The sequence below is a fragment of the Pelmatolapia mariae genome, linkage group LG13, assembly GCF_036321145.2.
Source record: "Pelmatolapia mariae isolate MD_Pm_ZW linkage group LG13, Pm_UMD_F_2, whole genome shotgun sequence".
In the NCBI taxonomy this organism is placed as follows: domain Eukaryota; kingdom Metazoa; phylum Chordata; class Actinopteri; order Cichliformes; family Cichlidae; genus Pelmatolapia; species Pelmatolapia mariae.
In genome coordinates, this window is record NC_086238.1 from 13,606,432 (window position 1) to 13,731,036 (window position 124,605).

Sequence of the window (124,605 nt, forward strand, 5' to 3'; positions counted from 1 at the left end):
TCTGGAGGACAAGTAATGTCAGTACATTTCAATAGTTAAGATATTTCAGCCTGTGTTCAAGTGGTTATCCTCCTACCGCTCTCATATCCATGCTACTTTTGTGGCAAAAAAAAAAACAAACAAAACAAAAACAGAGTGACATCTTTGGTAACAGCAATCATTAAACCTAACTAGCTGTGTGTAACGGAGAAGATTAGCTGTAGCACTTCTGCATGGCAATTTGTGGAAGAAAATGTAGCAGTGCAGAAAACAGCAGTGGAAATAAAACAAAAGAAAATACTCCAGAATCTGACAGAAATGCACAACTTCTGTAATGACAAATGGTGTAATAGCTTCTTCCACAACAGCACAGGAGGACGCACAAAAGAACGGAGCACTTCAAGAAAAACTTCCCTCAGATATGCTCATTTGGGGTTTACCAATAAGTCATCCAGCTGAGATTCCTACAGGGAGGAGCCCATTATCACTGTGCAGACAGAAGTAACATATGGACTCCCTCGTCGTGATTGAGTTGAGCTGAAAGTCTGAATACATTTCACTGGTGTCTAGAGAATTCACCCTATATGCCTGCATATGTTTATGCACTGCACTATACTGTATGAATTGGTAGGTACACTGAAAACTGGAACCAAACATTTTTCTGTCGCTGATTCAATTTATATATATATTTGTATCCACTCACATGCTAATCATAAAAGTTGATTCACATCAATAAACTGATATTATCACATGATCAAAAGGCTAATGTTTATCACACTGCATTTTGCAACGGACATGAAATGAAATGCAGCCATAATATCAGAGATATACTGTTCGGCACACGCGCACGCACACAAGTGTTAGTGTAGATTTCAGTCACACAAACACACACACACACACACACACACAAACAGGAGCAGGTGATAATAGGGCTATTCTTTATGCGGGGTCATGAATAATTCAAATTCCATGTGCTCAAACAGACTCGAGTTGACTGAATAATATGACAGATTCCGCAACTGCTATTAGATGAAAAAAATATCACAAATGTTTTGGAGATTCTAGCAGAGGATAAACTGCTGTGCAACTACTACACTTGCTGAATGCAAATCCAAGACATTCAAAAAGAAAATTCAAGAAAAATTCAAGAAAATTCAAAGCTTCACATGTATATATATATATATATATATATATATATATGTATATGTATATATATATATATATGTATATATATATATATATATATATATATATATATATATATATATATATATATATATATATATATATATATATATATATATATATATATATATATATATATATGTACACACACACACATAAATTTTTTGTAATGAATGTCAAGATATCACATTGTCATTGTTATCACACAGTGCAGCACAACCTTTCACTCTTGATCTGACTGCTTACTTGGGCCACAATTTCTGGACTCACAATTCCTCATGAATGTAATCTTAAATGTAATAAATGTAATCTTTTCTTCTTGTTGCAGTGACAACAATGCAACCACACAGCATACCAGCTGGACTCTGGAAATGTCCTTGCAGAGGAGAGCGATGGCTGCATTCCTGCAGCTTGGCAATTGGCCTCCTCGTGAGTCAGTGGAGAGATACTTATTGTGTTTTCATTGTTCAATAAGGCTTTGCATGAATTTCTCCCACCTCTTGGCGTACTGAGCCAAAAGCTCCCTAAACACCCAAGTCTTCATTATGGCCGTGGAAAGTGGGCTGACTCGAGGTCACCCCTGATGTTCCACTGGCTGCCTGGGGAAGACTGGAATTAGAAAGCTTCCAGTCACAGGCCACAGAAACCAACAGGACTCCAAGCTCCTTTATAAGTTTGGCAACTGATTAACAATGTTGTAAACGCTGTGTGGGATAGGATGTTGGAGATACAAACAAGTTCTTTCAGATTCTCACAACGCTGCTGCTCTGTGTGGTTCTGTAGCATTCTTTTGGAAAGGCTGGCTTAGAAACACTTCAGATTGAAACTTCCTGGAAATAAATAAACAAAAAGCCTCTTCATGCAGCATCTGCTCAGATGGAACGCATTCAGTCAAGGCCTGAAAGAGATGGCCAGGCTAATGAGAGTTAACTATTCGCAGTAAAATGATTAGAGCAGCTGACCAAACTCTCCAAGAAAAAAGAAATCACAAAATAAAACTACACCAAACAGTTGTTTCTGTCTGGACTTACCAATTGAATGTCATCCTTTTTGAATATGCAAATAACCCAAATATGCAAATGAATTGAGCTCCAAGCTATGTGAAAGTCATGCACAATCATTTCTCCATCCATCCAAGCTCTACCCGCTTGTGTCCTGTGGAGAGTGGTGGTTGGCTGGAGCCTATCCCAGCTGGCATTGGGCGAGAGGCGGAGTAGACCCTGGACAACTATCCAGCCCGTGGCATGGCTAAAACAAAGACAGCCATTCCTTTACCATACATTTTCTTTTAAGCACATGATCAGGTCTGTGCTTAGCCTTTGTATGGGATGCTGATAAAGAAAAGTCACATATGAAAACAAAACCCCTCCTCCACCTTCATTTGGAGGGGCGGTGTGATCAGCAGGTGATTTGGATCACTCTGAAGCTCCCTATCCCCATTCCATTACAATTCCATTCTTCCCATGAATTCGGCCAGTGGGAGATGAAGACTATTGCAGAACCATTTGAGCCTCATTGTCAGCGGCCAGCTGATGAAGCCTGGAGCATTTAGTTCACTACTGATGATTGAATGAATGCACATTTAGACTGTAAGAAAAAAAAAAACGTTTGAAAGAGTTCAGGGAAAGCATTAAGGCGGTCTGTGCAAGCACTCCCCCGAGAAAGCAGAATATAGTGAAAGAAAAACAGCAGCTTTAAAGTTGCACCTGTAAGGTGAAGACACCCCGGAACAACTTTCCACAGACGGCACAAGTTGCCCCATAAGCATTTGTTCTTCCAGCAGCGCGAATTCGGGCGAGCAGGAGGACGTGCAGGGTGCTGCACATCGACAAACTGTGAAGAAATCAAAACAGCGGCTGTCACCCATCAGGAGAGAAGGGAAAATTACCAAACACACCAGCGAGCTCTCAAGTCCCACTGATAGAGCGCTCAAGTAGCATTTATGATCACGTTATTCTCACACCCTCCTCTTATCCAGAAAAAAAATGTAACAAAAAAAAAATCCGTGAAATATTCCTGATTGGAGAAGGGCGCAGCAGCAAAGCGCAGTATTGTCTGAAGCACAACTGAGAGGGTCCAGTTCAGGGGGGGAAACCCTTTTGACTCGAATTAAAGGGAGGCTGTATGAGGGGAAAAAGAGAGAGAAAAAAGAAGGAAAGAAAGAAGGAAAGAAAGAGGGGAGGAGGAGGAGGAGGGCAGGGAAGAAAGTGGTGGCGGTGCCAGACGCAGCGGCAGTAAGAAGCGTACGTACGTGCTTTATCTTAGCGGCTGAGTGTGACGTGATATTGCAGCCTGCTCCTGGAGCTCTGCAAGCACCAAGCAAAGCGCGTCTATTTCTCTCTGTGTTGTAACTCACTGACCCCCCAACATCTCACATCCACCCACTACGGATCTTTTTTTCTTTTTCTTTTCCCTATTCACCCCCTTTTTTGCGGAGAGGGGGGGTCGGTGCGCGACTTGATGGAGAAAACATTTCAGTGGGAAATAGAGACGTGGAGTCTGCCGAATTAATTTATGGTAAATACTGTAAGAATTGCTCTCGTCGTCACTCCAAGAATTTCTTCCCCTCTGTCTCTCCTGGTCTTTCTCCCTTCTTCTTCTTCTTCTTCTTCTTCTTCTCCTCTCTCTCTCTTTTTCTCGGTGGCTGTCGTGTGTTGTTGCGCTCCGTTTTGATGGGAAAAACCCAGAAGAAGGAGACGGGGGGATATGTGCGGGCAGACCGGAGTGTAACGCATTTTATTTTCGTCCATTGAACCATCTTGTTGCGCCGGACTTCTATTGTCGGGAATGGGGAGTATTGATTCACTGGAGGGCTGCAGAATTTATTTATAAAGGATGTGGTCAAGTATGTGGAAAAAATAGCCATAGCTTCCGCAGTGTAAGGTAAGATATTATTATTATTATTATTATTATTATTATTATTATTATTATTATTATTATTATTATTATTATTATTATTATGAGATGAAGGTCTTCGAGCAAGTGCAATGGCAATTTCCATATGTCATCTGTCAGTTAAAGTTTAGCCTCCCTCTCTCAAACATTTGCCCCGTATATTCATCACGATGGTTTTGGAGCGTTCATCCGCTCACATTAGTCCAGGGTGCTTAACAGAGGAATTTTAAGAGCTGATCTCTCTCTTAAGAGGCAAAAATCACTTTAAAGTGCCGAGCCTCGAAGTGACACTGCATGAGATGTAGCCCGTGGCCGACGTGTCTCTATATTCAGATTTCCTCTCGAGTCTAAATTGCTCTTAGAAGCCCGGCAATAAAATCAGCGTCTCTTGACCGATTTCTCGTCTCCAGAATACTGATTTTATTTTTCTCGTCTAGCCCTGGTCGTGAATCTTGTGGAAGGACGTGAAATCATGTGAATTTATCGCGGCAGAAAGCTGATCCAACTCAGCACCGCTTCCACAAATCCTTATATAACGCACATATAATTCTGGGGTAATGTGACGGGCGTGATTCACGATTCAAAGAGAAAGAAGTTGAAGACATATGCGCAAATGGATCTATTATGTGAAAACTGGTAGCCCATCTCTAGCCTACTTGCGATTTGAACGCCTACACAGACACACACGCAACACACAGTTCGAGACACACGCGCGCATACACAGACACACAGGCACACACATACACACACCCTCGCGCGCATTCTGCTGTGACACTGCTCACAGCTGCATTGCCTGTAGGATTAAAGCAATCAGGACATCGCATTGCATTCTCTCTCTCTCTCTCTCTCTCTCTCTCCCACACACACACACACACATGTAGATCCGCACACGCACACATGCAAGCTCAGACATACAACACACACACACACACACACACACACACACACACACACACACACACACACACACACACACACACACACACACTGTCTCTTTATCAAATTGCATTGTCAAATATGTCAAGCCCTGAAATTCAGAGACATGCAGGTGGTGTGGAAGAGGCGACAGCGCGCAGTGACCGAGCACACGCCAGGAAAAAAAACCCCAAATAAATAATAAAAAAAATATATAACGTCAGTTTGTCTTCCTCATATTATCTAACTGTCCTGTGAGCAAACATTCATAGAGAACATAGCTTCATGTGCAAAGATACTGGTTACTGCGTAAAATGAGCAGTTGCACATTTTCCACAACTCGCGTGTACTGCGCTGACTTACAAAGGCTGCCACTTTCGCCGTTTCTTCCTTTTTGTCGCCAGATTTTCTAAATAGCTACATTTGTATATCTCCGGGGATTGTGCCGTACCGAATACGACCCAATTAATAACGTCTAAATGACTCACATTATTGCACCCACCTCCCTAAATAAAAATAAATAAATAAATAATAGCCGAAGCAACCACAAGGTGGCAATGTTTGCACAAAGTATAGTGATGAAGGATGGAGATGCAAAACACATGTTGCTGGGGTTTACCTGTGTGTCTTTTTGCCCCCCCCCCCCCCCCCCCCCCTTCTTATCATGACAGGATGTAATAAGAACTATGTAAGCTCGTTAGTCAGACTTGGTAGTGATAATCTATCATGTGTTTGTGTGCCCTGCTTTAACACCCCTTTGTGTAATCCTCTTCATCTCTCCCTGCAGGCCAAATGACATAGGATGAAGGCTGTTCGAAACCTGTTGATTTATATATTTTCCACCTATCTTCTGGTTATGTTTGGATTAACTGGTGCCCAAGATTATTGGTGTTCCACTCTGGTCAAGGGGGTCATTTATGGATCATATTCAGTGACTGAAATGTTTCCCAAGAACTATACAAACTGTACATGGACGCTGGAGAACCCTGACCCTACCAAATACAGCATCTACCTGAAGCTATACAAGCGAGACTTGAGCTGCTCTGAATACTCTTTGCTTGCTTATCAGTTTGACCATTACTCACATGAAAAGATCAATGAACTGCTGAGAGTCAACGAGTCTATAGTGTATTTGTGCGATTCAAAGAATATTTACGTATTTTTACTGTATGACAAGAATTTTGTTCAGCTACGGAGAGTTTTCCCTTATGATTACAATGGATTGACGCCACAGAAGCTGGATGAGGAGGAGAAGTCTATTGTGGAGTTTCTAGTGTTGAACAAGGCCAGCCCTAGCCAATTTGGATGTCAAGTGCTTTGTACATGGCTGGAAAACTGCCTGAAATTAGAAAAAGGGACAGTGGAGACATGTGGGATTGTGTACACGAAATGCACATGTCCTCAGCATTTAGGCGATGGAGAATCAGAGAGCATGCTCATGCTCAACAACGTGGTTTTACCCTTGAATCCACAAACGGAGGGTTGCTTGTCACCCCAACTACAAGCCGGGCAGATCTGCAATCTGACCGCAGAAGTTAAACGGCCTCCTAAAGAAGGTGAGTATCCTGTCATCTTTCTTCTTTATGCTGAAATAGTTGTAGATGGAATTAAGTATGCATAGAGAAGATAGCAATCATGTCAAATAAATGTGCACGTCAGTCACTCCTACCTCTGCCCTAATTGCATGTTTGAAGTGTGATGGCCCATGAAACAAAGAGCACACATAGATATATCTAGTGTAGTTGGCTCAGAAATGAGTCAACTTCAAGATGAAAATAAAAGAAGAAGATGAAGGAATAAAAGGGGAAAAAAGCTGCCGGGGGAGTTGGGTGTAGTAAAGACCACACCAGCACAAACCAAACCATCTAAAAAGGGGGTCTTTCATTTGGTTGGACTGAATTCAAAATGCACTATCATTGCTGTGAATTTTAAAATGGCTGTTTTTGTACACATAAGCAGAGTTAAAATGGCTGCAAATCCAAAGATAATTTTTTTGTGTGTATATACATTTATGTCAGTGTCATCCATACAAAGACCAGCAGCAGTCAATACGGACACATCCTTCATTTTTATTGGCATGCAACCTGTATGGCAAATGGAACGATTGGGATCATAGATGCAGCAGTGTCCAATTGGAACACAATGCTCAAGCAATGCAACACATAAAGCTTGTGGATGAGACGTAAGAGTTTAGGATTGTTTAGCTTTGCAGAAAATACGGGAATGTATTTAGGTTATTTAATTTAAAAAATAGCTTTTTCTTATTTTCTTTCAAAGCTGTTCTAGAGGGATGCTACTTTTGCAGTGCTGCCATAGAGCAATGCAACGTGTTTTCACTGTTTGTTGGAACTGAGCAATAACAATATACAGAGGAAAGACGGCATTTTCAGTTGACATGTAATTCACTAATGTGCATACATGCATCAAGCACCCATGCATGCACAAACCACCTATTCATCCACACACATTGAAAAGTAGATAAGCGAATTATTATTTATGATAAGGGCTGTTATTTCTCTGTGTATTCGTGTTATCACTTAGTAGGGGGAGTTTTTCTTTTTTCTTTTGTTGTTGTGTTTTTTTTCTCACATACTGCAAAGAAAGCCATTCTCACATAGCTGCTTGCATTTTAACAGATAGCAGAGAACCGTCCCACCTTGAGGAATACACTACATACTTCAGGGAAGGGAGGGGTGTTCATCAAGGCACAATGAACCAAAAATAATGAATCAACCTTTTTTGGGGGGGGAGGTGGGGAAATAATGATTGCAGGAATGTTATGGAGCTAGTTCCCTGTGGCACTTACCAAAGTAACAGTTGCTATAATAACACCCTGGATAACAGGTGGCAGTTATCTTATCACAAAGAAGAGATAAATATTGATTGCAGTAGTTCAGCTGTTCAGTTGACTGGAGATGAGCGCTGCTATGTGCCACGTCACATTTCCAGGCACGTTTTTCAAACGCACATATGTGGAATTTCTTTATCGTAAGATGCATCAGCACCACAGTGTTCAAGATATGTATATGGCTTTCGTAAGAATTACTCTCGCTCTAGATTTCCATGTGATTTTTAAGGTGGCTAACCTCCGTCAAGTTGGAGGACAAACCCATTTCGAGAATTGTTCAGCTACTGCTTCTCTAGAGCCCTTAAGCCATAATGCATACACCATCTGAAGAAAATTACCATTACAATCCAGCCCCCCACACACACAGTCAAATAGCATGTGGAGTAACAACAGTAAGTATGACTCAGCTGTGTATTTTGTCAGGTAATTTCATCATTTAGTAAATCTTACATTTGTGTCATAAATATTACCGGGAAGCATTATGCTTCTTTTCACAGAAAATTCCCTGCTCTAAAATAACATTTGACATTTTTCTATCAGCATGTTAATAACAGCTTAAGAGCACAGATTATTTTTTTTCTCTCTCTCTCAGAAGATTTTCCACAAGCTTCTATTTATAGGGTTGGTTGATGGGAGGTTTGAATAAATCCGTTTTCATCTGGATAACGGGGAGATCACCACTGGGTTTTAAAAGAGCACTGCGTCTCCTGTGGCATCGTGGTGACAGAGTGGGTATTCCTGATGAAGAATAAAGCATTACAAACAGTCGACAAGAGCTCTATTTGATAAAATCATGTGTCTTTGATCTTTAGTTCCTGGTAGCGGGTGGCTTCGGAGCACATCAAAGAAAAGCAGGGCCGGAGGTTGTGTACTCCAGCCATGCCACAGAAATACCCCACTGGCGTTTTGCACAGACTGGGGGGTAACAGCAATTTGAAAGTTGATGCTCTTGATTATTTAAGGTGATTATTCAGGGGAAAAAAAGCAAATCCCATTCGGTGACATTTTGAAAGCCCCGGCAATAACAATGAAATCCAGATGTACTACTCTGATGACTCATTTATGCAGTTTTATTTTTATCACATTCTCCCGTTGCATGAATAAAAGTTGTAAAAGGCAGCACAGTGGTGCAGTAGCACTCACAGCATGACAGATTTCATTTTGGGGTCTGTTTTTTTTTTTTTTTTGTGGGATTCCTAACACCTTCCACACAATCAAAATTAAGTCGGCTCAAGGCTCCGAGTTGCTCATAGGTGAATAAGCAACTGACTGTGTTCCCTCTTTGTGATTTCCTGGATGTTTTTTTTTTCCGTTATCAGCCCAATGAATAGTCGAGAGTGACTCCAGCTAATGTGACTCTGAATTTCAGAGCACACAAATATAAAACTGCTTTAAGTAAAACCTTGGCAGAAAATGTCTCACACCTTCTATTCTGTCACAAATTTAAAGCATGTGCAAAAAGAGGCTTTCAGCAACCAGACAGCCAGAACAGCGCAACATTTTAAGACTATTTTCTTACCCAGGTTGTCGTCCCCCCCCCCCCGACTTTTCAGCCACGTTCTCTGCAAAAACTGGTACTTCCATGCAAGCGGCTCTGTTCAAAGAAACCAAGTTTCACTTGGCTTCACAAACGCGGTCACATGGCGTTGTCTTGTCTGATCTTTGGCTGAGGACAGATATATTATTCTCTTCCCTCATTTGGTTTAAAGTTGCCAGTTTTCAAGGGTCAGGGTCAAGGGGTGTCACTGTCTGAGAGGGATGTGCTTTGTCATGTTTATGTCAAAATGCCTCACTGTTACATGGAAACAAAACAACTCTACAAAAAACCCCTTTCTTCCTTAAATCACTGTCACTAAAACGCACTGTAGCGTTACACAGTCATCATTTAGAAATGAAAGGGGAAATCTGACTTTTCTCATCCAAACACGGTTTCGATTTGTCAGATAATCTGCCAGATATGTTAGTTCGTCTTACTCCTCTTGCCCTGCCTCCTTTTTCTGTGGCGTGATTGAATTTTAGGTAATAGCGAATAAATCTGACAAATGTGACTGTGGCAATAAGAAGCTTTATGCAGATAAGGGTTAATAATTAGTTTCAAACTTGATAATGCAACACAAAAAAATGAATCTCGTGTCGAAGATTTCGATTAATATTTAATGAGTCCACACAAACTAGGCCTTCAGATTCATTGCAATCACAATAAGTAGGTTAGAAATGTCTTGATTCTCTTTTTTTCAACATATGAACATTGAGTTGATTCTTTCATGCAATATACAATATGAATAAACTACATAAATCCTTTAGATGCGTTTTCAGGCTGCTCTTTACAAAGGATAATTTAAGTCGAAGGACAGGGGTTTTACATTTCAGAGGGAAAAAAAACTCTTTAAGACTATATACAAATGCTTATTTGATGATTACAACTTTTGATGACACAGGCCGCGTGCAATGTGGGAAATGGCAATAGGATTTATTGGCAAATGAAATGTGTGTGAAGCGTTATAACGCACTGTCACCCGCCAAAGTCCTGAGCACTGCAGCAGCTCAGCCTCGCTGGCTCACATAGTGAGGCCTTTTATTCACTTTGGATCTCAGTCAAGTCACTCAGTAGTCACACTGCATTATGCTCACCCCCATTGTTCAGTACACTTGGAGGCCATTTTAGTTCCAATTCAGTGAAGGAGAGAGCTCAGATCAACAGCACAGAATCTGTTTTTATCTGAGACATGCATTATTTGTCTCAAATATTTCATGTGCCAATTCCCCCTGAAATTCTGGGCTCAATTACTGCACCTTTTAGGATTTTTTCCGAGTTCCAGCCTGTGCCAGTTGTAATTTTTAGAAACTGTATTGTGTCCTTTTCTCTCTCTCGCTCTCTCTCTTTTTTTTTTTACATGTGTCTGCTGTTCCAATTCTTCAGCATCCCTCTTACTAATGTAGTTAAGTGGGCATAGAAATACTAAAAGAAAGTTGTCATGGATTGACAAGGTCAACACAAAAAGCGTGATAGACCGCAGGACCCTGAAGAATTACTATGAAAGAGCCAGCCATCTTCTTTGTCCATTAACTGTCTATTAAATTTTGCCTATTCAAAAAAGAAGAGATAATGCTGGGTGTGGAATGATTACATTTTATGCTCTAATCAGTTACACAGCTTTGGGTCAATTTCAGTCGGTTTTGTGAAACACACGGGAAACTAATAAAATGTGGTCAGACATTATACCCAAAATTACTTCAGGATCCACGAGTCTGGGATTCCCAGGCATAGATAATGGAGTTTGGAGGTGACTGAGCAGCTCCCCTCTGTGCGTGGCACTTAAATATACATATATAAACTTTACATTGCTTAAATCGTCCAGGTGGTGGCTACTTCCAGATATAAAAGTTCATGAGGCTCTATGGGGACTGTTAAGTCATTTTACACGATGGCAGAACCACAAAAACTGTTGTTACATCTAAAGGTCTTCTTAAACCACTCAAACCGTCACGCATGGATGCAAATGAGCTCTTTGGAAACACAAAAGTCTCTATTTTACATGGAGTACAATTTGATGATAAAGTATAAGGTCCAACATACGAGGCTGACCCTAATGTCATTGAGTGATAAATAATACCAAATAGCACAGTCATAATTACTTTATTAAGAGTATAAAAAACACATTTTTTCCATTCACTTCTTGCAATAGGAGATTCAAACATGATCCACACACGTTTTCACAGTTAACACACATAATTTAGCTGTAGAAGCTACTTTTGAGTTAATTAGCGCTAATGATTGTGCTTTCAATGAATCTTCCTGACAGTTTTCTTTATAACTGGAGCTACTTTATATTAACCATACGCTGTAGGCCGGGCTGAGATTCTAGATATGATAACCTGGCAGCGAGGTGGATGCAGACCAGCTGTGAATATTGTTGTTCATTTGACATGGATTGGTGATCTCAGTCTTGAGCTTCTTTTTCGGCAGCATGACAATTGGGAGTCAGACTGATAACTCCTCCTCTATATGCCCAGACTGTGCACTGCCAACTGCGGCAGAGTAAATTAAAGCTTTGTGTTGTCAAAACTGCTCTGACGTCAGGAAGCACTGCTATACAGTAAATCCAGGAAAACCTGAAATACAATTTAAAAAGTGAGGATATGATTTATTGCATTATGTCTAGAAAACATTACACAGCAAGAACATACCCTCATATACAAACCCCCCCCCCTCCCAAAAAAAAACCACACCGCAAATTATCTCATGATTAATATGTATTAATGTGTAACATGCAAAAAAAAAAAAAAAGCAAACAAACGAAAAAAAGGAAAAAAAAGCAAAGAAAAAAAAAGCAATAAAAAAAGCAAAAAAAAAATAGTAGTATAAAAAAAATGTGTAACATGTATGCATTAAAACTAAAATACAAGTAAAAGAATATTGCCTTTATGAGCTTTATAATATAATACATTATATTATTAGTTAATTTTGCAGCTGGTTGCACGCTGTTTCATTGTACAACTTGCTTTCTATATATATAGCTTGGTATTTTTGACAAATGGCGTTTTTATCTAAATACATCATATTTATTGGCTACATTTATATTTCTTCAAATGTAAAAAAAAGAAAGAAAATTCACAAAAAACTGAAATATAAAACCTGACAATATTTTCCTGTGAACTAAACTACTGAGTAGCAACAATTCAAAGTGCTTCAAAAAATCGCATGTAACATACAGTGTAACACATTACAAAATTACACTTGGAAGCTAAGTTCCTTAAATTTGTCCAAACAGGTCCAAATTGTGCATCTACCGAGGGTTAATCTCCAACCTCTTTGCAATATCATGTAAATGACAGCTTCCCCTTTTCAACTTTACAGCCAGCAATGGACACCACTGCAATTAAATTTGCGAGAAACAGTTGTTGCCTATAATAAAGCCATATTGCAGCAGGAATTGTAATCAGAGTAATGGCTCATGCAGTGTCGTAGCCTGTCTAATTCTCTAATGTTTGGCAGCCACACCCCCTCAAATCTGCAGTGTTTCACTAGCAAAATTCTGCATAAGAAATGAAGAAACGTGCATGTCTGATTTATTAGTGTGTGTATCCCACCTGTAAACTTGCTCCTTGCTATGAATTCCAAACGGTGGAACATTTGTGTGCTCGTATATCCACGCTGCACCAGCTCCCACAACTACTCATAAATTCTTCTTGAAATGTCACACATTTGCCTGTTTAGAATTCAAGTTCCCATTCAACTCTTTGAGCTTTCCTATTAAATAAAAATAACGCAAAGTAACAAATATAAACCTCAGCTACGTTGTAGGCTGTGAAAATGCTGAACTGAGGCTGGTTTGGTGCACCATTGACGTCACCACTTAAGCCAGACACCAATATTTCAGTTTCATGCTGTTCATGCTTCCATCAATTAGCATCATGTCCATCAATTTAAAAGTAAATGTTTTAAGTATTTATGCATAATTTAAGATGTGTGCTCTAAAATCACCGTATTGGAAACACTGAAGCAACAGCAAGTATCAGAGGTTTTCAGCTGTTAGAGTCTGTCACTGCAAAAGCCTGTGAAAAACTGAAATGCGTAGGTTTTAGGTAAGGCAAACTTCATCAAAGATCTTTTCAGTGTTCCACTCCAAAGAATTCATTTTAAATCCCATCTTGCAGTACACTGCTGTTGCATGACTTTTGCCACAGTGTGCGCATGGCTGAAGCTGATACAGCTCTTTGTCAAAGCCTCCAAACAGTAAGCTACTGCAGTTTTTCATCTCCACACAACACATATTTATCATGGAAACATTTCCATTTGTAATCAGGTCTTGCTTGACATCACAGTGTATCAAGTCTCTATTTTGCAATTTATGAGTAATAATAAGTGGACCAAAATCAAAGGACTACACACTATTATGATCTTCTTTCCTTTGAAAAGGCTTCTTTATGAATGCAAACATAGCAAGTAATGAATATCTGTAAAAGAGGACGTCTGTCTCGTGTTTCTGTGATATAAATAAGATTTGTTTATTGCCATCTTGTGTTTAATTCAGTACAATGATTCTGATTTCCTGCTATAGGAAAATAAAATATTCCTGTAGTCACTTTCAGTGGAGCAAAGGTAACGCTGTGTACTTGATTTTATTTTATGTAACTAGAACGCCGTGCAAAATGAAGGTTTGGTATCTTTGTCTCACAGCAAATTGGAGCAATTCAGTACATTGTAAAAACAAATTTGGACAACAGCAATTTGGATTATCATATGACAACTTAATTTAGACTGCTACAGAGCCTCGGCAACTGCCCTATTCATCTTTCTAAGAAAACATGAACAACATTCACATGAGTCTGTTGCGGCTTTGCCCTGCAGTTGTGAGGCGAGGGCATGTCTTTGAAGTTCTTATTGCAAGTAAACATTGTGAAATGTCTTAAACATTTTAAAAAAAACCAAATCATATTCTAACTTTTGTGTGGGCTGGCTTAATATGGTAAATTTTTATCAAGCCCTTGTTGTATGGTGCCAGAGATTTTAATGGGAATTATGCACTGCTTTCAGCCTCTCAGTTGCATGCTTCTGCATTTCAACCCAGTTAGTTTTGGCCTGTCACTGGATAGCTATTTCAGCCCACAGAGGAGAGGCATTTGCATAAACATCCACCCACAAAACCTGGCAAATGAGTCTGTCACTCAAAAACACTGTCTATGTGGTAAAGTGGAGGCAAAATCCAATTTTTTTCTCAAGGGGCTTCTTTAGCTGCTCTCACTGGCAGTCCCTCTGCAGGGTATGGCAAGTGTCCTCATGTAGCTGTAATGGATGCTGCTTTTAAACTTACACGGTATACTGTGATCTAGGGCAGCAAACACTGTACACTTAGACGCAGCATCACAACAATACAGTGTGTATTGCCATGTGTGCGATAATGTTGATAAAGCGGAAAATCTAACCTGAATGCAAGGACAAAATTCCTGCGTGCGGTTTGTTCATTTCTTCTATAGAAAGTTATGAACAAGGTTAATAAAATAATATGCATTACTAATAGTGAAAGTTTTAGACAAAGTATTTTTTGTCTGAAGAAGGTGACATTTTTCTTGCAATATATATTATATATATTTTGTATATTATTTTAGGAAAATTAACAGTTATTGGAGATGTATGTCAATGAGAATGAGAATAACTGAATGAATCCTTTTTAACCATGAACAATTTAGAGTACAGTGCCACAAGAAGTGAAAAAGAACTTCAGGGATGTCAAAACCTAAATTTTGATCATGTTCATTAGGCTATATAAAATATATTTATTTGGATTTATTTTCAAGTGGCAGCATGAATACTTGGCAGATTCAGGATGTGACATTTCAGTGATGGACATCAAAATAAGACAGCAGACATTTGCTTTCACTGACTGCATGTTTCCATGGAGCATTGTGGTAATTCAGTGCCACAGTGTAAGGAGCACTGTTATGTAACATACAAAGAGATTCAGAAATTATCACTCTCACTTTTGTCCAATTGTCAGCTTGTCCACAGTTCTCTGTCCTTCACAGCATGATAGAAACTGAATTGCAGTGATTCTCTTTATAGTCGATCATAACTTAATAATAGTAGCCGGCCATGCAAGTCATGTAAGTCAACAAAGTGACACATATTTTTGACATGATTTTGGCTTATCACACTTACAGCAAGTCACCTTGCTATTGGAATTCACCAGAAAATTATTAAGTGCCAATATTGGGGCAGGGATAGCTCAGTAGGTAGCGTCTATTTTTCCTTGAGTGACACTGGAATCAAGCTTTCCTTCCTTCAGACAATAACAAGCTTAAATAGAAGTAACTCCTAAGTCAGTGCCCATTGTTGTTTGGCTTATCGAGTTAGAAATATATGGACTTAATTTACAAGTCAGATTTAAACCACATCCATCCAGATCTGAGTAGAATTTCTGGACACTGTGCATGTCACAGCCTGCCTTTTTAAATCACATTTCAAACTATCCTTTTCACCACTGGCAACCAACATACAACACTGATGTCACATCCAGAGCAATGTTTTCTACAGTCATTGATCCAGAGCATGGTTAGCCTGCCAGCATTGCTGCACATCCTCAACTCATCTGTCACTGATGCTTTTTGGTGCAGTGGCAGAGTTCTGCATCACAATGGCACCACAGCAAGTGCACAGTAAAAAGGAAAAAAAAGAAGTTACATGGCAAAATGTCCTGCGGATTTGATCAGATTGTCACCTGTAGGTAATGATGCAATATTGCATCAGATGTTACTCTCAGCTATATATGTACACTCTGCAAGACCGCAATGATATCTTGCTTGTGTCAGGATTGTAAATGGTAAACTTGTCAGTCTGTCTTCCATTTAAAATCCTACACCGAGGCAGCTTGTGGGCTTCTTATCACATTTCAGCTGTGACTGTAAAAAGGTTGAGAAAACATCTACATTTGATATTAGTTTAATTAATTAGTTTATACTAGTTTATACTTTTAATTGTGATGCTAGCAATCAATGTTAAATCCTTAGAAATAGGGTCAAAAATATGATATTCCATATGATACACTGTCTTCGAACATTAGTAGAGACTGCTAAAAAACATGACGAGGGAAAATGGGGCTGAAGATCTTACTCTGGTATGCCTGTTAACATACCTGGACACTCCTAAGCTCTCACTATGACAACCAACATAGATGCCATGGAAAAGAAATGGCCTTAGAAGAACCATTCACTTCTAATAATATAAATAAACAAACAGTAAATAATAGCATGTGATGTGTGTATATATATGTGTGTGAAGTATTATATTGAATTATATCTATATATTATATATTTATTTCTTTTTCATACCAAATCTATCACTTCTAATCAGTCACAAATAGCACGGTGATTAGCCTTGGCTATAGACTGAAGAAGTTACACAAAACATATTTTTAGTTATCTAAAGGTCCAGAGAGAATATCTTTTGATTTTGCAACTGCCATAAATGCATTCTGCATCATCTGTGGACATCAGCGCCATAGCCTACAATAGCTTTAGGGGTTTTAAGCAATTTTGTTTTCTTTTTAATTAATTTTTTTAGGAAAACAAGTTTTGGATTGCTGCAGTGTCAAAGCTGTGCTAAAGCAGCTAACCTCAAGCCAACAATGGCAGTACTAACATGCTGATGTTTGGCAGATCCCTGCCTTAGGTTAGCATATTCACTAGCAGGCTAACATCTGGCTAAATTAAGTAAGGCACTGCTGACTCATGGTACACACACAATGCAATGTGTATAAGAGCTTTATAGGTTAAAAGACAGCCGAGAGATGGTTCCTTCTTAAAAAAAGAAGAAGAATATACCAGGTTTGCAGGTGGATGGGTGGTTGTGTTAGTATGATACTATGATGTAACTTTTAGGGAAAAAGCTTATGTCATGCTCAGGTAAAGCGAGGTGAGGTACTACCTAGAGAAAGCACAAAAATGATTCAAGTAATGAGTAATGAGCAGTTTCTTTGGGAGCTACTTATTTCAATTCCAAGAGATGTATGAATGAATCAGTACCTGCTTATCCATTAATAGAAAATCAGCTCAGTATTTTCCAGTTTGCTGTCCAATAATTACAGTACAAGATTCAGTCACTCCTCACCAACACCAATACTATTTAAACTGTTATTATTGATCGCTCTTTCCTAAGTAACCACTCACATTTTTATGTACTATATTGTTGAGCGTTATCACAGATTTCTGTTGTGGTTGAAGAAAATGAATGCCAACACAAATTTGTGCTCTCTGGTATCCGGGTTATTTGCACTGTTGTGTCATGAAAATATTACAAGTTTCCTGTTTTTGCCCATAAGCATAAACACAGGTTATTTTCACTTGCTTAAATAAATGACCCATGTTGTCAATTTCCCTTAGGAGGCTGCTGCTTTTCCTTTTTTAATGCCTTAATGTAGCAGCACTCTGCAAAGTACTCAAATGACAGACCACTGTTCCTTTACAACAGAATGACCCAATTCACCATAAGCATGCTTTTTAATCTCGAATTGTTAATTCACTCACAGTCTCCCTCCAGTGTCAATAGCAGCATCAGCGTGAGATCTCTTAACAAAATAATATGAGGAAATCGCACCCTACCAAATTAGTGAAAGTCTACTGCAGGGAGTCTTATCCATTGTGCCAATACACACGACACATCAGATGGTTAAATGCTCTCTGCAGTATTGTATTAAAGAGAAAGAGTTTCAGAGCACAGGAGTCATAATGAAATGTGACAGATAAATCAGAAGCACTTGGGAGATGGCTTCGGATTACTGAATCAATACTGTGGCACGACAGCTAGCCCAGACTTCCCAAACCTGCTCTGATTTACTAGCCTCCAGTAAAAGCCTTCAGTTGGGTTTGCGATTATTCATCTTCGGACACTGCTTGTGATTTCAGATTTTGCGCATTTTCTCCCACAACAAAAATCTAATTGCAGATCATTCTTAGAGAAAGCACATCTAGAAATTACAATTAAATTACAAAGTTCTACAACCCCAAATACTGCACGAATAACAACTTTTAAGATGCTACATTTTCATTTTTAAATATTAGTACCAGCTGGGAAGCTATCAGAAATGACGGGGTGCATTAGCGCATAGTGACATCACTAAGAGCCCATTACAACTGGAACAATGTTTACCTCTGATCACAAAATGCTGCTCAAGAGGGGGGCAGTAAAACAGTGACTGTATGAAGCACCTTGAACATGTGAAGCAGAAGATGGCTAGTGTGTCGGTATTTATTTATTTATTTTGGATGCAAAATCGCTGACAAAGTCAAGGCTGGATTTATATAACTCTATTTCCCTGTATGAACTATGCCAACAAATAAATAGCACAGAAAAGCTGAATAAACTCTGTCTTGCAGTGACGATCCCTCCATGAAATACTCTGAAGTGATGGCTGACACAGTTCATCTGTTATTAGAGTTTCATACAATCTCAACCAATGCTGGATTATAAGAGAGGCGAACCATGCATACTGAATCAGCATCAGCATTCCTCCCTCTGAGAGTTTTCATTACTAGAAACTGAAGCCATGCTGTGGCCATAGTAACCGTTATTCATCCCATCATTGGGAACTCTGGTTATCTGAGTCACACAGCTGACATAAAGGAGATTCAGAAACTTTATGCTAATTTGTAAAAAGTACTTATATTTTAGAAAAAATTGCAATTAATGTAAAACAAAAACCCCCAAAACAACCCATATAAGTAACGTTAATACTTCATCATCTTTCATAAACTCATGATCACATCTCTCATGTACATTCATCATCATTATTTTTGTTAACTGGCAGACACGACTAGAAGAAGGTCAAATTATTTAAGACAGTGAGTGATTGCTAAGTGCTTTTTAATGGATCTAACATTTGTTATTTTTTTTGGTTGGTGTTTTTTTTTTCCCCTGGTTTTGCTGTCTACCACTCTGTGATGCAAATCAAATATGGCTGCCATTTAAATTCTGCATTTTGATTTGATGCATTCAAAGACACCTTTGTTTCCAAAGGAAGCACTAATAGACCATTTCTATGTGTGAAGCAGTTTTACAAGTCTTTGATTTTGTCTCTTTGAAACACACATCTATAAAAAGAGGTCATGTGATACACAGCTGCTGTGTGTATGCGTGTGTGTGAGAGTGCCTGTGTATATTACATCAAACTAATGAATACAGAGCAAATGGCACTCAAGTGATAATGTAGAAAATAATCGCCCTGTGATACTTCGCCCTCTTCTGAAATGCATTTGGTTTCTGTCACTATTAATAAACATTTTTGTACTTCTGCTTCATGATGAGTCAGTGTAATGCAAAACTGTTTTTTTTGTGCCTACTTTGAAAATTAAACCAAAGTGCAGTGTCTATGAAGTACATGTGAAGATGTACATTAAGTGGCATCTGTAATGTGCCTGCATCTCTTTAGATACACATAATTACATTTACATATTTTTTAAAAAGCCATTTTTAAAAGAAAAAAACATCCAAATAATGTGCCCATTATTCTTGTGGTAACAATTAACCACTTCATTTCTTCTTATTACAGCAGCGGTGTGTTTACGTTTCATGCTATTCTGTTATGACAAGTGGCATAAATCTTGCTCAGTGTCTAAGTATTACAAATGTTGGGAGTTTAAATGCAAAAATCTGCAGAGAATCCTGTAAAAACTATGAACCAAACTAGTTTCTTCAACTTACTTTGAGCGTAGAAGAATATGATGTCAGTAATCCTTGTTGTAAGGCAGGCTCCCTGCTTTGATTTAAAATGTATCAGCACTGTAATGATTTTTTCAAGAAAAGGGACAGTACAATCTGAACTCCTATCTGTAATCTAGACAGGGGTCATACACAGAAAAGGAGTCTATGGAAGAAAACAATAGAGGCATGGGGTGGGAACAAGGCAAGGTTCATAAAAAAGGAAGTGGTAATACGTGTGGAAATTAACTATGAGCCCAAATAAATAAATACACACACACACATGGTTTTTCTTTATTTCCATGACTATTTACATTGTAGATTCTTACTGAAGACATCAAAACTATGAATGAACACAAATGGAATTATGTAGTAAACGAAAAAGTGTGAAATAACTCAAAAGACGTTTCATATTTTACTGCTTTGCAGACTCTTGACATTCTCTCATGAGCTTCATAAGGTAATCACCGGAAATGGTTTTCCAACAGTCTTGAAGGAGTTCCCACAGATGCTGAGCTCTTTCTGGCACCTTTGCCTTCCCTCTGCAGTCTATCTCATACCAAACCACCTCGATTGGGTTTAGGCCAGGTGACTGTGGAGGCCAGGCCGTCTGGCGCAGTACTCAATGACTCTCTTTCTTGGTCCAATAGCCCTTACACAGCCTGGAGGTGTGTTTAGGATCATTGTCCTGTTGAAAAATACATGATGGTCTAACTAAACGCAAACCGGATGGGATGGGATGTCACTGCAGGATGCTGTGGTAGCCATGCTGGTTCAGTGTGCCTCCCTTTTTGAATAAATCCCCAACACTGTCACCAGCAAAGCACCCCCACACCATTACACCTCCTCCTCCATGCTTTATAGTGGGAACCATGCTTGTAGAGACCATACGTTCACCTTGTCTGTGTCACACAAAGACACACCGGGTGGAACCAAAGATCTCAAATTTGGACTCATAAGACCAAAGCACAGATTTCCACTGGTCTAATGTCTTTTCCTTGTGTTTCTTGGACCAAACAAATTTCTTCTGCTTGTTGCTTTGATGTCCTGATTGGTGACTCGGGTGAATTTATCCTCAGCAGCAGAGGTGACTCTTAGTCTTCCTTTCCCGGGGTGGTCCTCATGTGAGCCAGTTTTGTTAGCGTATGACTGCACTTGAGTACACATTCAAAGTTTTAGCAATTTTCTGGACTGACTGAGCTTCAGGTCTTAAAGTGCTGATGAATTGTCATTTCTCTTTACTTAGCTGATTAGTTCTTGGCATAATATGGATTCTAACAGTTGTCAAATAGGGCTGTCAGCTGTGTACCACACTGACTTCTGCACAACACAACTGATGGTCCCAACCCCATTGAGAAGGCAAGAAATTAAACAAATGAGCCCTGACAAGGCTCACCTGTGAAGTGAAAACCATTTCAGGTGACAACATCATGAAGCTCATTGAGAGAAGGCCAAAGCGCTGTCAACAAAACAAAGGGTGGCTACTTTGATTTATTATTTATCTTTTTTCCTTTGCTACATAGTTCCAGATATCTTGCTTCATACATTTGATGTTTTCAGTGTGTATCAACAATGAAGAAAGTAGTAAAAATAAAGAAAAACCATTGAATGAGAAGGTGTGTCCAAACTTTTGACTGGTAGTGTATATATATATATATATATATATATATATATACTATTAATTATTTATAGCATAAAAAAAGATAGCTAACTACAGACAACATAAAAACGAAATCATTTTAAATTGTAGGTTCAGAAAGCCTGTTGCAAAAACATGTCATTTGTTTCCATTTCTTTGTTTGAATTTACCAAAAAACGAAGAAAAAAATTATAATCGGACAGACATAAAATAGTATTTTTGTACCAATAAAGTATTGTTTTCAAAACTATTTAGAATAGTATTGATCCTATAGAGCTGAAAATCTGACATATCTCAGTATGATGTGCAGTGTATCCCTAAAAGGTTGATGAAAGTGGAGGACAAAACAACTGGCAGACGCTCCAATCTCCAAGTCATGTCAAGAAAAAATCCAGCAAAGACCTGAAAGATGCATCTGGCCCTTCAGTTGTTCCATCTACTGTTTATTGACACTTCATCAGAAAAGGTCTCCCTGGATGGCTAGCCATCAAGAAGCCATTCTTAAAGAACAGAAATGGGGACAAAAGACTGAGTTTTGCCAAATTACACAAGAACTAGACTGAAAATTCTTCTCAGCAGGTCTTATGGAATGATTAATCCATATATGACAGTTTTTGGTTTAAAATGCTATTAATATGTATGGAGAAGGTCAGGAGAGAGGTACAATAATGAGTGTCTAGTGCCATCTGTAAACTATGGTGGATTTTCTGTCATGTTGGGGGTGCTGCATTTGAGACAGTGGCCGTGGAGATCTTGTCAAAATGGACAGAATTATGAGCCCAGAAAAGTACCGTCAGATTTTTATCCACCGACACTATCTGGAATGCGCCTGATTGGCAACAGCTTCATTTTTCAGCATGACAGTGACACTGACACGAACACACTGCCAATGCAGTAAAAGCATACCCAGATAGAAAAACACACAATAGAACACTATCAGTCATGGATTGGCCTCTACAGAGCCTGGACCGCAAGATTATTATTAACAGTGTGGGATCATCCTCACAGAGAACAACAGAACAAAAGGCAGCCAGCATCCAAAGAAGAGCTTTGAATGTCTCCAAGAAGCCTGGAGAGCTATTACTGAAGACTACTTAAAGAAATGGCGAGAACGCTTGCCTAAGAAAGTTCAGGCTGTGTGGAAGAATAAAGGTGGTCACACCAAATATTGCCTTTCACGCTACTTTTACCTTACATACTGTATTTCCATTTATAGTTGCACATTTCAATAAATCGCTGCACCTATTTCCCATTTTCCTGGTAAAAAATAAAGAAATGAGGCATGGCTATAGACTTTTTGCAGAGTATTGTACTGATTTCATTTCAAAACTAGAATTACCGGACTTGAACCGTGATTGACACATTTAATTTGACATTTAATGTAAATGTAAAACTCCTGACTGTCAAACATGTTGCTAATACTTTGAATAGAAATATTAAACAAACCCCAATTTTCATGTGTTCAAATTTCTCAAAGAACACTGGTATCCATGGAAACCACTGAAAATGGATTGCACATTCATCGTCAGTGGTGCCAAGTTTCCCGGTCTCTTTAATCACTGTTCACACTGAAGGAGCCTCAGTTTCTATACATACAACAGCATTTGCTTAATAAATAACAAATTATGCCTCAACAATTACCAGCCATGACAGCGCGGCTGGTATTGTTTTCCCCCTTGTGATTCTGTGTGTGTGTGTGCCATAATGATACCTACTGTAGCGGGGACTACCACAAAGGCAGTTTAAATATTGTGGCAGGTGCTGCCTGTGTATGCTTGTGTCTGTCAGCACAACAGTGGTGCTGCCATGCAAGATACAATCACAAAACTTAGCAGATTTGTAGCTGAGATAAAAATGAAGGTCAAGTTTGAAGAAGGCCATGGTCTCAGACTGAAAGAATTGAGCCCCCGACCCATTATTCATTCATTATCTGGTGTATAAAAACATACTATTTTCCAAGGTGGGTAGGCCTGAGAAGTCATCGTGGCTTGTGCATCTCCACTAAAAGATGGTCCTTTAGGAAAAATGGACTATACAGACTTAAAAAGGCAAACATGCTGTGATGAATGCGGTAGTTCCGATTTGTTGCATGAGTTAAGTTTTTGTTTTCTGGGATATTTTACATGATAAAGATGTGACTGAGGTAATGACTGATGGGTTGTTTGTAGTTGCTGATGCAAAATAGTCATACTGTTAATGAGGGTTGGTAGGTTGATTCTTCCTAAAAACCTTCCAGTAATGACTAGTTTTTTTATGCATGAGCAACTAAACCGATTAATCCCATATTTATGTGATGCAGGGTAATTGAGAAACCATTAGCAATACTAATTTATTCAAAAAGGTGACTAATGTATTCTGTATCAATATCTAAAATATAACGAATCTATATATGCAAAATACAAAGGATTTTTTTTCTTTAATGCTGTACATTCAATAAGAATTATAACTGGCCTTATAGTCATATACACATACATACATACATACTAGGGACAGAAAATGTTAGCCTCTTTAAAATCATCCTGAATTGTTTTGCATACCAAAGTGTTTATTTTTCTAAAGAATTGAGCTTTCAATTTGAGTTTTAGTGCATACTGTAATCAAGAAAAAATCATATCAGTATACTCACGGTTAGAGCTGGGTAACTAAGAACTGACAAAGGTGATTCATGTCTCTTTAGACACCAACATCTGGAAATGTTTGGGTTTACTGCTCTTTGGGAACATTTATGTGTAAATGTCTAAACAGTACTCTCATGCAGTGATCTAAAGCTATCATTTAGCAGGTGCTTTGGAGCTCTGAGATGCTTTAGTTAAAGAGATCTGCTCCTCAGACCATCTTGCCTAACCGTCAGCTCAGCGGTGTCCAAAGCTCGACTGTTGTGATGTTGTTTCAACAGTTACTGAAGTGCAATAATTGCAGCTTTCTTCTCTGATGTGAGGTGACAATTAGAGGAAGGGGGTGAAAGTAGAGGATTAGCTGTGAGCGTGAGAGAATACTCTGCCATTTGGCAATATGAACACACACATAGTGAATTGCGGGGAAAAAAAATCACAGGATTTGTAAACATTGTTCTTTGTGGGTGTCAAGAGTTGCAACGTTGACATTTTTTTTCCCTGAGTGACTCCAGATAAGTGATAAGGCTTGAATGTATTTTCATGCTAACGCGAGGGTTTATTGTGCTGCCTTTTGTTTTCCACTTTTCACACCGGAAATTATACGGTTCGCCGACTGTAAAGTGCAATCAACGTAGTTAAGGTCGGTCTTTCCTCATGCCTTTGACCCAAGTGACAAATGAAAAATAGTAGATGAAGATGCTGATTTTGTTATCGGTGTTCTGGCACGGCAATAAGCCTCACAGGTCAGGGTCAGTAGGAGGATGCAGAGATTCTTCATCCTAACGTCAGTGCTTATCACAGCAGTTAGCTCCAAAGTGTCCATGCTTGTGTGACCCCACTATGGTAAGTCTCTGTCCATAGGGCCTTACTGTTTAGTCCATAATGTGAATTTCACCCTTCATTTCCACCCATTATGGTTCCTCCTCTCCAGCCTGCTGTGCAACTCTCATAATTTCCACAGCTTACGGATCTTTGACTTGGAACCAGTTCTCACAGAGATTTCATAGCTCTGACATATGTTGCTGGTTGAGCAGTAAAGTGGCCAAGCGGTGTTAATTATTGGTGGATATAAGATCACTGCTGATTTAATAGAAAAAGAAACAAACTCACAGGAGAATTGAATATAATGCAGTGTTTAAAGACCTTGATTCCCCCCTTACCCAAGCCCTAGTTTTGCTTGATTAGCATAAGAAATTTCTTCTCTTTTAGTCTAATCATTACTTATTGGAAATGATTAAACTATAGTAAAATATGGTAACTATATACGTTGTTGGACCAAATGGGCATTTAGCAATGTTTAAGTCAAATGAGCTGACAGTTGTCGGGTTGTTTCCTCGTGTTGAAAAGCCACTACTGATGAAATATGATTAAACAACACCCACACGACTGTGATGAAACAATATATTTCAATAAACAAGAAGTCATGCTTTTGTGAGCTCTTATTTGCTACATAAAACCACAAATTAAATTGGACTTTGAACTGGTTGGTTGAGCAACTGAAACAAGCTGATTGCAGATCTGAAAAGGGGATTTGCCATTCAAAACTATTTTCTGATATTTTGTGAATTAAACAGCAAATCAAAAATACTAGCACTATGTGATATGGTTATTAACTGTAGCTTAACTTTATCACAGATAGGTGCACAACTTCAGAGGTGCATGCATATACTTGTGACTGAGGCCACAGATGGGTGCATGTATTTGACGAATGATTTGACTGCTGTGTTTAATTTATATGCTAAGAACAGCTTGCGCCATCAAAAGCTTGACTGAATACTACAACAGTACAGCATCTATTATAATATCAGATGATGCCATACACATATAACTCTTTAGATGGTAAGCTGAAACAAATGCAATAAGCGGACAGCTGGATATAAAGACTACCAGAGCAATGTCGGGCCAGAATTTCCCCACACTTGCTTACACTTTCTGAGGTAATGCTGTGATTAAATTACATCAGAAAATTTCCTTAGGGTTTCACTGAGCTCGCTGGACCATTCTGAAATGTATTTGACAATTCGTATATTGAGCCAGGAGTTATTTTGACAAAGCAGGCAAGTGGAAGCACGGATGTTACTGGGTGGATCATTATCAAAGTGGTAATACCCTCGAACACACAAAATGATGAACAGCGTATCGAGAGAGGTACAGACGCTGCAGTCAGCTACACGCTATATTAGTGAATCAGAGTTTCAGTTTCAAAATACGCTACAAGATTTTAAACTATATACAAAAACATGCTGTATGACTATTTGGGATGTACTGCGACTGGGAGACGACCCAGAAATGTGTTAACCGAGGCGACAAATTGTATCCAAATTGTTTAATAAATGCTAAAAGTTCACAGAGAGAAATCTGGGGTTGCTGTAAATCTATATGGTCTAATATACTTTTATTTCATTGTGTTTTCCTGAGATTGCCTTAAAAGTAATATCGGTCAGCTCTGTTATCTGTGCGTTATGATTGCTTTCTGATTTGCTGGAGCCTTAGAAATCTCGGCTTTCTCTGAAGAATGAGTGGCCACTTTTAGTTTTCTGTCTCACCATTACCTTCGTCTCTTTCACTCAGTGATTCTTTTTTTTTAATATTGTAACCATGTCAAGGAACTGATAAGAGGACTCCTATGTGGGTTACTTCATATGAACACAAAACAGTGTACAAATGTCCATGTATACTTTTTACCCTAAGGCCATACTTGTTCACAGAGAAAATCACGTAACACTATTTTATCATTTTTTTTGTCCTTGAGGGGAGAACATATTTGGATGTTTGGCCACTACTTTATTTGTGCCTGTCCTACAAACGCCCTCCATCAATTTCTTTGCGAGTTAGTTTGAAAAAGCATTGATTTATTGGCCTTGCAGCGTTTTTGGACATTAACAGTGAAAAAACAAATTTGATCTCAGAGGGAGTGTTGGTTCGTGTCCATTCTTGCAGCATGTCAGGTGTGTAACTCCAAGCCTGACTGAATTCCCAGATGGACTGAAGCCATCAGCACTGGCCAGACAGATGAATCTAAAGTAAGCAATGAGATTTCTGCCTTTCAGGACAAAATGGCATTCGCGAACTTAGTGTGAAAGAGGTATTTGGTCTAGACAGTGCCTCCCCTCTTTTTAATGCACAAAATTGAGGCTTTGTTTAGAAGGCCCCTCACGTTCTGTGGTAGGTCAAAGCCTGTCAAACAGGGACTGTCAGAATACCTCCTGTCTTCAACAAAAAGAGGAGCATGCTGATCCCATTTAATTATTCACGACATTGGGCTGGCAAGAAAAATAAACGGCACCCATCAGATAATGTCAGTGCTGGCTTCAACCGAGTAAACACCCACGCAAATCTGTCACTACCTTGGTATGTTAGTAGTTTTCACAATATTTAAACATAAGTTGAATATCTGGCTACTACTCATGTTGCCTTCTCTTTTTTTTATGAAAACATTTCTTATTTTTGTATTTTCTTTTTGGCAAGAATCACAGGCATGTATACTCACACTGGGACCGTCTAGGGACCACCAGCTTAAATTAGTATGTCAGTAGTGATAAAAAAAAAAAAAAAAAAGAAAAGAAAAGAAAAAGAAAACACAGCAATCGATCAGTAAAACAGCTTTACTACAAAATGGCTTGAAACTGCTTGCCCAACCAAAGACAGAGGTGTCACCACATTACTTTATATTGAGGCTTACAGAATAATTGGTTCTTCTTATTCTTCGAGTTTCCCAAAATCGCTGTTTGAAATAGCAATCTGCTCAGAAACTTAGATTTTGAAGTTGGCAAAGGCATGTGTTCGAGGTCTCCATGAAAGGCTTTAAACAGTAAGATTAAAGTAGCCTGGCTCGTGGGCATTGGTGCATTACATTATCTTCGCATATGCCCCCTTTGGAGACAGATTTTGTTTTCTGTTATGCGAGTGTTGCATACAGTTCTGATTATCCCTAGGCTTGCTCTGTTAGAAATTGTGAGAATGAGATCTAGACAAGCGGAGAGGAAGGCTTGCCCTTTAAAGTCTTCACAGCAACACCGTGGGAGTGAGAGAGAACGCCAGATCACAATTCAAAATCATAAAGCCACATACTGTAACGCCGGTTCTCAAAAGCAAATCGATGATGAAAAATAAAACAGTGCCAATGCTCTTGCTTAAAATGTACCACCCACAAAGTTGCCGCATTTCTCTTCTTTTGTTTCTAAAATGTCCAGAGCACAACCATTCAGGGATAGTGCAGCTGATTCTTCATCACATGCATGCATTACAGTTTGAGGGTTAAAAATGGCAACACTGTTTTCTTTGTTGATTAAATGGCCTGTAGCTGGGAGGAAAACACATGTTTTATGCATATTTGTGCCAAATACTGTTACCTTACTACACTATATTACATATTAGGTACAAACTACAATGCGGACATGCGTTATCTTGCTCAGGAATAAATTGTAGATATCACAGAGATAACAGAAAAGAGGGAAGGAGAGGGCTTAAAGATGCAAACAAATAAACAGAAAATCATAGTACACTGCATGTCCCTTGCTTTTTGAGCAACCAGGACGCCCCATGGCATGTTATATTTTGATATTTTCATAAACATGTCCTATTATTAGCTTGTCCTCCAGCACTTGTGACATCAGCCTGACTGGAGCAGTCTCCCTTCATGTCTTGGCTTTGCCTATTGCACTTGGTCTGACTCACCAGTGGACTGTGCCTCCCAGCTGGCCATAGGCTGACACTCTCTTCCACCTCATTACCAGGAAGGCCAGTGAATGAAGTGAATGCACCTCCTAGTCTAGTTAGAGGTTGGCACCTGAGGCTGTACAATACCTTATGTCATTTAATGCAGAAGAAAACAGATGCAATGAGTGAGTTAGGCAAGTATTCAGCAGCAGTTGGGAGACTTCTTCTGAATTTTCATATTTGCTCGCACGAGATGTAAATAAAGGCTGCATGCATTTCCATTTTTTAATATGCCTCTTGCAGATTACTGATTTGTCAGTTGCCGTCTAGAGAAGGAATATTTACCCACACAACACTCAAAGAATAGCAGGCCCAATTCACATTCTCATATCTTTAATATACCCTCTGAAAACTGCCATGCTGACATTTCCTCTTTTTATTTTAGCTCAAAAGCAAATTAAAAATGTATTTAAAGCAAGCACGACTGTCACAAAATATTCATGCACCCATTGGATGTAGATCTATACGGAATGCATCATTAAACAAGTAATTTGGTATAATAATTTCTTCCACGATAACACAAGCTTTTTTTTTCTTGTTTTGTCTGTGAGCCTGATCTGTGTACAGTAATTGCAGTCATACTTCTTTTCGGAGAGAAACACAATGTATTCACTTTTTAAAAATAAATATTAACTATAGTTTGATAATGATTGTCTTATTCTGTTTAAATGAGCTGAGTTTTAGATTAAAAGTTGAATGTGTTTCACATTAACTGTTCAGTTATCTGCTGCATTTTATATTTAGCCCATGAAGTCTTTTTAAAGGGCAATCTCCATTACTATTAGGTTGTTTGGAGCAAAAGCATAAGGTCACCTTTGTTGCTTTCAGGGACCACACCAGCTTTGCAATTTGAAACTTTGCCATTTCGCTAAAGAGACTTAATTATGGATGGGCTGAAGTGAGCATTTATCATATTTTACACCCAATATTATGACATATTTGTCAGGGCATTAATTTAGATTAATGGCATGGGAAGGGTTTTGGGTGATCTGCAAAGCCCTTGACAGCTCATCCCTTCAGAGTCAGATGGTTTTAATGAAGATGGTCTGTACAGTAGCGAAATGTACAATAAAGCTCAAACTATAAAAATATTTTATGTGCTGTCTGTGCACATTCTGTTCAAAAGGCAGTGCCAGTGTTTAATGTGCAATAATTGTCTCAAAGTCCATTCACCTATTTAGGCTTGTGTGCAGAATTAAGAGGAAGCAGGTGCTGAAGCCAAATAAATAAATAAATGACACAGTGAGGGGGGGGAACTGTTCTTTTGATAAGAATAGATACAAAGGAAAGAAAAATAGGTTACTTAACAAGGGAGATATCACCTCAGACAGCTTTAGTGACCTTAGTGTTCATTCTAATTTTTGAATACTCTTATGCTTAAAGTCAGCACCTTCTCATTTGTTCCATCGTTAGTACAAAGTCATAAAGATAGTGAATGTTAACAGCTTACTTTGCTGAAGGTTAGTCAGGCAGGTGTGTGACCACAAGTAGGAATACTTCAACCATTACCACAGTTCCAGCATTGCAGAGCGCCGGGATTTCTGCATTATTCAAATGCATTTTGTGTCACTGTCATCTGTCATGCAGAGGACTGTCAAGTGTCATAAAAAGGTGGGTGGTACTGTCGTGCGCTTCGCGCCCGCTGCTGAACTGAAATGAACTTGACACATAGGAAGAAGCACATAAACATGGGATGAATATTTGTTGTGAGTGTGGATGGCTGTGCAGGGGTGGATGCATTCTGGCCGTTTACATCCTCTCCTGCCTACTCACATATGCAAAATGGGACTGCTGTGTCTTTTAAAGCACTGCGCACATAATAGTAAAGGAGTCAGGATTCCTAAGAACTGCAGCTAAGCAATGACATGCTTTGTTGAGCCACAGAAAATGAATTTTAATTAACCCTTGCAAAAACAAATATAAATTAAGATAATATGAAGGCTTTGTGCTCCCATTCCTTTTACTTAAATTACTGAAATATTGCATTAATTAGCATCCGTCAATAGTTTTCAACCAAAAACCTGGTCTGTCTTGCCTTATCAATATACTGATCAATGGCTGTCTTCTTCAGGTTTCAGTGATATCGTGGTTTGTGTCCTTATCTGGAAAAAAAAAAATGTTGTTTTTTTTTTAATCAAAACATAGTAATCAAATATCATCTCTCCCCTCTTTTCACTTGTTTTAAAACCCCGCAGAGAATTTACTGCTCCAACCAGCATCGGTGGCCAACTGCTTTGGATTCGAGTCACATCAGCTTGGGAGTCTCAATAATGCCCCTAAATGAGCCTAGTTCTCATTGAAGGAATTTCAAACACCCTACTTAGGTTTGATCTGCTGTCCACATTCCTATTGCTTTGTCCATTTACAGAATACGACCAAAAAGAAGTCTTGGAAAACAACAGGGAGCCCCCAATTCCACTCATCCTGCCTTTAATATGGACGGAGTGGCATGCACATTGGTTGACTTTGGTTGCTTAGTAACAAGAATCTAGGCATGCAAGTGCCTTCGCTGTTTTGGGTTTGTTTTTTTTGGTTTTTTTAGATTTAATTATGAGGCTGTTTTATAAGTGATAGGTGGGTTAGCTCATTTTGGAAATGTACCCATCTGAGACTATCTGTACTGACCCAGCTCAATATCACACAAACAAACCAGACATCTGCTCCGCTGCACTGAACCGAGGGGCAGTGCTGAAGAGTAGAAAGACTCGCAGAAAATATTACTAGGCAATGCTTTTAATCCTTGATGCGCTTTACTGAGATTTCAGCTGCAAGTGAAAGTAGAAACAATATTGCAGGCTCAGTAGCTAACATTAATAAACATTGTCATTTTCCAGGACAGAAGCTAAATCAAGCAGACATCAGAGCACTGAACCCCACTGAGTTAGCAAACAAAAGTCTTCTTGTTCTAACTCCAGAAGCTGCACTTTGTGCTGCTTGTGGCATTGCTTTCTCCTTTGCCCTCCCCTTGCTCGCTCAGAAATGCTGCTGAATAGAGAGACGGTGCGACTCTAGTGGGGTTAGATGCAGGAGGAGGTGGATAAAAAAGGGCATCGTGTAAGTGGAGAAAGCCATAATATGATGAGATTAACAGCTCTTTCGTTTTTTGTCTTTATCAGCTGATGTCTGGCCTGATTGCATGAATGTCTCGCATTATGAGATCAAATGAGCTATAGAGCTAACAAGACTGAGTCGACAGCAGCGTTGCCAGCTCTCGTGCTTCAGGCGTGTGGCACGTGCTTTCACCTTTAGTCTCATGCGCTCATGCTGCCCAAACTAATCTCAAGCCAAATACGGGGAAGCCCAAAGCCCCACTTTTATAGAAATAAAAACACGTAAGTTAAACAGGATGTTTTCTGCACTATGAACTCTGTAGATCAGGCTTTTTTTCTGTGCTTCAGCACCAACACTGATCCATAAATATCGCAGAGCACAAAAGTCACTTCATGTGCTTAAGTTGCCAGAGGCGCGCACACAGACCTCTCTGTAAGAGGTTATTAATGAGAGTCACCAGAATGGAATCCTTGTACGTCAAAGTGTTAACAGTTGTGTTTTATGCTTCCGGCTGTTTGTTAGACTCTTTCCTTTTAAATACCTGCAGCTTCACAGGGTTACCTAGAGGATCCATATGCTCTTCTACAAAAACAGCTGAGCACATTAACACACCTGGTACAAGGGTGGTAACTTCATTAATTATTCATAACTATTAATTATTCCAGACACAGAGGCGAGATTGGTCAGGACCTAATGGCAAAACATAATCTGTAGTTTTTCTTTTTACCTGAGAGTTACAGTGTTACAGTGTTAGAGTTTAATCATCTGTTACACAGTGGACCTCCTCAGGTGAAGTCCTGAACTCCATCACAGACAGCAGTGTGTGTGTGTGTGTGTGTGTGTGTGTGTGTGTGTGTGTGTGTGTGTGTGTGTGTGTGTGTGTATGTGTGTGTGTGTGTGTGTGTGTGTGTGTGGCAATCCCGGTCTAGAGGCGTACTGCCAGGCTTTATGTCTGAAATAGCTGCCAAGACATTTTAGTTTGAAACATAATTTCAACCTCATGGCGGCCACAGTGGGAAAGTTATAGATTCTGAGATACTTCACAGCAAAAGTGAAAACTTTAACTTGCTACTAGCTCTAGGGAAAAAGACATAAAAACTAATAAAAAAAAATAAGTCATAAAAAAATCATCACGTTTGGGTACAATGAATTTAATAGTGTAGTGTCTGAAAGTAATCCCTCGAATGACCTAAAGTTCATCTGTGACTGATCGTCTGTATCAAATTTAAAGAAATTCCCTCAAGGCGCGCTTTAAATATTGCCTTCAGGAGAACGTGAAACAGGCAACCCAAAAATAAAATGTCTCCGACAACTGCTGTTGCTGGCGCAGAGGCATAATGCTATTTAAAGTACCTGCAGTTCTTCAATCAGTGATGCTGATGATATGTTTTTATCGATTGTGTCTGTTCTTTTAAACACGCAGGACTATGTAAGGTTTACTTTATACAAAGTGCAGGCAACAGAAAAAAAATACATCAAATCAGTAAAAACACCACCTGTTTCCTTTCTCCTAGAAACAGTTATGCACAGCTTTCTTCTTCTCACTGACAATCATTATTTATTATTCTGGCTGCATGTGTGGGGTCACTGTTATGACTGAGAATGAATTTGGCACCAATTAGGTGGCTCCCCAGTGGTATATCATGTCACCCAAAAATGTATGTCATAATTCATATTTGATTACTGTTTATACACATTTTAACCACTGAATGCAGCAGTAAAAACTACCAGCTTTATTTACAAGCTAATTTGTGGGTTAATGAATTCTTCCCCTAAGCAGCCCCTGAAGAAACTTGCTTTGCTTAATAAATGCACTAATAAAATATATTTAATAATAACTTTAATAGGCACTGTAGGCTCCCCTTACACTTATTTGTCATCAGGTTTACGACAATAAATTTAATGCCGGAGTTAAAGTTAAACTGTTTATTAAAACCACATTAGGTGGTGTTTTTGCAGCTAAAGAAGTCAGCAATATTAGTTTAATATAAAGCTCTGCGCTGCATCAGCATGAGTGGATATAAGGGTAAGTTGACCCTCAACAGATACACTTTACAGATATGATGATGTATACTGCATTATAAAATAATAGCTGCACTGGGTTGAGTTTATGGAGGTCTATGGAGGCAACAGTACATTACATTTAAACCTTTACTTGAAAGGGTCGGGTGTTACCCAGATCTCACGCAAGAGGAGAAAATGAGAAAACAAAAAAAGAGAAGTGAGGGATTGAAGCTGTATTCATGAAAGACTGTGTATCCTGCTCTTTTGAGATTCCCCTTGGAAGTTACTTTGGCTGTGTGCGTCTCATGGTTAAAACACGAAAAGTTAAAGCGGACGTCTCTAACGTGCGGTACAAATGTGGCTTTAACAAAGCAAAAGAGCCCTTTCAGCTAATTGTAAGTTGATCACGGGGGAGGTCACTCGATGCATGCTGCCAAGCCGTGGTTGACCGAGGCATTAAAAGAAGGAGAAACAGGAGCAGCTCATTTGTAATGAATTATTAAGAATGTCATATAATGAATCCTGTCTCCTGTCTCTGTGGGGTGCCTGGAGACACCGGAATTGCTGATTGCTCTAACTTCAAATGAATGTATTGCATTTTGCATTAACTTATAAATATAGTCATGGAGAAAGTGTCTGGGCTCATTAGTTTGAGCTATTTACATGTCACTATGTATTAGATGAAAAGCTACATATATTTTGCAACTTTACAAATAATTATGCTCAACACACAGAATGAAGCAGTATTAGCCGTTCTCCAAATACCAGTATTTGGTTTAAATATTTGTTGTTCTATCAGCAGTATACACAATGCCAAATCTGTAATCACAATAAAAGGTGCTTGCCACGATTTCTATGGACAGAATTAACACACAAAAAAAGAAAAAAAAAAGCAGTGTCATTAAAGTAACCTTGATTTATCAATAGTATTGCTGGGCTGCATCCCAATTATAATGCTCTATGCTTGCCTGATGCCCCTGAAGAATAGCTGTCTTTAATGTTCTTTGAGTATTAAAGATTGACTTATGAGGAAATACATTTACTGTCCCTATTTATGTGCATACCAGCCATTATAGATTACTGGTACTGATGCTTTGGAACAGCTGATCTTGTCATGAAAAAGAGTTATGCAAATGTGTACAGTGAAACCTGGAAGAAACCTCAACAAGCAATAAAAGTTTGCTTTGAAAGAAGAGAGACAAATCAATAATGTTATGTAAGCAGACCTTTGATTAATTTGAATTGGTCTGCTTTATGTAATTTACACAGTCTGGTATAACAGCATGGTATGGGTGAAGTGTTACCAAATGGTATCAAGTTATGTGTTCTCTTATGAGAGCAGAAATAGAAGCTCAACATATGTAATAGCATTCTGGGTATGTGCTATCAGAAGTAAAGCAAATGACTGTTATAGAACCAGCTACGGATATGTGCGTGAAACTGTCACTGGTGCCCCTCGGCTACAATTCATATCTAAAAGGAGGTACATCTGTCAAAGACCAAATTAGGAAATATCTTGAATGATTATATATGTTGTGGTGGGTAGCTGGTTGGATGTGACTGGGACTCATGAGCTGGTCTTGAAATAAGGACCGGAGAACAGGAGCTGTGTGGGAGCTGTTGGAATAGTTCTACCAAGCACTGGATAGAAAAGCCAATGAGAAAGACTACCAAGGCGTTTTATTTTAGGTTAGGCTAAAGTCCTTACTGTCTTGTTTTTGATTTGCATAAACAAGACACTTTGTGCAAACTACAGAAATACCAAACCGATTCCAAAAAAGTTGGGATACTGTGCAGGGTGTGAATAAAAGCAGAATGCAATGATTTCCAAATCTCATAAACCCATACTTTAATCACAATAGAGCATATAAATCAAATCACATGTTTAAACTGAAAAAATGTACCATTTTCAGAAAAATATAAGATCGTTTTGAATCTGATGGCAGCAACACATCTTGAAGGGTAAGACATGTTTACAACTGTGCAGCATTTCCTCTTCTTGTATAAACATCTGGGAACTGAAGAGGCCAGTTGTTGGACTTGACTGTGGAATGTTGTCCGATTCTTGTCTGATATAGGATTGTAGCTGCTCAGCAGCCCTGGGTCTTGTTGTATATTTTGTTTAATGTGTCAAATGTTGTAAAAGGTCAGAACTGCAGGCAGGCCAGTTCAGCACCCTGACTCTTCTACTACAAGGCCATGCTGTAGTAATACATTAGATACAGTATGTAGTTTAGCATAATCTTGCTGAAATATGCCAGTTCTTTTTGGATTGAAGAACCTGGTACCTTTCAGCACTGATGGTGCCTTTTCACATGTGCAAGCTGCCAATTCCATAGGCAATAATGCATTCCCCTACCATCAGCGATCCAGGCTTTTGAATTGACTGCTCATAAAAAGCCAGGTGGTTCCTCTCATTTTTGGTCGACAGTGTCCATATTTTTCAAAATGAATTTGAAATTTCAATTTGTCTGGCCACAAAACAATTTCCCACTTTGACACAGTACATTTTAAATTAGGCTAACAGCAGCATCATATGGCTTCTTCTTTGCCTGATTGAGTTTTAACCTGCATCTGAAAATGGAACTGTGAATTGTGTTTATAGACAATCATTTGTCTGAAAGGGTTCCTCAGCCCATTCAATGATTTCCATGACAGACATCATGTCTGTTTTAAATGCAGTGAGCCTCAGCCAGCCTGAGGACCTGGACTCTGGTAACCCTGTGAAGCTGCTAATATCGATTTTCAGCCTTGTCCTATGCGCACAGAGATTTCTCCAGATTTTCAGAATTTTTTGATGACATTATGTATTGTAGACAATGAGATATTTTGTCTTCATAATATTATGTTTAAGAACATTATTCCGAATCATTCGACAACATTTGTAGACTTGGTGAATCTCTGGCCATCTATACCTCTGAGAAACTCTTCTTCTGTATAATGCTCTTTTTTAGATTTCTAATTTTTTATATATACAGTCATGTTACTGATCTATTGCCAACTAATTGCATTAGTTGATAAAAGTCCCTCCAGCTGTTCCTTTGTAGTACCACTTAGTTTCCCAGCCTTTTGTTCCACAATGCATAAACTTTTGAATGTGTTGCTGCCATCAAATTCAAAATTAGCTCATATTCTATTTAAAATGATCGATTTTGTCACGTCTACTGTGAATAAAAAACTGGCGTATAAGATTTGTAAATTAAGTTTTTTTTTTTACATTACTTAATTTTTATGTAGAATTCTCAAGGAGTGTTAAATGTTAACAAAATAATCACGATGTTTTGGTAAAAATGGTTACTTGACATTAGTGCCAAATAATACCATCAGCAGATACTGCTTTAGCCATGAATATAAACATGGGCAGTAATAATTATAAGCTGTGAAAAGTATGCTAATCTTTGCCTCTTTATCCAACTACCAGAACAAATCCCTAGAATTCCTGACATCTGTGAAGCTGTAACAAATGAATGTGCCAAGATCCCAACTTGATTGATCAAGTAATAAAATAACGCTTAAGAGATAAAGATTTATTTTCTTGATAATGACCCGGTAATGCCATAATTCTAGGGATCCTGCCATTTCATGGTAAATATGCATAAAGTGTTCATAAAAAAGTAAACTAAGAGCTGTTTTATTTCATTCATTATAATTATTTACTCATATCTTAATCAAATTTTCTGCCCAGTGGTTGGAAACTGGTTCTTGAGAGCCAGGGAAGTAAAAAGACATAAAATGGCCTCAAGCATGTGTGACTGGATGATAAAAGAAGAAAACTGGAAAAAAAAAGAATAGTAGTTGTAGTTGACGAATGCTTGATGACAAGCTTGCCTAAATCTATAGCATATCCCCACAGAATGATGACAAGCAGAGTGAAACCTATGTAAATTTAAGTCATAAAATAGCATTTTTTACATCTACAGATCAGATTTTTATTCACTCATTTATATGCTTAGGTACTTTATTAATACACAAACATGCTACCAATGAACACACTACAAGAAATTCTCCATTTTGACATTTCAAGTCATTTTCTTTTTTCTTTTTTTAAAAAAGTAAAGTAGTAGAATAAGTAATGCCAAATTATTAGTTTTGTATCTAAGCTGCTGTAAAGTTAGAATTCAGAGTTCCTATTTATACACACAGCAAACAGTTAAACTGTATGAAGTTATATACTAATGCAGTAGGGAAATTTGTTTATTGTGGGGAATATGGTATTGATTAGAATTAGTAAGCACCACCAAAAAAAAATTATATATAAAAAATTATATATAGAAATGCTTGCTTGATTATGGGGAACTGTAGCAATAATGAATATTATAAAGATAGTCAGTTAAACCACAATTGAAGAAAGTAAAGTTACTTAATAAAAAAGTAAATTTAAGTAACTAAAGGCAACATTTAAAAGGAAATTTAGTTTAAATGAATATAACTTGAATGAAACACAGGTACCATCTTTAGATACATAGAACACTTACTGCTAATGCTAAAATTGTGTCTCCAAAAAGAAATGAGGTAATAGTAAGTTCAGTATTTTACTGAGTACAGACTGTTCATACCATTGGGATTAGTATATCTTTAAGAAATCTGAGGAAAATATTACATAAGACAGATTATTAACCATTAAATGTGGTCAGACAAGAAAACATATTTCTGACTAGGAATGTTCATGGGGACTAATTTGGTAGTCATTTAAATAACAGAAAATCTAGTTTAGACTAGATTAGACTAGACTAGGGTTAAACTAGTCTAAAAGACAGAAAAAGATTTAAAACTGATCTCAATTTAAATCAACGAATTTAAAGATTACACAGACCAATATTGTGTTGATATATTAGGAGCTATATGGAACTGTGTAACATTGCAAACACAAACAACGTCTGATTTGTTTAGAGAGTTTTGTTAAACTTAACAGTGCTAACAGTAGTAGCCTACATACATGCTAGCATCCACATACTGGTGCAGAATATAATTACTCCTGATTACTGACCAGTTACCACTGTTACTGGTTAACACTTTTTATGTTGCCCCTCTGCTCATTTACAACCTGTATTAACAAAAAGAGCAGGAGAGACTCCTCTGGGTAGTGGCCGGAGGCGCTGTGACATCTTTGAGCCAGTAATCACTGTTACATATTAATAAAATAAGAATAATACATTTAACTAACTAGTATTTCTGGTGCTAACTAGCAAGTGCAGTAACGCTTAAATATCTTATTGACTATTCGCACACATACCTATTTCTAACATACTGAAACCTCCAGTTATGGCAAAACAAGCAATTTGAAAAATAAAAAAATATCATAATTTCAGAATGCATAGGATTTTTTATGTCCTTTTTTTAAATGACGGTGATACAGAGACACTTTGATACTTTTAAAACACCATATACTTTTTTTTTTTTTTTGACTGAAGCGAATTTTAATTCACTCTTCATAACTATCTAACTATCATCTATCATAACTATCAACTATCATAATTAAATTAAAGTTTATAATTCAAGAAAATCTTATTTTTGTTCTTTGTTGCTCTTTGGTAAAACAGCTTATCCCATGGCTGTTAACTCAGTTACTATTCCAGAGAATGGCCTTTTTCTGGCTTTGGAAGATTTAGCTGTTACCTGGACGGGAGGTCTGTGCTGATAGGTTTAAAATTAGGTGAAAAGGTGCTTTCATGCATTATGATCCTGATGCTTATCCATGTGTTGGGAACAGAAAATCTTTATGACTCTTGTGAGTCATGTAGAGTGTATTAATACATTTCTGCATCTCTAAAACATAAATGAACAGAAATGTTATACAGTCTACTTTTATTCCATCCTTTGCATCTTATATGCATCCTTCTATATAACCATGTATTTCTATATATTTTGCATATATTTAAAAAACAGTCTGTGCATATAATTTCATATAATTTACATCTAATACATCTTGGTTTAATCCTGCTGTACTATGCCTGCATAGTTTTCTGCTGTAGTACATGGTACAGTATGCCCTCTGATTACCCTTTTTTTTATATCATTTTATGTCCAGGGAGATTCAATTACTGGCTGAATATTGTTGATTTATGTGACCATTCAGCGCTGCCTGGATTTAAAATCAGGAGGAAATACAGAAAATATGCATTCATCAGTGACACTAAATACCATAATGAGGTGAAAGGATAGTCAGGAATAAAATGGTTCCTTCAATGTTGCGCACTATCCTTTTCTAACTATCTAACTCTGTGTTTTGGGGGAAAATGTAGTTATTGATGCCCTTGAACTTCTGCTTAGTTTAATAAATTCTAATTAGATTAGAACCAGGGAGTGCATGAAAAGGCAGCGTCTTTTTCTTTGTTGATTAGGGTGGAAAAAAATATATGCATATGGCTACATTTTGTGCACTGAGAAGTTCATTAAAACTGCTTTCACAGAACAGCAAGAGAAGCGGAAGAAAATGTTTTTGTCATTCAGGCTCATATAGAGATCCCGTTTTGTTTGTTGTGTGAGAAACACAAAATGAACAAGAGGTTGCCTTTGTTTGAGGGAAGCGGATTTCTTTCTAGTGTGACAGCAGTGAATAAGCATTTTATCGATTATAAGTATTGATTAGCTAATGCATGTACTGCCACATTTATCATGAGAATCTGTCAGAATATGAATCAAATTAAATTTAAACACTTGGAGGTAAAAAAAAAAAATCCCAACAAACTGAGAGATATTATATGAACACTGACTGTGATGAATTTTTTCCTGTAAATTAACTGCTTCTGGTACCATCAGTGAGTTGACAAAGGGATATGCTTTAAATCACCTTCAATTTTTAAGGCTTGCTGCACTTTTACCTAGAGGCAGAAGACCTTAGAGCTTTGACTGCATATCAGACAGGTACATCGACAATAATGTGAACTGGCTGACAATAGGTCAGACAGGCTATTCAGCCAAAGCTATTGGGCGGCTTGGGTGTCATGAGCCTTTAAAACTCCACGTTCCTCTGCAGTGAGTGTGTCACCAGCTCCCTATTTCAGTGCTCTGCAGTGCACAGCTGAATGGACAGCAGCCATTGTGTGCCCAGATAATGCACTTCAATCATCCTTAATGTCATCATAGCCAAAAAGGCCCAGAAGCTCAGTTGAAGAGGCTTTATTTCCCTTCATATCCAAGACCAGAAAACAGGGGCTTTAATAACAAGATTAAGGACTGTGATTGTTTAGCGCTAATTATGCTGACCAGCTGTAGAAAACCCATGTTGTGTGTATAAAAAGGGAATTGTGCAAAAGTGTGACTGTTGCAGATGCAACGTTGCTTGAAGCCTCCAGGTGAAAGGCAGTTAAGCAGTCACGTTAAGGTAAAAGCTGATGTAACATAATTTGTTGTGTTCAACATTTTTTTTTACATAACACTTAATATTCTGGACATGGCAAGCTGCAGGGAAAGCTCGTGGTGTGGTAATCAATTCCATACAATGGCCAACGGTAAGATGTTGAATGGCTAATTGACCACAGTAATGGTGCATGTCTATGTGGTGGTGGACGATGGAGACGTGCACATTAAAAAACAATTAATTTCCAATACTAATGTCTCTCTTGGCTGCCTCTGCTGCTGCATATAACAAGAAGCTGTCACTGAGAAGTCATTTCGTACTCCATCTAGGATTTGATCCAAGGAAGACAAAGTTAGAAGGTCTTTTTGGTGGGCCGAGGTACATTTCGTGTTTACTTTTATTGAGGTTACGTGAGAATTTAGGCTTCTCTTTAGGTTAATGAGTTTATTTAGCACTTCTCTTTCTTTCTTTGCAAAGACTTAATGTCATGGTCTGGTCATGGACAGATTACATTTTCTGCTTCTAGCCACTGAACCAAATTTCTTTTACTTGTGTTTACACTAAACTATTTCAAGCTTCAACCTTCAACTTTGTACTTTGCCAGCTCCACACGGCAACAAGACATCATGTTAAAATTTTGTATAATTTTACCATCCATTCATCGAGACATGTCTGTGTGTTCAGCCATCACTGATGAATACTGTTTTTGGTTGTGAGGTGGGTTTTTTGTTTTTGGAAAATGTTTGCATAGAGTTTTAATTCACGATGGTTATTAGCACTCACTGCAAACTCCAAAATTATATTAAACTCCAAAATAATGACAAAAAGACAGTAACCTAATTTCCCCTTCAATCCGCATGTAAGAGAAAAGCCTGATAATGCAGATATTGTTCTGAAAGCTGTGGGAGACTACAGAAACATCTTTGTTGGTGTCACATTTGTTGACAAGGTAAACAAAGCACCTTTTTTTCTTCTGATGAAAAAGATGCAGATTTTATCTAGAGTAGTGTGTGTGTGTGTGTTATCTCCTATTAGCACTGGCAATACAGCTGTTTGTGCATAGACACACTGTGCTGTCTAGTTAAGGAGAAAGTCCAGAGAAGGAGAAATTTGCAAATGAACAGGAATTATCTTTCATTTGTTTACTGCCTGGTCTCTTATCATTTTGTATGAGGTTTATTTCAGAAGCTTCTAGTGGATAATAACCCGGAACCTTCTTCAGGACCCCTCTGAAAACATCAGAAATTAATTATCCTGATTTTTTTTCTTCTAATGTACCCTTCCTTTTCCAATTTCCCACAAGTGTTTTGGCCTATTGAAATGACAATTATCTCTTAAAAAAAACCCCAGTCTAATTTCAGCAGCACTATTCAAAATAATTTAAAATCAAGCTAGCACTTATTTACTCTATTAGTTTAGCATTTAGCTTCTCTTTGATCTTTTCTTTGATATGCAATCACAGGTTTCTGGATGCCGGCATTAAACCTGAAATATTTACCCAGCATCAATTAATCATTGTTTTTAAGACTTTTCACGGTTTTGTGACAGAAAGTAGCAAATGTCACTTACTTAACTTTGCTTTTCTGTTACAAAAAAGTTACAGAGAAAGGCAAGAAAATACTTTATAGAAGCTAAAATAGGTCAGATTAAAAACATAGTACGCAGTAACTTTGTGTTTGTGAATATTATGGGTTTCCAGAGATCATCAAGTGGTTAAATCCCCTGACTCTTGAACTAAATGCTCCTCTTGTCCTGGGACTGAATCCCTACAGAGCTTCCTCTCCTATGTTTCCAATTCTCTGTCTCCCTAAACACTTTATTACAGCCTAAACAGAGAATACAGAAGGACTGCCACCCTTATTTTAAAAAGAAAACTGTAGAGAGATGGTAGGAGTTCACGCTTTTCATTTCTCATAAGAAAGGAGAGATTTGCTTAATTTGTGGTTGTTAGTAATAAAGAATTCTGACAAAGAGTTTGTTTTATGTATTTTGAGGAGTGTTATGTATCCATCTATTGAGAAGAAATTCTTATTAATTGCTTATTTTAGCTTAACAAAAGCACAAACATTGCTGTATTTTGTGCTAAAATATAGCAGGAGTGTCATATGAACTATAATAAAGCTGGAGCTGAAGAGCTACATTATAATGTCTCCATGCAACCTGTCGGGACAAACAAAAAGTCAAAAATAAAATTCCTACTAAATGAATGAAGCCTAAATTTTGTATGTGCTTCATAATAAAATATAACTAGTTATTGCAGTCAGGTACAGGCACGCTTTGTTTCAAATCTTGTAATAACTGAGATGGTCTCATGTTTCCAGACTTGGCATCAGAATCCATTAAATGAAAATCCAACTGCACTGTTGTTATGCCCTGACTTGTCTGAGGACATTTCCGCATCGCTTCTACATCCCTTGTAATTATTTTGGAGAGCGTATTTGGTTTAACATGAGCTTAGCCAATGAGCCAAGACAGGGCATGTTGCAGGCATCTTCCTCATGACTAACTTGCATATGACACAATGTTCCCTGTGCTGATAGATGCAGGGTGGCAGTCTGAAGCAGTGGGTTTTACCACTGCAAAAGGATCCGACGTGATTGGTGCTGTGGAAAAGCTGACAGCATGAATTATGAAAGTCTCATTAGGGCCTGTTGGAAATGATTTATCTTGCTACGAAATATGGTCATCCGACCACATTTGCTTCCATGGTTACAGAGTTCATATTGTGTTTTGCTCATTTAATTTCTTAGGTGTATCATTTTCTGTTTATTAGTGAGGAATTTCCATGAACGGCGAACCATGACTCTATTAAATCGAAGGTCACTACTTGGTATGCCAAGCAAAATGGCTCAGAAAAGGACAAGGTAGGCTCTTTGAAAATTGGCTGCAGTCACAAAGGTGCTAAAAAATGTGTCGTGTTTCTCACTTGACAGATGCATTGCTTGGCATGGTGGCGTTGAGCTTGGCAGTGTGTGTGACTGCCAGGTCATCTACTGTGGTTGTACGTTTCTAAACCGATGCCAGGAGTTGCTGCCATAGTTTTTCAATGTCCCTTAGGTGGTGAATTGTAGTAAAGCATATCTCGGTGAATAATTTTGTAAAATTTACAACAGCATATTAAGATCATACCCTGCTGCCAGAATAAATACATAAATACATCTCTTGTTTTGAGGTGACTGGCCAAAACAAGAGAATATTTCATGAAATGCTTGAGACTGGTGTCCCAGATTTGAAAGCCATCAGTATTTCTATACAATTCATATAACCTGACTTCCCTTTCTGAAATGGTTTCATTAGTAATCAGCTTCCATCCTTGTTTCTGTCAGTGCACAGTAGTCCTTTCAGTTGTGTCCCTGCAGCAGCCCCACTTTTAGTCATGGCTAGTTCAACAGTGTCGCTTTTTGAAAAGGCTGGTGATTTTGCAAGTTATAAGCTGCAATCTTGGCATTGCTTTCACTTTAAAATGCTCCATAGGCGGATCTATTTTCTGATAGCACCATGCAGCTGAACTGAAAGCACGACATATGCAGTTACCCACACTGTCAAGCACTGGTGCATCTTTGCAAAAAAGATAACTTTAAAATGCATGTCTATATTTTATCTTGTTTCATTTCCCCCCTCTTAAGAGAACCAACGTGCAGTCTACTTGCCAGAGGTTGATTTGCAAGCATTAGTTAACAACCACAATAATGCAGACGATGCCTTTTGCCTCATTCTTTTAATATAACTCAGCATTTGGACTGTGGAGTCAGCATATAAACTGTGTGGCTTTTGACGGTATACATGTTTGGATCAGTTGAAATAATATGAAAACAGAATGCTGATGCCCGTTCCCTGAAGTGTATGGAAAAAGAGGAGGAATGATCTGCTCACGGCACCCAGCAACAGGGCTTCTTGATGCAGTGCTTTGATAACGTCAGAGCTCCATCTAGGTTGCTTTGTGAGGTACTGCTCAATAACCTTGTGATTTAACATTGTGCTGTAAATTATCAATGCAATCTCCACTCATTTGCCTACACATCAGTGATGCAAAATATATCCTCGCTGCTAAGAACAGCCTGCATTCTGAGTGCTTGTCTCACCACACTTGCTCCATTTTTAGGCGACTTCACATGACTTTTCAATGAGGTGCAGTGGCAGTTGCACAGAATTCTAATTTGGCTTCAATCTAAGTCATTAGGAGAGTCAACAGGAAGCAAACAGATGGCAGAAGGAATATGATGGATAATTGTGTGTCTCAGAGGACAATTCGTAATTTGTATCTGATTCCGTGCAACCCCCTCATTTTCTTAATGAAGGACTAATTGAGTTTTTTACATTGGCTCAAGCATATGGTCCCACCAATAGTGAAGGGTTTCTATAATGGTGGTAAGGAGATATCTTGAGGACAACGGAATAAATTTTAAAGACTGTTTCCGGATGGCCTAACATGAGTCAGTTTGGACATGGGAGTCTATTCATGAGCTAAAATATGATGCATCTTCATTACATCATAATCATTGTTATGAGTCATCATCAGTTATCATCACATGTGTTTACTTTTGGACCCTGAAAAGTAGTCTTCCACTGATACTCGGAGAACAAAATGTACTGTCCTGTTTGAGTAAAAATAAAACGTGGTAGCCGAATCTGTACTCTGAATAAATGTATATTTGATGTTTTTATATCATGTTTTTCTTATGTGCTCCACTGTTACACATTATGACTGACTTTCTTGGACTTTTTTGTTGTTTTGTTTGTTTATTAGAACGTTTCTTTCTTTTTTTACTGCAGTATACTCATTGTTAATTAAAGTTATGTTCCTTTTTTGTACAGAACAATCCATAATCCATCAGAAAAGCCTGTGATCATTTTTCTGCATTGATGTTTATGTTTGAATAACAAAGCAGCGAGCGGGGCCTTTAGCACAAATAAGACTTTGTTCAGCTATTAATTACAACACAGCTATTTTAGCACATTTTCATTCTTACTTTTTTAAAAGACAAACGTCTAGGTTTTTAGGATCTTTAAATATATTTCCATTGTAATTCATGACTTGAACATAAGTCCTAAATATCTAAAAATGTACCTACTACCCAGAAATATGACTACATTTGACCAAAATTTGTCAGCCTCAGTAGCATAGCTGTTGAGTAATGGATCAAAGTCAAGCCTGAGCTTGGGAGGTATTTCTCTTCCTAGTCTGTGTGGACCGTTGTCTCTATTTTTTGAGAAATTACACTTTTCAAAGTGCAGCTGTAATGAAGTGCTTCTCATTAAAAGCTGCGTTTGTGACAGTCAGTCAGTCAGGCAGGAATGCATGGAGGGCAGTAAGTGAGGTACCCCTGATAGAAGCTACTCATAGCGACTTTGGAGTAAAGGCTCATTTCATGCAAGGTTAGACACATCCGTCATTGGACATGGGTCTGGCTTTTACTACCTTTCAATGAAATTACACATGGAATGTGTCCACATATTGAAGATGGACCTGGAAACGGAATGTCTACCACTGGACTCTGTGGCTGCCGTGATCACTTTCAGTGTTAAAAATCCACCGTAGGCAGCGAATCAAAGCCGAATGTTGACAAAGGTCATGGATCCAGGGAACTTGTGCTCTCTTTGATAGTGTGCAAAGTCTTTGTTTGTAATGTGTTTTTGATGCAGTCAGTAGTCACACATTAATTAAATCAAGCATGAATATCTTTGAAAATATGCCCACTAATTAAGCTTTAAGCCCCCCAAAATCAGGCTCACTTAAATAGTTTGCTCCGGGTTTAAAATATAAAAACACCAGGCTATTCTTCTGGTGTAAGCATGCTTCTGGTGTAATAATCTGCAGAGGTTACAGTCCTGTGGTGACAAGGTCGGTGCTTCCATGTCCATAATCTGAGCAGACATTTTGTAACATTTTGACCAAATACATATTTCTCATTATTGTTTTGGCTGCTCCACGGTTGTCGTGGCTGGTTCTGCATGCAGCACTGGCTTTTCTAACAGATTCACCTCTGGAAATCTAACTGGAACAAAGGCGCTATTTTTCTTTCCATTCCAGAGTGGCCACACATATCTCGCAGTAAGATCAACTTACAAAGCAGCATGACTCGCGAGACTAGCCACTCAATCATTTCAGCTCCTTAAAGTTGAGAGGAAGGTACTTTTGCTCAAAAAAGCCTAATCTGATTCTCAACCTCTTTATTACTCACCTGATTTGTTGATAATCCCAGACGGGCAAGCAAAATGGCTGCCATTATAAACTGATGGCACAGCATGGTAATAGAATTTGCTTGCACCTTTTCAAAGGATCCGTTTTATTTTTATTTCTTTTGCACTTACTGAAAATAATTGCAGTTTTGATGCTGCATTACTGAATGGAATGCTAATTCTGCTTCTTCAGTTAGCAAATTAGGAGCTTTTAAAAATGTAAAACGCAAGAAGAGTGTATGCATTAATTTGTCTGAGGTTTTGTGTATGGATTTGGTAAGAACTGTTGATAGATAGATAGCATTCCTTCAGTTATCAGTACTTTTATGCATTAACTATAAACCAAACATATTTAAAAAAAGTAGTTAAGGTCTAAATTTGCCATGGCCCTGGCCCCATGTTAAAATGTTGTAGACAGAAATAAGTAAAATGTGGTTATTACTGATTTATTCACCAAGGACTTTGAAGCAAATTCACTGCCTTTTAAGCCAAAGGAATTCCTCCACAAAAATGTTGCCTATTTCTGGAAAGCAATCCCAGTATTTCTCATTCTGAAATTAGGCTAATAGGCACCAAAGTAGTTGTAACGCCGTAATATTGAGTTTCTTGTCCAAAAATTGTGTGCTTTGCCAGTGAAGCGTTACATTGAGGTTATGTGCAAGATAAACTAAGTGAACAAATCAGTCACTGCAGGGTAGCAAAGAAAGGTAACAGTGATGGATTTCTCTAAATGGCATTGTGTTTCCTTTGTTGCTGAAGCATGATGGATATCAACAATAACTATGCTCTTTAGTCCTGACTGAGAGAGAGACATCTCATAAATCTTAAACTTAATTTTCTTTCAAGCACACATTTTAAAAGTTCTAAATACTGGACAAAACTTCAAAATAATTCTGTCTAAAACGGAAGAAATGTTTTCAAGTAATGACATGCTAAATACATCAACTGCGCTCTCTGCCTTGTAACACAGTGAAGACACATTGTTTTGGGGTGTCTTTGACAAATGACAACAGTCTATCCCTCCAGTTATTAAAAATCTGGTTTGTCTCTCATATTTATCCTTACATGGCTACAGGCTTGAATACAATCCCAAGTAGTTCAATTATACCTTATTTCCCTGTACTTTTCTGGTGTCATGTTTTGACATCTTGCTTCTTTTTTTAATATAAATTCTACCTCAGGCTGTCTAAACACAACATTAGGATTAACATCTTGGCTTTGTGGCATCAAAAGAGGCTCCAATCTCACGGACTTAAAACTGAGATGTCTTCTGCGCTAAATCAGCCAGCGCTAATTTGTGTACCAACAGGTTGAGCCTTTTTAATAGTTGCCTGTCCAGACTGATTTAGAAATAATCACTCAAATATCAGTCACAAAATGATGAATCTGTGACTACGAGGAAAGACTTGTATTTAAAAATGTGTTAAAAATGTGTGTGTGTGTGTACTTGCGCTGTAATAATTGCCATCCAAATATCTTACTGACACCACTCTTAATGACATGCTGCAGCGCCTTTGTTGCACTGTTGATCATCAGCTGCTGATTAGGTGTGACTGGCTGCAAGGCTAATATCACCGCTGAGTTGATCAATGTTTCGCAAAGGCACATAATCAACACCATGAAAAAGTATGATAATCATCGATGATTCATGAAGCCAGCGATGTTGATTGGTATCTAAAAATGACAATACAGAATGTCACAGCCCCTGACACCATATGTCCTTTTTGATACCTGAACTGACACCAAGGTCATTATGCTTTGCACCTTTTTGTTTTTTAATCATTGCTTGCACTGAATGCCACTGAAATGGATACTCATTCAAAAAGACACATCACTTTAAGGGCACCCAGCTAGCCCCACCGAGCCAAGTGGCAAGCGAGTTTTACTGTATGCCGTCGTGTAGCTTTTAGTGTTTTCTTCCATTTGTATAAAATAATTAAAAAGCAGCGCGCGCTGTTATTTTTAAAAATTTCCCACAAAGAAGCAGGCATTCAGACTGACTAAATCAGACAGGCCTTTTATTCTGCCAAATGAGGAATTAGTTTATGATTCAAGACACCACAGGGTAGAGCATGAAACACTGTAAAGCAATAACATGTCAGAGTATCTGCAGCAGTTAGCCTTACACGGCTGAACGTTAGATGAACTGCCTGCTGTTTGTCCAATCATCAGTGTACCTGCTCATTCTTTGTACGACAAAGAGTTCACACTGTGCTTTCTACCTAATTTCAGCAAAACAGATGTGGACATGATCAAATCAGACTGAAAGACCTTTGAACAAGCTTCTAAAGCGTGTTACTTTGTGCAGTCACGGTCTTGAAGATCCCAATCAGCATCAAAAGGCTGCGATGTTTGTTTCTACCTGGCGGCTTTCCCTCCTTTCATTGTACCCTCTTAATATTCGAATTTTTTATGCGAGCACAAACACAGTTTCCTTGATGCTATAGTGGGTAGTGATGTTGTTTGAATCTAGCTGCCCTGATTTCTTTATTTATTTTTCTTAATCCAATCACGGAACATGTTTGTTGATGTGATTTGGTTAATGCCAACAGTCTGATGCGCGGATTAGACAACTGTCTTTTCTGTACTCAAGTGATTTACCGTATAATTAGTCATAACATTTCTAACTTTCTGTGTAACGTGATCAGATCAGATGACAGATTTCTCCCTCTATGGCTCACTTTGAGGGAGGTCAGTCTTTCGAGGCTTTCGGCTTGGTGCTGGGATTTAGGAAAACGAGGCTACAAACTCTATTAGGAGAGATCATTTAAGCACTCCTATCAATGGCTGATGCATTGTATTGTCTAATGTACTAACATAAGTTATGTGTAAATCTGTTGTTAATGCATCACCTGCATTGCCTATTTGCGAATGATAAAATCACCTCATTAGGCTCACGCTGCCATAAGTAATGCTAGATTTTAATTAAAAACAAGAGTTCAAAAACAATTTGCATGAGCTATTTACAGTATGATACATCTGCTTAAAAGAGCTGATGCAAATTCCTTTCTAATTGCAATATTTCTAGCATCACTTTTCTCGGTGTCGCTTGAAAACACTGTGCTCATTGTCTCTTTGTTCCTTTATGGGAAGCAAAGACGGCATGCATTGTAATGAATACAGCTCAGAATACATTTGTCTAAGCCTCTCAGTCTCCTGGACTTGCCCAACCAAAAAGAAATCACACAAAGTGTTGAGGAAACCGTGGATCAATAGCATGTTATGTCCATGACCCCCCCTCCTCTGTGGCTTTCTGATGGCTTACACATTTTTACTTTCATTTATTTTTCTTTTCTTTTTTGGGTGTGCAGGAGGGTGGGAGGGAGGGCGGGAGGGAGGGAGGGAGGGAGCTGGTCTAATGAAATGTTAGTCTTTAAAAGCAAACAAACAAACAACAACAAGAAAAAACAATGTGAGTTTATCTGCATGTTTGCTATGTGTCTACGCTGTGCTTTCAAGCTCAATTAATACTTCCAACTCACCCGTATAAATTCGTTGCATTGTTCTATGCCATAGAGAAAAGGACAAATTAAATACAACCTTGTGTGGTCTTTGTTTCTAGCCATGTACTGCAGTTGCTTCAAACATCCTGAAAACAGTATGTAATAAGCTTTTTGTTCTCAGAACATCATGTTTAAGCCTAGCTTTCATATGAACCTCTATTCTGTCCCATAGAATATGGAATGATCGGAGAGCATACAGTAAAAAGTCAGCGGCCAAGATCAGTTCATGACACAAAGGCCCTGCAGGAGCAAGCTGAATCTGCTAAATTTATGGCACAAACTGGTAATACAATAGTTATGTTTCTTGACTTTATTTTGTTAACTAAACTTAATTTCATCATGCATGCTCTCTCTTGTACTGCACCTTTTAAGTGGAAATGTTTTGCATTATTATTTTTCCTACTCATTCTCTATTGCTACATATGGACGAGGAAGAAAATTTCCCATTTCTCTAGGAGTATTTACTTTGAATATAGGACATAATTGGGTTTTGTGGGTCTGTTTGTTTTATTGTCACATAGTGAGTTGGCGAGTGGATTACTCATACAGTATATTCGGGGAACATTAATTAAACAGCAGTTTAAAACTACGGCCCAGATGTAGTTAATTATTTCCTCCAAGGCGTGATAAATTAAATGTCATTCGATGAAAAAACCCACCCCTTCAGCCAAATATGAAACACATACTTGGCAAAAGTTGAACTGATAGATGTTGCCCTTAGAGATAAAATGAACCTGTGTGGTTTCAGCAAGTGTAGCAAATTCAAAACTTAAATGATCTAAATTCATTATGGCTTTTACGATCCACCATTTTTGGCATTTTTTTTAAATAAAATCAGAAAGTAGTAAAACAAGTTAGGTACAAATCCAAGCAAAATCTTTATTTTGCTTTCATTATTTTTTTAAGTATCTTTTGCTTTAATATAGCTAGACAAGATTTGTTTTTAGTGGGTGGGTTTAGTTGTAGCTACTATTAAGTTTTTGTTTTTTTAATTTTAAGTTTTGGGAAATGTTTTATTTTTTTCATGTGTTATTTCGTTTAAATTGCTGTCATTGTTTAAAAACTCCTTTCCTTTCATTGTCATTTTAATTTATGACACACTGTACATGCATTCGCACCACTACTAACATATACTCATTAACATCTCTTCATTTTCCCCACGCTGTAGGTACGTTGTTTCCCTGTCGAGTTGCATCCGCTGTGCTTTTCTGTTTTCTCATTCTCACACAATTTACTCTCCCTGTACTGCCTCATTTAACAAATTGATCCACCTCTCAGTCTATTTTATGATCTACAAAATTAAGGGCAGGGTTAAGACCCCTATTTGGCTGAATCTATGTGTCCTTGTTACAACATGCTGTGAAACTACTTTAAATTCTGATATGATTTGATGACTTTCAATGACATAAATGTATTCAGAGCTGAAATTGAAAATATTTCGCTTTGTATTGAATTATCCCTCCAATGCATAAAGCCTCAAAGAAAATGAATTCTTCACCTGGATTTTAACATAATCGTAGAGCAATTATTCGGTGACTACACTCATGTGGGAATTTTATTGTCCACTCACTTGTCACCAAATTATTTATTCTTTTTTTCTTTCATTCTGGCTATCGTGGCTTTGGAAATCACCCCACTGCCTCATCATACTATGCAGCTTTATTTAGCATCTCATGGCTTTTTTGGGGTACCTTTTGTACCATTAAAATTGAAAGGCTCAATGCGGTTTCTTCCTTTTTTCCCTTTAAGTTAACTCAGACATCTCCAAGTTAATGTAACAGCTATGGTCCTTTACCTCGCTAATCTGCTATACTTTCTGCTACGTATGATGATTTAATGATGATAAGTCTGCACGCAGAGTTAAGCAACTGCAAATTCTCCCTATAGATTTAAAGGCCTAGCCCACAAAGACAGACTCACGTTCACATCCTGTGGCTTAAATACCACAGATTACACATCCTTCTGGGCATCCACAATTTAAATTTAAGTGTACGGAAAACCTTCTGCTTTGAGCCACTCATGAAAATGGCTGTGATCTGCTGAATAAAATCAGCTAACTTTCTCATTTTCCTCCATCCCTGGGAGTTAACAACTTGAGCTAGATTAAAAAAAATTTTTTTTTTTGAAGCCATTGTCTAAAACACAGAATTTGCTCCAATGTTGTCAAGGAAACTAGATAGTTTGCTGCAGTGCAAGGAAATCCACATTTAAGACCCCTTTCTGAACTAACACCCATTAAATTCCATTTTTATTTTCTCAGATGTTGTCTTTTCTTGCATGCCACCATGAAATTTTGTTTTTGCTTATAGCGAATTTGCTTTTTTAAACATAATATTGAGTTCCACTGAAATGCATGACCTTTTTTTTTTTCAATGAATTGAAAGCGATAGATGTAACCCTAGTGTCTACTGTTCATTTTTTCCAACCATAGCTGTACCTTTTCTGTGATCTTTGCATGAATTTGGTGTAAAAAGGCAGACTAATATACAAATTACTCCTACACTGGAGAGCCATTTGTTAATGCTACTACTCCCAGTGATTGCAGCCACAAAAACACTTTTATGCTGCCTGCAAATGGAATCACAAGTCAAAAGAATTAAGCTGCCAATTCAGTATTCATCAAAGATCACATAAAGGTAGAATAGACTGTATGCAAAATTTCTTCTTTAGGACCTCACCCCACCCTGACGTTACTCATGTTGGCTCCTCCCTCTTTTACTCAAACCTGCCCACATTGCCCCACCCTGCCCAGTATAAGCGGTATAAGCCCCAGGACCATATTACTGCATTTAACTAGTGTCACCCTTCTCCCACACAGGTGAATCAGGTGCAGAGGAGTGGTCCCAGTGGAGCTCATGCTCTGTAACATGCGGTCAAGGGTCGCAGGTGCGAACAAGAACATGTGTCTCACCATACGGAACACACTGCAGCGGCCCTTTAAGAGAATCAAGGGTTTGCAATAACACTGCCCCTTGTCCAGGTAGTGTTAGCCGCAGATTCTTGAATATTAATGTTTTGCACCTTTGTTGTTGATATGGGAGGAAATGTGTTGTTCTGTTTTAACAAATTTCTGAATGTGTCTATATTTCCAAATGTATGCAGTAATAATATAATGAATCTAATGCTTTGTTTCTTTGATGTTATTTTGTGAATGTTGTTTTTCTTTTTTCATTATCAATTTTGTGTTTTCCATTTCATATAACTGTGAATCAATTCATCAGCATTGAAATGGTTTAATGACATGTGGATCCACATGGAGCCCGGGGAGCTGTAGATACTGATATATCGTCAGCTTCATTTTCTTGAAGGTCAACTGTGCATTTTAAAATAGCTTTCTTCAAACACCCTTTAAGGCATTTCTTCCTCAATCCATGATGGCATGGCAGATGAGTCACTGGCAGTCAGGTATCAGCATCAGATTCTTTGCTGGCTGGTGATTGCAGCATGAAAATGTTTGTCAGAATGAATCTGGTAGAACAGCGTGTCACAAGTAACCCCTGTCAATTTTTAGTTTTTTTTTTCTCTTTTTTTACTCCCACAAATAAGTTGATTTAGCTTTCGGGTTTAGTCAAAATATTTGATGGCGATCATAAACACAGTGCATCCGAGACCGCAAACTCCTAAGTAATTATGGCCGATCAAAAACACTGCAAGCTGCATCCTCTGACATTCTGATTAGTGATGTATTATATCCTATTTTAGATAGAGTCTGTCTAAGTGGGAAGTTGGTGGTTTTCAAAAGGGTCATTCCTTTAGTGTGCGTCAACACTGAGAGACAGAAAGAGAATGAGTCATCATTATAAAAGAGCATCATTTCAGCCCTGATGTGACTCCTCAATGCCCAGTATTATTCAGTTCAGACAGCATAAACCCTGCTGAATTATCACTGTGGTTCCAAAACTTTTTTCAAATAACAATGGAGAAAATCACCATAGAACTGTGCCTTGACACTTAGGGGAAACTAAAGCAATTAGAAATTTTAATTTTTAAAAGAGCAACAAGATAGAGATTCTAATTTGCTCACTTGTTTAATGGGTTTTCAGTTTAGACCATATCAATGCACTCCTGCTGTGTTGTTAAATTGCTCTGTCTATAATACTTGAAAGATGACGGATTTGCTGTTCTCTTACTTATACTTGAAATCTACCACTAGGATCAAAGAAGTTGTTTTACCGGGTCATCCTTAAAATACTTACATAGCACTAACTATACTTAGTTACCATAGCAAACTGCTACAAAGAACTCCAGCCTGGCATGGGGCCACATGAAACACAGAGTATACATCTAATATTCTGTAAGGCAGACATATCGATTAGCTTTTTTTGCTCTCTGTGCTATGCCAAGCTTAGAAGAACACCTCCAAAATACATTATGCCTAAAGACACATCACTTCCAGTCAAAAGAAACCTTACCTTATAGTTGCCATGACTGAAAACAGCAACATCGTCTGTGAACGGCGTTCTGAGCTCTGCATCTTGAGATCAAGCATGCTGTTAGAAATCCTGGGTCTACATAAGTTGTGATACCATACACAACATGATGGAATATGCCAAAATACAGCAACACATCTGCTGTATGAAATATCCCCTGGGTTGTAAAATGCTAGTCCTTTCACAAGCCAAGCAACAAAAACCCATGGCATTTTTCTGTTGAATCTTATTCACTTTATTCTTAGTAGCACAGTCTACAGGAATTCTGATATCTGACATTTCTTCAGTTCAGGGTTTTCTACAGCACTAACATTCAGTGCATATTCGAGGTTACTGTTAGATTCTTAAACTGTAGCACACAATAAGATATTCATCAGTAATTTTTCCTTACATATAAGATAAAACCAGGAGGAAAGCACATATGTCTAAAATCTGATTCCATCCTGAATAAAAGTTGGCATCCTCTGTTTTTGTAAAGACTAATATTATGTCTCACGTCACCTTCAGACATTTCACAATATGAGGTTTGGTAAAATCATAAAGAGCTATACCTTTGACATTAAACCCCTCAGGCTTTCTGTTACTTAAGTTCAGTTAGCCGGCAAGCTTTGCAATGTAAATCCACAGGAAGGCTCTTTGATGCCATCCCTTTGAACACGAGAAGGAAGCATAAACTGTGCTAGCTATCTGCATTGCTATGAAGTGTCACCCAAGGTAACAGGTTTATCTTCTTTTTTTTCTTTTTTTGTGTTGTCAATTTTTTTTAGGCAGGATTATATTCTAAGTAAAGCTAGCTACATCATCAGGTCGGGGTTAATAATTTAAAGTTAGGTTGTTTAATGCCGCTCATACCCTCCATAGCTGTAGCTAGCTGCTAGGTTTCCTGGTTTGGTTTGCAGGATATATTCACCTGTGCTTAGCATGGGCACTGAGGACAATTACAATGGAATAAAAAATGAAGTGTGTAAAAATAGAAAAATAAGTGGAGAATAAGTAAAACACAGGTCAAAAACCTACACTTTAGAATCAGTACAAATATGTCAAGATTTTACATGCATGATAATATATAAAATCTTGTTTAGACATTTTGGTTGTCAGGTCTTTTTCTATGAAAAGACCCTCTGAATTTAACTGAATTACTGTGTGACAGATGCAAATCTGCTCCACTACAGAAGCATTGATTGGGTTATCTGAAGCTACTTCAAACCACTCTGTATCAAAAGAGAAGGCACTCAGAAACAAAATAATAAATACTGTATGGTGACTACAGTTGGGTAAAAGGAGCTAGCTAGCAAGTTAAAAAGGTTAAACTTCACTGGAAAGCAATGAGAAGGCCACCCAAATCCCAGCTTACCTCAAATTAATGAAAACATTCTTGGCAAATGCAGTTGCTTTGTCCATCATCTTGTACTGGTCCAGGAATTTCACCTCTAGCAGACCAATAGCATTGCTCATGGACATCCCTGTAAATCATGGCTGCAGTTCAGAGAAAAAGCACACAAAGGGACAGAATCCTATTCCATCTTTGCTAGCTGTGGTGACTGCAAGCTTTGAACTCGAATATTTCAAAGTAAAGGCTTCAGTCACCATGGGCCACTTAGCTAAGAGCATCAAAGTAGCGCCTAGAGGCACGGGCTGGGACAGACGGTAGCTTGCCTCATGGCGGACCATAGGCTTGATCCCAAGATCCAACTACTCTACAACTGATCCTGAGATCTAAAAATTTGTACTGCGAGGACTTTAAGCTTCTGCACAAGCTGTGGACAGCGACCCTTCTGAAGAGGATTTATCAAGCCCCAGCGGCCACTGTACAGTAGTCAGACATACATTACTAAGGTCTTAAGTCCTGTTTGTAGTCAAAAGATGATAAAACCACCAGATATGCTGTGTTTACAGTAAACTTCTATTAATTGTGCGCATGCTAATTTGCAAGTGCAAGACATGAGAAATTCCTCCCACACTTCTGAAAATGTAGAGCCTAATCACGGCCACAGCACCGTCCATCTACTACAGGTTTCTGTTTAACATCTGCTTATTTAAAACATTGGAAGACACACTGAAGCTGAACGCTCATTTTCAATAGCCATCAGAGCTCACCAGAGCCTATACTGCAATGTCATATAGTATTATTATTTAATATTATGATTTACTTTTGAAAGTGGCCACCTTTCCATTTCTCTCATGCAGAAAATAATCAAGTTAGGTCAGGGTGATATATTAGAGCATAAGTATAAGTTTGAAGATTTATAGATAAAAACAGGCATTGACTTTTCCCATTCAGGCAATGGGAAATTCCTTTCTTTGAGTTATTCTATTTCCTTTCAGTAAGAGCATACTTTTGGTAACAAACACAGTTTCAGTATTTTCTGGGTTTTATGCAATGCACTTAAAGTTAATGCTGGGCCTTAACTCTGTCAGTAAATGTACTTCAGTGCTGGCATCAAGCTGCCAACAGTTGCATCAGAAACTAATATCAGGGGTTAAACTTTTACATTTTGAAAGCAGTGTGTTCATCACTCCATATCTCTGTGTACATTTAGGAGTACTGCCAAGACAAGACAGGAGGTGTCTTACTTCTGTCTGCCTCTCAGATTTCCACATTTCCCTCTCCAAAGTAAAACTATGAGCCAATAGCAAATATTCTCCGCAGTTTTATGAAGACTCACCATCTGTCAACTAGAACCCAGTTAAGCTTACACACAAACCAAGATGCCAGAGGAATGCTGCCTTTTGCCAGCTATTGTTTAAAATTAATTGAAAAAAAAAAGCAATTATAGTTTAAAAGTTGCACTTTTGTCAAGAAACATTGTGTTACATTAGAAATATCTATATTTAGAAGCATGTTTCAGTGGAATAAATTATCTGAATAGATAGATCAGAGGATATTAGAGTATTCGTTTATGTCAAACTCACGGTTGACGTTGAATGCTAGATAGATAATCTCACTGATGTTGGCTTTAATGAGCAGCGGTGACAAAATGTTGTTCAAAAACAACATGCCACAGATTTATAATTCAAAAGGAAACAACATAACCCCCGCAACATATATCATAATGTTCAATACATTTTCTTTTGGATTTATCTGTCTTTCCTGACATGTAGTCTAAATATTGCACACTTACTCTGAGGACTGGAAGCAGGCTATAGATTGTGTGTTTTGTGCATTACCATGATCAGTATGTTAGTGTAATGACAGCTTTCCAGAACCATTGTCAGCCCACATTATCTTGAAGGTCCCCTGCTATTAGATTCTCAGTCAACCAAGAAGATTCAACAGACTGTGACATTGTTAGACCTGCTGTTCCTGATGGTTACCTTGGTTTAGATAGTCTGGACTCTTATTGTTGGTGTTCTGCACGTTGAAACTCCCTTGTCAGAGATTGACATTTTTATTGTGTTCTATCTGTGCTACTGTATGACGCGTTGTTAGAGGAGCAGCATTTGCTGTTATTGTGATAAATGTTTGGAGGAGACTGCAGCTTATGGCTGAGCTAGAGAATAGCCCCCACAATGTCTGTGTGCTCTGTGTTTTACTTACATTACTCTGTTGCTAATTCTTTTGATTGATTTTGTTTCATTTATGGCTCAGCGCAGTTTGGTGAGGCCTTTGTTTATGCTGTATCAGAGACAGAGACATTGATTAGGCCTGACGCCTTTTCTGTGCCCGCAGTACACGGTGTGTGGGAGGAGTGGTCACCGTGGAGCCTGTGCTCATTCACATGTGGCAGAGGTCACCGCACTAGGACTAGGATGTGCTCTCCTCCCCAGCATGGAGGCAGGGCTTGTGATGGACCTGAGACCCAGACTAAACTTTGCAACATAGCCCTTTGCCCAGGTATCATCTGTCTGCTCTCTTAATCTGTTAGAAATCATTTTATTAACAGTTATGAGTAAAGCATGGACTCGTTTTAAAAGATCAGTTCTGTAAAATGCAATACACCTTACATATATTAGTCAGTGCAATATTTTAAAGGTAAGTAAAAAAAGAAAAGGGAATGGATGCAGACTCTGAGCTTACACAATAAAGCGGTTTAGGTAACCCTGTTGAGAAGGAATACTGTAATACTGACGTCAAAATCACTTACTCGCAGTTGCCTGTGAATGGTAAGCAGATTAGTGATGATGAGTTTCTCCACACAGTAAATGTTAGCTTTGCTGTCCTAGCAGACTCAATGAAAACCACTCAATTTCAGATGCTTTCCCTCTTCCCTGACAAGAAGATAGCGGCACTGTGTGCTTTGAACCTCTTAATAATATGAATCTTAATATGACGCTACTCTTCCAATATCTTTTTTTTATGTCTTAATTCTGTTTTGTCTCTGACTTTATTGGGAAATTCTAGTTGAAAAAACAAACAAAAAACAAAGCAGACACCCGACTGCAAGTCTGAGTCTCCAAATTTGACAAGTTGCCCTGTAAATTTTTGCATTTCACATAATATCTGTTTTATTGGCTTTCAGTATGAGAGAGAATAGTGATCTGAATATTTCCTCCCATTTCTGTCTGCCCTCCTTTTCCCTTCACTTGGGACATGCTTGTTGGGTTGTGGTTGGTGCCTCAGTGGACGGACAGTGGCAGGAGTGGAGCTCTTGGAGCGATTGCTCGGTGACCTGTGCCAATGGCACACAGCAGAGGACCAGGCAGTGCTCAGCAGCCGCCCATGGGGGATCTGAGTGTCGCGGTCACTGGGCAGAAAGCAGAGAGTGCCATAATCCTGACTGCACAGGTAAAAAATCCTGAGCCTCTTAATTCCATATCCGCTTTGATGTCTAAATTTGAAAACAACGATTCTAAACAGGGAAGAGAGAGAGAGAGACGAAAAAAAGCCAGCCCGTCCCATATTGTCATCATCATTATTACAGTCATTACCATGTAGCACGATCTATCGCCTTTAACTGAGCTATCTTACTCTCCCTGATGCGTACAGAGAAGCCCTGTAGCAAGAATCAAATCGGCATTGTAAGAATCAAGAATAATGTTCAAGACCGTGCTCTATCAATTGGATTTGAAAAATCCAGTTAGATATACTGTATGCCTTTCACATAATTCAGGGTTAGCAGCCCGAACTGTCTGTCAACATCATAGATGCATTAGAGGCTCAAAGATGTCTGCTTAGAGGTCTCAATCAGGCTTTGAATTGTCTGATCATGTGAAGGGTCTGAGCACTCTCATAATCTCCTGATGCAATTTTCAATGCAGCTGCAAAAAACAGCTAGGTTTCTAGTCTGTAGCTCGCCAATATGTGTGTGTGGAGCATGGTTTCCTCTCTAGTTTTCAAAGTCATTACAAATGTTGTTTAAATAATCAGCCAGCCCTGTGGTCTGCCGGACCCCTAAAACAGTGGCAAATGCGTATTTTTAATTTGTGCTTATGATAATGAAGAAGGTGATGCTGTTGTTTGCCGTTACAGTGAGAGAATGCATTATACAGTTTATTCATTTAATGAGGCCTATCTATTTAGCAAGTCTTACTTGTTTCCAAGGTGAGAGATCAATCATTAGTGAGAAACACAGCCACTATTTAACAAGTCAGCACAATGTCCATTAGTGCTGGAGGCACTGCGTTGACAAAGAGTTCAAGGCAAAAGCATCATTTTTTTTTCTTTTTAGAACTAGCTAAATACATGTTTGGCTAGTTCCTAGAAAATCTGATATTTTTTTAATGTAATTGAATAGATTAAAGTCTTAAAAAAAGCCTAATAACTACAATAAATGCCTGTGCAGGTTTTTGAATCAATGCTATGTGTTTTCAAATGAAAACAATTTCTTTAGAACTGCTGGAACAATGAGCTCTTTGAAACACATGAGCATGCATCTGTTTGAAGAATCAGCTGCTTCATGTGCAGGCAAAGAAATCACTATCCACTGGGATTTGATCAATGTCTTGCAGATAGTTTCAGCCAACAGGTCATCGTGGTTTTTCCTGGTTTTTCTTGCTTCCAGTAGCAATCCCGACAGAGGTTAGTTGTAGGACATGATAAATGCCCGTATAAGTGAAGAAGGGGTAAGTGGAGGTTAGAATGAGCGGTGTGTGTTTCCTGCTCACACGGTGTTGTACCTTTCCATTCAGAAGGGCGTGTGATTTACTACATCGCTGAAGGGGAGCATCTGTTTTTTTGTCTAACGCAGAGTTTAACAGTGTTCATTACAAGGGCATAAACCGTACCTCTGGGTTTGGAAACGTCAGCAAAAATGTGTGTGTGTGTGTGTGTGTGTGTGGTTTTATTTGTTTTTTTAATATCGGCAAAACGATGTGAATAATCGGCGCTCTCATTTTCTTTAGCCATAAAATACACACACCCCTGATTATTACAGGTGATATTGTTCATTTGTGAAATACTGCCAAGAAATTATGTCTTCAAACTAAAAGCATGAGTAGCAAAAGATATAAATGTAATCAAAAGCTAAAGATATCACACACTAAATAAAGACATTTTTATAGCTGTTTCTTTTTAGTTGATCGTCTGCTGTTTTTTTTTTGTTTGTTTTTTTAAAGTACTTGTTATATTTGTAATAGTGTCGGTTTCTAACTAGAAATGATTCTATTTTAGCTAATGGCCAGTGGAATCCTTGGGGTCCGTGGAGTGGCTGCTCAAAGTCTTGCGACGGTGGATGGCAGAGGCGTGCTCGGGTGTGTCAGGGGGCAGCGGTGACTGGGCAACAGTGTGATGGGAGCGGAGAAGAAGTCAGAAAGTGCAGTGACCAACGGTGTCCAGGTGAGTCAGAGCATAATAAGACTTAAGTCTGAGTGGCCACAGAGAAGCTGAACGAAAGTGAGGAGATAATTATCTCTGTGCACTGACTGACATGTCTTGTTATAAGAGATCAGTTAAAACTGAGTCTGAAGAGGGGGTGCAGATTAGCAGAGGTGGATGACTGAAATAAATGAAGAAATTGAAATCATGGTGACGGACATACCGAGAAATTGAAGTATCATCAAAGCTTAAAGTACGGTTTTCAAAATAATCTCCTTTGAAGTAGAGTCTTAAACATGAAGTCACGTAATACTTCTATTCTCTGAAGTAAAAGAAGCAGTGTTCCACAAAAACATTAAAACCATTTTTTCCATTATTATAATTAAGAAGTACCTTCCCTCATAAAGACTGAGGCATGTGAAGAGGGTAAATTTTATTATAATCCATAAATGCATCCTCAGACTCTCTGAAACTATAGCTTTGATCTCCTATATTTCCATACCTCTTAATATGCAGTATGAAGAAATTGTTGCATCATATTGGAAAGACTAAAAAGCTTTTAGCATTGATGTAGTAATGTTTGTATCACTTTGCACTCTAGCACCTTATGAAATTTGTCCTGAGGACTATGCAGTGTCAATGGTGTGGAGACGAACCCCTTCAGGAGAACTCGCCTTCAATAGATGTCCCCCTAATGCCACAGGTGAGGACAGAAGCTACATCATATATTTGTGTATTTTCTTTTTTTAAAATATGAGACTTAGTGGTGTTGCTTTAAAGCAACAATGTTCCTGGTTTGAACCGCTTGTGGAGTTTGCACGGTCTCCTTTGGCTCTGTGTACCCTGACTTCTACCCACAGTCCAAAGACATGCATGTTAGGTGAGCTGGTGTTTCTAAATTGGCTGTAGGTGTGAATGAGAGAGTGTGTGGTTGTCTGACTTTGTATTGGCCTGTCCAGGGCATGCTTCTTGCTCAAAGTTAGCCAAGTAAGGCTCCCCTGGATAAGTGGTTAAGAAAATGGATGGATGTAGTAAATGGTGAAAATAAAAGCCAGGTTGCCTCAGGTCTTCTTTCAGTTTGACACTGAACATTTCATTGTTGGCAGCAGTTCCAATACTAGTAAACAAGCTTTAATCTGTGATGTTAGATCTCCTTTTTGATTTCACAGGGAAAATATTGTGGGATTTATAGAATTTAGGTTCATTTTGTGATGATATTGCCACCCACCTCGGCATGGCCAGGAAGTCAAACGCACGGCAAGCTCGGGTTGCCTGGAGCAATGTACATTGATTTGACTTGCAAACAAGTGGCAGTGCAAATTCAAGCAAGCGAACTAATGAAAAAATAATTCTTAAACTGTAAGCACTACTGGCAAATGAATGGAACTTGTCTACAGAGACACAACCCTTGATTTATTTGTTTTTTGCACTCAAATTTTCTGGAAATTTAAGATAGCAGTCCTGCATGACAAAAAGGTGCAAAAAGACAGACTAATTAACAAATTTTATATTGTACAAATAAGCATTTTACTAAAAAAGAATACACTGCAATGAAGCTTCTGTTCTAAACACTTTGAATGACATTTTGTAATTAGATTTTCGTTTTATTATCACTAGTTTAATTGTCCTTACAGAATGAAGCTTTATTGGTAAGTGTACTCATCTTGTTAAAATCCTATTACTTATCCTCATTCCCCCAAGGGAAAAAAACATATTGGATTCCATCCAATTTAAAATAACAAGACAAGACTTTCCTACATGTATCAGCGCAATTTTGCCACTTCACAAGGTGCAGTGCTTGCTGGTCCTAAATGTCGAAGTTCTATGATCAGACTTCTGCTTTGGAAGTCGCCTGCACACTCTCCAGATAGTTGATAAAAGCTCTTCATTCCATTTCCACATGCGGTGATGTAATTTATGACTGCACCGTCAATACACTGCCTGTGCACTGGATGGGGAAAAAACGTAACTGTGATTCTGAGGGCATTGTTAAAGAAAAGCACACTGATGTCTGTTTTCAGACAATAAGCAGAGGCTTTAATGCGTGCATGGAAAGGAGAGCATTTGAATGGTGAATTGAAGTTCTGTAACAGATTGAGACTAACTCTGAGCTATTGAAAAGAAGAAAAAGGAGGGGGGAAGCTGGGAGAGGATAAAAAAGGGATGCGGCCTCTGATAAATCTGCTGTGATACAGGTTACCTTTGCTCTTGCTGAAGGTCAGTTTGCTAACAGCAGACAGACATCGGCGCAGTGGAGGGCTGTCGTGTGTAGAAAGTTACATGTGGGTTTGACACAGTAAGCTGTTGCAAAATGCAAAACAGTCTGGCGTTCCTAAAATTACATTTCGTCCCCAACCATAAAATGGCTAACTTGCAAACTAGATGTAGTAGCAAACACACTGTCATTCACAGATGGCTCACCTGCGGCAAAGTTACGCAGAGTAAGATTTAGTAGCATGACATTAGCTTTCCGGCTTGACATTAGTTTTATGGCTAATAACTGTTTGGCACCACTAAGCTATTTCCAGCTTGCGGTGAGGGATTGTGTGTATGTGTGTGTGTGTGTTTATTTGTGTGATGTTGGAAATGTGACACCTTTGCTGACCTTTACTAAGAATTTCATTTACACCAAGCGTTGTCTTTATGTGCTAAGTTCGGGTCAGACAAGGCAAGGCTCTTTATTCTGCTTTAATGAGCTTTCTTATATTCGCGTGAGCTGCGACACAAAAGATTAATTCAGACCACGTGTTATTTTCTTACATGCAGCTAATTTGGATGCAGTTTCAGACGTGAGCACACTGTCGCTGCTGCCTGTACTAGGTCAGCACTCTGGGCTGAGTTCTTTGTGACTTCCAGTGTTGGTGGACTCGCGTAAAAGTTCAAGATGTGCTATTGGTACCGTATGTGCAGTACATCTTGAACCCAAAGTGATGTTATCAGGGATGCTATTTCACTTTGCCAAAGAACTGGGTTATACTATAACAGTGTCATAATAAAAGGGTAAAAATCCAGCTAGCAGACATATTTCATGTTTAAGTATAGTGCATCCTCCCTGTCAAAGCTGGCACAGAGGACTGGGAAAAAGATGGTGATAGACAATAGGTCAGGGCAGGTCAAGTTTATCTCTAAAGCCATTAATCACAGTTCTAGAGTCAGCAGGTTTCGGGGAGCATACATTAAGAAACCATAAATGAAAACAACTCTTCAAAACCTTTGCCCTGGAATTAGATCAAGGTCAGACTCAAACCTTTAGTGAATTTCCTCACTGATAGTCTCATCCTTCCCGGACAGCCTGATATGAAATGGCAGAGGTAAACAAAGATGAAATATTGATCAGAGAAGGTAACTGAAATGTCTGAAGTGGGCAACACGAATGCAGTGTGACGGCATGGGTGAAACATCCGAATGTGTTAGCGGGCTTCAGCACCTACTCACCCATAGCGCCTGTCGTCATCAAGGTCATCACAGAAAGAGCGCTGGGTGCAGGGGCATCCGCAACGACTTGGTCATCGCCGATGACAACTGCCACCGGAGGCAAGAATGGGAGGAAAAGTGAGACACGTATGGCGCATGAATTTCTTCGCAGTGTAGCAGCCAAGCAAAAAATGTCCCTGAACTGATAAACATGCGAGCTACATTTACATTTACATCTACTTTTAGATGCAGAGTGTGCTGAAGCAAAAAGAAAATTGTAAGATTTTGAGCTTTCATTGCCCATTTATCATAGTCTGGTCCTTCATTAAATAAAGGTGTATGGTTTAATTTGTTTCAGAACAAAAGCAATTTAACAATTAGGTACAACAACAAGGTATTATTAATGATACAAGATCAGCTACAGCATTAAAGCCATCTGCCAAATATTGCATAGGTCCACCTCGTGCTAGAAAAACAGCTCTGACCCAATGACGTTTGCACACAGAATCCCTGGAAGCATCATTTAGTGCACGTGATACAGTCGATCTTTTGAGTACCATGGGTTACTTCTTAGGCTTGTTCAGGCTTGTTCCCAAGCATATTCAGGGCGAGTGGGAGGCCAGGCCAGTGCCTTGGGCTCTTTTTTGTGAGCAGATTTTGCAGTACAGCGTTGAGCATTGTCCTGCTGAGGAAGGCAGCTGATGCCGGGGAGTGCCCTTGCCATGGGCGTGTGTGCTTGGCCTGCAACAACGTTTAGATAAAGGAACACCCACATGAATGCCAGGACCCTAAGTTTCCAAGCAAAACATTGCATTTCTGTGAATGGATCGGCGTTATTTGCTAAACCTGCCAGTGGCTGCTCGGTGCAATAAATCCTTTGAGTTTGATTTATATGCCGTTTCTATTCCCACTAACACCTGAAGGTACTAGTTACTTTGGCGGAAGATGTTTTGCATTCAAAAGTTCATGTACTGTTATTTATGTGCCCGTGTAATGAGAGCCCCAAATCTCAATTATCAATTAAAGTTCAAGTCATCCAACTGAAAGTGGGAGCAATTAAAGCAGCAACACCACAGGCTATTAAACAAACTCTTCACAGGTTAATGCAGAGAAAATTATCCAGCCGTCTCCAGCAAATAAATTAGACACCATCCTTCAGTGGGGAAGGTATTCATTTTTTTATTTGTTAGTTCTGCCTTTTCATAATATTAATGGCAGCCATTTCAGTCCAAGGCCTTTTACTTGTCATATATTCCAGAAAGATTTTTTTTTAAAGAATGTAAGGGATTTTTTTGTTCTTTTTCACCAGCGGATGGTAACCACAGAAATTTTGTTCAGAGCCTCTTTTTAACATTGTCTCGTTTCCAACTCCTCAGCTGGTAAACACTGTTTTAGTATTCCGTCTCGGTGAGGATCACTTGAATAAAAATTCTCTTTTAATGGCACCCAAGTTGAGAGCGCTGTCAAACCAGACAGCGACAGGTCAGCGCCTCAGTGGAGTGCAGCCTTGGTTTTGATCAAGCACATCTCCACTGACCTATATTTCATACTCAACTTACTCCACATACATCACTGATGATGCAAGGACAGATGACAGATTGGGGCAGAATTACAGCGAAGGCCTCGAGTTTGTGTCTCTAACCCTATTTGATCCCACTAGCAACCCGTCTCAAAGCCAAGGCAGATTGATATCTAATTATATATCTGCACAATATAAACCTCATTTAAAAATAGATCAGTTTGGGAGAATTTCAGTTCACAAAACTGGCAAAAGAAAGACTTACAAATAAATTAGTGACTATCTCTCAACACTGACCATTCATTAAGCTTCTTTTACTGTTGTTTTGCTGTTTGCATACTGTGGCTTCAGGAGTGCATCTTTCCTGAGCAAGTAAGGTGTGCTTATGGACATATTTATATAAAGTGCAAGTCTGCTATTAGGTTTTATTTTTGCACACTTATAAACCACAATCAAGAGCTCCCCTTTTTCAAACTTAAAATTAGGTTATTTAAATAAAAGATGAGCTCCAGTGCAGGGATTTTACATTAAAATGATTTTGGCCTTGGGTAATTTGTGTCTTTGAGGACTGCTGAAATCACATTAAAATTGCAACATCATACAGTATATTAATAATATAAACACAGGCTACCGGTGACCAAAATATTACCTCTCTTGCTGTTTAACTCCTGCTTCATGTCTATACGTGGACAAAATTCACATCACTGAGCAACCTTAATGCTTATCAATTTCAAGCAGTTCTTGAATTTGACCTCTTCTTACTGCTCTGTGCCTTTTTGGCAATTCCCACTCAAAGAACCCAACCTTTCTCAGCTTACAGTGACCTTTTGGAATGTCAGAGCCAAAACACTGAAGTGAATGCCTAATTTCTAGGTCTCAAACCATCATAAAACAGACTTTTTACTATCTTTTTGATAAAAATTCAGAGCGAGCATTCTTTTGATTGCTGGCATCCTTAACAGTAGATGTGTGGATTGTGAAGCAAAACTCTAAACCACCCAGGTGAAACCAGCTTTGAGGGACACAGAGGCTCAGCCCAGTGTAAAGCACTGGGCCTCTCCTGCTGCCCCCTGGGTTGTCTCATGGTGATGCATGGTTGCTCCCAGCACACAGCGAGCGTGCACTCTCAGCTTCAGTGGATATCACCAAGTAGTAGCTGTGGAGAAGGTGGGCGTGTAGGGGGTGTGTGTTTGTGATTTCTCTTTGTCTGTGTGTGTTAGTGTGCGAAAGTCAGAGAGAGAGCACGGAGGAGAACAAGAGATAGTGAAGGTTTTATGTGAAGCCCGGACGCCAGGGGAAATGTTTTGTACTGTGGGAGTTTTCCTCAGGATGTCAAGCACCTGTTTTGGAGCGGTGGGGTGATGTGTGAAGTGCACTCCACCAGGTCGACAGCTGGGAAGTTGTGATGTTGGACCCCTATGTAGGATGTGCGTGGCCGTGTGGGTGGATATTGGGTAGTTCTGCTATTTCAGGATTACTGTTTAAATGCCTGACAGCTATCACAGCTGAGCTGCTGCATGTTTGAATAAGCGACTGCAAGTTGTATTAGCCGGGCACGCAGAGCATATATTAAAAGGCACGGGACTGTGTCGTTTGGCATAATATTAAACCATTTCTGTTCAAATACTGTAATACTTTCCTTCCATAAACCTTTCTTTATCGCCTTCTCTAACGAGCGGGTTACATCAAATTTTGATGGTGAATGACGGACAAAGAGGAAAAGATAAGACTCTCATTAAAAGTATTAATATTATTCTCTTTCCTTTTTGTCTCTCTCCCCTCCTCTCGTATCCAACTAATCCCACTCTACCCCTTCAATCTGCCTTTCTTTCCCCCACCATTGGTCTTAACTCCACCTACCCCCCCACCTCTTCTGCGCCTGCTCATCTTCTCATCCCTCCCTCGCCAATCCTCCTCTCCAAATCTGTCGCTGTCTCCTTCCTCCTCTACAGGCACCACTAGTCGACGCTGCTCTTTGGATCACCGCGGTATGGCCTTCTGGGAGCAGCCCAGCTATGCTCGATGCATAACAAATGAATTCAGATACTTGCAGCAATCAGTAGGTGCAAAGTCAGCTCCCTCTCACAGCCTCTGTTTCCAGTGCACCATAAATTACCTCCCCAGTGTCCCCCTCCCAATTCTCATCACAATGTAGCCAAAAAGATTAACCACTTCCAATAGAGGAGCAAATTTAAGCACACATTTTTTTCCTTTTTTCCCTCCCTGATGTCCTTCAGCTGCTGAATTTAGAGTTCCAGGCATGTTCTCGTCTGTGTTTCTAAATAAATTACAATATTGATGATATCGCGGTTACATTATATGTTGCTCCTCGGTTACTCGTCACTTGCGCTTTGCTATGTTTTTGTAAATAGGATCCACCGCAACAACTTGCAATATTTTGTTCATTTAAAATAAGACTTGCAGCATGAAGAAAAAAGTAAATAAGTAAATAAATAAATAACAGTTAGGGAAACTCAGTGAAATGGTATTTTCAGTTTAATAGAATCATATCTTTCCCTCAAGAGAACCTTTTGTGAATTCTCTCTTTTTTTTCTTTTTCATTTCTTGTCTGATGAGACTTTTTAATCACACAAAAAGCAGTTTTCATTGAAGCCCGAGTGCATTTTATTGCACCATTTGGAGTACTTTTTTTTTTTTTTGCTTTAGTAGGTTTGCCTTCAGCCTGAAAACACAGAAGCGCTTCCACTAGACTAGGTAATTTTGGTAACCCTCCATCACTGTTAAAAATAAAATAATTCAGAAGAGCTGAGATAGCACATATAGCGCTGCACCTGTGAACGTGTATTTATGGACGTAAACCCTGTGCAATGATGTGAGATGTCATTTCACTCTGCAATTTCTGCCTAAATGTGTGTCTTCTGCTCCAGTTAACTCTTTTATTCGTATTGGCTCATTTCAAAACATCCGCGAGGCAGAATACATTTCAGGCCTGGCGTAGATATAAGTGTCACATAAAGGGCCTTAGAGAGTAGAGTCTTTCTTCCTGATTTTTTGCACCCCATTTAATCTAAATGTGTAGCTTAGCGTGTATCTTGCGAACTCAACAGAGGACACCGATGCCCCAAGTTCTGTCCTCTCCTGTTTTTGGAGGTTCAGGGGCACCTTGCCAAGGGCCAGAGGATGCTGGCGGGGGATGGGATGTCCCAGGTCACAAAAAACCTGCTGGATCTCACCCAGAGGAGGAACTTCTACGCTGGTGACCTCCTGTCTTCAGTAGAGATCCTTCGCAATGTGACAGAGACCTTCAAGAGAGCCAGCTATGAGCCGTCATCCGATGACGTGCAAGTAAGTGGACGCTGGGTTCATTTGAACATGTGGACATGAATCTTTGTGAAGTATGCAAGGAAATACCATGCCGTTACCTAGGTAACATAAATGTTTTATAATTTTGGGTACCAGAGCTATAATGTGTAATGTGAGAAAAATGATTTCTATTGTGTGTGAAATAGCACAAACACCCAGGACTCTATTGTATCAGGAGATCTACTCCACATCCTAAGCTGTTTCATCTCATCATGTTGGGCTTGACTGCAGTCTTGATCCTCTTTATGTCAATAGGATGATGGAGATTATAGCAAAAGCCCCACCTCCATCACCAATAAGACAATTTATGCTCCCAGGGCTGTGCCAATTTCAAAGCCACCCTTCACAGGCCTCTTTGTTCTGTCCAGCATAAATGTTAGTTTTTTGGGTTTTTTTATATGTGGTTGTTTTGCTGCGTGTGCATGTGTGAATGGTTGTGCTATATATGTGTGCTATTTTTTTTTTTTTGCTAATTGAGAATAAAATAATTGTTATTATGTGACGCAAAAAGGATACTGTAACAGCATACTACTGTAGTTTATTCATGAGGTTTCAGGTTTTGTCTGTATTTGTTACTTCTGCATAAAGTCATGAGTAAAAGCTCCAGGAAATTAGAAAAATGCGAGACTTGTCCATCAGCTCTTTGCTGTATAAAAATAGGAATAATTTCTCCTTTATTAGCAGGAAAGTTCAGTTATTTAAGTACCAGACACACAGTTCTCTGCTTATTGATAAGCTCGGTCAGATATTAAATCTGAAATATAGCCGTAGTGTTCGGCATTGTGCTGTTTTCTAGGTTTCAGGTAACTCAAAGCATATAAAGAAAGGCAAAAACAAACAAGCCGTCCTACTTAGGTGATTACAAAACTCTGATCTCAGACACACACACACACATATAATTTTGTGAATATAACAGGATTTAGTTGGTATACAGCTTTAGGGTAGATTCAGTTAGGACCTACAGTAAATAATTCAATTAAAAAAAGAAAAATTCAACTCAATTAATCATGCACTTCCGAAGCGTGGTGATATTTGGACTACAAACTGTCAGAGATGCTCTTTTCTTTAGTTTTCTGTTGATTTAGTCCACTTTTATCAACAGTTTCCTCTTAGTGTAAGGCGCATGGTCCTTTTAATATTCTGCAAAACCCCAAATGTTTTGTCCATGGATGGGATACCAAGGTGCCATTCAGCCGTTTTCCTACCATAGGAAACCTATGAAATGAGGAAAACGTCCTATCTCTGGTTATTAGGAGCGTGTGTGGGCAGACAGGAGAGCAGTCAGCCAGCCCAACCCCTCCGTGTGTCTCTGCGCTAATGCAGTGTTAAAGTGGGCACATTACCACCAGAGGGAGCATAAGCATTCAAGTAGAAAACAAGATAGCCTGTGTCAAGAGAGAGAGCCACTCCCTCAGGCATATTGTAGACCAAACGAAATAACAAGGCTAAAGATCAGACAGGGGTCCTATTACGACTGCAGGCATGCACCCCAAGCAGTCCCGCTCTCCACTGCTGAAGAAGACAATCCACACAGCTGCTCAAACATTCCCTTTCATCTTTTTTTTTCTGATTGCAGCTTGTGCTTTTCTCCTGTAGCATTAAGTGTTTGCTGCAAGCTGCAGGAGGTCCAAGGTGTGTTTCTGTCAGAGCTCAAGCACAAATTCCATCATTTCTCCTATCGTTTACCATCACGGTTTCAGTGGCAGATTTCCTAGTGCTATTGAGCCCTGCGGGAGAAAATCATTATGCCCCTACAGAAATCTCTGATTTTCCGCTATCATAAATGTTAGTATATTATCCATAACAGTAGGTTTTTGGAGTGCATGGTGTTTATGTCATGATTTGAGAAAAGCGTCTAGCTGCAGTGCCTGTTATGCTGGTGTGTGGGAGTGTTATGCATTTTCCCTTTCATCATCTCCACAGAACTTCTTTCAAATCATCAGCAACCTCCTGGAGGAGGAAAATAAGGAGAAATGGGAAGACGCGCAAAAGGTAAGCATGTGGCAGTACAGCTAGTAAATAATTCAGGTTGCTACATGAACGCTGTTTGCCTCAAAATTTGACTCAAAGCTTGTTTGCAGTTACTCCATCTGAATAGCACAGATTAAAGCAAGTCAGGTGGATTTAGGATTATGTTACACTTACACATATGGTAGTGAGGTAATTTAGCAGGTGTGACATCTGGCCTCATTTAGAAAAAAACTAGTTCCTCCGAGCTCCACTTGGTGGCAGCAGCACTGCCATAGACACTGTCCAACCATCAACACTGCAGGACTCATTCCTTCTGCATTGTTTCACCCAGCTGATGCCAATGAAAGCAACCAGTGTGATTAGGACCTTACTCAGGTCAGTTTTACCATAAAAAAATGAACATTTCAGCAGCTGAGACTCCATTCCTTAGTCTCCCCTCTTGATATTTATCATATAGTAAAGGTGGATGGTGAAAAATTGTTTCAATATCCTTTAGAAATAGAGAAGCAACATACTGCAACACAGCGGCAATGTTGTGTATGTCAAAATTTAAGTGCCGAAAAGTACCCATTCACAAGACTTGTTTATTCACGAAGATTGGATTCTAGCATCGTCCTGGTTTAGACACATCTCTCAGTTTGAGAGGTGGCAGGTCTTGTTTTCAAAACCGCCACTGGTGTCTGAGACAGCCTGAACCCTGAAATCACGCACATCCAGACTCTGACAGAGATACCATCTGTGATGACTGCGAGTCTGCAAAGGGCATCTGCTCTGTTGTCACCTTCACAGGTAAATTGGGTGTCACCTGCACTGACACATGAGTGAGGTGATGCCTTAAAATTACTTTTTTTGTCTTACTTTCTCCACACCTGACTTCAGCTGATGCTATAAGGGGACACAGGCAGTTCAAATATTGCTCAGAGTGCCAGTCCTGGCTGTCTACACAAGGAGTAATTAGGTGTTTACTTACTGGAGCTTTAATTTGGCAGGGCCCCTAAAGGGATGATGTCGGTGAGAAGAGCTCACAAACTAGCAATTTCATCAGCGAGTATGCGTCAGAGATAAGGACAGACAGATCCGAGGAAGTATAGATAAATAAATATAATAAATACATTGTCTCCATGATTTAACACCCAGAAGAAATGTGTGACACTGTTAAATATTCCCGCAGTTATTAATGTGCATGTCTGAGATGTGCTGCTTTAGTTACATCATTATAAAAAGTGGACATGGCCAAGCGGCGTCGCCTTACACAGTTTTTCTCACTTGTTGGGTTTCTTGCATTAATGAGTGTTCTCGCTCAGCTTCCACAGCACCCACACACCAAAAACACGTACATGAAACACCTCACTATTGGGCTTAACTGGCTGTAAAGTTGGCTTTTTGCACTGATCACTATATATTCACCTCCTGCCTCTGTTACCATGGCAAGGAAAGGAACAGCTCTGTCTGCAGAACCTCTGCTGCAGCCATTTCCCTGCGCTGCCTTCACGTCTCACGGTTGCCATGGAGACCAGCAGAATGAGCATTACTGCACTCTGCGTCAGACATGCCGGAAGGGGCGACATGATGTGCTTTTCTCCCCCACTATGGCTTTCACTCTGCTGTGTCAGAGGCTCTCGACTTCAGCACCGCTGATCCGTTTGGCCGGCTTAGCCGCGGCACATGAAGAGGCATGTGCAGACACACACAAGGTGCTACAGAGGAGGGAAATACCTGCCTCAGGTGTTTGTTGAATATCAACTCAGAGTGAGGTGTTAATTGCTAAATGCCACTCAAAGGCCTCTCTAATTGCCTGACATCACCACTGTGCGCTTACACACTTATTTACGCCCCGCGATTACATGAGTCTTATGCAGAACTGAAAAATGGTATTGTAGTACAGCACGATATATCCCATTCAAAGACTATGATTAGATGTGAGACATCGCCAGTAGATGGGCAGCCAGGACAGTGATCCAATCTTTTGAAGGTCAATTATTAGATTAACGTGCCTTTGATTTATTGACTTTGGGGAAAAGAGCTGAGTGGACCAGCAGTGTTACCGCTTGTGCTGTAGAGCTGTCCATGGTTCTGAATTCATGCCTCTTCACTCTTATGTGAGTGCTGATGTCCATGGAGCAACATGTGAACTGAGGCAATCACCCTTGACTTGGCAGTGCTTTTCCAGAAACAGGCCAGCCACCAAATGTGTTGGCACAGCTGGTGGTTACAGCTCTGATGCTGATGTTATTTGAATGGTTCAAATAGGGCTACAACTAATATATATATATATATATATATATATATATATATATATATATATATATGACTGGTTAATCATTTTCTTTTTTAGCAAGTTCAAACATTTTATCTTTCATACAAAAATAAGTACAGAGCACCACATTTTAAGCACTGGAGAGCTATTTAAATTAAAACTGTCCCCTTGTCTTTATTATCTTGTCCAGATCTACCCCGGAGCAGTGGAGCTCATGCAGGTCATAGAAGATTTCATCCACATTGTTGGACTGGGCATGAAGGATTTCCACAATGCCTATTTGATGACTGGAAACCTAGGTAAGAATCGACCCACTTTGCCTTCGGGCCCACAGCCGCTGAGATCGTTTTACCATTTGTTTTGGCTTGATATGGACACATAATCCCTGTGCTCCTCTGACTCCTTGGGTCAATTTCCCCACCATCATTAATTTAGGATAAATGCTGGGCAGTTGGGGTGGGGGAGTAAAATTACTGCAAATCAATAATGTTGATTAAAAGTGATCTTGCAGTCTTAATGTGCTAAATTCCAATGAAAACATTTAACACTCAATCCAATATCAGTAGCTTACAGCACGGGAAAACCTGCAAGAATAGTGCCTTCATTAGAATAAATACAGACAATACTTCAAAATAACAACCACGGGTACACATTTTATTGATGCTCAAGTACATTTTAAAACACTGGTAATTTTATAACATAGTTCAGTAAGAGCAGCACTGCTTTCTTGATATTATAAAGCCTCTCACTAATTACAGACTCTATGTATAGGTTCAAAGTTTTTTGGTCAATAATCACATCAAATATTTATGTTATTCTGAAGATGAAATGGTTCTGTTTGACGCTGCATTGAACTGTAGTTCTGTGAGTAAGACTTGATTAGCAGAGCATACCCTATAGCGTGTTTTGCAGTTGTACAGCCGCATGAAAAAAATTAATTAAAAATAAATAAATAAAAGATTGTTTGTCAGTTCCTTGTGAGATTAGCAGTCATGGAAAAAATACAGTAGGAGGGTCTGATAAAAGGCTGTAAAATTGGAAGTGAAATTACAAGTTTTCCTTGCAGCTGTAATGAGCTTTTCTGCAACGCTGATTTTTGTCGAGATTATGACTCGAAAAACAAAACAAAAAAACCAAAGTGCTGCTGTGGGTTCTTTTAGCTTCGGTCGCGCAGCCTCTCGGATGATCTGAGGTCTCTGTGGCATTTCATTTTTTACTCAGCCATAAATGGTGTCTTACTGGAATGGAAGAGTAGACCGGTGGTCTTCATTTATTCATGCAAGTGAATGTGAGTGTGCACAGCTGTGCCGTTAAGCCATTCCTCTTAAGAGGGACAGAGATGTTTCATCCTTGTATTCTTTACAATAGCTAACATTCAGCTCACTTCAAGCACACTTGCTCTCTGTGTTTCTTTATGGTATGTGATTTCCATAATGATGAATCGGTAGTCTCCAAGAATAGCATACCAAACATGGTTCAATGAATGCACACATCAAAGTACCATTATGAAACACTGTGCGAGTCAAATTAACTAATGGATTTAGACTTGGAAATAAGGTTTGAATGCATTTCACATTGCCAATCATTAATGACTTCTTTCACAGATGTGAGAATATTTCTGTGCTGTTCTCCTACTTTATACTTATTTCAATTTGTCTTAATGGCCATCATCCAAACTCATTGCCAGTGCCTTCTCCTTATGCTCAAAAAAGCATTAACACATGACCCCTGCTTTATACACAAAATGGAATCTGCTCTGTGAAACTGACTCTAAATTGACGGTTAAGTGTTTTATCCACATTCATACAAGTTCCTTGAGCAGTTTAATGCATTTCATAGCTGGGCTTGAATTTAAACTATCTGACTCTTATTACATTAGTCAGCTGTATCACTGTCCTGGCCTCCACTCAAACCTGCTGGACTGTGGACTAAACCGTGTCCATCTGTCAGATGTGATATGACAGGAAATATTTTTGGTAAGCGCGGAGCAATGATGCAACTCACCACTGTTTCTCAGTCTAAGAAAGCACTGAGTGGCATAATCAGGGCACCAGATTCAAAACATTCTGAAGTTTTTCTCCCACATGTCCATAGAATGAAGATATATTGATTTCATGCAACAAGAAATGCAAGAAACTGAAATAATGTAATAATTCCAACACAGTCAACAACATCTTCTTGCTTATTATCATCCGAGTTATTATATTTCGTTTGTTTTGTTTTTTTCTTAATTTACATATATGCACGCTCATTGTAAAAGATGACCTTTATTTTGAAATAACAACAGCGTTACTCGGTGTGAGATCAAAAGGGAAGTAATTAAAAATAAAACTTCTGTTGAGAGGAACTTGATTGTTTTGACTGAAGGAGGAACAGCTACACTAAAAGTGTCCTCACGTAAAGTGCAAAGAACACTTGTCGGTAAAAAGCTCATTTGAATAATCACATCATTTTCTATTAGAAATCTTAAGGAGCATGAGTGAACCTCTTAATAAGAGTATGTGAATGTTGGAAGCATCATTATTATGTTGAGGACTTATGCAGAAATAGAGTGCTAAAGCAGCTTTTTTTTTTGGAAAATGTGAGCACAAAGGCTCGGCAGAGAGGGGGGGCATTTGGCTTTTGAGCAATTATTTGGAGATATAACATTAATGAGTTGCCTCTGGCTAGAATCAACTTGACTGGCTGCTGGTGGTGGTAAAATACAGGGGCCTAGCTGGGAGAAATTATTATGCCAGAATGGACTCTCTGATTTCATTTTTTCTTTTTTTTCTAATGTCAAAATTAATTACCGCTACTTTAAAATGTTTTCGCATTTGCCACTGCAGAGCTGTTTTCAAAAAGGAATCAAGATATGATTCGATACCACATGATTAATACATGGGACTTTCTAATTATCCCATCCGTGGCCAGTGCACTGGCTCAGCCAGCCAATGGTAGTGATTTCAGCTCACGCACATAGTGCCTTAGCGGCCACGTGGCCCTTTTTGATTAAAGGAATGGAAAGTTTTGTGGCTCCATCAGTGAAAGCCAAGTGGAGAGCATCTGGCTGAGTAAGATATTGCGGCATCATTTCGTCACTAATTTATGGCAGCCTCTTGACACCTAGATAAATACTGGCTGTCACCACTGTATCGTCCTGTGTCCTCCTACTTTTAGTCAAATAACCTTGATTGGAAAAGGCTGTCCACTGCAGCAACTTGTTCTCCCTCCTTGCAAGCTAACAGTTGGAGGACAAAGTGAAGCTTGGGACATGCAAAAAAAAATTAAACACGGTCTTGAAGGTGGACTGCATCACGCTCTATTGTCTTTTTTTTATGGTTGTCTACTGTGAGGCTGCGTGTCATGGTCGAGAGAATATTTTGACAGTAATAATGATTAATTTCCACTGTACACACAATAGCTGGAAATGCTCATTAATTTCTTTGCAGGATGTTTATGTTGTCTGACTTCAGTGGTTTACTTAACGCTGAACCTCTCATGAACGCATTCAGACGTAATGAGCGATGCAATAAATCCCTCTTATGAAAATGAACCATACAGAATACTCTTAGTGCAATGAATCGCTGTTCAGAGGCGTCGCTGTCCGTAATTACTGCTTTATTTGTGCTGCGTAGCCCCATCAGGCGAATGCAAAGCCCCATTTACCTGCAGAATTACCCAGAACTCTGAGAGACAGTCTTCCCAGCACCATGTTGTGTTTCACAGTGTGCCCTGTGACTAAAACCACAAACACGAATAAACATGCACGACCACTGCTGCTCCCGACATCTGGTGCTACGAACAGGCCTCTTTGCAAAAACGGCAGGTCTTGTGGTGCTCTGTGATTTCATGCCCGCTGCAGGATCATCCCAAACACCTAGATGCACCTTCACTGTCACCGATTTCACTCACATATGGAGTCTTGCCAGGATTCAAATTGTATTATTGGCACAGTACAATGAACAATAGAGCTTCTGCATCAATGGTAGGATTAGCCTCAGATTCCCCTCGCTGAAGCACTACCTGACTGGGACTGGATGTGATACCAGGTAGAGAACAGTACAGCTTTATCCTCCCCTTGTAATGCTAAGGCCTTTTCTGTTGATCCTGGGTATTTTCCTTGTCACTGCCTTAGTGCACTGACTGGCCTTTTATGGCACCTCAGCAGGGAGGTGCCATAAAAGGAGAGCGTGATTAAGGAGATTACCTGTCTAGTACTTGTCAGGTGCCAGTTGTAGCTTTGGGTTTGTACTTTGCAGCAAATGAATGCATCAAAAGCCCAGTTGGCCTGGTATGGCTGACAGATGACCTGCATATTTGCATAATGATTCAGTTTCATGTAAAATCTACCTATTAATTTATGAGAGAATGCAGACTCTGCATGTTTAACTCGAATCACAGGACTGCCCTTGTGTTTACTTTTGAATGACAGTGGTGCAGACTGTATGGTTATGTTCATAATTTCATCTAATATGCAATGTTCAAGCAATGCTAATAATCTGTATTTCGTTTTTCTGTAGTCGCCAGCATCCAGAGGCTTCCAGCAGTGTCTGTGATGACTGACATTAACTTCCCCATGAAGGGTCGTAAAGGCATGGTTGACTGGGCCAGGAACTCTGAAGATAAAGTGGTCATCCCAAAGGGCCTCTTTGTTTCCCAGTCAGCAGGTATGGGACTATATCACTGAGTCATCTGACTGCTAGTCAAATACGTCTTTCTTCAAGAATCAGAGGCACATAAACAGTCTCCACGTGCAAACTCCACCTGTCTTAGAATATATATTCAGTATATACATACATATATTCTGTCAAGCTTCAGAATTACAACCTGCAGCAACACATCTTAAATGTGCAGGGAAACTGTAGTAGATTCGCAGGATTAATGCTTCATGAATACACAATGATTGATTCACGGGCCACTGTTGAAAATTGGAAAATATATATCTTCACATCTCAGCAGAAGTGGAATGGTTTTAGCTGAGTTGGTTTGTCTGACAAGTTACTAGACTTTCAAGCAGACACATCTGTCTTCTGAAGAATGTTTTTTCCCTTTAATGTTTATGCTTCACCACTCCTTGTTTAGAAAAAGTGAAATAATGGTACAAGCCTCTGAACAGAGCCAGTTTGCTTGCCTGTGCTTGTTCAGTCGCAAGAGTTTTCCATCAGCTCAGCATTTGTAGCGTCCTCTCAAACAATGCCAGTTGCCACTCTATACTGTAATCCAGAGCCAGACAATTTGGTTGATTGGTGTAATCAGTCTTATCCGAAATATATCAATGATAACAAAACAAGGAATTGATTAGGATGCCACGTGCTTGACCCAAACCAATTCTGCAGTGGACTTTGGCACTTCTCTTGCTGGACAAACAAAATCAGGTGTTAGTTAATGTGATTTGTTTGGAAATAAAAGCACACCTTCAGGTTTTATTGGGCATTTATGTAAATGATTGTATATTTAATGAGCTAACACCTAATTTGCATATATAAAATGAACTTTAGAAAACTTGCATATACACAAATACATTTTTTTTAATTCAGAGGCTAATTTATACATCTGTTTGCCCTGCAAAATATGCTTGAAATGTTTGGTTTTTTTGTGGCTGATGACAGTATTTCTTTACTTAAAAATTCGCAAAGCATCATCATTTGCAGTAGTAATAAAAAAAGGGAAATCTATCTGACATGACATCAAAGCTTCATTTCCTCCTTCAGATATGGAGGGATCACCTGTCTTCATTTTGGGAACCGTTCTCTACAAGACTCTCGGACTCATGCTACCTTCACCAAAGTAAGGGCAACATTTCTCATTGTCTGCGTTTTCTGGTCTGCTAGCAGGAGGAAATATGAGACAGATTTAATCCTTTGGAAGCTGCACAGGTGTCCATTTTTATTCACAGTAGCAGATCAAGTCTGAAAAACATGCTGTGCCTTTGTCGCTCTAGTGTCCCTGAAAGTTCCACTTAATACATTGAATAAAAATCTTATTTTGTCCTTCTTACAAATAAATACTTGCATTTTGCTGCTGTTCTTTTTTTTTTAGAGCTCTGTGTCACTGTAGCATGCAATATGTAGTTAATTAAGGATGACATTAGTGTCTGGAAAAGCAGTGGGATGTCCCAAACAAACACCTGGTGTCAGACACCAATCAACAAGTCCCTGGCAGCAACGTCCCAAGGACAAACCGGTCATTCCAGCACCGTTCGGGCCAGCTGTCACAGAGAGAGCAACAGCCCTGTGGGTAAATGCAGAGAGGAGGTTATAATGGGACACTGAATTGTGTCCTCTGCAGACAAACATGAGGATAAGCTGATCAAATGGCAACTCTGAAAAGAGAAATAATGTGGCTTTTAGTGTACTCGTAATTAGAGAGGCATCTATGTGTCATGTGTTTATTACATTTTAAAATAAGTACAGGAAACAGACATATGCAAAAGTCAGATGACAAATTTGAATTATTTGCTGCCCATCTTTATGGACCTGCTGCATTTTCAGCTCTTCTTTTCTTTGTGTGGATGACAATTTTTCTCCCTAGGGGAAAGTACATACTGATTTTTATCTTCATTTCAAAATATAATATGTTCTGTCAACTATACCAAAGCTTGATATCCCATTGAAACATGACTATGGTGCTAGCCTGTAAAAGCATATAACACAAAGCATCTTCAGGTGAGCTTTGTAGATTGTGTTTTCTAGTTTCTTTTCTTTTTTCTTTACATAATTACTGCCAAAACATCCTGTATAGCATATCTGATGTCTAATGGGCAGCTCTTGTAGTCCTCCTTTACTGACTTTAATATTCAGGTTAGTATTCAGTGCAAGCAGCATTAGAGAAAATATGCTGCCTGACACTGAAACTTGAATTTGAAGAACTCGCACTCTGAAATGTAGATCATTAGATTAGCAGGCAGAGAGGAGCTTTAAATTCAAAAATATATGCACAATATCTTCCCTAAAACACCAAATCAGGTTTTAATACCAGCGTGGCCCTTAAGCCTCACTGACTCTAAAGTTACACCTAATCCTTTAGTATTAACAGTAATTTTTCAGACATTATAAAAATGCTAGAATCTAGTCTATGAGCGTTGGAAATGATGATGCATGATGTTATTCCTAATGAGGGATTCACTGTAACTCGTTTGTGTCTGTTTGCGTAGGTATTTGGCTACACAGGATGAAGGATTATGGCCATGCCACCTACTCAGACGTGTTTGTGTGCAGTCCTCCAAACAACCAACAGCATGTGGCCCAACAGGGGTTACACTATGCATAGTTTGAATGTTGATTAGTTGAAAAGCGGGCCTGAACAGGAAACTGAGCTTTAGCGGAGCTCACCACATAGAGGGAGAAGCATGACAAAAAATAATCAAAGATTAAATAACAGCATGAAAAGAGCAGACACTGGCAGCAGTGGACACTTTCCATTGTTTTCAGCACTGGGGTTCACTTCAGCTCTTTGTATAACTTTGTCTTCTCCTCAGCTGGCTGAAGGAGCAACAGCAGCACAATTGGGAGTAGCACACAGAGTAGTTGTTCCACATATTTTTGACCTTTGATGGCTTTAAGCAGCTACAACATGGAGATGATGGCCTGCATAGCTATGCGAGGCCCTTCATAGGACCAACGCACAACCATGCCAAGGTCTTGAGTGCACTCAAAAGCTTAATTCAGCATGCTTGAAGCACAGACAGTATGTCCACATTTTGAAGTTCCAGTATTGGCATTTTGGCTGCTTTTTTGGAGCTAGATGTTACCTTTCATGGATGAAAGGATGGAGTGCTAATTGTCAGTGGTTAGCTATTAGCTGTTAGCTAAATCTAAATTAAGAAAGCAAAACAGAAAACTAATAGCACACTAGAATTTCACTCATCAAAACTGAAGCACAGACTTGTAGGATGGTCTGAACCGGACAGGAAGTCATAACATTAGTCAGAGAATCTATTAAACCTACACAAACAGCTCACACATTCAGTGCAGGGATCCAGTTTAATTATGTCATCCAGTCAGCCCCAGCTGCCTGTGTGGGACAGCTGTCAATCAGTGCAGCCACATCCCAAATTCAACTATGGTGGATGAGTTAGAAAAAGAAAAAGAAGAAAAATCACCCCACCCAGCATTGTTAGGAGAGGGGAACCTGATTTGTTTGTTTGTTTTGTTTTTAATAACAGCTTCTAAATATTATTTTTAGTGCTGTAAAATTAGACAGACTCCCTTTTAGATCCATGCTCCAGTGGCACTTAGGGGAAATGCAGTTTCTGCACATCATTGTCTTCATTTTTCTGCTCTGGGGGTTGCCCCTCAGTGTAAATTCATGCACCGTGCTAACACAGCGAAACTTAAAAATAAGCCACACTGATGAACAACAATGTTAATTGACAAGGACATCTAAGAAACTTTTAGTATAAAGATCACAACACATATATGTAAATATGGCTACCTATGCACAAACATTGTTACACATACAGCAATTATTATCATCTATGTTTGTAAAAAGATTTATTATAAATTATTATAATTCTTTTGGTTTTTTGACTTGATCTTCTCCCTGCGAATGCGATGTTAAGCTCTTTTTTTTCCGTTTGTTTCACATGCCATGTTTACAGTGAAATTTTGTTCGAGTCTTGACTAAATGCAGAATGACACATTTGAATAATTAATTTTGTAATTTTCTCACATCTCTGTTTGATTCAGGAACCACACAGTTGTGAACTCCAAGGTCATAGCTGTGACTGTGAGACCCGAGCCCAAGGCCACTGAGTCCCACCTGGAGATTGAACTGGCTCACTTGGCAAATGTAAGCACAGTAACCATGTTCATACACAGATGCACAGCAAATACTGTATATAGTTTGGATCTATAGTTTATTGACCTTCATGTTCCTTTGTTAACACTACACAAAGAGTTTTTGTTTGCTGGCTGAATGTTCTACAAAGACCACAGCACGTATCATCTCCCATTAGCTGACACACAATTGCGGTTAATTGGCTCGATAATTAATTTGCAAGCACCCGGTGTCGGGAGAGAGCACTACGTTCAGATAATTATAAGGACAATCCCTTTTTATGATCCAGCCCTTTTTATTCATCTTTGAGATAGAGTGCATGTAAGTCTGAACGTGTCAGCAAATTTGTGCATGCGTGTGCGTGTGTGTGTCTGTGGTAGTGGAGTCCAAACCTCTTTTGTGTGATCTATGAAACACATTTTCAAAAAAGCTAAATAAAAGGACAAACATGCACTTGATTTATAATAATGATGATGGTGGTGATGAAAATAATAATGAGTTATCATCGTAGTTTACCAAACATTTTGTCCTTTTCCTGCCTTCCAGGGAACAATGAACCCCTACTGTGCGCTGTGGGACAGCACCATAATGTAAGTGGGCATGCACTTTCACTTCTTTTCACTTTTTTTGTTGTTATAGGTATTCATTGTTTTCTGTGTATTTAAATCAATTCATATTGAGAATGTGGTTTTTTTTTTGGATAATTTCCATGTTCAAAAATCAGGGTGATACATTTTTCTGGGTAAACCATTACAACATTAATAGAACTAGAAAGAGACTGCGTTAAACCTCATTCAGAGCAGACAACACGGTAGGCCAGTTGTAAGTCATATGATTTTAATGCTTGGCTGTAAAACTCACACGTGTCGATTTAAACCTGTGTTCATACTGACTTTGAGTCAATGATGGTGAGGTCCTGAAGTTGCAGAGTTCTTGTTTAGTCAATGTCATCATGACTCTATCAAGTTTTCTATCAGAACCTAACATGAATCAAACAAATATGAGTTACTAATACTAATGAGTTACAAAATAGCCCGTCTCACAGCAGTTGAGGCATTTATATCTATACCAGTCCTTTACAAAATAGTTTGAGTGCATACAAAACTAAAAGGCAATTGGCAGCATGTATAGGCTTCAGCAGATTTCTTAAAGATATTCATTTTACCAGTAAGTGCTGATAAAAGTCACTGCCTAAGGTGCCGTAGCATCAGTCACAAATACTGCAGAATTATATAACGTATCAGGAGGGAAACTCCCACAAATTATGAGGACACAAAACACAACCGCTTTACCTAAACGAAAAACAGCAGCTCATATAGAATGCTTAATTTTATGGTGTAGAAATGTGACACCCCATAAGAATACAACAAATATTACATTTATGTAAAGCCAATGACTTGAGTAAAATTACATTTATCACTTTTGCTTATCTGAATAAGTTGTTTGTTGCTTGATGCATAGTCCTCCAAACTGTGTCTGTGTTTGAGGTTGTTGTGCCATTTGTGTTGATTTGATGTCACCTTCTCTGCAGCAAAGAGAACAGTTAACATTTGACAGCAGTGTTCTCATCACAATGTCCCGTGATTTCCCATGTTGGAGCATTTCCACTCAAAAGTTGAATTTTCTTCGTACTTTAAAATAAGACTTGTTCACGGTGTCAGTACGTGTTAATTAGCCTCAAAAAGACATCATGAATGATTGTCCCTGAGGTAGTGTAGAAGGCCAGGTAGACTGCCTCGCGGCTGGAAAGAAAAGAAGCATCACATAGCAGATGGGGGGCCAGGGCAAAAGAGGTCAGATGGATGGCCTGAGGGCTGGAAATCTGCGGAGCAAAAGAGTTTACAGGGTGGCTGCAAGGCTAGGGAGAAAAAAAGATGGTTGGAAGAGTTGCCAGGAAACTGAATCTACAGGTTATTATGAAGATCACAAACAAAAAGGGCAAGGACAGACAGGACGAGCTGAAAACTGTAGAAACCATGCACAAAGGATTATAGGCACTGGGCAGATTTATGTCAGGTTAAGAGCTTCTGAGTGCTGCACCGATAGAAGACTTTAAACCAAAGGAGGCACTATCTTGCTGTTAGAGGTAGCACTCACAGATGATGGCTCGAAACAAGAAACATCTTCCGGTAGGGCCAGGCAGGTGAGAACAAGAACTGGTGTGTTGCCATGGAGATAAAAAGACCATGAGGACAGACAGAAAGCTGATGGCTGGTTTAAAAGAGCAATGGCTGGAGTGAAGAAGCTTCAGTGGGGTGACCTGGAGATCCACAGTATTGTGATGGGTGGGCAGTGGTTTTGATCCAGGACAGGTAGACAACTGGGATGCAAATACTTCTGAAGTGGCAGCAAATTAAACATCAGTGAGTCTGACAGTGACAGACACCAGTCTTAAGACCTGGAGCAATTGGGGTAGTGCCCAGTAGTCATGGCGCAGAGAAGACAGGCTATTGAACATTTGAGGGATGGACATCTCACTGGGTGTTGGCAGGGGCGGCTGATGGATGGTTGGGGTGGCCGATTGAACAGCTTAGGCGGCTACACAAGCAATTACCTGATGAAGATTTCCAGTGCTGGACATCAAAAAGAAAGAGAGAGAGAGAACTCTGGTGGCTGTTGGGGCAAATGGCAAGGCAGGATCCAAAGAAAGATTTGCTCCTGGGTGGTTCAATAAAAGTTGATAAACTTAAAAAGAAACAGGGTTGGATACTGCAAACAGCAGGCAAGTCAACTCAAACTGCATGAGGGATTTACAGGCAACAATGTCTGCAATGGATATCATCGAGTGGGCGGAAGCCAGCATTTCACATAATGAAGAAAGAAAACATTTGGTGTACTACAATAATGTTGTGGTTTTGTCTGCATTTGTCTGCATGTGTTATAGGAAAAACAAGACTTTTCCTCCTTCTGTCGCATTTCTGCTGCACAGCCATCGTTTGCATCATCCACTTGGGCGATACATGTCTTTTAAGCTCAACAAAATACCAGAATTATTATAGAAAACTACTCAAGCTTACCTGAAATCAGTGGAAGAGAAATCTTATTTTTTAGAACTTCAACATGGACAGTGTTATTGTTTTTTCTAAAATAAGAATAATAACACTATGGATGGATCATGTTTTGTAGAACTTTTGTTCAGTTTGTTGTTTATTTTTATGCTTTTTACCTGTAACTGGATGGAAATATATTTACTAGAAATATGTTTGATTCCAGTTTCACTTAATTGTGTACAACCTAACAGCAATAGTGGATGAACAGAGCTCTGGCAAAAGCATATTTAAGCTTGTTACTTTCACTGTGAAATAGCATCTGAATTGTGCGCAGTCTGTCCTCTATCACAGTATTTGAGGGCAACTGTTCTATTTTTGAACAGCAATGATACAACTGGGACAACTCAGCTACATTCTCTCTGTCTGACTTTCACAAACCTAGTGTTAAATATCTGATTTTTTCCCCCCATACTACATTTAGTCATTTCAATCATAGCACCACTGAATGACTCCGTGGTATGATAATCATTTTATTTTCAAACATTTGGCTCTTTCTATTATCCAATAGGATCCACTCTTAGGACTCATTGAGGGGGTGATGTGCCATCTGTCAGCCATGTTGGTTCAAACCAAATGAGAGTGCTCACTTTGACAGTTAGCAGAGAGAAAACATTTGCAAGTGGAGAGCTATGGTCCACGTGCAGTTTATGTGAACACTGAGCTGGACTTTAACATAAACTACACGATCAAAGTATTTTTACACAAATGTGCTCAAATCTTTCAGAATAGGCTTTATTTATATAAGACTTACAAATAATGAAATGTTAAAATTGACTATAACTAACTTCAAATGTAATATTAAAGTAGTGACCAGAATATTAAACTGCTTGAAAACACTGAGGGCTCATTTCACGTTATTATTATGGAGGCCTATAGGTGAATCTGCTGCAGTTGGCTAGCTTTGAAAACAACAGAGAAATATAAACAAACACCACAGTGAGTTCTAAAATATCCAATATCTTTTTTAAATTTACTCTTCCGGTCTCCAGGTCCACAGCACTGAGTGTAAACATATCAGATGCATACACTTTTATTACTTTTTCAAATGTCAATATTTTTTTTTTCTTTTTTGCTTTCAAATAACCTCAAAATTACCAATATCCTACCACTGTGCCAAGGGAACAATATAAAGTGCAACCCAGTGACTTCAGATCAGTTAACTTCCCTGTTGTGGTCAAAAATAAATATTTAGGGAGAATTAATCTGCCAGACAACTCACTTCACCTTATCCCTAGCTTTCATAAATAACATTTTAACTATATATATTACTCCATCTTAGAATATCTTAGAAGTGATATGTCACTGTGAGTCTACCATAAGGTTATTTTACAGTTCTGACTTGTCTCTTTATAATGCTACGATATAAAAACAAACTAGTTGTAAAACTAGGCGGTTTTCTTCCTTACTGCCCCCAAACTTGTAGAAAAAATTAAAAATGCTGAATGACGTTCCAAGCTAGTTCTGGCCTTTTGACGTTGCCTTGCAATTAACTGCTTTTAAAAATCCTCTGATGCTTGGGAAGCAGTGCATGGAAAGCCATATGAGTGTCTTTTTGACATTTTAATCGCAGATGCTTCAGGACCCTTTCTCGGATTATCACACAGAGTCTCATGGAAGCTAAACATCAAACGGCTGAGAACATTTGCAGATCCTTAAATAAGGATTCACAAGTCAGCATCTTGGCCCTTCATTAAGACATCTTTAAAACAGAGAATTTCACTGCCTTTTATTTCACCCTCAAGGTTATTTTATTGTTTAATGTGTTTACTCTAAGGAAGACAATGAAGTACGAAATTATTGTTATTTAAATATTAACTAATGACTTCCTACTCAAATATATTGATCGATAAAGTCTTTTTTCCTAGCATGCAAAGACACGTGTTTGACACAAGTTTAGAATAAAACAAAAATAAAGTATAGCAAGGACTCGAGCAGTAAAACGTGTTTTAAACAATTATGTGTAAAACCAAAACAAAACCGCTGATTACAACGGAAAGCGCTTTCAAGTCTCGTCTTTAGCTTTTACTGAAAATTATGCACCTCGTTAGTTTTATCTGGCATTTCTAAGTGCTGCACAATTCTTAGCAAGAATTTACCGGGAGCACTCCACTTCCTGAGAAATTAAACCTTTTTAATCATTTAGATGTTAACGTGTGAAAGCAGCTGTCACTGCTTCGAGTTCTACAAACATCTGGAGAAGCTGAATTTGAGCCAAAAAGGCTGCACCCTACACTCTCCAACTGCTCCAAAGCCTATGAATCAAGAGAAACCTCTGCAACAGCAACATTTGCTTTCCATTTGGACATAAAAAAAAAACCGCAGCAGCTTCTTGGCGGAGTGTCTTAGTGTTGAATCAAAATGTATCTACTACAGCAACAAAGAAGATGCCACCATCCACAAGTTTGTCTGTGTGGTTCAGTGGTAGTCGTTTACTCCATGAGCTGGCTGGAAGCTGGGATGGAGCTCATGCAACCACGCCTAACCTAGTCTTTGAATATAACATTAAATATGTGACAAGTCAGACAGTAACATTACTGCTAAGAGAGAATTTACATTTAATAATAAACTCGATAAGCATTGCTTTCATTTTAGTTATGCTTGGATTCATGTGAATAATGCTGTATCTGTTCACTTCAATCATGTCCACAGTTAACTCTACCTGCAGCATAATGCCATGTAAAACTCAAAATCACTTCTCACTTTATCTTTCAGTTAATGCGGTATTTGATTTTAGGGTTTGGGGGTTTTTGGGGGTAGTTTTTTTTTGTTGTTGTTGTTTTGAAGAACTCTCCAATGGTTTCCCCTGTTTGACGTCAATCTTATTTGACATTTTCATATCTGAGATCAGCAGCTGTCAAGCTTTTTCACAGCATAGGACCACAAAGAGACACATTTGCTCCATAGACTCGCACTTCATCAGATTTAGTCTCAGGGACCCATGCGGAAAGATTTATGTCAATTTTCGAGGGCTGCTTTCGAATGGAAACTGTTGACAGTGCAGATGTAGAGACAATAATGGTGAAAGCGCCTTTATATCTGGTGGCTGAAATCAAAAGGATGGCACCAGGCGAGAAGTGACAGTATGAGTGATGTTTAATAATTCTAATTGTAAGCTTTAATCAAGCAAGGGCTCATAGTGGACTGATAACAACTCTTAACTATGAATTAGTTCACAATAAAAGGTATTTTTGCATTTGTGCATGGGCCAGAGGTTGGGGTAATGCACATGTACACACAGTGAAGTATGGCATGCAATACTAATGCACCAGCCCCTTGCAGGCGATAATTCCCTGATACTTTATGCATGCAGGAATTCTATCTGACTCCATTATTATTTAACTTAGATAACAGATGTATTTTTATATTCGTATAGATGACCAAAGAAAACTTGTGTACTTTCAATTATGGCTGTCTGAACTTACAGTTTGCAACACAATTTTAATTTACCAGTCACATAAAGTTTAAATATTGGTATTTAATACCAAACATTGGACAGTAGATGCAGTGCAGTACAGTGCAGACAGTAGTGGATGCACTAAAGGTCAACTAAACTGAGGATAACAGGCAGGCCATTAAGCCAAGCTCAGCCGGATATGCTGGTAGATCACCTGATAACAGCTCATCTCAGTTCAAATGATACCCTTTTAGGCATCCAATCGTCAAATCTCATAGGGAGTATTATTTATGTTGCTTTGGGCTGCATAGAGTTGCTGCATCTTCAAACCACTTTGCAACCCACCACCACCCCTCCACCTTTATGCTGTCTCTGACTTAATCAGTTTTCTGTCTGTCACTCATGCATGCTGTTTTGTACTGAGTGCTTTCCATCAATCCATGCACTTTTTTAACCACTTATCCAGTTTAGGACCACAGGGATGTCTGGAGCCTATCTTAGTAGGCATATGACAAAAGGTGGGGTAGACCCTGGACAGGTTGTGACTCCCAGAAGAACCAGACTGACAAATAAAAATGATTGCTGATGGGAAAAAAAAATCTCTCTGTTGTTATAGTGACCCTAATGAACTGTAGTGATGCCGGTTCCTTGGTGTATTGTATTAAACAGATCCATGATACATCTTTAATTTGTATGCACCTGTAGGGTTAGTCACACCCTCACTAATAAATACAAATGTCACGTTATCTTGTTTGTCTGCCTCGTTTTGAAGGGTCTTGTCCCACTCAGGGAATGTTAGGTATTAATCAGATTTCCCTGATACACAAGAATATGCGTTCATTTTTCTTTTCTCTTCACTCAGTTAACACACACAATGTGGCCCACAGGCTGATATAAATTGCCCATCATCAAGAGATCCAAGATGGATGGAATCATTTCCCAGCATTGCCCCCACCCTCCTCTGCCTGCCATTGTGTGTCAGTCTTTCAAGACTTTATAAAATTGCCTTAAGTGCATAGCCTAAGGCACGCTTTAAGCTCCCATCTCAGTGTCTGCCTAATCTAATGTGGGCATGCAAGGAATTTAAAGGTTTTTGCATCCCTAGAGAAACATACGGTGAGCCCTGCTTATGTGCAGTGTGACAAGTGAGGCTAAATAACTGCAGCTATGGTCATGTAGCGTATACATCAGCGCCACCATGTTGGCTTAATAATAATGATACAGATTTACTGTTTGACTTATGCTGTAAGCATAATGTCTAAACATGTGGGTAAGGTGTACATTTAGTAACAGGATGTGTAGAGGGGCTCAGTTTTTCAAAGTTAAGTTGTGGTTTAGCAAGACTCAAAGGTTTAAATACTGAATGTGCTTAAAACTTTGTGAGCTTTCTATGTAACTCTTGCTGTCACTTATCTTGCGGCTTGACACCGAACTGCATAAAAACTGGAGCCCCATCAAGTTCTGTCAGAAATTTTAAGTCCTGTAAGTTTTGATGTAAAGTTGTCAATAGATCACTGCGTGGATATAAAGTGGTCAGCAGTTGGTATGTGATGAATGTCATGTCATCAGTCTTACTGTGGTCAAGACTGTCACTTTCTCTTGGGGATGTTTTATATTCTTGGGCCACCGAGCCCCAATAAGGTCAGGCAACACATCAAACGTGGCATACATAAATCCCCAGGCAGGGATTGTTCTCCTGTCAGCTTCCCCCCCGGCACAGAGGATAAGCAAACATCTAACAAGTCAAAAGTTAGAAACAGATCATGCCATGGATTGAGTTTTCACCAGGGGAGAGATGGATTCATTGCAAAGTTACAAGGCATCACACACTGTGTCAGTCTGTCACGTCACAAGAAAGCCTGCATTGGAAAGTAGGTTTGCATTGGATTGTGACAATCAGTTTGAGTATGTAATAGCACCCTGCTTGTTACCTTATGGTACCTCATCACTCTCCTACAGGAATTACCCAAAGTGCTGAAAAGTGTGCACTATTGTTGTAAAATATGTGCACAGCAGTTTTGTCACATTAAAAGATTCTTTTCTAACCTTTACTCTGCAGCTGTGCAAAGATGTACTGACTACAGTGTGTGAAGAAGTATTTGCCTTTCCTGATTTCTTAGTTTTTTGCATATTTGTCACACTTACATGTTTATGTTGTAATATTAGATAAAGATAACCTGAGTAAATACTAAGTTTTTAAATCATGATTTCATGTATTAAGGGGGAAAAAGCTATTTGAACCTACCTGGCACTGGTTAAAAAAAACAATTGCCACATCTCCCCAACCCCACTCCCCTTGTTAAATCGTTAATTTAATGGAATTTACCACGATTTTTGGAAAGCTGAGTTCAATTTCAGCAGCCACACCCAGACCTTCTGAATCAAGAAGTCACTTTAGAACCTCTCTGACAAAGTGAAGTAGGTTAAAAGATCTCAAAAAGTAACACATCATGCCATGAGCTAAAGAAACTTAAGAACAAATAAGAAAAAAAAGTCACATCAACCTTGGAAGGGTTCCTAAGGCGTTGGGACTTCATCAAACGATGGTGAGAGTCATTTTCCACAAAAAGAGAGAACTAGGAACAGTGGTGAGCCTTCCGAGGAGTGTTCAGACTATCAAAATCACTCCAAGAGTGCATCAATGACTCATACACGAGGTCACGAGGTCCAAAACAACACAGAAAAGCATCTAAAGAACTGCAGGCCTCACTTGCCTCAATTAAGGTCAGAGTTTATGATTCAACAATAAAAAAGAGACTGAGCAAAGGTGGCATCCACAGGAGAGCTCCAAGGAGAAAACCACTGCTGACGATCCCCAAAACTTCTGGAGAAATAATCTGTGGATTGACAAGACAACAGTCAAGTATGGTGATGGTGGTAATGTGGTATGTGATGGTAATGTGATGGTCTGAGGCTGCTTTGTTGTGTCAGGACATGAATGACTTGTTGTAATTGATGGATCGATGAATTCTGCTCTCTACTAGAAATCCTGAAGGAGAATGCCCAGCCACAAGTTTGTTCCCTGAAACTCAAGTACACTTGGATTATAGAGCATGATAATGATCTGAATATCAAATGCTTGATTGCAGTTGTTGCTGCCAAGGGTGGCACAACTAGATATTAGGTTTAGGAGGTAATTATATTTTCGCACAGGGCCAGTTTGGTTTGAATAGCATTTTTCCCCCTTAATAAATAAAATTATCATTGAAAACTGCATTTTGTTCTTGCTTAAGTTACCTTTGTCTAACGTTAAAATTTGTTTGATGATCTTAAACATGTAAGTGTGACAAATAAGCAAAAAGCAAGACATGGTGATATTGTGTACAGTTTCTCACTGGGTTCATATAGCTGTAAATATATTTGCGCTGGCTTAAACCAACATTAATCTTAATGTTGAAACTGGAACATCTGGAGAGCCACACACCTGTACAGACAAAAAAAATGATGGAAAGTCCAACATGTAATTTCAACATTTAACTACTTCTGCAATCATCAGCAGTGCAGTATCATAAAATCCTTCTCAGCTGTCATCATATGACTCCTATTCCGGGGCTAAACTTGCTCCATATTTCACCCACAGGTGCTTCTTTGGCCACTTTGGTGACTTGTAGACATGTTGTTTATATGCTTCAAACGTTCATTTTGCACCAGTTTTGAAGAAATTAATGTTTCTAATATGACTAATTCGTAGAGGTTCTGCTGTATGTATAAATACATATAGTTTAATTTATTTATAAACCGTGATTCAAATTTATAACTAAACTTTTTTAAGAACTGCTGATGCTAGCTTAATGAGTGGGTCATTCGCTTTTTTCTCTATTATCCTTTCTTCTTTCTTTTTTTGTTTTTTGTCTTAATTGGTTTATGTTTTTTGTTTTTGCATGCAGTCTGCTGAAAAGCACATATCAGTTGTTTACACAGAATGGTCACAGCCCAGTTAAGAAGAGAAGCAAAAGGGGGAGGATATCCGTTTATCGTTTCATTGCTGTGCACACACAAACAACCCACAGTGTTGGTTGGCCCTGGCTGGAAATTTGCAACTGGCTCTATGGTCTCTTCCAGGAATAATAAATATTGCTGCCACATTGATCAAATGACAAAGCAGGATTAGCTCGCACAGCAGCCACTACCCGCTTAAACAAATCAAAAGCCAGTACGTCTTATATTGTCTTGAATCACTAGTGTGCATCTTTTTCCCTTTTTTTCCCCCTTCTTCTTGGGTTTATAAAATTAGTAGTAGGGTGAGCAGAGCGCCTTGCAGGACAACAGGTGTTTGCTAGTGACGGCACGAAGCTCAAAGTCAGGTTGGGTGTTGCAGCAAAGGCTGTGTTCAGAATACAGCCTCAGTGATATTTAATCAGCAAGGATGGTATTTCTGAAGGCACAAAATGAGTCGGGGGTGAATGACAAATGGAAGAGAGACGCTCCTTTCATTTCACCTACTAGTGGTGTGAAGTGGGGACTGGCTGCAACCATTTGCGCTGCCTCCGCGGGGTGGTATTAGTTCTGCGGTGTTTTTTTAGGGGAGCGCTTCACGCCGGGGAGCGACAACTTTCGTGTAAAATGACTTTCAGGAATGACCCAAAAGCATCCTTTATTCCCGTCATATCACTAGACTCGAAGCCGAATAAGCAGACCTTGCGACGGCGTGCGTTTATTTTTTCACTGCATCTGCCTCCCCCCCTCACACCAGCAGAGAGGAACAGAGTATCAATCTGATGCTGTCCACCGTTTCCAGGGTGAAAATCCCCCTAAGGAAGCATTCAAAAGCTGCTAATTAAAACAGCTGAGGGGGGGAAATCAGCCGAAAGTGGGGGGGTAAAAAAGGACAGGATAACCGGGGGGGGGGAAGAGGATTATAGTCGTTTGGAAAAGATCTCTAGAAGAATATAAAGCACGCAGAGAGGCAAACAGGTAAATATAAAGGCTTTTAACTTGTGCGTGAAGAGGAAATAACGCTGTTTTCTGTATCACTCGACTCGTTGGTATTTATCTGCGTATAGCGAATCAATCAGCACCGGTCTGCTTGGACAGCTCCGTGCGTCCTCCCCCTCCTCCGTCTCTGCCTCTCTATCTGCTCCAGCTGAAATGCTGCTCGTAGCCACACCAGAGCCGTGTCGATTAGTCTGTTCGCTTTTTTTTTTCTTCTTTCTCTCTATGAAACAATCTCCCCAGCTCTCGATTCATATTAGTAATAATTAAATAAAAACGCTGAAGCGATGTCGAGAAGTCCTGTGAAGTCGTGTCACCGCTGGAATTAAACCTCTAATTGCCTCTGCCTCCTCCTTGCAGGAACGATTCTTGGGGAGCCTGGTCCACAAAAGGATGTAAAACGGTGCTTACAGATGCATCCCATACAAAATGCTTATGTGATCGTGTATCTACCTTCGCCATTTTGGCTCAGCAACCAAGAGAAATAGTAAGTAGGCTATTGATTTGCTATTCGATGTGGGTTTCATGAGCTCATGTAAAGGAGAAAGGCTCCCTGTTCGTGTGTGTGTGTGTATGTGTGTGTCTGTGTGTGTGCTGGTGAGAATGAAAATTGAATCTTCGTGTGTGCTAATCCTGTTAAATAGTAATACAGTGGTAAAGGGGAGATTGTGGGGGGGAGTATTTTCTAGTTTGGGCATAGACTTAGATAGATAAATTGTGTATGGGCATGCAGAGGGGGAGGGTGTGTGCGTGCTGGTGCTTGTCTTTAAGTGTCTCCTCATCAATCACGTTAGGGAAGGGATAGAGATAAAGTTTACCTTTTTTGGGTGCTGTTTTCTTTACTGACCTGTCCACAAAAAAAGCTGACAAATTCTTGCAGGTGAGATCTTTAAATTGTGTTTTGAGCTCAGTTGTGTGTTGCAGTTAGACTGGGGTAAAGAAAGCAGGAGCCTGTAATTTCCTGAAAAGATAAAGTAATTAAGTCTGAGAACATGCAGTACTTACACTGTGGCCTTCCTCTCTGTCAGGCCTAAATCATACAGCATCATTTTTCTTGCTGCAAAGTGCTTATTTTGTCTAGCTTTGATTTACTGAATATGGTTTATAATATGGGAAACCGCATTAGTGTATGTGAAGGAAGCCTCAGCGGCTGGCCCGCGATTGGCCGGCCTCCTTGACTTCCAAGTGTGACTGAAAAAACACAGCGTAAAACAAAAACATTGGTTATAATTACTTCCACTGTTTATTCTCCTGCAACATGATCTCTTGCTACAATACATGGACAATTTTATGCATGTATCTAAACGAGCTTCAAGCCCACACATGCAACTAAAACCTCAAAGTAAATTAAGTCTCACTGTGGACTATTCATATTGGTGGTGGTGGTTGTTTTGATTGCTTCCCTCTCTGGCCAATAATAAAGATTTACTGTCCTGCATGAACCACATCCAACCTCCCACTGACTGGTTCGTCTTGCTCTGTCATCCCTACAGACCATGGAGTACTCAGGGGTCCCATCTGTGACATTGATAGTTGGCTGTGGCTTGTCTTGCCTCGCCTTGATCACATTGGCAGTGATCTACGCAGTGCTATGGAGGTAACTGCAACGCTTTAAGTGCATACATTTCAATCAAACAATAATAATAAATGTCAGTTGTTATGTGATGTTTCATAATCTGGTAAAAGTTGACACTTTCGAACTTAAAGTCTGACTTTAAATCATAGAACTTTTTTGGTTAATTCTCTTCCCTTTTTTTTTTTTTTTTTAGATATATCCGCTCTGAGCGATCCATCATCCTGCTCAACTTCTGCTTATCTATAGTCTGCTCAAACATATTGATCCTTGTTGGGCAAACACAGACCCACAATGTGGTAAGTGCAATTTAAGGATTTATTGGGCACAGATTCCAAAGTGTGGAGGGGCAGAGGTTAGAAAGATCCAAACGACACCACGCTCACCTACACCAGCTTTAACACAGCTCAGCCTTCTTAATTTTCATTCTGGCATTTCTTTGAGCTCAACAGGTAATAGTTTACCATGCAGAATTATGCAGAGCTGTGCATATTATCATGTAGAATGTAATGAGGTATTGAGGATGAAAAGATATGCTACAAATGCTCCATCATATTCACCTGTTCCCAGTCAGCTGGAGAAGTGTTAGTCAAATTTGCTCATCTTTAAGGCAGAGATTTGAATCAATAATCAGTCCCATTCTTCATCTGCCAACTCTTATCTTCAAAATAGCACCTTTTGAACTCCAGATTTCTTTAAAGAATATCTTTTTTAAAGAATCTAGTAGTTAGCATTTTGCTGTGTTCAAGTAAATTACTCGTTTTCTTTTAGGTCTCACAGAAGCCTTTTATATTCATTCCAAATGGAAAATAATGTGTGTGTAATGCCTCCTTAAGATGCAGACCTACTCTGCCTTGGCTTAGAACCATACATATTACTCTGGTGAAACTTGAGACAACCCCCAATCTGTTGGCACTGAAACTACAGTGATATTCAGACACAGTTAAAAGTGCAAAGCAATAAAAGAATTAACATAAAAGACTGCCAGGACCTTCTATATATTATAGAATTCCTTAAAAAGTCAAGATAGGTTGGCAGCAAGTAGTGTAAGAGCAGAAAGGCAGACATTTTGCACACCAGCACACATGGTGCATGGGTCAAACGCAGGAAATTAGCATTCTGTCCTGCTAAGACTGAATGTGGATTTGGCATTGCTGCAGTGACTCAAAAGCATTGCGGACAGATAGCAAATCTTTTTTTTTCATCACATATCAACAAGAGCTGAATTTCTGATCAAGTCACGGCAGGATTCGAAAACCCAGCTGCTGCTGGAGAAGCGCTTCCAGTAAAATGCGTCGTTTCCTTCCTCCTGCTTTGTCACTGGCCAGCGAACAAGTAGCTAATGTAAAAGATTGTTTGGCAAAAAAGTAGTTAGGATTTACAAGCTGCCCACACAGATGCCCTTCTCGGTCATTTGGCAGCACTACAGTGTGACACATTGTCTGATTACAGGCATTTTATTGTGTAACCACTTTCTCGGTATATCTTTACCTTTTGCGACACACACACAGCTTTTTGTCCCTCATCTCATTATTCCTCACTGTTTCTCGTATTCGCTTCCATTTTGGGGTTTTTTGTGTGTTTATTTGTTTTGTTTTTTTCAGCTCATTAACGAGGCACATCTGGATATTCTCATATTGTAGCAGTCAAAGATTTTAGGATCTACATCACAGACCAAAATCTTTTTAAAATGCTTGTAAAAAGGAAAAAAATGTGTCAAAGGAAAGGAGTAGGGAGGTCTTCCGTCATTAGAAGTGTTGCTGGTGGTGTATGACATGAGTACTGACTTGCCACTCTTACTTTTTAGTACTTTAGGACCAGATGGGCCAACTAGTGGTTCTTACTACTCATAAATCAAAATACCCCCTATTAATTTTCCAGAGTTCATCAAAAATGGAAACATGGATAACAAATGAATAAGGAAACTAATCTAATAAGAATCTACAGGATTAATTATGGACAAAATGTGCTAGTTGTTAGCATCGTGACGCGAACCCGAGCTGGTTCATTACACACAGTCTCGTAAAATAACAAAAACAGCATCCGCACATAACAAGTTCATCTGTTTCCCTGCTGGCCCTCGCATCTCTGGCACACTGTAGTAGCCAAGACGCTGAATCCACAAAGCTTCAGGGCATTTTTTAAAGCTGAGCTGATTTGAAGCCCTGTCAGATTTAATCAGGGCTTCAGCCATCTCCTGTCTTGATTGTAAGGACCACCACTTAACATGGAATACTCACTCTGCTTGCCTCTAATAGGATGTCTGTCTATGAAATCTGTAAAGAGATTAGGTGTTTTTCCCCTGAAAATCCACTGACATACTGAAGATGTAATTTCAGCATCTGTTAGACTGACTCAACAAGCTACCTTGTCAGACTCACGGGGATCAAAATAAGCAGTGCTGACAGATTTGTTTGGAACGGGCCAACATTGTTATTAATACTGAACTTTGAAGCTACACAAATCAATATATTAAATTAATAATGGATCAAGGTTGTTGTTGTACTATTGAACCCACAGAATTGTAACCTGGCTTAGAAATTCCTCTTAGTTTCACTGAAATTTTCAGCAGCTTTTAACTTATTGTTTTGTCTGGTTCAGTTTTTATGATCCGTTTTCTCCATTAGTAAACAGGTGTTTTTGTATAAAGCAGAAGCAAGTGGCTGCTGAGCTAAACTATAGATTCTGCTTTCAGTAAGCGACTAGAAAAACCACCCAAAGTTTCATTTCTTGCAGATTTTGCCTCATTTATTTACGTTAGCAGATTTAGAATTTTGAGCCAAGTGGCCAGAAACAAGCACGCTATTATCAAACTGCTGTTGTGGCTTCTGTGCATAAACAAAAAACTAATTAAGTTATTGCCGTCATTGTTTTTGTCTGGTCTTCATGAGCAAGAGAATCAGAAAAAAAAATCCAAGGTTAAATTATCTTTACTTCTAAAGCAAGCACACAAAAAGCATAAATGTACTTATTTACATGACCTCGAGAACCGAAACTAGATTTAATTGGACACCTCAAAACTCAGCTAGCCGAGTACTGTCGTCAAGAGTAGTAAAATGTATTTATTCAAGTGCAGCTGCGCTGTAGATAAAACTTCCCAAACAATGCAATTATTACTAGTGTCCCTTTGCTCTGTATTGAACACTCTGTTGTAACAATATTTGAGAAAATGCTCATCTGTTTGATCAGACACTCTGTAGAAGCCGGTGTTTGAGTGATAGGCCACCAAGAGGAGAAAACAGTCCCTGTGTGGGTTTAATTGCCATGCTGCCTGACACAGCCTCACTTGTTTTTCCTCCATCTCCTGTAAGAAGTGCACATAATTGGCTCCACTGTTTGTGGATTCCGAGTTGCTCATCATCTAATAGAAATCATCTTTTTGCTGTGGAGGTGTCCTCTGGGAGCAGGAAGACAGTGAATCACCTTTGCCTGTGTATGCTTTTCCTTTGTCCTCTGTTTCTGTTGATCCTGGTTTATAGAAAGACAAACAAAGACAAGCAGGAGCTGTTGGCTTTGCCAGGGAAGATGCAATTAGAGAGTCTTGGAGCTAGAGAGGCCGTTCCACTAAAATGCTCTTACTATGAAATACATAAGGCAGATGGGGTCAAGGTGTCATAAGTCTGCTGAAATGAGAACCACTTTATAGATTTATCTTCATTTTAAACCTCCTGATGTTACAAGTTATCACAAGTGAATTGCTGGCAGTCACTCCCTTTGTGACATTACAGTGTTTATACACTTTGATCTGCGACAGCATTGCAGATGCTTGCCTGGCTCATTTGATATTTGATTTGAGAGGGGATTTTTTTTTCTAAACTCCTACTGCCTGTTCCTACTGTCACAGGCAAGTCAGAGGCATTTCAGCAGAGTTAGGGAGGTTTTCCTTATGTATAGATATCAGATAGGTGACAGATTTTGATATGAACTGTGGTATCATCATCCAAAGTTGCCATTGCACGTCCTCTGAAAGTTTCAGGTGGATTGTAAAGAAGGTTGTCATGATGAAGAGCCAGACAGAGATTTTTTGATTTTTTAATGGTGGTTATAGTCCTTTATTGATGCTGCTTAGCAACAGCAGCAACTTAGTTGGGCTCCACACTGAATTAGTGCTCTGTGATTTAGGGTTAAGCTCAACCCTCCATCAAGTGATTCACTCATCACCCACTGGTCACTAGTAGCCATTTGAGGCTCACAGTGCTTATGTCACCCTGCTTTTGTATATTGCTCACCTTGTAATGTCCCAGTTAACTTATTCTTCACGCCCATTGATTGTTACTTACCTCAGAGTTGAAGTTACTGTAACTTGGTTCATGGTCACTTTGCATCAATAGCAATTATTTCCTTTCATGTCTTCAATTTGCTGAGTTTTATTGCAATCCACACTTATTATTGCTTGTCTCTTAATGCGTGTACAGCCCTTTGAGAAATGTTTACACCACTTAAAAGGAATACAGTTAAAGATGGTCATCTACTTGATGCTTCCTTTAAAGTGTTGATCAAGCATTAGTTAATGTTACCAATGCACTTATGTGAGTCTGCATGCATGAAAGCATTGAATGTTGATGATTCATCTTCAGCATTTGATGATGAAGGCCTCACAAGGCCTCACAAGCCACAATCTCTAATTTGTGGCCCGTCACACAGCGACAAGTGTCAGGTGTCAGTCTGTAGCTTCATGTGACCAGATTCCTGTGAAAATGACTTGTAGGCTTGTGCTCCTTCACCTGAGATGTAAACATATGTTTAGGGTTCAGGACTGAAAATTGCCACAATGACTGTCCCCTGTTAATACAAAGCCTAAGTCGCCACTGTTACCAGGCAACATTACATGATCCTGAATACAGATCATAAAAGTCAGTGTGACATCATCAGTGCTGCATAGCAACCGTAACCAGGAGATTCAAAGCCGATGACAGTCGGTAGTCTTTGCCGCTGATCTAAAGGCACTCTGAGGATACTGTTGTGGCTTCTCGGGGGCTGATTTCATGTTGTCAGCACCTCATCATAAACAGCATCGCTGAGAAAGCAGCACTTTGTTTAGAATCTGTCTTTGTGTTACGTGAACTGACGCCAACACTGACGCCAACAGGAGCGTGACAGTGAGGTCAAGAATGGTGACAGGCACACATTATCACTGTACTTTTACTCTTTCTGTGCAGCAGCATGAAGGAAACCATGAAATGAGACCACCCCTCATCCATCCATTCTCTTCCATTTATCCTTATCAGGGTCACAGGGGGGCAGAAGCCTAACTCAGCCATCATAGGGCGAGAGGCAGAGTACATTTCAGATAAGTCACCATCACAGGACCAACTCATAGAGACAGACAACCATTCAAACTCACATTATTCCTCATCCAAATTACCTTAAATTCAACACTGCACTTACTCGGATCCTCAGCAGTGCACGTCAAGTTTGAAGTAGACAGGATAAACAGATAGATCCCTTGATTTGAATGTGAGATGTGCAGCATTATTAGTAGTTAAAAATAATGGGCTTTAGGAATTGGAAGAATTAAGCTTTTTTTGCCATTTACTACCAATAAAACATGCATAATATATGCACTTAGTCATGGTTTATTAAACATAATCAAGGGTCCACGCACCACATATTCAACATGCAATAACTGCAACACACAATAGCACATAGTTTCAGCACACTACAGGCTTCATCTCCTTAGGATGAGGTGCACGGAAGTGGGATTTGGTTCATCCTCTTCCCTCCAGTTCAAGGTTTCACTTTAACTAAATTGATGTCACACAGAGTAGAAAGTGACTAAATCAACATGCTGCTCATTCCTACATACTTGGCAGCTGCTCTATAAGAGCAGGAATCCTCTGATTATGTTGGAGAGAATAACTGGATGTACTGTTTAGAGCCTTGGGAGTGTTACATATTGAGATAAAGTAGGCAGAAGTAGAATTGTTATCGGGATAGGTTCACTTCAGGTTCATGTGAGGCATATCCACAGACCAGGAAGTAGAAGTAGCCATTTTCTGGCTGTAGTGGCAAAGTCAATACATTTTTTTCAGCGTTCCTCTGCGGTTCAACAACACTTTGCCACTACCACTTTTGTTGTTTGGAGTTTTTTAACGTCCTCCACCCAAGCACCCACTGTGTAACGCACTGGGGCACTTGCTGCTTGATTCAGAAGGAGGGTGCTTCAGTCAAAATAACCACCAGCCTCCTCCTCCTACAGTGATTCAGCACAGTTGGGAAGATGAAAGAAATGTTATATAGTCCAGTTCAGATTGTTCTACAGCATTTTAAATAATGTTGTGGGTCTCCGCTGTGAAAAAACAGTGAGTAATCTATTTCTTCAGGTTTCATTAAAATTTAGAGTTTTAACCTGACAGTGTATGACTTTGAGTATTCTCATAAAACCAGTTAATGAACCTATAAATAATGGAAATAACCAAATATTGAATATTAATTGGACCCTGAAAACAATTTCATCAGCAACAGTAGTGTGAACAAGTAATAACATAATAGAAAGTTATGTATTAATAATATGTCACTGCTCTTTTTTACTTCGTGGCTTTGAAGCTAGAAGTGGCAGAGACCTTTTAGTCAGAGTTTAGGCAGGACACATTAATTCTTCAAATGTCCTGTCCTCATCTTAAACTGTCACTGCTGAACAGGCTTGAAGCATACCCCATCACCACCTACTCTTACCTCAGCGTCTATTAGCTCTGCGATGTTTTAATGTTGGTCCCTTCCTCGGTTCCTCTGTTTCCATGGATACCGACACAGTGTGCTCAGCATCTCAGAGCATTTGCCTTTTTAAAGGGCAATGTGAACTCTAGGTTTCAGCCTCGTTTCTGTGTGGCTGCCTTCCTTCAACTGATGCCATCGTAATATCCTCATAGTGTGGCTTCCTCTCTCTTCAAATGCACAGCTTTCATTTTGGAGGACTAATGAGGCTGGATGGCACAGGCATCCAAGTGAACCATGAAGCATAGTGGTTGCATATGACCCGTTTCCACGAAACAAGGCAGGCTCTATTTTCAGCACCTTGGACAGCACATGAGCAACAGCAACGCTAGAATTAGCTTGGGTGCAAGTCTACAAGCTGTCTAGCTACTGTATGGTTTCCCATTTCCCTTTTGTCTCCTTCACAAAATCAGCATGTGAAATTGCTGGAGGTTTTTTTAGGTCACACAGTCCATCCAGTAATAATCACCGCCAGTAACAATCAGAGTGTCATATTAACATGTGGATAGAGGTTACTAAATTTAAAAATCCATATTGAAAGGTCAGAATTTGTCAAAAGCAGACTCGAATATACATGCGTTTTCTTAATCTCAGTTTATCAAAGATTTATAGCGCAGCATGTTTGTGATTTCTAAAACGGTACCTGTAATTACCACATGAGCAGGTGGCAATGCGTCATGGGAGTGTCATGTGTTTTGATTTGTTGTGGGTTTCTTTCTTTTCTTTTCTTTTTTCGCTGTTGCTTCGATACTACCGTCTGCAGCATTAGCCACAAGTGTATTGAATCCACCTAAATTTCACAAAAGCAAAATTGTTTTCCTTCAGCATTTATAGTAACATAAATACTATACGTGTTTACGGATTTTAAGGCTTTTAAAGTTGCGGTTGGGTTGCTTTGTTTCCAGTTAGACTCTGCGGAAAAAGCAAAAGCTGCCAGAAATGATTGTCACACATGCAGGTACATTTAGGCTGAAATTTTAGCACTTAATGAAATGTGTAAATGAACACACTGCTGATTATTTAACAGTTGGAACCTGCCAAAACTGACTAATATTCTACTTCGGTGCTTTGGTTTATTTTGCTACAGTAGCAGAGCATTATTTTACCAGCAGCTCTTTTTTGCAACCAGTAATGAAATTCCTTTAACTTCCTTAATCCACAGTGACTGGTGAATTAAAAAAAATATCCAAAAACATTTAAGTATCTAAGAAAATGAGAAATACATACTGCACCTGAATGCATCCTACATGAATTTTCCGCTTGAATGCACATTTATGTAATTAATATCCCTCGTGGGTGTAGTTTAACAGAATTTCCCACTTCCCGGGAATAAGGTAATGCAGGATTATTGTCTCGCATGAACCCCGTGAGCACTACAGGGGATAGATGGATTTAGTGCGCCTTTCACAGTGGGGATGAAAACGTGTATGGGAGATCTCACAGCATGGTGTGCACTCCCCTGGACGAGATGATGCACTTCAATCTTTTGCGTCTTTGTACAGTATTACTCAGTTTACCAAATCTTCACAGTGCAAACAATCTGAACAAAAAGAAAAAAAGCTTAATCTCTTCTCGCTCACAAATGTCAGCGTGTAATGACAAGATTCTCAAGGATACTTCTTCATTTCTAATCCTCTTCTAAACGATCCCATTTGGAGCGTGGGACAAAGATGGACAAACTAATGAAGCTGAAAAGTGGCACTGTGGTATCAATCCAACGTGCTGCCTCCGACACATGCGTTCTCTAACGTTTAAGCAGTGTTGTGGTTTTTGTTGCCCCTTCTGTCTGTGTAAAACAGTTGACCTTGGTTCACATGGCTCCAGGTGGGATCCTCTGCATACTAATGATTGTTAGTGTGGAGGAATGCTACGCCGTGTTTTTTTGTGTTGGCTAGACTGCCTTTGATCTAAACTACTATCGCTGACTCTGTTGGTGCAAGTCAGACTTTCCCTGTGCTGCACAGGATGCTAATGGATGGTCTGTGTTGTTCGAATGGCCGGAATGATTCAAGGAAATGAGGGATTATCAATAGAATTGACGCATTTCCGTAGGAAGCCTGTTGCTTTAAAGGAATCTATATTTATTAACTGTTAGTAAGCTGCATTTCTTTTAAATATGAAGCTCTGCCTCTGTCTGACACGTTTTGTTCCCCATCCAATAGAGCGTCTGCATCATGACAACAGCCTTCCTGCACTTCTTCTTCCTGGCGTCGTTCTGCTGGGTCCTAACAGAGGCCTGGCAGTCCTACATGGCAGTGACAGGAAAGGTTCGGACAAGGCTCATCCGTAAGCGCTTTCTGTGTCTGGGTTGGGGTAAGTAAAGCAGCATGTTTCTCTAAACCTCTCCATTATCTCCCATCATCCCAGCAGCTGCCATTTTCTCACAATATCTCTGGCCGTGGTGTCTTTCCAAGTAACTGTACCGTCTTTTTCTATTCATACTCTCCGTGGGGCTGCTAGATCCTCATCCTGTCAGGCGCTTTTGTTGTGATGCTTTTTCCAGTCAAGCTCTCTAAGGGCTGGGTAAATGGACCAGTCATGAGCAGTGTGGGGGGGAAGGACAGACTGGTGCGGCTCTTCAATTGCAGGTTACAATGACCTTATGTCTGATAAAGAGGGTCTGAGCCGGCCATTCACACTGCAGCAGAATACATTTCATCTGAAACCCTCGGATGTACAGTTTAGAAGAAGGAAATGTTTGCAGAGGCAAAATGCACTGAATGCAACCAGTACAGCATATGTATCATCCTTCTTTACAGATTTTAATCATAAGTACCATACAAATATCAATAAATACACGCAGGCGATAGATCTGTATCAAAACCTACAAGATTTCCCTTCACTTGATAACTGCCAGTATAAATCCCTGTCCAAACAGCCTTTTCTTACAAAAATCTCTCCTAAAAAAAAAATCAATTTGATTATGAAAGAGCCCACACTCATTCTTCTTGTTACCTAGCAACAAACAAGGCTCTCTTAGTCATTGCAGTGCCATGGCTTGCAAAAAAATGGACAAAGCCTGTTCTGCAATCACACAGATTTCTAAAAAAGAACTAATATACATTTTGACAAATAAACGAGATAGTGTCGTCTGGCAGTGATGTTGCATTGCAGTACAGATTACTCTATTCGTTTACTCATGCCACAACAAGAACATAATTCTTTAATCCTCTACAGATTATGACTTTTATTCAAACAAAACACTGATCTAAAAGAGACAAGCAGCACAGAGTGCCTGTGGTCTCTTAATTCACCTGTTTGAAGCACAGTGTCTCCGCCAGATTGTTGCCTGCACTGTGATTTATGACATGCTTGCGAACACCCGGCACTCTATACCTCGCCGGCACTGCAGAGAAGCACTGGATGGCAACAGGGTCTTCGGCTCATGCCTCCAGGAAACTGATTACATCAATAGCACCTGCTTGCGCTGCTTGGAGAGGGATAGTGTTAATATTCCAAGTACATAGTAGCAAGAACCGAATCAATTACACCAATCTATAATGAGGAGACGTACAGCCAAATCCCTTCTTGTAAAAGGTGTGGAAGGTGGAGACGTGTTGTACAGTACAGTGATGAAATTTCTGGACATGATGCACTGCTGCCCTTTTGTCGAAGCCGCGTACAGTCTGTTCTTTTCTGCCACTTAAAGAAATAAATTGAATTGCCCATACTTGATCATATACTCTCAGATGTCTGTATAGTCTCATACTGTGGCTTCTAATGAAATCAATCGGGTTGCACTTTCGTTAATGACTGGAAGGCACAGTTGACTTCTTCTCCCTTGAAGTGGGTTTATGCTCTCAGCTCTAACAAGCTACTAGAACTGCTCAAATAACTATTGATTGTTTTCTCCTTTGAAGGATTACCAGCTTTAGTTGTTGCGGTTTCGATGGGATTTACCAAAACAAAGGGCTATGGGACACCCTTATAGTAAGTTTTGTTTCCTCTCTTTCTAACTGTGTTTAGTATTCAGTGGGCACATCGTAGGTTCGTCTGTAAAATCTAAGGGTAATGATTGCACGCTTCTGCAGTGGCTTAGTTATCCTAAATAGTATCATAAACAAAGTCCCAAGAAGCCAATCAAATTTCAAAATAGCACAGCAAGACCCCAATTCCATGTGAGTTGTATCCCTGCTGGATACCAAATGCATAAACACTGCTTAAAATCTCTTTAGAATCTTATTACCCCGTGAAACTTTGGATACGGAGTTACAACATATGGCACTTCTCCCCTGACAATTGTGGAAAACACAACTGTATGCTGGTGTGCACCATTAACTTGGATGTTAATGCCTTAGTGGGAGTTTACTGTGTTTTTTCCTCTGCTTTTCCTGCAGCTGTTGGCTCTCTTTGGAGGGTGGGCTCCTGTACGCCTTTGTTGGACCTGCAGCTGCTGTTGTTCTGGTATGTCTCAGCCACCACTGTCTGTTTTTTGTTTTGTTGGGGTTAGGTTTTTTTTGCTTTTCTGTATAATGTAATGTAAAGGAAATGTACATTAAAGGAAAAACAGCCAGCACTAGCAGCAACAATTTTTTCAATAAACATGACTTTGCAGTGCTTTTGAATCGTTCTGCTTGCACTCAAAGACCAGCACTCACACGAGCCACGCGATTCTAGCAGTGGTATGGTGTGAATATGGTACAACTGTGCTGTGCTGAAACCCGACACAAAAAATGATGCTTTGAAAATGTCTGACTTGAGGAACCAACTGTGGTTTCAAAGTCAAAGTAATGAGCGTCCCATCAGGCAATGTGCTCGAGTAACCCCCTTTCATTTACCATAATGGCCCTCCATGTAGCTGTGAGGTTATTAAGTATTTATGCATTAGATTTGTCCAAAATCTAATATACTGGGGTATTTTAATCATTTTGTATTTACATAGCTGTACAGAGAAAATTACACAAAGAATGTGATTATGCAAATCACTAAGTCTGTGTCAGAGGGACGGACGACTCGGAATGTGTAATAATATTGTTCACTGTCAAATTCCTGTTCTCTGCTGGGATTTGAAATAAAGCGATTTCAGATATATGTATTTTTTAAGTGACTAAACCTCTTGTTTGAGCGCAAAGACTCGGAAGTCTCGCCGCTCCGTGGTTATTATTTGCAGCGAATCTCAGAGGAACACAAGCTAATCTCTGCAAAAAAACAAAAAAAAGGCAGAAACAACCATCTGCAGTGAGAATGCACGCCACACCGTGCTGCTGTTATCACTATATCGATAGTCAGATGTCTCACAGTAACAGAGCTTGTTGGATAAAAACTTCCCCGAATGTATTTGCATAAATACTTAATGAGTTCTTCTCACAGTTATGGGGGATTTTAAATAGACTACAGTGCACTGTTTTAAACAATGGTCCAGCCAGCTAGTGTAAAGCTCCCTCACTTCTCTGCTAATAATAGGAGAAGGTGCCTTTGAGGAGACAAGTGCTTCTTGTCAGGCAGATCCTTTCTTAAGGCTGTTGTGCTGGGGCTGAGTGTGCGGGGCATGTCTCTTCCATTGGCTGAAATGTCACAGAAAAGAGCAAATAATAGAAGCTACAGGTCAAAGTTAAATGCAGATGGAAAATGACACTAACCATTGGCTACTTACGGAGAATGTCATGCTGGGAAATTAAAAACATTGCTCTTAAAATCCTCTCGTTGTGGATGATTTATTGAAAACAAATATTCCTGTTCTTCTTTCTTGTGACAGGTCAACATGGTGATTGGCATTTTGGTGTTTAACAAACTAGTGTCCAGAGATGGTATACTGGACAAGAAGCTAAAGCACCGAGCAGGGTATGACAGCACATCCTTGTTAGTACCTGCTTTTTCTTTTCTTCTCTTAAAATCATGCAAAAATATACATACAGTGTGCTTTGAGTTGTTGTACATATGGAGATTTAGACCTCCTTTTTTCTGCCATTGAAAGGAAATTACAGGCATAAACATAAAGAGGTCAGATCTCTCTCGGGAGCGACATGGTTTCGTATTTCTTTGGCAGAATCAGTCCAAGATGAAAATCATTTTTTTTAAAAAACCACACACACACGCCCACACATTGGCTGCTTCTGCTGTAGATAACATGACGGTGGGAGATTTTAAAGTGGAGTTAGTGGCTCTCAGCGTTGTTTGTCATGATGTTGTCTCTATGTCCCACAGACAGATGAGTGAGCCGCATACAGGATTAACTCTCAAGTGTGCCAAATGTGGCGTTGTATCAACAACTGCTTTATCAGCAACTACAGCTAGCAATGCAATGTAAGTGCCTGTCAGTGTCTGTGAATCAATAAGGCGGTGCTGCGGGGAGTCTCTGTATGTACAGCATGTCCACCTCTGCAGTTCTGATCATCTCGCTGCCCACTGCAATGCAAATTTACGTTTCAGTGTTGAAACCATTGAGATTTGAGATTTTAGTCAGCACTGTAGACTGTATATAACACCACCAGTTTGCTTGCCTTTATTTCTTCTACATGGTGCTCCTTCTTTTCTCTCAGGGCGTCCTTGTGGAGTTCCTGTGTCGTGCTGCCTCTGCTGGCTTTGACCTGGATGTCTGCGGTACTTGCCATTACGGACAAGCGCTCCATCCTCTTTCAGATCCTCTTCGCTGTCTTTGACTCGCTGCAGGGTTTTGTCATTGTGATGGTGCACTGTATCCTACGGAGAGAGGTAGAGGATGATTTCATTTCCTCCCCCTCTTCACCTGTGATCTCTTTTAGCTGCCTGTGTGTCAGCAGATTATGCTCCTGCTAATGCTATTAGCTATTAATTGCTTTCGAATCCTAAACTCACCAACAGCCTAAAGCAACAGTTCTTTCCCTGTAGGGTTTTGCATATTTAAAAAGAAATGTTTAAAGGATAACACAGACATAATGGGCTGTATTGTTAACATATTCCCTAACACTTATTCCCTCTTGTGCATAGGTCCAGGATGCTTTTAGATGTCGGCTCAGAAACTGCCAAGATCCAATCAGCGGTGATGCAACAGGAACTTTCCCTAATGGGCATGCTCAGATAATGGTAGGCACAGTTACCCCGCTGTTATCTGCAGCCGTTAGATCCTCTGTAATTTTAGCAATGTTCCCTGGTTATTTATAATACATGGGCACACCCCTTTGTTCTCTACTAACCTTAATTTGTCTGCCTCTTGTGTTTCTTTTATTACTATCCTATTTTTTTAGGTTTCTATGACCTCTACACCATTAGGCATTGTTTTCTATAGGTTAATAATTTTGCTTGGTGTGCTTTTATAAAGCTCAGATTATACGTGGTGAAGACACTTGGCCCCTTGATAAATGATATTAGTTTCCTTTGGTCTTCTTAGCCCCTGAGCTCAGTCTTTTATTTCTATTTGATTGAACTTACTGGCCATATTTGCCGTCCATCCCTCTCATTTCCTCTCACTGGGTAATAGAGGACTGTTCCCTCTATGACCTTTGACGGGGATGCCAGTCTCTTCATCTAGCATGACGATGCCACCGGCACATTGAAGCAATGATCTGCCATTAGTATTGTAATACCATCCAGAGTGAAACAGTTTTCACAATAGCAGAATGGTGTCAGGCCCTCTCGTTCAATGCGATCATTAGCAGCAAGCACAAAATGCTCCCCAGCTGCTGCAGCCGAATTTTTTTTTTTTTTCAGCCACACACATTTTGCTGATATATTATTGGGATTCTTTTCATGTATCATAACAATAGAATAGTATTGATCTCACTTTTGTAGCTGGTTTCTTTTTTTAAATATGCTTTTTATTTTTAGAAATATTGAGCATTTCACTGTCCTTCACTTACAGACGGACTTTGAGAAGGATGTGGACATCGCCTGCCGATCAGGTAAAGAACACACACTCTCTGATTAACTAGATTCCTCTTGGCTTGGATGAAAAAAAAAAAAAAAAAAAGAGGTTAGACAGTAAAAAATAGCTCAGGTTATATAACAACCAACAATCCCCAGAGGAGTTTTTTCACAGTTACAAAAACACTGACTTTAATCTGAGAACAAAACAGTATAAAGAGAGCTGTTGGAGTTTTCACTGTAATTTCCAGCGTCACTGTAATAGATAACTGCAGTAAATTGAAATAGCGGCAGCTTTTCTCATCTTTCGGCAGTTCCATTTGCAATTATGTCTTTTCATTAACGTCGTGATACCATCTAAGGATAGGTACGTAGGTCCTTTGTGTCTAATTTTGGGAGGATTTTCTTTCTAAGTTATCTCACTGGGGAGATACAATGTTTTCTGATTCCTCTGTCGAGCTCTTTTGTATTTTTGGGCCACAGTAGTTTTGTGATTTAATAAAACTGAGGAGAATAAAAGAGACTGTGCAAGTTATCTCGCGTTAGAAACCTGCACAGGCTTGAAACCTCTCCTTTCTCCACTCCCTTCCACATCCTAAATGTGCAGGGAGCAACCAAGCTGGCCATTATTCAGAGCTCTCTGAAACGCTGCTTGTTAAGTAACAAAAAGGGGCTCCCTGGCTCTTCTGGCCTGCCCTACTTCATTCTGTGCTCGTCTAAAGTGGGCATACCTGATACAAAAAGGAAGAAAAGACAGGTGTCATTTATAAATCATGACCCGATATGGACCGAAGTGGAGCTGCAGTCTGAGAGAAATGCACTTAACAGACCACTCTGCGGGATCACGGTGTTAAAGCTGGTTGTTTACAAGCTTGGGTTATTGTCAGCAGCAGAAGTAATATTCTGCAGCGTCACACTACAGAACACAGGGTAAACTTAGATCAAAGGACTTCTTCAGAGTGAATACCACACTGTTTTCCCCATGTCCACACTGAGCATTAAATTAGCCTCGAACAGAGAGGGGAGTATTGCGCTTGTTTGCTATTCTTGTAATGTCCTTGCAGGCCTTTTGTGAGCAGATAATATAATTCCTAGGCAAAGATTAAAATACACACAGGGGAGGATTCAGTGTTTCCTATAACCAGAAGGTATTTTGGAATAGATATCTGCTCCTTGGTAGAATATTTTGCACAGGACAAGGTCACCAGCAATTACTAAGTTTGGATTAGGATGTGAAATGCTGTACTCTGAATGGCGGAGGGAATTTCAGGGATGGATGAAACTATATGAGCCCATTTACAGTTATATCCTCCAGAGACAGCAGTGTCTGCTGTTGTGTCCCTTTGTATTTGGGCGTGATGTCACACTCAGTGCATATTCACAGTTATTTATTCCGTCATTACGGTTTTCCCTCTGTACCACATATTCCGCCGAGAGTTCTTTCGCACTGATTTGAATCCCCTTGTTCTTTCAGTCACATGCTGAAAAATATAAAGCAGAGTCTGACATCCATTACTGAGAAATTCCAACTAATCCTTGTATCACCCTGCCCCGCAGCACTCCACAAAGACATGGGCTCTTGTCGCGCCGCCACCATAACAGGCACCCTCTCCCGCATTTCCCTCAATGATGAGGAGGACGAGAAGGCCCCCGAGGGCCTCAACTACTCCACGCTGCCTGGCAACATCATCTCCAAAGTGATTATCCAGCAGCCTTCTGCTCTGCACATGCCGATGGGAATGGGCGAGCTGAAAGAGCAGTGCATGGACACCACCGCCGACATGCGCCGCACCGTTTACCTTTGCACCGACGACGCCCTGCGCCAGAGCGACCAAGACATGGGCGTCCACGACAAGGAGGGCCATCCCATGCAGAGTCAGATGATGGAGACAGACTACATAGTCATGCCCCGTGCCTCCGCAGCCGTGTCGGGGTCGGGTAACGTGCCCACCCTCCTGAAAGACGACACCAAGATGAACATCACTATGGATACGCTGCCACACGAGAGGCTAATGCATTACAAGATGAGCCCTGACTTCAATATCAACCCGTCAGGCATGGACCACATGAATGTGAACCTGGAGCAGCAGTATCCGAGCGCTCCAGAGCAGATGCAAAACCTGCCCTTTGAACCTCGCACGGCTGTTAAGAACTTCCTCGCTGAAATGGAAGAATCCACGGGGCTTTCTAGGAGTGAGACAGGGTCGACAATATCTATGAGCTCTCTGGAGGTACATATGCTGATGTGGATGAAGCACAGAGGATTCAGTTGCACTTTAACACTTTTATGTTAAAATACTCCAAACATCTGTATCGGGGCCCATGGCTGCTTTATAACTTTATACTCTCCGATTTTCTGTTTACAGAGAAGAAAGTCACGTTACTCCGATCTGGACTTTGAGGTATGTAAAACCATAATGGTTCCTTCCTTGGTACATGCATCTAGCTTTTTATGCAGAGAAAGGCCATTTTTGCAGTTGTGTTTGTCATTTGATTTACTAGTTCTTGTTGTGCCTCTTAAGCTTATTGGAGTTACACAGCCTTGACTCAGTGAGATTTATTAGCACGCTGTGTAGTTAAGGTAAAAGCAAGGCTGTCAACTGACAAACAGGGCAACAGTTCTCATCTACATTTTGTCCTCCTCCATCTCCTACATCCATTAGCTATATGTTGATTTCCAAAATGTATGCTTTTAAAGTCATTTGCACATTTCACATCTGATTTTTACCACTGGTTTCAGCAGTGATTATATTGGCTTGCAAACACATAGTCAAACCCCCTTTGGCAGGTTATAGCATTTCCTTTGCAATGTTAAATCAGGCTTTGCTGCATATATATTGTAAACTCTGTCAAAATCAAGGAAACATGGCATCTAGTTTGGCTTGGGGTGTGTTTTCTTTTAGCTTGGGCTAAAATGGAAAATTAGTGCCAAGGTTTGATTACGAGGGTTTCCCTTACACCAACAAAACTACGAGTGAAGGTTATTCAGCGTTTCATTGTCCTCTAACCCTAACTTTAATTACATTGCTGTTTCCTTTATTTTGGCAGTCACTTGTGTATATGCAGTGACAGGTAGATTTGTTTCAAACCTGGCCTATAAGTAAACTACCATGACACTAACAAATTGAGCAGAGTTGGAGGGGGTGGGGAGGAAGATGCATTTCCATTATTGGCTGTCAATACCAAAAAAAAAACCCTTGCTATTGCAGAAAGTCATGCACACCAGGAAAAGACACATGGAGCTGTTCCAGGAACTGAATCAGAAATTTCAAACCCTGGACCGATTTCGAGACATACCAAATATGGGCAGCATGGTGAGTAACAGGAAACCAGGGGGGTGGCGGTCAGCCAGTGAAACAGAGCAACATCCAAATACCCTATTTAGATACCCGGTGCAGGACACATAGTGTGTGATTGTGCAAATGAGTGGTTATGTAGCTAAAGTACATGCAGAAGTGAACCGTCCAGTAAAGCAGCGGGCCTGCCAGCAGCTGGCGAAGGCCGAGTGACGGGGGCCGACCCTTAAAAGCATTGAAGCATTTTCTCCGCGAGGCCAGGGGAAAAAGGACCTTTGGTTTTCTTGTTGCAGTAGAGTGCATCCATTCCAATGCAAGGCCATGAATGCACTTTTATTTACATGCACATTTACCTACTTAGCAACCCCATCATTTTTTCCATAAATGCATGGCAGATTATTTAATCTATCAGCATCTTATACAACTTTGACCTTAATGTCGTTGCACTCCTGTGGCGGCTGTGTGTGTGTGTGTGGGGGGGGGGAACTTTCCTTTATCACGCTCGGTCCAGAAGTCAGGCTGGTTCTATGAATTTGTCCTGACCTCACCACAAATCAAAAGTCTTGCCATCTGTCTCCGCACCTGACTAGAGCTGCAGACTTTGAGGATATCAGGCTTCACATGTGTCTGCCTCACGCAAGCAGCATTTAATGTTTATATAACGAAAGCACAAATTGGGTTGGTGACCAAACACATCTGATAATAAGGATATGTCAGTACTTTTGGTTGCATATAATCCCTTTTCAATCAGCCCTGCAGTACAATGTAATTCAAGGCCTGTTGCTTAGTTACCAGTACAGGATCTTTTGTATAGAAAACTACAGTACATTCTTACTCCCCCATTTTTCTTTTTCTCTCTCTTTTTTTTTTTTACCTAAATGAATCTACTGCAGAGCTGGCTGCAGACATTAGTATCCATTTTATATTCCCTGACTGGGAGCAGCTTCTCTCCTTTATTTGCAATAGCATCTTTGGGACTCTCAGTGAGAGCACATTCAGATGAATGGCTCACATATGGAGCCCATATAATAAAGCAGTTTTGGAGCTTTGGGAAAACACAGTTCTGCTATGACTCCATGATAATAGTGTAAGCATGTTCACCTTTAATACACTACCATTATCTTTTGTTATTTGATGCTTTCCACAGCATTAATCCATTATTTTCAATTAGAAGTGGGTTCATATATGAGTTCAGATATTGCCCTTTTGAGTGAACTGACTTTCAATTATGTAAAAGACAGAAAATGGTTTAGCTGCAGAGGATATCATGCCACTAACATCACACCCCACCGGCCATGTTCACAGGACAAGGCAATGCCAAACAAGAACCCATGGGAGAGCTACAATCCAGCCTGTGAGTACCAGAACTACGCCACTATGAATGTACTAGAATCTGACACCAAGGACTCACTGGAGATGACGCCTGCAGAGTGGGAAAAGTGTGTCAACTTACCCTTAGATGTCCAGGAGGGAGACTTCCAAACAGAGGTCTAGAGGGCGGAGAAGGAGAAATGCAAACTAGGAAATGAGGAGAAAAGGGGATGTATTTTGCACTGAACAAAGCAACAGACTTTTCTAACAGCCTTGGCATACATATCTGGATAATACGAGTGTGGCAGGGACATTATGTGCCAATACAATATAAGGACTGGTGAGAGAGAAAAAAAGAAGAAAAAAAAAGGGATAAAAACATCAGTGTTACTTTTTGTATTCTCACTAGTGTACTTAGTGTGGGGCAGCCTGGTGTACAATATTTACCATCATGTGTTTCGAATTATCTTTTGAGGAATTGGCGAAAAGAAAGCGGATTAAAAAAAAAGGTAAACCTCACAAAGCAAAAGACATGCCATGTGGTCCCAGCTTCATCGGGTCTAGTTTTGATTTCCTAAAACTAGACCCGGGAGCACAATGTATATATTTATGCAGGTTTTTAAAAAGTTTATAACAGTCTGTTTGGCCATTACTACACTTTTTACTTTATAATATAAAACATGGGAGGCAAAGAGGATTTTTTCTGTCATATTAAAATGAATGTTTGTCAAGCTACATTCTTCATTGCTTTAAATGCAATAAAGATAATACTCACTTTTATATAAATAATATATTTCACAACTTTATTACTGCAGAATCTGCTTGAAGGATCCCAGCAAGCTCTCTCATCTGCAGCTCTGTATAAAATATTTAAAAACAAAATGTTGTATGGTGTAAATAAACTTTTGTCTACATATGTTTTACTTGTGCCAATTTATTTTAATGAGAAAAAAAATGCCAACCTGATCAAAAAGTTATAGCGAAAAATGTTAACATTTGAAAAGGAATGTAAATAAAAGAGGAAATATGTTCGTACTGCTTCAGAGGTTGTGTCAAGTTTATGGCGTTGGGTGGCTGTGACATGCTTGGTTAAGAGATTAAGATTCGTGCTATAAATTGCTTTTGTTCAATATCCAATTTACTCCCAGCTTGATGTGAAGTGTCAAAAAAAAGTGCCTTGTGTAACACTGCTGTGGAAGATTTGACATGTAAAGTTTCCTGCCTCGGCTCATAAACTCATATGAAATTTCTGCATTTGGATAGGAAACATTTAAAGCCTTAATATGACTCTGTGCCTCCAGAAGGTTCAGCTAATAACGTCTGTTTTCTCAGACAGACAGGCCCAGACAGAGCACTAATGGGGAGAGGCTGTGAGGGCTCAGGGAAAATCTTGTTTGCTCTGTCTGGTGGTGAGTGCCGTACAGCTGAATGAATGGCGTGAGAGCTCCAGTATGTGCCCACCCCTGAACCCAGTTGCCACCTCATCCCCTCCCAGGAAACAGGAGTCCAGCAAAGAGGAGGAGGAGGAAGTGTCAGTGAAGAGCAAGGACCGGAGGCGAAAAAGGGGGGTCCGTCCATTAAACACGAAGACTCGTCTGCGGTTTGATGTCGTCCCAACATAAATTAAGATGATTAAGAGCAGAGCTCGGTCTAGACGTTAATGTCTAAATTTACAGTGCATTTCAATTTAGACTACCAGACATAATTAGGTTAATTATATACAGTACTCCAGCCTGTTGCCGGCGCTGTAAGAGTTTTTTTATTCCCTATTAATGAAGCAGCATCCATTACAGTGCTTTTAAACATATTGCCATCTCCCCCCTGCCTGTGCAGGAGGCCCTATTTTTCACACAACGCCCTAAATGCATATACAATAAGTGCGTAGCTTGTGGGTTCAAGTATTGAGAGTTCATCACAAAACAGTTTTACAGCCAGAGTGCATTTATAACCAATATAAAAAGGCACACTAGATTGTACCATGTTGTTTTATTTAAAGGCCATTTCTGAATTGAATACAGTACTGTACAAAAGTTTTAAACTGCCCCTTATTTCTTTATGTTTTAGCTCCAAGGAGCCGGGCTTTCTTGTCATTTTTTAAAGTGGTTTTGAGTGATAGTTCTCCAGGCTTTCTGAAGGTCTTTTATTTCTTCTTTTGTTTTTTGTGGAGCCACTTAACACTGACCTGTGAATCATTCAAGCATAAAAAAGCATATTCAAGGGGTGAACCAGTGTTGTGTCTACATAACAGACAATTTAGCAAATCCTCAGACACTTTGTTACTAACTGTCACAAAAAGACATCAATTCTTCCAGTTTTTAGTAGAGATGGACCGATCCGATATTAAGTATCGGTATCGGTCTGATACTGACCTAAATTACTGGATCGGATATCAGCGAGAAATAAAAAATGTAATCCGATCCATTAAATATCAAAAAAGCACCTCACAAAACTTGCGACACGGCGTAACTCGGCTCATAACCGTAGCACCTCGGAGCAGTGTGCTCACGTGATAGAGCGGCTGTGTGTATTTGTAGCCTTGCTACCAAACCAGCATTTCATCTCCGAGGAAGTTATCCCAGAGAGAAGTAAAGCAAGTGTGTAAGTTCATCTCTGAATGTTTGTAAAGCATTCCCACGTTAAGCTTAACAACCGATATATGGAGCGTCTGCCTCTCTCTCTCTCCCTCCCTCTCCTGCTGCTACTTCAATCGGGAAACTGCTTAATGATCAGCTGATCGGCTTTTCTGTCGCGAGTCCGTCTCTCTTCTTTGTTTTTGGCCCACTTTGCACCAGAAAGAGGAAACCAGTGGCTGAACAACAGCAGCACGTTTAAGCTTGATAAGCTGTTGTTAGAATTTATTTAATATTACTTTCTACACCAGGATACTTTTCTACGTAGCTGACGGCTGGTAAATGTGCAGGGGCGGATATAGCAAAGTTTGGCCAGGGGGGCCGATATGGCATGAACAGGGAAAAGGGGGCACAAAGACATACTTTTCTTTCTTATTCTCATTTAAAATGTCTAGCTTTTAATAAATAATTATCTGAATCTTACACCCAAAGTTTTAATCTGATGTAAAATGTATAGAAGTCCATTACTGTATATAGTAACTGTTAAGTCTAATATACCCTAGTAAGCTAGTACTTTTTCCTTTGGGAAAGTACCATCTGTGAATTCTGCAATTCTGTTGAAGAAAGATGTTGAATCTATTTAATTATTCTTGAAAAATAATTTATTTCTGTGCATTTTTTTCACCCTGCACCAAATTAAAGTTGATTACATCGATTAAGCATCATGAGGTGGAGGGTGGGGGTGGTTCCCTATTTTTTTTGCTGGGAGTTTGCAATCCTATTAGTTAGGTTGCTTAATATTTCTAAAGTACTCTTTAAAATACCAGAATAGGGAGGATGGAGTAGGTTTAAGTTTATTAGATTGATCAGTATTGCTGAACTATGAAATATTTTGGGTGCAGTGTATTTTTTGCATACAGGTATAACAGAATAGCTTTAGTGTTGTTGTTTATTTAAACTTGAGTATGAACTTATACAAAATGCAGCAAGATATTAAAAAAACAGTTTTATTGATTAAAAAACACACTGTATCGGATTCATATCGGTATCGGCAGATATCCAAATTTATGATATCGGTATCGGACATAAAAAAGTGGTATCGTGCCATCTCTAGTTTTTAGCTGACTATGAAACATGGCAACAAACTGATTCCAAAGAGCTATTAAAGCAAAACCTGGTATAAACCTGGTATATATAGTGTGTTGTGTGTCCTTAACAAAATTTGAGGAAACTGTATTGAACAAAAGTAGCAGGCCTAAAATCAACAGCAGATGAACAATATCTCAAAGTCATGTCCTTAAGAAACAGCTTCACTGAAGCCTCATTAGAAATGCTTTTACTGGCATGGTGCATCATCCTTAAGTAATTCTTATCACTCCATGATACTGATGATGGATGATGGAGTAATGAATCCAAATTTGAAATTTTTGGTCATCATCAGCAAGTACAGACGAGGTCAGGCAAGAGGTACAACCATATCTACAGCCATCTGTAAAACATGGTGGAGGCTAATGGATGAAATTATAAACACAGAAAGGTACAGTCAGATTTTGATCCACCATGCAAAAACATCTGGAAACACCTTTGTTTGTCAGTATATCAATGATCACAAACACACTGCTGGTGCGATAAAACCATACCTGGATAGAAAAGACATACAATGGAAAACTATCAGCCATGGATTGGCCTCCCCAGAACCTGGACCTCAACATTACTGAAGCAGAGTGGGATCATTTTTACAGAAAATGGAAACTTCCAAAGAAGAGAGCACATTTAATTGTCCTTTAAGAAGCCTGGAGAACTATTCTTGAAGACTACTTAAAGAAATGACAAGAATGCTTGCTTTAGAGAGTTCAGGCTGTCATACAAATATTGACTTTCATGCTTGTTAGAATTGCACTGACTCTGTTATTGCCTTATATACTGTATTTCCATGTATGTTTTAACTTCCAGAGTTAACTTGTGAGCTTAAGGCCTAATGATGTTCGAGCGAGGTGTTCTAAAGATGGCAAGTTTGTGTTTGTATTGGTCCTCTTTTTATTTATTTTTAATAGTACTACTGGGTGAATAATCTCAGTGTCAAGAATCGTCAAAGAGGAGTTTTAAAATAACAAAAATACAGCAGCTTTAATGCAAATCACTTAGAGATTTCCCCGATTAACAATATTACCATCTGTATTGAGAAAGCACATTCTCAAAAAAAACCTCTCTATTTGTATATGCAGTCCCCATTTTAACAAGAGGACCATCATATGCTGCCTGTGCCCCACACAAAGCATTTTGTGTTTAAACACTAATACAGGAACAGCTTCTAATGTCATTTAATGAGAAATTACTTCATTCTCTGTGAAGCGTTGCTTTGGCAGAGATTCTCTTTGGCTCAGTTAATGAAAGTAATATGGGTAAGAATGTGATGATGACTTCTAATATTTCACACTTGGACAGTCATTTTGTGAAAATCCTGCAGGGTATTTTGATTTTTTTATACTCGAGCTTCACATTGATTCCTGCTCACGCTCCGTGTCTCTGGAAGTGGAAAGTGATGTTATTTAGTTGTTTTTAAATCAAGCTGAGATATGTTGACCTGCTGGATGAGCCTTCATTCGATAGTGAGTGGCAGGTCCCACAGGCCCGTGAGAGCACTGAGGTTAACCTGCTTTGGGGCTACAAACACTGAAACACAACATAATTACATTGATCCTGTGTCACTTTGCTCTCTGGAGGCATCGCTGAGGGGTAAGGCAAATTGCTCGTCTATCAAGGGCCTGTCAGAGGAGTTAAAGCCCAGAGGAAAGACTTGGGGCCACCCCAAAAAAAGGAAAAGATTTTAAAAATACATCCAGGCAAAAGTTATGAAGGACAAAATCAAAATGAAAAATGGTGCAATGTTTGGAAAGAATGTAACAGTTGTGATTTTTAAACATACAAGTTTGTGTGTTTACTTTTCAATGAGCCAATACGGTGATTTGAAAAAAGGAACTCTACACACCATGGAAATCATTGGTTATTCTTGAAATATATAAATATTGCATGTTAAAAAAATAACTGAACAGAAACACTAACATTTTGCCCACCACACTTTACAGAGGATTTCAGGTTATTCTTCTAAAATGTTAACTGATACTGTGGCCACACTGATTTGTCAATCCACAATCCATATTCCAAAAGTTCTGCTCTTTGCCTGTTTGTGTCAAACCCTTGTTTTAAGTTCCTTTCAGATGGCAAAATGTTTCTTCCTGGTCTCTTATGCAGGGGAAATTTGTGAAGTGTCTTCCTGCTTGGAGACGCATGTCCTTTGAAACCTACAATTTCAGGAGATGTCTGAATATTCTGTGATGATTTCTCTCTTTTTTGGTTTCTTGGTAGCCGAGAGTCTTTTCTGAAGACTACTTAAAGGAAGTGAGCTTCAGGAATAGTTCTGAAGACTACCATCTGCTGTGAAAACAGCAGATGGTTTGCTCTTGGGTTGAATTTGCTGGTGCAGTCAGTCCTGGACGAATTTGAAATCCACACACTTTGTAGATTATCTTCATAATAGAGAAATGAGTGGTTTCAAATGATTTGGGGGTATTTTTAAAAGCCAAGCAAAGGTTTTTCCAACATCTTGGATTGCAAAAGGGCACCAGGCCCCAGAGCAGACCTGTTAGTCTCTAAGGAGATTATGATCATAATCTGGAATACCTGGCTGTAATTTTACAGATTTGAAAGTATTTTATTTTTTTAAAAACATTTCTGTCTTAACATGTCGTTATTTAGAAACTTGGTGTTGTTACTTTAGCTCGGGCACCACATATACAGTGCTGTCTTGAGTCATCTCTCATTTCTTTATATTTTGCTAGGAAGTAGAGGTGCAGCAATTATGGAATCAATTGCAAATATAACTGAAAATATAGTATATAAGGCAAAAACAGAGTACAATTCTAACAGGTTTGAAATTCAATATTTGTATGACCAACTTTATTCTTCTGCCCAGTGTGAACTCTCTTAGGCAATGACAGTCTTCAGGAATAGTTCTGTGGCTCCAAGTTCCAGGCTCTAGGGAGGCCAGTCTATGACTTATTTTTTCTATCAAGGAATGCATTTACTGCACACAACTGTGTGTTTGGGATCACCATCATGCTGAAAAATGAAGCTGTTGTCAATCAGGTGCTTTCATAATGGTATTTCATGATGGATCAAAATGTGATGGTACATTTTCCAGAGTTTATTATTCCATCAAATGCAGCTCCGAGCCACATCAATCTCTCCAGCATGTTTTTACAGATGGCTGTACACACTCATTGTTGTACCTCTCTCCTGACCTCCTCTGTACATATTGATGTCTGAAAGTGGTCAGTAACAAGGACTGCATCAGTGAAAAAGCAGCCAATGTCCAAAGAAACTTTGAAAGCCCGGAGAACTACACCTCGAGATCACTTTAAAAAAAAAAAAAAAGAAGTCTGGGTCCTTGGAAGCAAAATATGAAGACTTTTGTGCTAAAAACTTTAAACAACACTTGCACTGGAAGTAAAGAAAAAAGTTTTGAAAGCTTGTAAAAAAAAGAAAACTCTGGAACATTCTTAGGCAGGTACTTGCCATGCACTGTATAATGCTCTAAGGTCTGTTGTTCTGTGGAGCAGTAAGAGCGATGATGGGTACAGAGGCCCATGACAATAGCTGCAGTGTTTTCTAATTCCTCCTGGTACCTGCAGTTCTCCACAAAATCATATTTGCCTTTTTTGAAAAAAGACCCAAACAGTGGCCAGCTTGTTTGGTTTTGTTTGAATATTCCAGGTTTGGAAGCAAATATAATAATTTATACATGCAAGGATGTAATGAATCGAAAAATTAAGATTTTGTATCTGTCCGACTCTAAAATAAGATTCGAATGCTTCTTTTTGCCATTTTTCTGACAAGTTTAAATATTGGTTTAAATTACAGAATGAGCCCACAAATTTAACACATGCAAATTATTTAGGCAGGGAAATCAAATGGAGATTATAGCAATATATGAACACATACACATATTCTGGACAAATCCAAACATGATCAAATGCATTGACATGTATGGCCTTCAGGTATATTAAATACTGTAGCTCCATGCCAAGATAGTTTTATTTTCCTGCATGAATTCATTCATTTATTCACTAAAGTGTTTTCCCAAAGAAAGTTGTGAGTGGAGCTTTGGAAGACGTGCAGCAAAGAAAGAAAAGAAGATGAGACAAGACTGGCTTTTGAATACGAGGGATAACAAGAAAAGTTGCACTCTAAACAGCGACAGATCCTCTGATCTGACATGTTGATCACACGATCCTTTCTGCTAGGGTCCTCGGGCTCATGTTTTTGGCTCAAGGCTTAGTTAGTCTATTAGTGAAATGTGGGGGTGGCATATCGTATAATGGCTTAACTCAAAGCAGGCTTGCACAATAGTTATGACAAGGTATGCATACCTCAAACTCTAATTGGATATGCACACAAAATTCCATGCAAATCCATCCGACGCAGTTTTATCCTAATCCAGTGGCGAATGTATTTAAGTGCCAGTCTCATTTGATACACGTCTTTATTATGCTAAAACGTTTAATATTGCTGTGGAGGCAATGCAGAATGCACTTTCATGTTTACAGAATTCCTGATTGTTATAAACTTCAGAGTTCCTGCTTGTGTCGGACCACACTCTGATAACTGTCCCAGCATTAGTCAGCAAATACAATAATGTACTGCAGTTTTTAATGGTTCAATCCTTTTATATTAAAGACTGACTTTACACTATGAAAGACGTCATAAAATCCACATTGCATATTTTTTGTAGACATAACATGAGGTATATGGTGATGCAAAGAACTACACTGCATACATATAGTCAGAGTCGAGCACTGGGTTAGGGAAAGGAGTTGGAAAGAATTGGATCTGACTCATCCTGAAGCTTTGAGTGAGTGCAATATGTACTGAGATGTATTTTTTTTGTTGTTCATCACCCTATTTGGTTGGTTGTTTCTATTTTGGGAGGCCTGAAAGGGCAGGCCAGCAGAGCTTTTTCGGCGCACAATGACCCGAGCATCTTGTTTGGCGTCTTCTGACAGCCCAGCTGCTTGTTGCCTCTGATTCGTGTCGACATGTTGCAGAAAATACATTTTTGGTAGATGAAGTTTTCAGGTTTATCAAACTCCATTATTCACACACTAACCTAGAATTACCAGTGGTGACATTTTGTGTCTCTGGCAAGGACATGATTGCCCCAAATGTCCTGGCACTGTCAAAAGATGACAGTACAATCACATACAAAATCAGGACATACTACATACTGTAATTAAACATATGAGTAAATATAGTCAAGAGAAAAAGAAAGTACACCCTCTTTCAAGTCTAAGGTTTTACGCCTTATCTGGGCCCTAGAAGGTCTTACAATGAGGTAAATACAACTCAGATGAACTCCAAAACATGACATTTAACACCCTGTCATTATTTATTTAACAAAAAATAACAACAACAGCCGCAAATCAAATACACATGATTAATTGATCAAGTTTGAGACCCTCTATAAAAGCAGTTTTGGCAGTTTGCTGGAGTGTTGCAATGGTCCAGTTAAAGTCCATCACAGGGCTAGAGCTA

General features: G+C 39.4%; 1 protein-coding gene across 4 annotated transcripts; it reads left to right on the top strand.

The window, feature by feature from the left end:
- Positions 1-1,340: 1,340 nt before the first annotated feature.
- Positions 1,341-116,487, top strand: adgrb3 (adhesion G protein-coupled receptor B3). Of its 4 annotated transcripts, none has more exons than XM_063492293.1 (31): positions 1,341-4,047; positions 5,762-6,530; positions 51,199-51,309; positions 53,845-54,006; positions 59,127-59,291; positions 60,018-60,182; positions 62,007-62,171; positions 62,752-62,853; positions 69,036-69,142; positions 70,195-70,389; positions 72,331-72,399; positions 74,826-74,934; positions 79,138-79,284; positions 80,329-80,404; positions 83,305-83,407; positions 83,942-83,985; positions 95,132-95,258; positions 96,265-96,368; positions 96,541-96,643; positions 105,221-105,371; positions 106,919-106,988; positions 107,396-107,462; positions 108,754-108,857; positions 109,203-109,301; positions 109,538-109,709; positions 109,965-110,060; positions 110,836-110,875; positions 112,395-113,068; positions 113,204-113,239; positions 114,047-114,151; positions 115,439-116,487. In XM_063492293.1, exons 2-31 carry the CDS (start codon positions 5,777-5,779, stop codon positions 115,625-115,627), a joined length of 4,611 nt encoding a protein of 1,536 aa, XP_063348363.1. In that variant the 5' UTR covers positions 1,341-4,047; positions 5,762-5,776; the 3' UTR covers positions 115,628-116,487. The 4 variants fall into 4 exon arrangements, with proteins under 4 accessions (XP_063348363.1, XP_063348365.1, XP_063348364.1 ...); XM_063492295.1 differs by having other exon boundaries at positions 108,754-108,839; XM_063492294.1 differs by having other exon boundaries at positions 70,201-70,389.
- Positions 116,488-124,605: the final 8,118 nt, after the last annotated feature.

Excerpts from the sequence above, each read along its gene's own strand:
- adgrb3 (XM_063492293.1), top strand. The coding sequence starts at position 5,777 with ATGAAGGCTGTTCGAAACCTGTTGATTTATATATTTTCCACCTATCTT. Across the intron at positions 54,007-59,126 it reads TAACACTGCCCCTTGTCCAG|TACACGGTGTGTGGGAGGAG; the intron begins GTAGTGTTAGCC and ends CTGTGCCCGCAG. Across the intron at positions 95,259-96,264 it reads CTCAGCAACCAAGAGAAATA|ACCATGGAGTACTCAGGGGT; the intron begins GTAAGTAGGCTA and ends TCATCCCTACAG.